This window comes from Dromaius novaehollandiae, chromosome 1 (genome assembly GCF_036370855.1).
Source record: "Dromaius novaehollandiae isolate bDroNov1 chromosome 1, bDroNov1.hap1, whole genome shotgun sequence".
Taxonomy (NCBI): domain Eukaryota; kingdom Metazoa; phylum Chordata; class Aves; order Casuariiformes; family Dromaiidae; genus Dromaius; species Dromaius novaehollandiae.
In genome coordinates, this window is record NC_088098.1 from 151,401,071 (window position 1) to 151,545,249 (window position 144,179).

The window sequence follows — 144,179 nt, forward strand, 5'->3', positions numbered from 1 at the left end:
ACTTAAACGATGCTCAAGGAATGTGACAATTAAATTTTTTGCATTAGTGAGTAAATAAAATTTAGCCGTACCTCTTTGCACTAGGCATAACTCTATTTTCAAGTGGCTTTACAATGCAATGCAATACTTGTAAATGCAACTTGAGAATTCCAGTCGTTATCTTATAACCAACATAGACTAGGGTTAAGAATGTGACCATCCACTATGAATAGTTCCCACTTACAGCTTCAGTATCTGTATTTTTAGAACTACTTATTTTAGTCCTAATGTATTTAGTAGTGGGGTAACTGGAATTTTTTCTTCCTGTGCCCATTTTCCTTTAAAAAACCCCTGCAGCATGCACTATTGGCTAGTGATTGTCCTTGTGTGACAGAAGACTTTAATTTTTCTCTTTTTCACATAAAAACAAGGAAGCAGTGAGCTTAGTGTCTATCTGTCTAAGCATTTGCATGTTCAGTTACTAGCTGAACATTCAATCACAGAAGTCGCACAAACAAATTAGACATACAACTGTAAAAACCTAATTTTAAAAATTGGGCCTTGTGTGGGTGTGTACATCTAAATATTTGACAAGCTGAACAATTGCCCTGGAGTATTTTAGGTTAGAGATAGATAAATTATATGTCCATTTGACTGTTCCTTTAAGCAAAGATTTGAAAATGAATATGCATAAGATCTTTCAATTATAGTTCTCCGAGGCTGTTAGGTTTGAAGACATCCTCAGTGCACTTTCCGAAAACAAAAACAGCAACCAAGCTACTACTGGAGTCTGGGTTAAGATCATACTAAAAATATTTATAATAATCTATTTCACTGTTTCAGTATAACAAATGTTAGTAGTGATACAAGTACTCAAAGAGCTAAATCAATAGGATCTCTTGGATATCGTGACTCCCAGACCTGCCACATTCAGCTTTTAGGCACTATGGGTAATAGCCACTGGAAGATTTAGGCACTTCACAGGCGTTTAGCTGTCATTCAAGAGCTCCAGTTCAATTCAACCCACAGGCTTCTGTGTGATCCCTGGAGCCCAGTGACTTGGGGCTCTCTGACATGGTACGATCCATAGTTTCAGTTCCCAGACACATGGGACATCAGCAGCCTGGGAGCGGGCAACAAAGTCTCCTCCAAGCAGCTCCTCATCCCAGCACAACAGGCTCGATCTCCGCTCATGAACTTTAATTCCTTTTGTTTAGTGGCGCATTTCCAGCAAGACAAGTGAGGATCTCCATCTTTCCTTCTCCTCTAACCCCTACCCCCACCCCAAAGCTAACCACCAGGCTGGTTTGGAGCTGTCCTGCAGGCTCTTCCTGCTCTGCTAAGGCACTGGCAGCTCTGGCAAATGCTCAGGTCTGTGGAAGTTTTCACTGGCCAAACTTAGGCATCTTTCTGGTGCCTAAGAAATTTTCAGTGCCACACTTCTAGAATTAGGCATATACATTCAATCCTTTTTTCTGAGTCCAGGGCTTTCTCCTTATCTGTGATGCTGTAATTACAGAAACTGAGCTACAGGACCATCAAGCGGACAAGCCTAAGGCTAAGCCATGAACAGAATTTGTGAACTTGAGTGCATGGATTGACTTAGACCAAAGGACGTCCTTTCTTTTCGAGCTGCAGGCAGGTAGCTTAGTCTTGCTTTCTGAGAGATCTATCAGGATTTCCCAGATGACTAATGTTACCTTGTGGCATTAAAAGCTTCCCTGTTGTAGCCAGTTCTACCGTGAGGCTGGTATTCCATATCCGCTTAAGGTAATTATTGCTAGTATTGGAATACTCCCTTTTAATTAATGGGAGGGTTGATGATCTCATATGTTTATCTGTTAGTAATTTTCTTACTTTTTAATAACTGGAGGCCTAAACTGATATAATCCCACTGTATTAAATGACTGTGGCTGTCTGTCACCTCAAATGGTACCGAGGCCTGTGGCTGGGGGAAAGGCGTGCAGTTGTGTCCTCCCATGCTTCGGATAATGTACATAGCCAGTTAACAACTGCTTCCGGCACATTTCTTTGAATGACAAGCAGTACAAGAAATAAAAAGTCAGACAACAAAAATCAAGTAACAATGAACTTTACGTGACACATGTCCCCATTTGTATTCCTTGGTAGTGGTGTCTGAGCTGGTACACAGCAAGCCCAGACATACAGCAGACTGGTCTCAATGTTGCTTCCACTCCCTTGTCTCTCTGTTTCTTCTGTTTTACTGTGGAAATATCCAGCGAAGTTGGAGTATCTTGTAGGAATCTGTAAACTAGAAACTACATATTTTCTTGGGTTTTGTTGTTTGAGTTTGCTGGGTAGTTTGCTTCATGCATATTGGTGCCAATGAGGCAAATAATTCTGTCTCAGGTTAAGACCCACGCAGACGGTTGTTTGGGTTACTGGTGGTTTTTCTTCACATGGAAAATGCCATGTGGCCCAGCCGTGTTGTTCCTAGGAAGCCGCCCATGTCCACGAAGGGCTGCAGGAGGCCTGAGCCACCCTGCAGCAGCTGAGCACACCTGTGCTGGCCCTGAACTATCGGTCTCGCAGCCCTCTTGGCAGCATTACGAGGGAGTTTCTCTGCCCACAAAGCCCCAAAACCACAAAGGCTGGGAAACCCAGTGGGAAAAGTAAAACGATCCCAAGCTGCATCCCGGGGCGCCGCGGTGGGAGAAGCGGAGAAGAGGTGCCCGCACAGGTACTGCCCTCGGCACCGCTTAGAGCATCGGAAGAAAGCGGCCTGGCTGGGGAAGATCCTTCCATGTACCGATTTCAGAAAGTATGTTTTTTTCATCAGTAAACAAACTATGAGTCACTGACAGTCACATGGGAGAAAATGAGATTACAAAGAATGTATAAGTAAATAAATTAGCTCCCTTTAGTCATGGCAACAACTCAGTGTTTCCACCCAACAGAACATATGTTTTATTCCAATTCATCTTTCTTTATTTATTTTTATAACATTTTTGCCCTTGTACTTCGGAAAAACAAAGTCTAATGGCGTTTATTCAGAAATAATATTCAAAATGCAGTTCTAGGGTTAGATTGCATTTGAAGACATGGTCTTTATTTTTTGGCATGTATGTGCAGGGGTGAAGCATGGGGGAAGTGCAGTTAATCGAGTTGTAACCCCCGCTTTCCTCCCTGCTGGTGCTGCTGGTGTCGCGTGTAGTCTTTGCCACTCGATTGGAGAAATGACCTCTTATCATTGCCCAGCAATTGTGGGTGCATTGAGCACCATATGTGTTTTACAGTTACCATCCAGAAGAATAACTTTTGAGGTCTGCTCACTTGTGTCCCCAAGCATGGATGCCAGAATATCGCAGCATGAAGAACCCTGTCTCTCCGGGGATAGCTCTATTTAAAAATATGCTTCTGTTCCAATCCCATTCCATTACATCTGCATTTTAGCATCGTCAAAGTATTCTGTTTTCCACAGATCCTACAAAGATAGAAATCTTGCAGGACAGCTGGGTTTCTTTCCTTGTTTTAGGTTCTGTTCTTTCAAAGGTGATATTCTGATGCAGGCATAATAGGAAATATTCCAACAATTACATAGACTCTTTTAAAATTGTGTATTTTTTACAACTCCTATAACCCCCAGTCCATGCCAGAAGACTGCTCTCTGAAGCAGAGAAAGTTGGAAATTGTTGGAATCACATCCTGATTTCAATCTCTTTTAATACAGTTCTCATCTATAGACTGCCACAACTGAGTATTACATTTTTCACTAAGATGGGAAAAGACTTCAGAGACCATTCTAAAGAACTGAATTATTCAAATATTCCTTCTATTCATACATTTTTTTCCAAAGCTATTTGCCCATTGGTTTTGTCGCTCTTTATGTGAAGTGGAAGGAATTTAGGTGGATGGCACAAATACTTTTTCTGGTATATTCTCCAATGTCTGTAATAAAGGAAATGCCTTATTATAAAAGCTTTTTTTTTCCCCCCTAATGCAACTGCTTTCATATGTGAGTGATGTTGCAGTATATATCTGTCCTAATTGTAGAATTCACCTGATGCTATTCCAAGCTGTGAAAGTGATGGTATTTTCTTGGTAAGGAAAAGTGCAGAAATATGCATGCAGCCAGCACCGGTAATATAAATCTCCCCCACTGTAAATGAATTCGGTTTGAATTTTGAAGTCACTGGACCAAAAATGTATTTTCACTTTTTGTTCCACTGTATTTCCCATAATTTCAATGACAATATTTTATAGAACATATTGTTTTGAATCACCGAGAAGGAGATGATATGTTGAGGGGAGGAGAAGGAGTAAAGCAGTGTGGAGCTTTAGCCCCTGTATGTATCATCAACTACTGCAGTGTTTGCAAATGCAACACATAATGGGCCTGCAGCTCTCTCTTCTGTGCCATTTATACTAGAACTCTTTTTACTCCTGGTCTTGCAAAGATCTTTAGGCTGCAGTAAATTAAATCTCCCTGTCAAACTCTCTAGGCTCTCAAAATGGGAATACAGCATTAGTAAAAATTTAAAATAGGAGACATAACAGATTATTCATGCAGGAAACTTAAAAGGCTGTGGGATTTGTTCCAGTATGGTAGATAACTTTTTCATTATTGGTGGTAGTAATAATAATCTCAGTTCTGTGATTCAGTTTATGGTGGTCTTAATTTATTATCAAGGATTTTATTTTTAACAATAAAAGTGAGGTGGATAGCAAAATTCTGTTAAAGGTAATTAACTCCAGAGATGCAGAACTGAAGGCCACTCTGCAGAGTGCGAGATGAGTGAAAGGAAAAATCCATATGGATGATAGGTTTTATGCTCTTTTTCTTCTGACTATATTTACTTTAAGATATCTTTTCTTTTATTGACTCTTAATGAAACAATTTAAATAGTACAAAAATATATATAAGTCCAGTTATTGATAAGAAGGACATTTCTAATGAAATCTGAACAAGAACAGGTCAGGTGGGTTAAGCACTTCCTCTACACAAAGTACAGTAAGACAGACTGTGTAAACAAGTAATAATTCATTGTCTTGTCTTTGAATGAAAGGAGCTAATTTAGTTATAAATTCTATGTACTTTGGTTTTGAGTAGAGAACTGATTCTATGATGATCTGTGATGCCTTCCTGCCAGATTGCTGCTGTTTGAGCCCTCGGAAGATATTGGTCTGAATAAATCACAGCTCAGACTTTGCTATTTGTGGTTTGCTTTTATTGGGATGGGTTTTTTTTCTTTTAAGGATGGAAAGTAGATTTTTATAAAAGAGTCTCATGGAGAAAAAATAAATTAATTCTTTTCAAGGCAATCTATTTGATTTGAGCTGTTCATTTAATAAAGAGGAAAGTGAGATTGAAAACAAAATCTCCAAAGGCTGGCTCTGGAGAACAAGGAGGTAAGACTTTACCCATCTCTACTTGTCAAGAAATGGTACTATTAGTCCCTAAGCTGCTGTATAATACATTTGTGGGGTTAGTGGTTAAGGGACAGATTTTCTGATTCTTACATATGTAAGGAAAGAAACTGAGGGCTGTGTTTTTGTTTTCTTTTGTTTTTTTAATACTTTTGAGCTGTCAAAATCGCTTGAAGCAAAAGGATTTTAACTCTCACTTTACGAATGCAAAAATACCTATTTTCTTGCGGAGACAGTGGATGGGAGCAGTGAAATCCAGAAAGCTCTGTTGAATTTCCTCTGTGATAATGAATTGCTTTTTGATCGAAGGCAAGGCTCCTAATTGCTGTATGCTCTAATTTTTTGTCTTAAATGTAGCTGTATATAAAATATAGCTGCCTCGTGGGATATTGTAGCAGTGAATGGAACTGTGTATATTAAAATTTCCACATTAGTGCAAATATAGTTGATATTTAGGTTGATATTTTGGTGTTCTAAGAATCAGAAACACTTTCCTCATTATTTTCTTTTCTGCTTATATGTAGCTTGTCCAGGCAGAGTTGATTAAGCAGTGACAATGAAAGAGACAGAGGTGGTTATGGAAAAGCCACCAACAAGAACATTCATATTTAGTTCTTTCCTTTCTATATTTACATTCATTTGCAGTCAGGTTTTTTTGTTTTTTTTAAGACTCCATTATTTTCAGAATGTTTGGTAGGGTTTTGTCGTTCCTAGCTTTAGTCTAGCTCAAGATGCTATCTAAGATGTAAACGTACCATTTTTTTTTTCCTGAGAGTCTTGGGCAATCACAACATAGGCAAAGGTTACCATTAAAGTTACACAGAAAATGTAAAACCTTGTGTGCCTCGGAGTATTTGTTTAAGTAAGGAAAGTTTACGCAGCTTAAGGAAGAATTATTCTGTGAGGAAATTCAATTTCTGTAGCTTTTTTATCTCGTTTCCTCAGTTGCCCTATCATCCCCTGAGTTCTACCCTTTCTTTAGAAGCCCAGAGCAAACAGGGAAAAATGCATTGAATTTAATGATTGGCCTGGGAAATTCTTCGAAAAAGGAATGTTTGTGCATTATAACTGGTTGTGTGCTGCATTTATTTTATTTTGTTTTGCTGCCTGTAAGGACACAAGTACTTAAAAGAGAAGGAGTGCTTACTGTCCTTCTCAAAATATTGTGGTTTGGCTGGAGTGTTTTAGACTAAACTGAGGAGTTATATTGGCACTACAGATGATGGTTTGTTTTGCTCTTTTTACCTGCGTGTTTTCAGAGTGCTTCTGTAACGTGAGCATCAGGTGCCGCGTGGGAGCGAGCACCGCGGCGTGCTTGTGTGCAGAAGCCCTCACGGGCCAGGCCCTTGCAGGCACAGCAGTGTCTTCGGCGACCACTCTGAGAAAACGGCTGCGCAGGGACGTTTTGAGATCAGAGCAAGACCAGGGACCTCTGTGCAGGGGGCTCGGTGTGCTACGGAAAGGCAGGTTTCGTGGGGCTTTATCGCCATGTCCCTCTCGAGCTCTGTTCAATTTAGCAGGGTTGACTTCACTGTGACTGCGCATTAATTGTGGCTGTTCAGACCGGGGCAGAGGACGAAGCCCTGGCAAGGCGCCCTGGGGCTGCCCGTGCAGCCACCTCAAAGTCACCCGTGGTGGCGAGGACGTGCGCGAGCCCCTCGCAGCGCGTGGCAGGCACGGAGGCAGAGCAGGTGCCCCAGGGTGCCGTGCTGTCTCAGATGCGATGTGTCCTGAAGAAGGGGACAACTAAGTTTCACCAGCATCCAGCCACAGAAAATTATTTTCAAAGCTCTGCGAGGAGTCATGGGCCTGCTATATTTCAGGAGGGATGAGAGAAGGTCTTTGCCACCGTGGCAGAGGATCAGACTGCAGGGTCTGAATCTGTCTCTCCGGCCAAAGCCTTTATCAATGCGATGATGAGAGAGAGTCACGGGCACGTCGTGGGAGCAGCCACCAGACGCAGCTTCTGCAAAATGGCTGTAGCTGTAAGAAGCATCTCACCCACCAGGGTACAGGCAGCAGACCTCGACCTGTCCGGCCTCGTGCACGAGTCCTTCCTGCTTCCCCTGGAGCTTGACCTCCTCCTCAAGGATGTGCAGCTCCCTCAGCACCCCTGTGTCTCCGTGGCCTGGGTGCCAGCAGTGCCTGCTCACCTGCAGCTGGTCAGGCCCTGGAGCAGGGTGCAGGCAGCTGGAAGCAGGCCAGGTACCAGGGCTCCGTGCCTGAAGAAACCCGTTTGCAGTCCAGCTGCAAACTAGTCTGGCAGCCTTGTGCTTGCTCTTTCTCATGCACTGGGAAAGAATACACTTCAGAGAGCTGCAGAGCACCCTTGAGCTTGCTCCAGTCACGTGTGCAGAGGATTTGGATTACAACTCTCCAGCTGCACAGGCAGCCCAAGCGGTCTGGCCTTATGCACATGCAGGGGATTTTGCCTGTTGATCTAGTTTTCCTTCCAAGAGGACTTTCCTAGGCGGGGACAGTTGTTCAGAAATGAAAAATTAACTCACATTACACTACTAATTATATTATTACTGTTCATATGCTGCTATGGTATACATGACTTTTTACAGGAAGACATGATGAAAAGACAATTGCTTTGAGTAGGATTGTAATTTAAAGTTACCCAGGCAACATAAACCACATGCACGTGCTCATACCCTCAGTTTCATAGTTCTGCAGTGGAGCAGCATCAGTTCAGTCCAGCCGATGTGCTTTGGCTTTTACTGTGGACATAAATTTTCAAGTGTACCTGCTTATTCTAATCAATGGATCAACATTTTATACCTGGTTCATCAGCGTAATAGCTGAACTAGTGAGAATTCAAACCTGAAGCAAACTTTTCCTATGCACGAATAAGAGATACAAACTTTTAAGACATATATATTTAAGGTAGATATGCCTTCTCTCTTCACCTGCCAGAGCTGTACAAGATGTATCTGTAGTTTATCGTTCTGTTTTACAGCTGATTTATTTTATTTCCTCAAACTCAATGAAAATGAACACAATAATCAGTAATCATATTTGATTAGTCATTTATATTCTAAATAGCAGCACTGCATCATTTGTAATAGGAGGCAAAAGACCTAAAAACACAGCAAAGTAAATTGCTTCTTGTATGCATACTATTTCTTCTCAGTTTGTCCTATTGTGAACAGCCCCGGAGAACATTTTCATTTATTGGACATGCTGATTATATTGTTCATTTAGAAAGCAGTAAACAAATGCAAGTTTTATTAAAATTGTTATATCAAAGCACTTGGACTAGAATACATCCACTTCTCTGAGAAGTGAATGCTGGAAAAAACACTTAAGAGTGAGAGCAGATGCATAAACTTTGCAGGAGAAGTTCAACCTTCAAGTTGAGAGCGGATGCAATGCTCTCGCATTCGGGAGCTGCCCAAACAGGCAGCAGCCCGCAGGTCAGGACAAGCCGAGGACTTCTGATCTCTGAGGTCAGTGGAATTATAGAGAGTGAAGCAAGCCGGGCAGAGGGGGTAGGCTTACTGCGTGCTTCCTCTCATCACCAGAATTATGGTCACCCACGCTCCACTGATTTATTTGTAGGAGAGGAGTTAGGGAAATTCAGCTGTTAATCCCATACCCAGCCTCCTTCTTCCTGTAATCTTCCAATAGTTTCCCAATATGGAATCTACCTCCCTCTCTGCAGCTGCTTTTTCTTTTTTCTTTTTAATAACAAAATGCTGTTCCCTAAGGCTGAAACTCTGCAACTTCTGTTTCTTCATCAAACCCACTTCCACTGAAAGCACATAAAGGATTTGCTCCCAATACATAAGAATATGTAAAATAAGCCACTCGTACCAGATTGTTTCTTGTCTAAACACAACTACCAATGTAATCTGAAGAAATTAGACAGCTGCTCAGACAGTAAACCAAATGTTCAAGAAATCTAGGGAAACATAGAAGGTTAACTCTTCAGTCATTCGTAAATCACAAATGTATACCTTACTTTGCAGAAATCTTTCTTATGTTCCTAAGGATGTGCTCTCACAGGTACTCAGTGCTGACAGTACAGGCGCAGGGACTGCATGTGACATTGCTTCAGCTTCCTGATGGTATGACTGGAACTCAATGAGTTGCTTAGGGCTTGGCCCAACAAAAGGTTTAACTGACAAACACAAGACTTATGTATTACTAAGCCGCCTGCATTCAACGCTGCAAATCCATACCTTCCTGTCTGACTTCAGGATTCTCTCGACACCTTGAGCTCTGCCCCTGCACGTGCCCTGAACCATCGCTGATGCTCTTGTCATGTATGGGCCTGACCATAACCTGAAAATAGAGCACTTGCTTGCTGTGAGGACCCGATACAGTGGCCTTCCTTAAAGTCGGCTCACAAACAGAGGGTCAATCCCTGCAGAGGATGAAGTGGTGGTTATACAGCAGCTTTGACTACAAACATTCTCCAAATTTGCTGTTGAAGGTAAAGGCAAGATTTACAGGGCCACAGAAAGGGCACATGTTGTCATTGCTTAATGTATCAGGCACTCACCTGGAATGGAGGGAATCCCAAGGTCTGTTTTTACATTACACAGCCGCTGGTAAAATGTGTCTGAAAACAGAGAATGGGTCAGGGGGTTCCCATCTCCTAATAGGCAAGGGCCATTTGGGCTTTCTTCGCCCTGGCCCGCGGGGCAGAGTTGGGAGCTCCCAGATCCTGGTGCCAGGCTCTGGCAGCTCTGGGCAGAGAGATGGCAGAGTGGGATGCTACTCTGACCCCTTTGCTCCAAGGATCTGGTTTCACAAGTCCTGGAGAATCAAATTCACAGCTGCTGCTGACCCCAAAGCTGGAGGTCCTGCTCTTCCCACCCATCTTCCCACGCTCTTCCCACGGCACAGTCCCACTCTGCATCCTATGGCGACACTGGCACTCACGTGTGGGGCTCACACTTGAGCCACTTCACTTCAGCAACCTGGAGAAAGGCAAAACAAACAACAGCAAACCCTAGAGAGTTTTATGCCAAAAAGGGAAGGGTTCGCTGAGCACCATAACTGGTGTAAACGGGACACAGGATGGGGAAAGGAGGAGAGAGGAGGAGCCCTTGCCCCCTTCTCCCAAGCTGACGTCTTTGGTGGCTGCATCGACAGCCTCCGTACGTATTCCCTAGGGAGCATCCATGCCTAACGCAGGGCTTGGGTTCTGCCCTGGGTGCCCAGCTTGCAGGTAAAAAACACCCCTACCAGTGAAGGTATTAGTGAAGATCTGAAGATTGAAGAATAAATAGGGCACTATTGGTGTAACTTTATTAAAAAAAGGATTCATAAGTGTTTTCCTGAATGCAGGCATTTGTCGAAATAGTCACATACAGCCAAGATTGTGACTGTAGGGGGAATATGTTCATTCTCTCCTAGTTTTGAATAAACTTCTTCTCCTAGAATATAAACATTTACGATTTACTCTAGGAGTTAGCCTTAGGGAAACCACAAGTGTCTGGAGTAAGGTTTACATTTGTTTCAGGTAATCAATTGTTGTCAGTCAGCAAATAATTATTCTGAATTAAAAAGGACTCAGGTTGTATGGGTCAAACACACACACTTTTCCTGCACTGCTCCAGGAAAGGAACTGGGACTCAGGTATAGCCCTGAATGGGACAGGTTGCTCCCTTCTTTCTGTGAGCTCCATTAATGGAAGGGGAGCAGAGAGGAAGCAGGAGCTTTATAGCTTACAGAGGCCCTTCTGCCCATCATCACCTTCAGAAGGTAAGGTGAGGGCACATGAGCAGATCATAATTTGACTCAGAGATACATAAATTTAAAAGCAGTGCAGCATTTATCTAATTGAGAACAAATCCTTGGCAGATATAATCCCCAAACCATTCTGCTAATGCTTTTTATGCTACCTATGTTTTTATGTTACCTTCAGTTCCAAGATAGTGCCTTGCCCACAAGTCTACTTTTCCAATGTTTAACCAGCACCAATAAAAGATGTAAGCAGGAAGTGCCTTTGAAGTTACAGCTGAAAGGTCAGATGTGTTTGCTATAGGTCTAATGTTAAATTACAGCAAAAAAGACATAAGGGCCTGTTGGAGATATAAACCCTTTTCTCTATTTGTTGCTACATTAAAAGAGAAAAGAAAGGTCTGTCAGGAGTTAATTCTTCTACCATTTTCCTTTCTTTTTGAGCTGGCACTAACCATGATAGCATTTCCATTATATGCTGTCTCTGGTGTATTGCTATCAAAGCACACAGAATTTTTCCACTGAGTGGAAAATTGGCAAGGCTTTCTTGTTTATGACTGCAAAGGTAACAATTCTGATAAAGTAATGGTCTGTAATTATGCTACTTTTAGCTAAATTGTGGGAAAAATAACTTACCATTCAGTTAGCCTGGCCAGGATACCTGAATGTATTATCCTTAAAATCAGCACTGATTTCTTTTTTCAGAAGCAACACTGATCAGAGAGGGCTGTGCTCACTTTTTGACTTCCTAGATTCAGCAGATCAGAAAAGTTAAATGGTTCTCCCTGGAAGTTTGGTTTAAGATTTTTCACTGCAATCTGCCCTCTCAGTAGGCTCAGCTTTGGCAGAAGAGTGTTAGATCAACTTTATTGCACAGATCGGAGGCAGAAAGTGAAACTCTGGGCTAGAAGGTAAGCAGGCAGTTGTAATGACCTCAGAAGATTCCCACTGCTGCCCATTCTGGCTCCACTTGGTGTTTCTTCTTTGCACCAACAGTCTTTAAAAGATCAAGTCAGTTTTAGGGCTAAAATATAAACAGGCAGATGCTGCACTGCTATAGCAATTGTGCTATCTCTGTGGCAAAGATTCACAGGTAAAGTAGTGTAGTGCAAGTCCAGTTAAGAAAAAAAAAAAAAAAAACCGAATGCAGTTGAAAGTAGATCTAGGCTATTTAGAAGCACTTGGGGGAAAAAAAAAAAACAGGATTACTATTTTCTCAGTGCTTTCTCTCTGTGGATCTCAAAGTGCTTTACAAACATTCATTAAGCGTCACAATCCCTCTGCGAGATGTTGTGACACCACTATTTTTCCAAGGGTAGATAGTGCCATTTGTGGGTGCCCATACTGAGATATTTGGAAGTTTCAGAGATACCAAACACCCAGAACTGTCAAACACTGGCAATCATAAACTCATGACCTCAAATAGGCATTATTAAAAATGGGGTGGCAGACAGTTATTTTTATTTGCCTCCTAGTAAAGAATTGCTTAGAAATAAACATTGTCAAGTATTTCTCTGTGGCTTGGAGAGCAAGAAACTTTTTGTTTGCTTGCTTTTTTTTTTTTTGTCTAAAGAAGGCTGAGCCTACAGTAACCTAACTAAAGATGTGATTTGGGCAGTTTGAGCTGCAAGGAAAAAAATACACGCCATATTGTATGACTCACAGTGAAACTGCAAGAGCAGATGAAATCAGTGAGAGCCACGAGCTTTTCTGTTAACAGTTTCAAAGTTAGAGACACTCAAAGTACAAGGCGCCACAGTATTAGACACCCATTACAACAGGGTGCTATTAAAACACACCATGCTGTGATGCTTGCTCAGACTGTGCTGGGCAAATGACAGTGTGGGGGCCAGTGTGCAGCCTGGTTCATGAAGTCTTTAGATTTACATGTAGCTCTGAAGGCACAATTCCCTCTCACTGCGATACTTCCCAGGAATTCCCCTTTTGTGGTTATTTCAGTGGAGAGGGCCCAGCGCCTGGAAGATTTGGGGCAGGAATGGGGAGAATGCAACCACTCCCCGCTATCGTTTTCTCACCCACCCTCCCAGAGTGTGGAGTGTCCTCCCACCCCAATGCTTCCGCAGGAGCTCTCAAGGCAGCAGCTGGCAAGGGAAGCTGAGCCATCGATGAGCATGCTGAGGGGGTTTTGAGGGCCACTGCAGAGGCGAAGGACCTCAAGCCCTGGCTCCTAGCAGATTTTCCTGTGGTCTAGATAGAAAGGCAATTAGATTAATTATGGTAAATGAATCTGCTGCGCGGTGGGGTGCAGGGAGATGAAATCATCTTTTTCCCAACCTGCAGAAGAACTGTCAGGATTTACCATTATCAATATAATGTAAATGAGCTGCAATTAATAGCAGCTTACACAATTTGCCCTGTCCACTAGGGACCTCACCAAACAAACTTAAAATCCGAGGAGAGCAGGAGGATGCTCTCACACTGGTGCGTTCTGTAGAAAACCCTACAGCAGATGAACAGGAAAACAGCATGCAAAAGTTTGAGAAACAACTCATCTCACATACATTTACATGTTAATGTGCAGGTTTTTTAAAACCTGGAATAGAACTGATTATTAGTGTAAGGTCAGATAGCTCCTTAATGCAGCAGACCATTACATTTGCTTTTCAGTGTGTTGTATATCACAGCCGAGAAGTGTGTGGCTGCCTGTTCTGTGTCCCTGCTGTCTGATTGCACAATGCTCAATCCATAGCTACAACGAGCAATCTCTGCTCCAGAGAAGTTTGGCATGGAAATAGCCATGATATTTCAAATCAGGAGTTTGCAGAACTATGTGGAACATTTGTCCAGAATGGTCTATTTCTTGCCAGAATTTGTTCTGAGCAGCCCTATCCGTTTCTCCTCTTCATTTGCAAGATGGCACCGATTCAGATGTCTGTCCAGATTCTTGTTTCATGTGCCGATGTAAGTTCACAGGCTACAGAGAAATACATCTTTATTTACATTAATATGAAAAAGGATTAGGCTAATGAGTGTAAAACCTAGAAATTCAACAGATCCATCCAAAATTTTTTGAAGAAGAAAATAGCACCGTGTATACGTCAGCCGAACGCTGGAATTTTCAGCTAAATCAGAACTGACTTAGCGGCTGCAAGTCATAAAATTAAAATATACCACCTGTATATAATGCCTTTCATCTGAGCATCTCAGTACTTTACATCTACAAATTAGCACTCCAACATCCTAGTGAACTATTACTATAATCATATAAAAGGTTGGGATGCTAAACCGCCAAAGCTTACCTGACTACGCTGACACTGTATAGCAGTTTAGTGACAGTGACAGCTAGAAAACAAAGCCCAGGAACACTGATTTCTCCATTATTTCTTTAGTTCCTAGACAATAGCTGCATGTAATAGAGATCATCTAAAAGAATGGTAGTGGAGTAGATTTGAGGTTAGATATGCTCAACCATATTGCCTGGTTGCTCTTTGTGTAGCTGTTTAGAAATGGATTGGTGTAAAGCTAAAAAAACCCAAACGAATGCAGGAAAGCTGTACCCATACTTTGCAACGGATTTTTTTCCAGCTCTTTTGTGGCAACTAAAAAGTAAGTTTTTTCCTTAAAGTAATTAGCTGTACAGAACATCAGTTCTATTTAGAACACTATCATTTTTAAAATAAATCTTACTTTATCTTGATTTCAGTTAACAACATATATTTATCATTTTGTACTTTGTAAAACTAAAACACTCTCCACATCTAATTTAACAATTCAATATTTCCAGATTCTCTTATGTAATATTTATATTTGACCAGTGATTTGTATATTGCTGTCCTGGATTCAGTTTTTCTAACATACATAATAGTTTAGTAATTTCAATTGTAACTGATGGAGTCAGAGGACAATTTCTCTTTCAGTAATGTTAGTTCTTTAAACTATTTTTCTTTCAGTTAATTCTAATTTTAATTAGTTACAGCAGCAATTGATTGTACTGATGTACTGTTCAATTAATTCCACAGTGGTGAATGAGGTTATTTGCTGAGTGACAGCAAAATACCAGAGCACACAGCATTTTACTATAATTACATACCAGTTCTACTGGAAACAGTGGTTCATCATCTTCTATATCAAAAATTTGACTTTAAAGTAACATCTAGTAACATTTGCATTGAATGTTTACTTGTGTAACAAAACTTGCCTAAAAACACCCTCAAAGAAAGGTATAAAAGACATTATATTTTTAATATACTGTCTTCCTCCAATATTCTTCATACATTTCTCATTACAAAATAAGGAAAATGTCCTTTGTTGAGTGTAGAGATTATAAGGTCTGTAACATTAAGAAGGAATTTTAAAAAATGACCAGACAAAATGTCTTCAAGTTAATTTTTCCATCACAAGTACATGCAGATAATCTTGGTTAGCTATTGTACATCCCAAGGCTTTAGCTCCTGTTATTATAGATCAGATGTAGGGAACAATCATACTTTCTGCGATCGTACTACAACTACAGTCTTTTTTTCTTTTAATTCCAGATTGAAATATAAAATATAGACTACATTTCCATACTTTCTGATTCAGACAAAGTAGGTATGGCTATGACCCTTGTAGATTGTAGATGATGTATGATCTGTGTGGATAGATCTGTAGAGGCTAGATGAAAACCTTGATTTCTGAGAGATAACAGTCTGCATTACATAGTCAAACTTGAAATGTTGCAAGAAGCTGAACTTCATGATGGCATATAATAGCAGATAACCACTTACCGTATCTGAACTAATTCAGAATTCCCAATCTCAAACTTTCAAAAATTCAATCACGACACCAGTAATCATGAAACTAATGTAAATTTCTGATTTAAAAACGTGTTGATTTTTCTTTTAATTTGCTTACAGGTTTCTAAGTTCATAGGGATCAGGCTTCCAGACTTTCTATAGCACCCATGATGGATGAAAATGTTTTCTGAAGGTTGAACTTCTTGCATCACCATATGATTCTTGCAATTGGTGTTTTAAGAGATACCAAGTAGGTTGTATAATAATCATAATATTGCAGTAATTGGCAACACATTTTTCAAAGGTAGGGGCTATAATTAGTCATCAGTCTTTGTAAAAGCAATAGAAAGGCTGATAAGCAGAATTTATTTCCTCCTCTGCAGTGAAATAGAGTATTGTTAAGCTGTGAAACTCTGACACCAGCAAGAGCTCTTAGGGGTGAAATCAGCTCTTACTTACAATGTTGATAATTAAGGCTCTTGGTGCATAGTTCAGAGCTGAGCAGGGAGTTAAATCTAAGTCAGAGCTGTATTACAAGGCAGCTGAGTTGCCTTTACTCACAACCTGCTTTTCCAATCTCTTGGCCCAAATCGTTGCTGCTGCCCCTCTGCACCATTTGCCTGAGGCCCTTGGGTGACGGGATCAACCTAAATACGGATCTGCAGCTCCTCCCTTTCCCACCTCCCCTCAGTCTCCCTGTCTCCTGGCTGGAAGAGGCTGGAAGAGGCGTCCTTCCCCTGCACAGCTGCAGCAAAAGTTGCAGCTGGTGGGTCCCTGCCCAAACACTGGCAGAGAGGTTTGACAAAGGCCCACCAGGATGACCTTCACTCACCATCAGTACGGATAAACAAATACATACATGGAGAAGAAAAAAAACCACTCCTTGCAAACAAAGAAACCACTGTGCGGTTCCCTGCGCATACGTGATCTGCAATTTAGCTGGGGGTCTACTGCTTCTGCAGCCATGTTGCCTACCGGATCGCTGCATAATTGATAACCCGCCCTGTTTCTCTTATGTTGCCTCTCCCCATGTATTTTTCCCATGAGAGGAGAATATTTGCTTGCAGTCCTGAGCAAAGTCCAGCGTGGGCAATTATATTTCACCAGCATAAATTACCCTGGCAGTGGGACTCGCTATTCTGCGCTGCTCGCTCTGAGCTGTGGGGTTGTGCTGCCATGGGCACTGGTCTGGATCTGGCGTTTAAATGCGAAATTGAGATTATGCTGCAGAGTCAAGCCATTCAGCAGCAATATTTTGAATTTCGAAACTATACAAAAGATCAGTTTTAACCTTTGAATAGAGTTCAAAAGATATCCCTCAACACATTTTCACTTTCAAATAAGCAGGAGAATCAAGGGCCCTGACATTTCCAAAGCCCAAAACATGGGTTTGTTTTCCTTACAGAAATACACTGAATCTTAGCAACTGTCTAAAAAAGATTACGATAGAATTTATCATAATAAAATGTGATCTGCTGATAGACTTAGCTTGCAGTTTTACAGCACCTTTGGGTAGCTTTGGTCCATTGAATAGGAGAATTTGGATGCATTTGGAGCTCTAAGGACACGTTCTTCCCCTCGATGTTCTTTGTAAATGTCATTGAAGATGCAGCAGTCATGCAGCAAGTGAGAAAAGCAGCTGTGTTACTGTCAGGCTGAATTAGAATCATTGTGCAAATATACTTAAGTGACTCAGCAGTAACTAATTGAGTATTTGGGATGTATTCGCCCCTGGTAGCGGTCATGTAATTCCCCTTTGTGGACACGGGAATCGAGCATATGCTTTATGCAGAACCTATATGACGTGTGGGAATGTATACCCTTTCAGAACCAGATTTTGGGGGGAGAAAAAACACATTAGCATTGCTTTCAACATTTTAAAGTTAATTTAATCACAAGTTGGGAAATTTTCTGAAAGTGGTTATTAAGATGAACATTTTTTTCAGATTAGAAAGAATTAAAAGCCACCTTGTTTTTTCCAGAGTACCTAGTGCTTCTTTATCTCTCCCTCTTCTTAGTGGCATAGAATTACAACACCACATATATGAATTGAGTTTATTATATCAACTTCTTTTAAAAGAAGTTTCAAGAAGCAGGAATAACAGTTTTTAAAATAAGTTCATTTAGATTTACGTACATTTTCTCTCCAGTGAACTAACAGGGAGAGACAAAATACCTTTGCTGTCAATCTCTGAACTGGACAGTGCTGTTTTCCAGAATGCAGAAGGATGTTCTAGACCCTCCTTCTCACACTGGCCTAAGGAAGCCTGTATTAACTCATATGCTAGATAAAAGTGCAGATGAGAGGAAAAAAAAAAAAGAAAGAAATATCTGGATACAGGATAAGGTATTTGTGCAGAATGGGGAAGGAGCCCCATCTCAGAGGTGGCAATCATGCCCCAGCCACTGTGAGGTGTAAATATACCAGCATTTCTCAGATCTGTAAGGCTGCAACCTGTGGCAGAGACGGCGGCTGCCTCGCCTTCCACGAGCAACCTACCATTCCTCTGGGCACACAGTGAAGCACAGGTAGCATTACATACGAAACAGAAAACGGGTTGTCATAAAAAAAGAAAGGTAAAGATAAATAGAAAATAAAAGCCAAAAGAAAATACAATTTTTCAACTTCTTGTACAAGTTATGAGTAGCAAGATGAACTGACTGCCTTTATGCAATCGTGGAGTAAGTCCGTCATGCAACCTTTAGATTTGTTGTTTGATTGTAACCCTATTCTAGGCAGGAGTACGCAGTCGACTGCTTCTTTAACAAAGAAGAAGAAAGATCTTTCTATTGCCTAATCATTTTCTCTTTTATTTTTACTATCCAGTTATAGCCTTAGGCTGGGAGAAATATTCATGCTGTTCTCTCCTGTGTATATATTTTCTAAGGACTGCACCAGTCTTATGCATATGCAAAAGTATATGCTTTGCATATTTACTTTCTTTATACAAAATACCGTGCCCACTACATCATGTACTGCTTTCACTTCTGTGCGCATTCCCCCAAATTTGTCATCTTCTCATATTTAGAATTTAATTCTAATTCAGATCTTTTAAATAACAGTTATTCCAGAGATAACAGCTAATTATGATATTTCAAAAAGTGTACATTAATATTTCAGTAGGCTCAACATTTTGAAATACTAATCAAAGCAGCATGCTAGTCTTTTTTGCTGGTGAAACATAAGGATACTTTCAGTAGACTGGCAGTTAAAACGCCTTTCAAAATACCATTCCGAACTCTTTTTACGGTATTTCTTGTTTGTCATAAGCCATAGTTTGGAAAAACATCTTTAATGGATCATTCCTTAATATAATTAAATATCTTTAACAACAGTAAGCTTCAGGATCCTTAAATTAGTCCTTTGCATGAAGACAATGTGTTCATTTAAATCCCTCCTTAAAACATTCTTCTTCCATAAATCCTATTAACATTAATCTGCCAAAGCTAGGTGTGCTTTTTAATTTTTTTTCAGATACTTAGAAAGTTTTGAGATCAACTGATCGTTTGGTGTCTTACGTTTCTGAACCCTTTCAGAGATCTAATTTAGATTGTAAACTCTTTGTAGTCATGTCATCTTCCTCTGTGTATCCTCACTACAACGTCACAGCAGAAAAAAAAAATGAAGCAGAAGATTTCTGTACGATGAAGTTAGCAGGGAGTGGCAAGAACGGCCAAAACTGAAACTGGAAACTAACTGTATATTATAAATGTAAACTAGAGCAGGGATAATTCATCTTTCTATTATTCCTCCACAGTATATTTTGTTCCGGCAACCACAGAGACTTACTTCTGAAAATCCTCGAGCAACCGCTCCCATTTAAATTCAGAGTTCGCACTTGCAGGCTCCAGCCTTATGGGAGGCTGGAGTGAGGCCTCACCCTGCAGCAAGGCAGCTGTCATCTCCACGAAGGGGGAGCACAGCAGAATCTTAAATGCCATTCCTGGAACCCCAAATATTTTCTAAGCTAAAAAACGTGTTGTCCAATTATTGTTCAGAGAGGGAGACAGGAAAACACTTGAAAGGAAAGGGGCTTTCTGTTCTTCCCTGAGGGGGATGCAAAGTCTTCCTTGGGGGAAACAAGGGACCACATTTTTCTTTCAGTTTTATCTAAAAGGCATATGAAAGGCAATTAGGTCTTCTGAAACCATCAATTAAATGTTGTAGGAGTAAGTAAAAATTAACAAGGGGAAAAGGGAATTATTCAAAGACTTATCAACTATTCAAACAGGAACACAAAAACCCTCAGAAGAAGTATTTTTTTTTTTTAAATGGGAGTGTTTAAAAGTTAAACATCTGTGCACTAAGTTCTGCCCACAATTTTTTCCTTGGTCAGGGAAAATAAGACAGTGGTCTCCCAGTACTGCTGAATTTACTTTGGATTTAGAAAAGGTGGCATTGCCTCCAAAGTCTGGAAAAATGACCTACACCGCCCCCCCCGCAAACCAGTACTGGTAAAGCGCAAGTCTCGTGTCTTCAGACAGGCACGTGTTGAAACTGGTTAATTGTCTGCAAGTTTTAGACTGTTTCAAAGTGACTTCCTTTTGTAAGCACTGATTTTATTTTCTAAACTCTCCAATTTACTCCACAAGGACAATTTTTTTCCCTTCCCCTAGAGCTCCATGACATCGAAACCTGCCAGAGGCTCGCCCGTGGAGCAGAGGAAGCCTCCTTCCTGGAGGCACGGCAGGAACCGTGCCCTGCACCGTAACTTGCTGCGCCTGGCAGCCACACAAACAGGGTGGATCCTTTCCACGACAGATTTCATTCTCGAAGGCTGTTTTTTTTTTTTTTTTTTTTTTTTTTTTTTTTGGTCTTCTTTAACCATTTGTGGGAAATCCCGTTTTTGGCCACTCGTGGAAAATTCTTCCAGCGCTGCCCGCGCCCCCGGCACAGAACGCGGGTGCGCTTCAAGAGGAAACAGGTCACCGCAGGAGTTTGCAAGGAGCAGGAGCCGGACAAGCCACGCACCCGGGGGACGGCGCTTTTGGAAGGAAACGCGACCCCGGCCGGTTTCCGCGTGTAAGGATGCCCTTTCCTTAGAGGGGAAAACACCTGGGCAGCTGCGGAGCAACTGCAGTAAATACCGACCCCGCTGAGAAACCGGGCGGGAAGGCTGCAAGTTTACAGTGGGGCAGAAGGGAGCAAAAAAAATATAATAACAATAATAATAAAAATAATAATAATACGGCACCGGGAGAGGGGCCGGGAAGCGCAGGGTACCACCTCGCTCCGCGCCGGTCCGCGCCATTCCCGCGCCGGCCCGCGGTGACGTCACGGGCCACGGCCAATGGGCGGCGGGGGCGCCGCGCTGCCAGGGCGGAAAGTTGCCCTCGAGGCAGGAGCGGCCCCGCAGGGGCGGCGCTGCTGGGACGCCGGTTCGAGGCCCCGGCCCGGCTCGGCTCGGCCCGGCTCGGCGTCGCCAGCCGGCCGGCCGGCCCAGCCCGGGGAGCACTGACCTCTGCCACCACCGCCCCGTTTCCTATAAGCCTCCCGCCCGTACTTTCCCCAGGCGCTTCCGCTGCCAAGCGGGAAGCCGAGGGGGATTTTCACTGGGGATGCCGGGCTTCCTGGCGTTTCGGGCATGTGGGGGTGGCGCTTCCTTTCCCCCCCCGCCCGGCGCAGGGCCCCGCCCGCAGAGGCGGCGGGGAGGGGCGGGCTGCGCGGGAGAGCCGCGGACCGGGGGAGGCGGCGGCACTCCTGGGGTGCGAGGGAGAGTTCAGGGAGCTCCTCCCGCGCGATCCCGGCAGCGGCAGCGGCAGGAAGGGCAGGGCGGGGGCGGGGGCTGTGCCGGGGGGGGCGGGCGGTTGGCGGGGGAGGGGCCGCCGCCGCCGCCGCCGCCGCCGCCGGGCGCAGCAGGCTGAGGGGAGGCAGGAGCGGAGCCGCCGCCGCCGAGGGCCGGGGCCTTGGACGCGTCCGGCGCGGAGCGGCGCGGCGGAGGAAGAGGAAGGGGGGGAGCCGGCCCCTCTCGGAGGACGCAGCCCGCATCCGCCCGGGGAAGGGAAGAGGGAAGGGAAGGAAAGGGGCGAGCGAGCGGCCACCGCCGCCGCCGCGGAGACAAAGAAGCGGAGCCCGGCTGGGCTGGGAGCCTCCCCGCCGCTGCCATTACTAACCGGCCCGCTGCCCGCCCGCCCGCCGAGGTAAGCGCGGCCGCGGGCGGGGCGGGGCGGGACGGGGCCCGCCGCAAACTTGTGGTGGCCGCCGCGGGCCGTTGGGGCGGCCGGAGCGGGGCGCGCGGCGGGAGGCGGGGGGGGGAGCGGCCGTTGGCGAGGCGGGGCGGGGGGGAGGGGTCTCGCGACCTCCCTTCCCACGGGGGGGGCATTTACCTGCTGCGGGGGGCGGGGTGGGGGGAGGGTGGTTTCGGTGCCACGTCCAGTCGCGGGAGGGGGCGGGGGGGGGATGGAGGAGCGGCAGCGGCTCTTCCTCATCCTCGCCGAGTTGTGCGTGCGTGCTTGTGTGTGTGTGTGTGTGTGTGTGTGTGACAGCCGCCGCTTTGTGTCACCCGCCGTCCTGGGTGAGCGCTGGGGCAGGGCGGGCCCGGGCGCCCCCCTCTGCGGCGGGGGGAGATGGTCGGGGCCGCCCCTGCGGGGCTCCGCGCCGGCCCGGCCCTGCCTGGGGCGGCTGCTGCCCGGGGCCAAAGATTAAGGAGATAAATTAAAAAAATATCCGCCTAGAGGTTGGCACGGAATAACCTCCGCCGACAAATAAAGTTGGCTTCGCCCGTGGGCTCGCGTCGCGCATGGGTCAATCCAGGGGAAATGCCTTAATTTTATTTTATTTTATTTTATTTTATTCTCACGACGTGCGTTGCCCCAGGAGGAGGGCGGGCGGGCGGGCAGCACCGACAGCGCCGTCAATAAAGCCGCGTTTTAAAAAAGTTTTCTGGAGAATTATCCGTGGCATTCGGGGCACGGACAAAAGTGCTCTGTGTTCAGAGCTGCTGCTGCGGCTCGGACGGGGGAGTGGGTCGTTTGGTCGTTTCCATGAGTTAAATAAGAGAAACCGGGCGCCTGACACTGTCGGAGCAAAATGCGGGGAAACAAACGAGCTTTACCTCCTGCAGGGTGGGAATATTCTGGTAACCACTACATTGTTGTTGCTTTTTTTTTTTTTTTCTTCTTCCTCTTTTCCGTTTGTTACTTCTGGCTTTAATAGACCTAAACCCAGGGTTTTTTGTTTTTGAGAAATAGAATGAGCATTGGTATAATATACCACCAATCGACACTGATGCTAATGTAGGTAAATGACAAAAAGCTAAAGCAGCACAACGTAGGTAAATTACACTGTTCAAAAAGCACCTCCCCTCTGAGGGTTTTGGGAGGAAAATTAAGTTTATAAATCTCTTTACCCTGGTTTTAATTATAAGTGTGACCACACAAATCAATACTCTTCACTGGCAGGTTGGGCACAGTGGGCCACCTCAGATAAAGTTGTTAGATGAGGATTTGGGTCTGTAATTCAGGTTTGACTTGTGACTGGTTAATCATATGTGCCTGTGTACTGTAGTTTGTTTGCTAGCTAAGATCTCCCACTATTTTTTTTATAGCCCATATGGCCTTCTGCATATATTAGAGCTATATGGTGAACCAGAAGTAGTTTAACTCCAAATTGCCTTGGGTTTTTTTTTGTTTTTTTTTGTTAGTTTAAAACTTGAATGCTAATTAAAGCTCAGCATAGATTTAAAACCTTGTTCCTCTAACTGAATTCCCTTTTTCTTACTTTGAAGCAATACTTGTTTCTGAGGAACGTACTCTTGTAACTGGTTAGTGTGGGAGAATTGGACTTCTCTTTAATGAAACATGGTAATGCCCTTATAAAAACAAATCTGCATGGTCTGACCACGCATGGTTTATATCATCGAGAGTTTGGCCTGGTGACTTAATATGGAGGAATTTGAAAGGGCTTACTGGGTAGGAGCTTATTAAGAACTTCTTCTTAAAAGTGCTAGTTCTGCCACTGCTTTTTAGGAATCCTAAGCAGTCAGCACCGCATAGATAATGGTATTGTATTTTTGTTCTAAGGATTATAACTTATAAATGACTTTGCTTTTTAGAAATACTATTTTTGAAACTCTGAAAATTGAAATCTTCTGTCTGACCCAAGTAATAACAGCTTAAACTTTATTACCCCAAGGAGAAATCATTTTGTCTTCATAACTTTGTCATCTTAAAACTTTGACGGAGGATGTCACTTTTGGGAACTGTGAATAAATGTAGAGATGGAAGGCACTTGTACCAGTCAAAACTGTAATTAGAAAATATTTTAATATAGGCCATGAAATGCGTATAGACTGTAATTGTTCTCTCATTACAGTGTTAGCTGTTATATTAGCCTTTTACTTCTATTAGATGGTGTTTCCAATTGTTGTTGTGATACAGTGATATGCAAAATCTCCTTTTCTATATTTCTTCAAAAACAACAGTGGAACTAGCCACTGACTGTCTGCATGCTCTGTCCCCTGTATTGCGTTCTCACTACTGAATATCTGATTAATTTGAAACTCCAGCCCTTGGCTTGTTACTGCAATGAAAAGGGAACTTACTGTCTGTCTTCTCTCCTTGCGCTATTTTCTTCTATAGTTTCCTGGCTAGCTGTGTGAGTGTGTAAGGAAAGGTATTTGATATCTTATGTGTCACCTCACATCTGCTGTCTGCTACAGAAGAGAGGGACAAGGTCAGCGGAGTCTCCTTCTTTTCCATCCTTTGGTTTTTGTATCCTCTGTTGCTGTTGGTATGCTATTCCTTTGCAGTGCTCATGGCTTTCCTCAGTAGCAACTGTAAAAGTAGCAAGTCAAAAAGCAGTGTTCAGATAGCTTTGTTTGCTGGTTATGATCTTGAGCTGCAGCAAAACTGGCTGGAGTATCCTTGTTTCTCATACTACTTGGGCAGAAGACCTGCTTTCAAGCTCATGAAGACAGTGCTGTGTCACTTTGCTTGCTTTGGATTCAAAATCAAAACCAAGAAATCTTTGAATCTAAGCTTATGTTCTAGAAAATATTTTCCGTTTGCATTGAGGGACAGATTGTTTCAAAGTCATGGCCGTTTCCTTTTTTTTTTTTTTTTCCCCCTTTGTGCTGTGAGAAAGTGGGGTTGCTGCTGGGGAATTAGTCAGGATGTTTGAAGGAATTTTCAGGTAACTGTCTATGAAACCAAGATGCTGCCATGTTTCAGCCAGCTCAGTCTGAGTTGTGATGGAAGGTGCTGGACACACTTCACTGGACATGTTGCTCAGCTGAAGTAGGTCATCTTTCATGTTCAGGAGGCGGTCCGGCTGTGTGGAGAGCGAGTTGAGGTGCTCTGCGGGAAAGCTGCTTTTTGCTTCAACTGAAATAATAAACTTGAAGGCAATACACATTATCCTTGTATTTACTAGGTATACAGAAATGTTGTGAAACGTTATCTTCCACCTCTCTTTGAAAGTCAAGAAGTCTTTATTAGTTCCTGGATTGGAAGACCTTCATAGAAAACTGGGATAGCATTTGTAATGTGGGAAGTAGCATTGTTTTTTCTTCCTAAGGGCTTTAAATGAGGCCTATGCTATTAATTCAGCTACTTCACTGTTGTCCAGTCTTCTGAAAGAGATACTATATGAGATCCTGGTGACTTCTGCCTTTTGAAAAACGAGGTGTTTTGCTTGTTTTTGTTTGCAAATTTGTAAATGTTGGCTCAGGTATCCTACGATAATTTCTATTTAAGGTAATTCCATTCCATTTAAGTTTTTCTTGCAGATTCAATTAGATCCATTAGTTTCCTCATCGTAACTTAGTCTGCTGTGTTCTGCCCAGTTAAACTGTTGCTCTGTTCAGTGGTGGGTGAAGTAATTCTTTCAAGTGTGTTTTTTTTTTCTTGGAGTATTTTTTCCCCATCATAAGGATTCTTAATTGTTTCATAAATGCTAATGAAATGAGTAAATTTGAAGTGAGTTGAAATGTATATTTTTATATTCTATTAAACATATATGACACAACATGTTTCTTACTGCTAACAAAGTGAGATCATATTTTAGAACCAGCATAAATTACTTGGTGTGCAGTGAGGTGGCTTGGCAGAGTTTATTTTTAAGGTTTAATAGAGTATTGTAAATGTTATAAATTCAGGTGCAGAGGAATAAATCTTGACTAGAGAATAGCAATCATTACATTTTAAATTATTACAAACATGCACAGTAAACCAGTGTTAGCAAAGTTTTAGAAATGCTTGTATTCAGAAAAATGTCTGTTAAAGGGGAAGATCAGACAGGCTAGTATATCCAGTATGTTTGAAATGGTAGAAACAAACTTTGTGGCTTTAAGGCTTTCCCTTTTTAAGACCTCTGGAGATTGGTGGTGCTTTTGGTCCTGATCTCATTAACAAGTATTAATATGGTGACATGTAACTAATACTGATGATTCTGCGGAGCAGACAGTGAGGTGAACAAACTGATAGATGCCTGTATGCTCAAAAATGCTGCTTCTGTATGTTACAGTCATGGCAGAATACAGGTGCAAAATACAATGCAGTACAGATGCATTTTTAATCTAAGCTGCAGAAATGAGCCAATTTTAACTCCTCCAAGTAATTATCTGCAGAGTACACAAAACTGCATACGTAGTTATTGAGATAGGTATTAAGATACTCTGCAGACAGTAGAGCTGAAATTTTTTATTATAGAAAACCTGATGTGTTTAATATGTTTATGAATCAGGTAGCAGCAGCCTTCTTTTTTAAATCAGATGAAGTATAAACGTCTTTATGATAGTGTTGGAAAGAGAGTACAGTTAGATGATCACACATTACCATAGTGTTTCAGCAAGCTGTGCTGTTTTGATAGTTGGGACATTTTCTTCTGTTGCTTCTTCTGAGGCTTGCACTTTAGATAATTGCTGAAGTGCGAAGAGTGTGTTTGCTCTGCCAGGCCAGGCAGTGTCCTGGATTGTTTAGCTGAAGTAGAGCAGTAACAAAAAAGGCATGAGCAGGCCTTCAGGTTGTTATTTCTTTGGTCAAAAGGCAGATTTTAGCTTTTCTTCTGACCTGTTTAATGTTTTTGACTTCTGGAAATGTTCAGAATTGTGAGTGCCTTTAACGAAGGCAAAAATATAGGGATATGAAGACAAATCTTAAAGTTCTGTGAGAGTGTAGAGGTTGAGGACTCTCTTCATGAAGCAGGTGTACTAACTTTCATCCTGTTTCAGTGTGAGTAGGTGCTTTTATCCTGGGTTCTGTTAGCAGTTTACTATTAAAAGAAATGCTATACCTAGTATTTAAAAAAAAATTAAGCTGTTGTAAAAAAGAATTCTGTTCTCTTCCAACTTAACTATATTGTCCTTGTTTATTTTTTAAAAAAAATGGTCATAAAATGTAGTTTTAGACCCTGTCCTTCAGAATTAAAATAGGTTGTTGCAGAGTGGAAAGGTTTTAGAAATTAATGGTGTTGCTTGTTAGTGATACAAAATATAAATTAATTGTGCTGGTATAAATGAGATTTTCTAATTTGTCCTTCTTGTCAAATTTCAGTTGGCTAAAGTAATCCTTTTTGTATACTAATTCAGTTTTAGTTAACTATATAGTAAAAGGAAGCAGTTTTAACAGTTTGATTAGTCCATTCACAACAGTTTAGGACAGAAGAGGAACACTAAGTCTAGTTGAAACTTATTTTACATATGGAGAATTAAATTGATATATTACTGTGAGTTTCTTTAGGGCATTCCAGTCTAGTAAAACATTTCAAGGAACAGCAATAAATTAAGACTCCCATTTGGCAAGCCCTGGCACTGATAACAGTGAAGAGGAATCCCAAGTATTGATCAAAATGACTTCTTAGTTTTTGTTGCAATAAGAACACCCTCAGTGTAGTGTGGCAGGGTTATAAGGTCTTTCTTTCTGTTCTTTGAAAAGCAATGTATTCCCCTTGTTTTCTCTCGTATCCGTTGTGCGTCTTATTTGGCTACCAGGGCCAGCTTAGACTATTGCTCTTCCACAGGGATTTACTTCTTTTTTGACATCCTACTGATGTTTTGGATGGTGACCAGGAAAGTATTTTTGAACTTTTTGATACAAAAGGAGACGCGTGGTTGTATGATATGTTCTCGGGCTGAATTTGCATAGCTGTCCCAACAGCAAATCACATGTTCACTTCCCTGAACGGATGGTGTACCTCCAACATACAAAGAGTGTCATCAATTTTGACAGATCTTGAGTGATGTCGTGCCAAGGATGCTGCATTCTGTACTGACTGCTACAAATTAATCTTGCCACTTGACTTAACAAAATTTATTGTAGGTTTTTCTTGGCTTTGATTTCAGGTAGAAAAAAAGGCACTCGTTGTAAAAACCGGATTTAGTATTTGTTGAAAAATTAATTCGTAGTTTTAGATTGAAAGTTTGTTTTCCAGTATAACAGGAGAGACAAATGTACTTACACTTCATCCAGTCACTTTAGAGACCTGTATGTTTCAGGTGCTTTCAATGTTTTTAGCAACAAGTTCGACAAAATGAGGAGAAAAGTGTTGAGTATATATTAGGCCAGAAGCAGGCATTTATTTATGAATTTTTCATTTTGTGTCACTGCTGTCAGTAAGAGTACGACTGTCCCTCTGTTATTTCTGCTGTGGAAAGCGCGGAAGGGAGCTGACACATGGAGTTGGGCTGGGAACAGGGACAGAGGCACAGATGGTTTGTTTGTTTGTTTTATTTTTAGCTTTGGCTGTAGTTTATTAGTAAAGTTGCAGTTTCAGTTGGACAGCTGTTTTTGGTTTAAGCAAACCCCAGAAGTCTTGTAAAGTCAGATAAAAACCTGTAAATACTAACTCTGCGTATTTTGTATGGGAATGTTATGTTGAGTTATAGTCCTTCAGTATGTAGCACTCTGTGGTAACTCTCTTGACTCGGAAGACATGCAAACAGTATTTGTAAATGAGGATTTTTCTTTTTTTCTTTTTTTTTTTTTTTTTTTTTTTTTTGAGTTGTGTATTATTTTTTATCAGCAGTACTTTCTGGCTATTCCTTTAGCGTAACTGAATTAAAAATTAACACCATTTAGCTGCTGAAAAAAGGTATCATTTCTGGTATCTTTAAAGAGTCCTTCCTAGAAGAACTTCTTGTAGTCCTGTGGACATAGTATCTTTGGTAATATAAGTTATTACATACCATTTTCCCCAGTGAGTGGTGAAATTTTGTAAAAGTCCATGCTATTTTTGTGGCTTGATACTTTTAATTAAAAATGTTTGTCACAGTTGTAAAAGAAATTCACTACAGTATACTGTAGCCAAAATTTATTTTCCTTTAATTATTATGTTGACTATTAAAGAAAAAAAAAAGTAGATGGGATTTATAGGTATAAGGATTTATATTTTTATACCAAAGAAGTTAAAGCCATTTAGAGTATAAACATATTGAGCTTCATCTTTTCTGTCTTTCTAAAAAAGATTAAAATAAAAATTGATGATCAGTATCCCTTCTTTACATTTTCAGGTTTGTAGTCTGTTTTTCTGCTAGTGCTGCAGGGGTAATATAGAAATAATTATAACATGGACTCTTCATAAATTCACACTGTTTTGAATTCCATTTAATTCAAATAGAGAAAGAAATTAATGCTAATATCCCAAATAATTAATGCTATAATAAAGGATCTGCCTTCCACTTGACACTGAATGACTTATGTTCCGTTACATCAAAAGATTTAAATCATTCCAAGCCCTGAATATTAAAATTCTAGTTCATGAATATTAGAAATTTAATCAGATATCTCAGTAAGGACTGTGTAGATTGTATTGGGTTTAAAAATGGGTGATAATAAAGCTTGTGTTTAGCACACGTATCAAAATATGACACATCATTTTTATGAGCTCTGAGGCTCTCTTAAGGGATGCATGGGGAATCATAATGAACAGGAATGTTATAAACCTCCTATGACAGAAATCTGTTAAAGTCTATGTAATGTTATTATTAAGGCTTTGTGTGTCTTTTCCATTAGTACCATTTTGTAATACTGTTGGTTGTATTCCTTTAGGATCTTTTCCATTATTGCTGATCTGAGATCCTGGATGTTTATTTTGTTCAGCTGTTCCTTTTGTCCATCTGGAATTTCAGGAAGATACAATGTCATGGTAGTTTTAAAGCTTTGTTGAAGTGTTCTTGCTTTTTTGTATATCCTAACATTCCTTTTGTTACTGTGGTCCTGTGAAAATGTAAGCATGTGCTTAACAAGTGCTCGTAGTCTTACTGAAATGAACGCTTCTATTTACGAAACACAAAGCTGAGCCCATAAGTATGTCTTTTCAAGACAAGAACCAAAATTACATCACAGATCAGCTATTTTTTAGTTATACATTCTTTAACTTATTGAGATAGGTATGTTAAATTACATGTTGGACTTTTGGCTGCAGTATCACAGCTTATTTTTACAGGCAGACCTTGCACCTATACATTGTCTATTGAGTTTACTATAAGCAGTCCAATAAAATCAGTGGGACTGCTAGTAGTTAAACGCTGTTTAATGGATGATAATACTGAGATATTAAAGACTAAGAATGGTCCAGGCAATGCTTGATATAATGCCTGCTTCAGTTGACGAAGAAAGGAAATTGTTCATTGGGATAACAAAGAATAGTTTAGTTTGGTGTTTAATTTTAAAATAATGGAAATCTAGAATTTAAAACAGAAAATGTGACTATATGAAAGCAGAAAAAAGTTAAAAATTAAAATATAGTGCAAGAAACTCCCTTAAATACGCAGAGGTTTATGATGTCTGTTTTGGAGGAGTCGAGGTTTAAAGATAAGTGTATTAATCCAGATTGCTGAAATAATGAGTTTTTAAAAACACTTTCCCCCCATATTTTAACCGTAATGCACTGTTTAATAGAGTAACTAGAGTTAGTTTCAATCTCCCACGATAAGATTTCTTTTCAGGTTATCCATGTGATTTACCTGTTCTGTTCTCTGATTTTCTTCTTTCTGCATAGAAAATTCTAGTGATTAAATAGTTGGGCATTTGGATTCTTTTGAGATGATATAAGCGACATGCTCATGGTTAAAAGGAGATACTATAACTGCAAATTATGGCATTCGAATTAATGGACATTGTCTTAATACCTGTGCAGAAATGACATACAATTATGAAGTATACACAGCATTAGAAGCTGCTTAGTATTCAGCAGATTGTAATGCGCTTGCAAAGTAAGCAGTATAATTTCAGAAGTTTGATTCTTCAAAGATAGATAGTGATTGACTGATGTGAGGGAATTGTGAAGGTAGGCAAGTTGAGGGGGAGTTATGCTAGGTGAAAGATAATTATTGTGATAGTTCAGCTAGAGCACCTATTGCTATATTATCAAACTACTTCAGTAATAGGAGAAACTGGGAGGAATTTGGTGTGTTGCGGCAAGTGCATCCATTAAAAATGGTTTGTTTCTAAATGTGCGCTTGTCCAATGTACTTAAACATTTTAAAATACAGTCCATTGGTGAATGTGTAAGGCAGGAATATGAAAGTGCTAGAGGTTGATTTTGGTAATATTTCTCTAGTTTTCACTAAACTTCTGTAAAAATATTTAAGTTGTGATTTACAAACATTCATATAATGTTTTCATAACCACCCAGTATATCTTCTTTAACAGTAATATTTAATAATGAAGCTAAAATGTGTTTTAGACATAACTTCCTAGATTTTGGCTGGAAACGTACTTGCATATTCAAAATGCTGTTATCTTACTTTACATATATTTCCTATATCTACTGTTAGTTAACTATAAAACAAGAATGTGTTTCTGAGATGCCAGTACCAGTAGGAGAAGACATATTGTCTTCTATAAATCAACAAGATAATTCTCAACTAACTTAAAATTGTAAAGGCTTTCTTGCTATCGATTAGAACAACTTGGCATTTCTAATTCCAGATGCAATTGGCAGTTTAAAAATGGTTTTTCAATATATAAACTACATGTATTTGATGAAGGAACTGCTAAGGATGAGTAATTATGTCTGTCACCTCAGCTCTTCTGTGCTCTCTAGTCACGGAGGAGGTGTTTGTAGAAGTTCAGGGCAGGGCTAGTCAACTGTTTGCAGCTCAAAACCAAAGCAAATGTAGTGTCAAAGAGCTTCAGTCATGTCCCCCAGTCAGCCGTCACCCCCAGCCCTCATCCCAGACTGATGGGGAAAGAAATCAGTTTTTGCCTTGCAAGCACCAGCCCTCAGGTAGAGCTGTCCTCACCTGCAGATGAGCACTATTTTTTCCTGTGCTGTTGAAAATACAGAGGGGCAGGACTGACAGCTGAGAACTGCTGCCTTCTCTGTCACCCAGCTAATCAGCACTGCCTGCCTGCCGCCATCTGGACTGGCAGTGGCCTTCGGGTCCTGGTTCTGACCTATTTTCCCAGGACTGGCTTTTTGAACATGAGATGCATGCAATTTGCAAGAAGCCATGCCTGGTTTTAATCAGCTAGATTTCAGTGGGTCATTTAAATTGGTGACACTGTCAGTAAAATATTGTGATCTAGTTGATCTGAAAAAAAAATAATAAGCAGTAAGAATACTTGCCTGTGGTATCAGTCTAATTCATAGTTTTGTAGATGAACGTTTAGATTTTCTCAGGGAAGTACCACTTCATCTACTTCATTTTATGAATTTAGTAAATACCTGATCTTGACTTTAGAAAAACTTTAATTTAGTTAACACATATCTTGATCTTTTTACCTAAACAGTGATCAGCTCTGCTTTATGACTTGACTAGTCTTTTCCTTCTTCCTCTTTCATTTTGTAGTATTTTGTACATAGTTGTGGTTGGGAACAGCCTTGATCATGAGTGGATATTTTTTGAATTGTCTGTAATCCATTCATATGATAGAAATGTGTTTCAGCAATTATAAGAATTATTAAACTAAAAGTCACTGTGTCTTGTCTCGAGTAACAACATTCATTTGGGAGTAAAATGAGCAAGATTCAACTCAAACGTTCGAGTTAAGTGTGTTTAAAAAACACAGTAGATGAGGCCTGTGAAATAAGGATAGTTTAAGTCACACTTTTGGACCGTCATATAGCGTTTCTGTGTAATTGTTTTAAACTGTTCTTCCATTAATGTGTTCTGGCTTTGCATTAGGATATCGGGTTGAGCTCAGCTGGAAGGCTGACTCCCACATGTTTCAGTCAATAAATGCTTTCCACTAAATAAAAAGAAGCATTTTCATATTGAGAAAAATTGTAAATGTTTTATGTTGTTTTTGTAACCTTTCCAGTGTGATTGTTTTAAAACATTATAAATTTACAGAAAGTTGAATGCCGTGTTTTGCGACAGTCCTGTGGAGAATGCCATACGTTGCGGCAGCTGTTGTGTGAGAGCAATGATAATATATTGTATTTTATTCCCCCCTTCCACCCCTCACTTCTTAAATTTCACAACCTCTTACTTTAATACCTCTTGCAAAACATCTGATTCAGTCTCCTTTCCCGGGCCCCTGGGATCTCCTGTGCGCTGCCGTTGCAGTGGTGACTTGAGGCCAGCACTGTGTGGGCACTGTTAGGTGCCATAGAGTTGCATGTGTTCTAGGTCAGGCCCTTCCCAAGCAGCGCAGAGGCTGCCAGGCAGCTGAGTGTCATCCTGCTGGTGTGCCGTGAAGCCCGTTGTGTAAGAGACCACTGATAAAGTTACTGTAGAGGCTGTTCCTCGTGAATTCTTCATGTAGAAAGAGACATTCCTTTAAATTAACAACTGTGAATAAGATTTGGAGGAAGATATTTTTATCCTTGGATTGTTGGCTCTCTATTCTAAGCATGTAGTAGCACACCACTAGTCACAGAAATTACGTTGTCTGCTTGCTTTATCTGTTTAGGCTGGAAGTAAGTACATACTACCTTACAGACTATTCTGTTGAATATGGTACTTTCATTTTCTACCTACGTACATATATGTCTGCAACCTAATTTGTTAAATCTGACTTTACTCATATCACTGCAGTCCACATTGGGGTAGGATTTACCAGTGTGAACTGGCTTTGGACTAAAATAAATCATAAAAATAACACCGTACTTTTCCTCTGAATGCCACATCCTACTCCTGCTTGTTCACTCTTTATCATGGGAGGGGGGAATTGCCATAACAAGAAATTTGTGAGGTCCATCTTTGGATATCAGTGTGTTCAGGAGCTGGGGGAATGACAAAAGTCTTATTTAAGTTTTTCTATCTTCCAGTAGCTGGATATTCTCTTTTTAGTAATTTTTCTTTCTTGAATGTTGTTGGTATTAAAAGCCTTTGTTCTTTTGTACTCAAGTGTAGCCTGGGGTTTTCAGCCTGTAGATGTGTTTTAACATCCTTAGTGAAAATTGCTGATTCTGGGGCTTTTATATGCAACACTGGTCTGAAACTTTCTAAAAGTAGGTAGCAGAAAGTAAGTTGGAGAATAGGAACCCTGGGTTTAAGTGCCTCATAGGAGAGTGAAACAAGGGATATATGTTTTACATTCAGTAGTACTAAGTGTGTGTATAGTTTATTTGGCCATACTGCTTAGAGTTTATTATTGTTATTAAAGTTGATTCTTGGTGTTTATCCGTCTGCTTTTGGTGGCAAGTGAACCTAATGCAGGTTGCTGAGTCGTTGACCCTTCTAATCAACAGTTTATGTATCTTCAACTTGTTTAGCTTCATACCAAGAAAGAGTAGAAAAGCGATTTTATATAAAAATCACAAGGTGAATAAACTTGTTCATGAAAGAAGGGCTTTAATTTTTCCCTGGTATGTCTAATTTTTTATCATTATGTGTGGACTTAGAGAATGTGCTTGGCTGAGATTGATCATTGGTGTGTGAAATGACCAAATTATAACAATGGGGAGTTTTCTGAGGTGGGTAATATATTTTCACATGTAGCTTCCAGCAATGAGTTTAATACACTGAAGGCCACATTTTCTGTACTTCTGTTATTGAAATGTAGTGCTCTGATCGTTTTTCTGCTGAACTTCAATTTAGAGCTTTATCTGGAAAACATCCAAGGAAAAAAGCATCAAAATAAAATAATAAGAATTGTCTTAGAATGCAAGAAATCTTTAAAAATAAAACATGCAGTGAGTGTTTAAAAATGTATAGAACACCTACTAGCGGAAAGGCTAAATCTGTGGAAAAAAAGAAGGAAACTAGCTTTACTGCCATGTACCTTGAAGTTGTAATAGTTTGCTAACCCAGGTACAGGAAGTAAACTTTTACGTTCTTAATGTTTATCCCTTCATCTCCATCATGAATCTCAATGGACTTGCTTCAGCTAAAGGACTGTTAGCAATTTAATGATAGATGCCTGAGGAGTATGTTGTTGTTATCTGCACAGCTCTGGTTCATTACTCTGCTTCAGTTCAAAGCCACCGGTTGAACTCTTCCAAACATTCAGTCAACGGAGTTATGATACCCAAGCCATCTATGTATGAATAGGTTTAGCTAACTTTTCTTAAACTGGGATTTGGGACTTCAGCAAGAAAAACGCATCCTTGAGGAAGAAAACTATGCTTAAAAGAAGAGTATGCATGGTTAAGAATCCTCCTTCTATCTGTTAAACCTTTAAATTCTGACAACGTGAGAATTGCTATCCTGGATAGTCCTGCCTGTCTAGGACTGATTGTTAGGGTCTATGCAAATCCTAGATTGCTATCCTAGATTGCTGTCCTAGACTTCGCTACATTAGTATCCTGTCATCGGCACTGTTGTTTAGTTTTGTTTTAATCTTTTGCTTCAAAGGAAAGAAATCCTCTTCATTAACCCCCCCTTGTAATGGACAGTACTCTGCGTACTAGACGAGGGTACTATACTAATGTATTCGTTAGATGTTTGTTAATACTGCTGTCAAAACTTTTGTTTTTAAAAAATCTGTTCTATAACTTTTTTTGGACTTGCTACTTCAGGTGGTTACTTTATGGAGCATTAGTATAGACAAGTAGCACTGACTTCTAGGTTGGTTCTTAGCAAGATTAGTTGAGAGCATGATTGAAACATTTGGTTCTAGTTATGTGAGCAGCTAGAGCTGTATCATTGCCAGTGTAGCATGGGCAATGGGAAGAAGATGGGGTGTGTGTAACAATAGCATTTTTTCCCTATTTTGTAGATCCAGATGTAAGAATAGGAGAGATGTTCAATTGCAAACTGATGGCCAGTAAGTTTTCTGTAACAATAATTAAAGAAGAAGTTTCTTCTGATCTAGAAAAACCTCGATACATTGAGTTAAAAGTCTTTCTCTCGTTTAGGTTTCCTGTTCTTGAAGTGGGATTTATCTTTCTTTGCAGCAGGTCTGTACCTGCTGGAGACAGGCTTGGGTGGTTCTTGCATTGTTCTGGCAGCATCAGCAGGTGGTTTCCATGCAACCTACCAAACATACAGAAAGTTCTGTAAAGTGTGTCTTTTTTAGGGTATTTGTTCCTCCTTGCAAGGAATCTTAAAATCCTCAATAAATCTAATATTCTTTACTTGTCTGCTGGGCACAGTAAACTGTTGCTGTAGCATATGAAAACAGCTTTTGACCCTAACCACAAGCTCGTTGTACCTAAAAAGCCTAGTTATTTGGGGGTGGGGAAGAGGTCTGCACATCAACCAGATTAGCAGACATGGCAGTAGTCTTCACTTCTTCTATTACAGAAGACTCGTTTGCTTTAGTTTCTACATTGTCTCTTCATTTCAGCCCACTCATTTTTCTTGTCTAGGAATAGATTCCTTAGATGGCAACATCAGCAGCTGGCAGCTCTGTGCATGTTACGCTTGGGGAAAAAGCACTGGCTTTCTTAAACCCACTGCCTCTAGCAGCAGTGCAGAAAACAAGTAGTTACGTTGTCATCGTTAGGAGATGTAAGTGGCAGGTATACAGTAATCTTGTGTCTGGATAGCTGGAATGCTCATCAGCTGCAACAGCTGGATGGATCCCAGTTTTGGATGAACATGATTAATTAGTACATTGGAACAGTGTGCTACCTATGTTAAATTTCTCTCTGTTGCTGCTGCCGTAGGTTGTCTTGGGTGCTCATCTGTATTTTCCCCCAGTGAGGGTGGAAGTGCTTTTATTTGGTAGCATCTTTCCCCTTTTTTTTCCCCTTATGCATAGAAACCTTGCAGTAGTTCCTGATTCGATTCTGATTTGATGACAGAATCACCTGTAGTTTCTCTCAGTCTTTCCAATCACCTACACATTTTGGAAAAACTGTATAGATATTCTGTTTTCAAAACAAATTTTGCTATGGAATATGCCAAAGAATTTCTTTAGAAACTCTAGTAAGATTTTTCTTAATTTCTTTGTGTAAAGGGAGGGGTGTTTGCCAAAACTGAATACCATCCCCAAAGCTTTTTTTTTTTTTTTTTTTTTTTTTTTCCCCCCCCCAACAACTGTTATGGCTAATTTTCATCTTTGAGGTAAAAAGATACTTGCTAAGATGAGAACTTAATTTCAAGAGGCAACATAAGGTGAAAGGAGAAGAAGGTAAAACTGTGAGCCCAGCAGAAAGTTTGATAAGTCTATGTTTCTCTTCATCTGTGTCAGAAAATACCACTATCTGTGATTCCAACCTTGAGGGAAGAAAGCTGGGAAGAAACTCATTTCAGTCATGGAATGTAATTTGATTGCTGCTTGCTATTCTGCCTTTTTTTAAGGGAGCAGGGGGAAGGGATCATTTCATCACAAATTGCAAATAGTGGAAAGTAGATTCCCTGTAAAATAGAAACTGTAGTGGAAAGATGAATTAGTTCCTTTCTGCATGCGGCATAGGACTTGCTCATTTTGGCAACAGCAAAATGTTTTGCTCAGCTCAGCCAGTTTTTTTTGAAACGTCACCCTAAATTGCTGTGTTTGGAGACTGCGCAATTACTTCAGCCAGCAGGAGAGCCTCATTTCTTTTTTTATGTTTAAAAAACATATATACTAATTGTTCTCTAATTTTTTGAATGTTTACTTTATAATGTGCACCAGTGAACTACATATGCAGGAAAGGGAAGAAGTAACTATTTCTTCTTCACTCAGTTCACACTGAAATAGCCATAAAACTCTAGATCCTGATTCTCCACTGTTCTGCAGCTTGTGAATCATTTACTTTGTGCTGTGAGTGCAATGTATGTATGTAATTCTAGTATTTTTTAACATGTATTATTTCTGCTTCACTCTCACTTAAGTCAAGTGTAAATAACTTTATACAGTTGCAAACTAGTAGGGAAATGAGTCTCCACAAGCTAATGCATTGGATTTATTTTCAGGGACAAATGAAAAGGTCCTTTGAAGCCTGATCAAAGCCTGAGCTCTCCAATTGTGTGTAGTATAAACTATAAAGTTGGTGGTGTTTGAATAGAATCTGTTGGATTTAGGACTTTTTTTTAATTGGGTTTTGTATCTCTGGAACCCATATTCAACATATTTCTGGAAATGACAAATGCACTGCCATATGGTACACCAGATTTCAAGCTACTCTGAGGTGCATGTGTGAATTTTAGAGTGCCTGGAAGAAATGAATGAAAATCACATTCTCAATTTTATATGTTGCTGAGCTCTGTAGGCAGATCGGGGGGTGGGGGGAACAAAGGCTTTGAGGTAAATTTTGCTAGGGGGATTGCATGCTTATTTCTGAACTCCAGTCCTAATGCAGCAAGGTGTAGATGTAATTTACAGTTCAGAGTACACACTGATTTCAGTAGGACTATGAGTTTACATGCCCCAATGTTTATTGTTGGAGATGCTAATAAATACTGAACTGGGCCCTGTGCTTCCTTTTGCTACTGGTGACTCTGCTACCATTTTCAACTATTTTTATGATTGAACCTCCCTTTCAGGCTTTAATGACTGAACTTAATTCTTATGTATCCTTGAACTGTTCTTTTTGTAGATGATGATATTTCTCCTTAAAACGTTCTGTATTGATTGTACTTCTTGAGTAGATTTCTTAAGCTTTTGTTGGTTAGTAAAAGCTGAAGAAGCACTACTGGAGACATTAGTACCGGGGTTATTTTTAGCCCTGGGTTCTCTATGGAAAACTTCTTTTAAATATAAAGAAAAGTTTGGGGGATTTATGTTACCATGTTTTGTGTTAGAAAAATCATCTCTTTCTTGTGAAAGACAAACTAATAAGAGTTCATTATTAAGGTTGGTTGTGTAAATTTACACAAACTCTAAGAATTTTCTTCAGAATCAAGGGCAATGAATTTTGAAGCTTTGTTTTTATATGAAGAGGAAAAAAACCTCACTTCTTGTGACATGCAACTTGAGTGATTAATATTTTGTCACGCAACAGGCTTAGCTTGTAGAATTAAAATAAATTCTGTCTGCCTGTATCAGTAAGAGGCTGCTTGTTGGGGAAATTGTGTCGCTGTACTAAATCTTCCCACGAACCTAGAAAAAGAAGTGCTGTAACTTTATACAGTAATTGTTCATAAACCATTCCAACACAGGACCTTTACACTCAGATTCATATGAAATTCAAAGGCTTTTGTTAAGGTGATAAGTTTACCTTCATGTGTTAGTTTGACAGCTCATCTCCTTAGTTCAGTTCAGCTTGCTGTGTGCCAGTTAATTGCTGTTTCTGACCTTGAATGAAAGTGTTTCCTGCGCTCCGGCTGCAATAAAAATGTGACTATGAAGGGATGGTATTTAGTGATGTAAAAGAATAGTTTTACATGTGTATGTGATTACCAACGGTCTTGATGTTCTTATGGTTCATAGTGTTCTGATAGGCTTCATGAATTGATGCTTTTCAGGAGGAAGGAAAACATTTTTCCTATGTTAATAAATTGGTTTGATGAGGATGGCAGAGTCAGAAAGTAGGAAGATGCAGTTGCCGTTCACTGCAGTGTGGCCAGGAGCCTCTTTTTGGGACATGCTCTGTGAACCGGGGGATTTGGTGTCTACTTTCCTGCCTTGGACCACAGAGCACCTCTCCTCCATTAAGGATTGTAGTCTGGTCTCTGGGCATTTTGTTTAGAAGTATGAATTTACACGCAGTTTGGTCCCTCTGATGGCAAAAACTTGTTCTGTTGTGAGGTGTAATGACACATTTTTCTGAAAATTGAGAGCTGTTCATAGGAGGGGAAGACTGTGCTTTTTCTTGCTCATTGATTTCTGAATGTGCTTTTATTTATCTATTTATTTTTGAGGGAAATCCTTCAAATGATCCTGTTTTCTTACAAGTGAAGGATTTTTTTTAATTGTTAAAACAAACTCTTCTAAAGGTTCTCAGTTCATAACAGTACCCCACATAAAGACTTGATCTTAACTGTAAATTCTAGGTACTGCTGTAATGTAAACTGAAAAAGTAGTAAAACATTGCTGTTCTTTGTTTCACAGAATTTCAAAAGCAATAGATAGTGTTAAGCATGTATTCAGTGTAACATTTATTTGTGACCAGTCATTTCACGTTTCTGAAATGCAATCTTGATTTTTTCTTTTTGTTAAAAATATGTTAGAATTTTTGGCAGAACACCTTTTGCACACAGAGCTTTTTAAGTGTGCTTAGTGGCCTGCATAAGAATAAGGTATTCCTCAAATATCCATCAGTACAGAAAGCTTGGTTTTAAGAAACACTGACTCATTGTAGATTTGTTAGTAAGGTCTCTTTCTCCATACTTTCTCTTTGAAAACTCTTCTCTCATTTTTTATTTATTATTTATTTTTAGAACTGCTGTGTATGTTAACTTTTTAAAAGAAAATTTTGAAATTTCTTCTGAAGGAAAGTGTAAAGTGTTTGAAAATTGCAAAATGAAGAGGCAGTGAGGCACTTTTGGAGTTTGGGTATGCTGAATCCTTTCATCTTGTGTCATTGATCAAAAAGAACAACAATCCTCACAATACTTTCTGTTCTGGAAGGTTGGCTTGAATTCATTAGTATTTTATGTTACAATTTTAAGGATTATATTTAAGTTGTCAAATACAAAGCCTTAAATAAAACCCAAGCTCTTTTGGTGTAATATTCAGTGCAGATAGATGGTTTAGATTTTCTTTATTTGTTAGTAAATTTACTTAAATTTACCAAGCATGAAATTTCAGTGAATCAAAAATGATGTACCTACTTAGGCTATTAGCAGCCAACCTTATTTCTTGTCAAAGTGACAGTGACACTGAATGACTTTGTTTCAATTAACGGTGGTTTGTCATCAGCTTGATTAAGAAAATTAAACACTGCATAGCTCTTCTATATGTATTTTTTCTTCCCTGTCTGTATTGTGCTTATTGTGTCAAGTCTTGTTGTATCTTTTTCAATGTCTTTTTTTTCCTTTTCCTTCTTACATTTTGATGGGTTTTGTCCTGTTTCTTCCTCGGTTCTTGCAGCACGCTACCTTCTCATTTAAATTATAGCACCAGTCTCTAGAGCTCCCACTCTGTATTGTAGGCAAGGCATGGCATGTTTACCAGTTGCGTATTAAAAGACTAAATCTGTTTTCCAAGCACTCATTTTGAAGACATCAGTGAGAAGCAATTTGGCAAATCTCTCTGCAATAAAATTAAGATATGATTGCATGCCCATCCAAGCTTTAATCTCGATATTGCAGGTAATGGCAATAATGAAGATGCGATAGCACGGTCTAGCAACCAGAATATATCCCCAGTAGACTTGCAATCTAGTTTACGCTTTGGTGCTGTTTGGAGAAGCTCTGCAGACCTGAAGCAGAACTCATGCTGCCTTCAGGCAATCCATCGATTTACAGATAGTTTTAGTTCTGGAAGAGTTTTCTTTGAAGCCATAGTTGCGTGATTTTTTTTTTTTTAATGAAGAATTTTTTCGTATCATTTGGTGGTGATTAGCCTTAGTCAATCTTTGAAGTTATGGGGGAAATCCTGCCCTATTGAGAACTACAGAAGTTTTGTAATTGATTTTTGGGGGGACGCTGTGGTCTCATTCTGCTTTTCTGTGGGTTTATGGTGGTTTCGTATAGATATACAAGATACCTTCAGATTTTACTGATGCATATTTATTAGCCTGGCTGCTGACTCTTTAATTTAATGTAATAAATCTGGCTGAGTAATAAATGCCTAAAGCTTTTAAAGCTTTTGTTTCTGGTGGATTGCATGCTTTCCTGCTTGCTGCTGCCTATATTCTTTCACTAGCTTTCCAGGAAGTCGTCCTACCTCAGGAACTCTGAGGAAAGTATTCGTGTGAAAGGGGATTTTTCACCTGTGGATATTTTGAAAGGACTGATGAAGAAACAATACAGTACTGTTTTGCAAATTGCAGAACAGAGGTGTCAGGTCAGTGTGTTAAACCTACTTCTCTTTTAAAGGAAGTGTCTCAGGTTTTTTTTTGGGTGGCAAAGCTAAATTTTAGCTTCAGAGACTTAAATTGTGCTAAATGTATAACATTTAGCTTTGCAGTGTTTAAATGTAACACTGCCATCCTGAGTAAATTGCATTACTGGTCAGTAATAGGCATATAAATCCAGGTTTGGGAATTTTTGTGGATGTGTGTTTTGGAGGTTTCTTTTCTTTGTCTCAGTGCAAGAGAAAAAAAAAGTAGGATAGTATGTAAGCTATATTAAAAATAAGTAGGCCCAAATTGTTCTGTTTTGTGTATTTTGAAATGTTCAATATTTATTTACACTTCTTTATATCATTGATGTATGTGATGAGTAAAAAGGAGGAGATAACTTTAGCTGAAAAAATAATAGTTTGCACATGTAAAATTACTTATAACCATCTGGTAAAATGCAAGGTTAGAACTAGTTTTGGTGAAGCAATGAAAATTAAAGGTGTACCTCATAAGGGGGCAGAACTGGTGTTAGATGATACATTGTGCTTTTTTGTCCTTGGTGTTACTTTGTGGAGGTATGTTTCTTTTTTGTTTGTTGAACTGTGACAGGAATTTTGAATTTATGCAGGGATTTGTGCAGGGTGTGCCTGGATTTTGTGGGTTTTTTTTTTGTATCCTATGTTAAATGTGTTGAGAACTTGCAGCCTGTTGCACTGCTTTCTTAAGGTATCTAATGCTTTAAAAGTATAGTAGCTCTAATTTAAGCACTTGAAATTGCTTGTAACTTATAGTTAGGTGCCATCTTTGAAAATTCATGTTGTTGTGGTGTGTGTATGTTTTTTTTTTGTTTTTGTTTTATACTGGGAACCTCTACTCTGTTTTTATCAAGAAGAAAAGCACTTGTGGCCTCAGATGTCTGCAGTATTACTGATTTAAATGGAAGGCTGTTATGGAAGGAAAATTGTGTGTATGCTTTAATAATCAACAGTCGGTTTCTGAGATTGCTACTCTTAGATGTCATGGCAATTGGCTTTTTGTTCTGAAGAACATCAGATGCTTGTGCTCTTTTGCAGCTGGAGAGGTGTAGCTTCCCAGGAGATTAAGTGCCTGTCACAGGATCAGTATTTACTGTCATAGGGTACAAAACTGAAGGGTAAAATAAAATGAAAGCAAATATAGTTAACATCCTGTAGAAGTGAGAGGAACTCTGCTCCTTTTTGGAAGGAAACCAGAATTTTCAGAATTATTTATATGTACAAGTACCTTAAATGTAGTTTTCAGTTCTTTGTTAAGAAATTTAAGAACTAGAAGGTAATACCCTTAGCTTCATTTTCAGACAAAGACATTTGGCTCACAAAGTTGCCATTTTCATGTTGTAAATGAGGCTTCATGTTCCTTAAGGCCTATAGTGTTGCTCAAAGTTGGAGATGGAGTAGAACATTAATTCAGGGTCTGTGGCCTTCAGCTCTTGTCCTGAGATGCCCTATTGTCCTGTTCTTTTTTTGTAAGCCTGGCTGTGGTTTTAAATGTGAAAGGAAGGTAAGTGAGAGGGGCTTAAATGGAAGCAAAAAAAACGGGCAAAGGGTTGGGGGGGGAAAGCATTTTAAAAAGCATGCAGAAGAAACATGGAAATATACTGGAACAGACCACTTGATTCAGTAACATACATGGAAGGAATACCTTTGCCTCTTATTCCATTATTCTGACCATTTCAACAAAGGTAAAAATCAATAATGTCACTGCCTTTATAGTTTCCTCAGCACAGGGAGAGCTCTCGCCCACGTCTTTAGATTCCAATTGCAGAACTGGAGCATGAACCTTGAAATAACGTAGGAAAACGCTCCCTCCCAGTCGCTATCCTCTTCCTCAGCCTGGAACACAGGTATTGCTCATGGTTTTAATGACTATTGTGGGTAGGCATGTAAAGGACAAAATTCCGTAAAATCATTGCTAAAATGTGTTTAAGATTATTCCTGAAGATTTGAAAGCCTCTTGAAACTTTGAAGCTTTCTGTCCTAGAAACAAAGTGTCTAGAGCTATGGAATATACTTAAAAGTGGACAGCATTTGCTTTCCTGACTGTGGTGTTTTAACAACAGATCATGAGTGTAAATGTCAGCATAACATTCTGCTTTGCAGCCTGTGCAAGGAAGATGATTTAGTCAAGTCAGCTATCAGGAAGCAGCTATTCAACAAGGCTCTGTGCATCCTTTTGAGAGAGAGCTTTGAACGTAGCAGCTGCTTGCTACCAGATGATGCTGAATTTCTTGCTATGCTTCCAAAAGAAAAGGCAGACCTGTACGCATCTCAAAAGAGTAGTCACAGGACTTGTTAAGTATTGTAATGAAAGTAGAGGGATACATGATTATAATATATGTATAAATTAAGTCCACTGAAGTAGTGAAATTTTCAGAGCTTCTGAAAGTTCTACAGATCTACTGGGTAACATTTAGTAGTGATATTTATTTACATCCAGGTAAGATAAGAGCTTACAAAAAAAAAAAAAAAATCACATCACCTTTTAAGCACCCCTTCAGATCTGTGGGATTTTGTTTTTGTACCCCCATCTCCCCAAACCTGAAGTTACCCTGCATCAAAGTGGTTCCTTACCCAGGAAAGTTGAACAGAAACAGTGATGCCTTTGGAATAAATGTTAATTCAGTAGGTTGTGGTTTTGTAGGGTTTGGGCTTGTTTTTAGAACTGCAAAACAGATTTGAGCACTCTGACAAACTGCGAGACAAAGGGGATGGTCAAGCATGAAATAGAATAGTGCCTGGACTTGTTAAGGGGATTTCTTAAGTTTCTTAAGTCTTCTTGAAACACATGGTAGATAAAGAGAGTTCAGAGTTACCGGAATTGTAAATGAAATCTTGTTAAGCGGTGGTTGCCACCTATATCTTACTGTAAAGATGGCCAAAAAGTGTGCTGAAGTTTTTGTCCAGTATATTGTCATACAGTATATATACATATATATATATACACAGACTCAAATGACACCGAATAGAGTAGTAATTGGATTTGTAGTGCATGTATGACATAAAGCAGGATTCATGATACTGCCGCTCTGTGTTATAGGCAGCAGATGCAAAAATGTAATAAAGGACTGGCAACAAGTTGATTCCTTCAGTATATTCTTGCTCTCTTAAGAGGAGAGAAGGAAAAAAAAAAAAAAAGCTGAAGCAATTTGTTCTTTAGGCTTTGCCAAAACATTTCTGAAAGCTCATTAATTGCATGGTTAAATTGCAAGCTATTTTTAAATAAGTTCTCTAGATTTTTCATTTTAAGAAAATATTTGAAGAAAGTAATTTTTAACTTGTTAATCATATAACATGTCTGTTATTCTAAGTTTTGCTTTAATATCAGAAAATATTCGCTGGTTTGAATTTAGTCCAAGCTGGTAATACCCCAAATTGGCGGCTTACAAAAAGATCTCTATGCCTGCCTCTAAGAGTGATTTGAGATTAAATGTGCTGAGGAGGTGAAGATCATAGTTGGTGTTTATGGGCACTGATCTGAATTAACCTTATGTGCAGTTCAAAAGCACAATTTTATCTTTGTATAGTATGCATTTCTCTGAATTACTTTTTGAATTAGCCGAACACTCTAGGATTTAGCAGATTTTGACAGAAGTAGCTTCATGTTTTCAGACTTTTCTAAATATCCTTTATGAAGATGCTCAGGGAAATGCTTTAAAAAAACCCTTTATCTGCAAGAGTCTTGGTGTAATAAGCACATCATGGAATGTACAATTCTGAATATAGGCCCATCCATAGTGAATGCTTTACTATCCCACTGAATTTGGTATGTTGGTATGCAGAGGCACTCAGAATATAAATAGATAAATTTTTACCTTTGGAAGCATTTACTCTTGTATAGAGGCTGGTCAGAGTTAGAAACTTTGTCTAAATTGCAATCTGGTATTTTTCATCATCATTCACTTATTTAAAGGTTTATTTATGTATTTGATATAAAGGTTTTGAGTTAGAATTTTGTTATATTTTGTTATACTGCTTCAGTTATTTGTCACCTGCTCATTTATTCCAGAAGGTACTCTGAATAGTTTCATTTAAACAACAGTTAAGTTTGTACTTATTTAAGTAATTGCTTATAAAAATACAGATACCTGTAAAGAAAGGGAAAATAAATTCTTTTAACTTTTTCTTTGTTGAATTAAAAGACTATAGCTCCTCCAACTTGATAGGTGGATGTTCTAAACCCAAAAATAAACAAAATTCTTGGTGAAGCTCAACAAGATGAAATTGCCACATAATTGAGCAGTAACACGGATGCTTTCAAGGTAAAAGGGAAATCAGTGGTTAGAGTAGTTTAAGGAAAGAAGGAGCAAAAGCAGCAAGAAATTGTACTCTCTGATTAAAAACCCTGGGCTACTGCTGTCACTGCAGCTTAATATTTGAGTATGACAAAATACTATTTTCTTTCAGGTAAGTTTATGTAAAACTTAGTTTGCATTTCTGGGAAATTGATAACAATATTCTACTACTAGCATTTTTGCTGTTTATACTATATCAAAATTTTTACTGTCTACTACAGAGCTTTCTAAGAACCTGTGACATACTACAAATCATTACTACAAATAGTTTTAAATAACAGCTTTTGAAGAACACTGGACTGCATTGTTTGCACCTGTAGAATCATATTTCATTGGGAAAAAGAAGTTTGAAAAAAAACACACTGGTAATGAAGGATGCAAAACTAAGCAGGAATTCTTTAATTATTGTAGTCAACACACCTTGTTTTTAGAAAGTAAACCTGGAAGCTATTATCTTGAGGGGACAAATTCGGACAAGGTAATTGGCTTTGACCTTTTGCCAGAAGTGTAACACTTTATTTCCCACCCCCCTTGTGTCCAGATAAATGTCATGTGTTTTTAGATTTTAGTTTTCTTTTCTGGTTTCAGGTTTGGAGCTACATATATAGCTAATCTGCACTTAAAACGATTTCCACTTCTAATCCTGGTAGGACTCTCTTTTGGAGTATTCATACAGAAATGACATAATTGAATTTCTTCCCAGACAGTGTATTCTAATAGCTTTGGAGATGTCATTAATTTGACAGCTGCCATAGGCAATCTCATTTTTGAGAATTGTTATAGGGATTGCAATATTTCTAACTCTTGTCTTTGACACTGACTTAGTGTGATAAAATAAGTCGAATAAGACACCAGCAAATGTGTGCAAGACAAATGAAAGAGAAAAAATTCAGTGCTGAAAAAAATCAGAAGCTAGGCTGTTGCTGAGTTTTGTTTGGGTGCTACGAGATTTTGGAATACTTAGTTATCTTGCGAGCAGAAATAATAGCAATACCTATAGCCAAGGTTGCTGTATTCTGCAGCTGAACCCAAACTGTGTTAACACTTCTATTCTTGCTGTCAACCTGAAACAAAGTTTCTGGGGCAATTCAGGAAAAAACTGGTTCAACTGTTTCCGATTAGTTTTGGAAGAAGAAAGCAGGTGTTTTTAAGGACTCTGTGTTCTTTGGGAAATAGTGACTCAAGCATTAGTTACTTTTCTTGGATCTGAGGAATCTAGCAGTTTTATTGTGACCTGCAAATTCAAGATGCTGACTTTGGGGACTACCCTTCTGCAATACCCAAAGATGAGGGTTATAGTATCCTACATGGCTGTGGTTAGTATGTATCACCGAAGTTGTGTATGAACCAAAGTCATTTCTAAGTTCTAAGGGTTTATCTTCCAAATAACCTTGGCTCTTAGGCAGATTGTAAATCCCTAGTTATAGTAGTTTTGTACTTGAAACACTTGAAGTTCTTTGCTTTCCTTCAATTGGCTTATCAACTGAGATCCAGAGAAACTTTAAAACTGGAATGTCAGTTTTTCCCAGCCTTTGATTTACAGATATGTCAGGACAGAAATATCTTGTTGCTCACAAGGAAGATCATTTTTATCAGTGTGTTACTGGAGTGTTAACACCAGACAGTAATTGAGCATATTCCAATTTAAAGTAAAGGTTTTTGTGTTGTTTTCTTGTTTTCTCCTCCCTCAATTTTGTTAATGGGCTCCAGTTTAATGTCTATAGGTGCAAGTTCTACAGCCTTGGAATCTTCATTATTGCAAAGCAAATACAGAGTTTGAGTAAAGAATATATCATTGCCTAAACTACTCCTTCTGCAGGTAGCAGGTCTGAGATAGATTTCTTCAACTTGCAGCTCCTTCGGCTGAGGTCATTATAGATTTCTTAAGTCCAGGGACCTTGGCCCCAGGTTCTTTCTGCCATCTCTTCAAAATCAAATAGCTTATTTTTGCTAATGCTTTTTCAGATGTAGTTTGTATGAACAGAGTAGGGCAGAGCTTGCATACTCTTCAGAAAGAAACGTTCAACTTTGACAGCAAAGCCTCCAGCATTGTTATGTACCCAGTAGCTGTGCACCTGGAGGAAGGGGGAGTGCAGTAAATCAGACTTCCTCAGTAAAAAGGCTCAGGCTCAGCAAGAGTGATTGCTGCAGCTGTCAGTGATCAGCTGCTTTTATAGCAGGTGGGGTGTGCCAAAATCAGACCTTGCGCTATCAAAATTACATATCAGGTTTCCCCTTTACTGTTTGAAAGTTATCAAGAAATTTCTGACAAGGTTTTCCTCAAAGGCATCGGTCAGGATCTGCTCCATTTCCTCCAGTTCCCTGAGGCTGCCTAGTGGTTTCCAACACAACCATTGACCTGTCCCTTTTAACATCACCTTGTCTATATGTTTTAGCATTGAGACACAGTAGTCTCTCTGCTATTTCAAATTCAGACAGTGCTGTTATAGCACAGACAGCTACTTTCTTGAATGTATACATATGGAAATAGGAAAGATTTTCTTTAGACTAAGGAAGAATGCATAATTTAGCAGAACAGGGGCTCTAATAAGAGCTACAGTTAACTTTGAATTGCCAGTGGGCTAAGCGTGCCTTACTTGAGTCTTCTGTAATAATGATGTGAAGTCCTTCTGTAGCCCCTGTTATCGTCCCTTTTCTGTTACATCTCAGTCCAAATAAAATCTCTAATTGTGTAAATGTGATGTTAATTTGCTTATTTTAGACATGTGTCCTGAACCAAGGGTAGTAACGAGTCTCTGCTGCTTGTTTCTCTGATTCTCTGTCAGCGATTTAGCTACTGAGACAGATGCAACATTATTTGATCTGAATCTGTGGTTTTCAGCTTTTCAAAAGGCATCTGTGTATGCCTTTTTCCACTGAAAGTGTGCATTTTTTAGTAATTTACATGTGCACAGTACTGTAAAGATGACTACTGTTGTGGTCATCTTTCAAAGATCTGTAATCCGCAGGTATCGAATTAAAAGCTAATGATATAGAGGATGGTGGTTGTGGAAGCAAATGTAAAAAGGCTCTCTCTCTTCCCCCTCCACCCTTCTTCCCCCCCCCCCCCCCCAAAAAAAAAAAGAAAGAAAAAAAGTATCATGAACATACCAGAGTCTACAGAGAACATGCATTTGAATGCCAGAGTTAAATAAGAATACAGGTCAGTGCAGTCTCTTTGATAGCATGTGGATCAAATGTGACCCAGCGTATGCTTTCTCTGGATGTATTATTTTTTCTTTTTCCCTTCTGGAAAAGCATATCTATTAAAAAAAAAAAAGTTGTTTGAGCAACAAGTGATACCTAAATACTTCTTCATTTCCTCTTTGACACAAATACCATGGACAGGAGCTCTGCTACAGCCCTTGTACTCCAGAGAGAAGTGCAGAGAGGATATTTGTCCTTGTACCCGTGCTCTGCTCAGAAGAGACCAGAATTTCTGATGCTAATCCTTACAGCCTTTGGTGATAGCTTCAAACCTGGAACCCTAAATACCCCCTGATTAAAACACAGAATTTTGCCTTTGCTTCAAGAGTTGGTCTCATTTTCATAGCAGGCATACAGACTTAAATCTTTCCAGCATTTTAAGCATCTACCAATCTTTTTTACATGCAAGGTAGTGAATGCAGTTCTTTCCCCTTCCCCCACCCCACCCCCATTTTGTTTGCTTCCTTGCTTTTAAGGAACCACAGTATTAGGGAGGAAAAGCTTAATTGTGTAGAGTATATAATATGACTGGATTTACATTTTCTCTTTTCAAAGTTGTATAGATTGTAATGCAATGTGGCAATTTTCTTTTTTTTTTAATTTGAAACCTTAAATACCATGTGAATGAAGCTTTGCTTTCTGTTTTCTCACTGCTTGTGGTCTATGCTTGGTTTTCAAATTTAGTATTCTGGAAATGTATTGACTTATTTGATTTAAAGGATTTCTGCATTTCTTAACTTTACCATTTTCTTAGTTGTAGAATGAGGTAATATTAAATGAGTTTTGTGAAGACATACAAATAGGAAATTAAAATATTAAGCATTTATTAGTGTCTTGAATAAACTATGTGTGTTTCTTTTCCCTTTAACCAAAACCAGTTTTTGTGCTCTTCTGAGTGGTTGCTGCTGATCTGTCTGCTGCTTCATGGAATGGGATTGTGCTTGCCCAAGTGTCTGTGTAGTTAAAATATTTTGAACGTAGCATATTTAGACATAACTTCAAATGAAGTATCTGCCTAATGGAGCAGTCTTAATGGAATACCTTAATAGCCCAAAGTGGTTACCTGCAATTGCTCTAGTGTATTTCAGTCAATTACAAAGGAAGGCAATATTTAATGTTGAAGAAGTTGAGCTCGATGGTGTAATGAACTGGCAGATTGCCAGTATGATCCTCTTTGCAGGAGAGTTTGTATTAATGCGATGCTTTTCGTTTGTTCCCCAGAAAGTCACCAGTAATACGTCAGTTGTTGGATTTTATCATAGTTATCAGAGTCACCCGAATGACTTATCCTTTGAGTTAAGATCCCTAGTCTGTGCAGTATAGGTTTATGGGCAGGTCATTGTTGTATATTAGCATATTTAATATCAAAGAGATTATATTAGTTATTTCATGTCAGAATTTATATCAGAGATTTGCCAGGTATTGGGAAGAGTCTAAGAGTATTGTCATGGCAGTAATCATTGTAGGACTGAATCTGGATTTTAGCCATGGGGATAAATAAAATGGGGCAGATTTTAGAACTGTTAATGGGAAAAAAAGATGGTTAATAACTTTTGATGTTACTTTTAAAATAATCATAACAATAACACTAATATCTTAAAGTTGTAATCTTTAAAGATTATGGTAACAAGTTCTACGCAGTTACATATAAGGTGTTTATTATATGAAGTGTTTATTGATATTTTTTTCTTAGTGCTTGTGTTCAGGCATCAAGTTCAAATTCCTATTTTTGAAGTGTTTGACTATTCAAAAGTGCTCTTGATTCTGAGACTTAAATAGTCCTTGTGTCCTGAAGATCATGGTCTAGTAAAACAAATGAGATGGACTGAGATTGCAGTTCGAAAGTGGACAAATGTGTCTTTCTACCTTGCATGTTTGTAATCACCTTCTCATCCAGTTCCTGCACTCTGTATTGCTTATTCCTTATTGTCTTCTCCTATTCCTCTCTTCTGGATCTCATAATAAATATTAGAGTCAGCTGATAGTTTGTTTGTAAGGAACCTTGACATATTGCATGTATTAATGTTGACACTATTGCAGTCATAAATGTATTCGTATTAGAATTGAGAGATTACAAATGCGCAAAACACCAAATGGTACTGGTGTTAGGCACTGATACTATTGCATATGATTCTAGTCTGACTGTTTGGCAGCTATGGCAGTGGCTTGCTGCCTTTTGAAAAGTTAACTTTGCTGATTAACTTTGTTTTTGTTTTTTCTGTAAGTTCTCTAGTTTTGCACTGATTTATCTTTTGTGTGGACAGTAAGTGTCCTGACCTTTTTTGAATCCAGACAGAATTTCCCTTTGTGCACATCACTCCTTTTCCTGCTGTCTTTTTGCCATACGCCTTGGAGGAGAGAGCCTGTCTCTGTGCGTGCCTCCTGTGCACCCCCTTGGCAGCGGGGAGCTGGCGAATGCCACCTTATCTCTTCTCCCAGTCTTCTCCAGCCCTCTGAACACCTTCGCGGCCTCCTTAGGGGCCTGCTCTTGTGTCAGGTAGCCCAAAACTAGATACAGCCTCCAGGTAGAGGCCAGTGGCTCACACCTTGTGGATCGAAATAATCACACCCCTCAAAGTGCTGCCTATGCAGTTGCTAATGTACCTCAGTTCTCTAGGTGTAATGGCATTTTTCTTTTATCTGAGGACATAAAAGTTAAGCTTACTAATATAAAGGTGAAGGGAACATTGCATAACTGTGCTTTTTCAAGTGTAGTCTTTTTTTTTTTTAAACTGTCTTGAATTTGTAGTTCAGTTTACTGACTGATTTCTCTCTTACATGGTGATGGCTGGTTTTGTTGTTGTTTTTGGTTTTCTCATAGATAGTCTGGATGGTCCACAATTAAATTGATCCCCCCCCTCCAAAAAACCCCCACTATTTTATCCGTATTCATCAAGAAGAGTTAAATACAAAGAAGGATTCTATTTATCCTGAAGAGGTGGATCAAATCAAAGCAATTTTGCTTTCCTTTCAAAATTTCATAGGAGAGTTTGACATTATGAAATCTGAATTACCTAGATAAAGATCATCTAAGTTTAGTGATAAAACTGAAATATGTGTTGTTTTTTTGTTTCAGATACTTGTGTACATAACTTGGTTAGAGAGTCCTGCCTTTCACTGCCTGAATCCTTTTAACAGTGTGCCAAAGGTAAGTGATTCAGGCCTCATTCTTGTAACTAAAGATAAGGAGTTAACTGGATGTATTGTTTGGTTTATGCTTTCAAGTAGTGCAATGTTTGTAATTATTTTTAAACTGCTGGATAGATAATTAAATAGCAAATCTTTTTCCTTCAGTGATCTGAGACAAATCAGCTTTAGCTCTTGCTTTTTAAAAAATGATTAGGGTCAGATTATTAATTAAGCACCGGATATTGCTACAGCTGTTTTTGGCTGCTACCTCTTGTTATCTACTGCTTTAGTTTTGGACTTTTTTCCCTAAAGGCTCTGTAGAGAGGATCCGGTGGTAGGGAGGGATGTGGAGGAATAGCGGTCATTCATAGCCTGTGGTGTAGCAGGCTCAATGTTGTTCATTGATTTTTCTTAAGACTTAAGTAATAGCTTATAAGGTATTGTAAGTAAAGAAGTTTTGTATACCTGGGCTGTACATTTAGTATTACATTTAGTATTATATTTGGTATAAATTCAGGGTATTTAGAGTACCCTTCTGGGCTGGCTGTGAAGACCTGAAGTAGCATAATGAAGCTGATGTTTTCCATGCAATTCATTTTGTGATAGAGTCTAGCTATCTCCTTCTTTGTTAATCCACATACCCTGTTCTCTGTGTCCAGTAACTGTAGTTGATCACTGTGGTTTAGCAGAGACTTTATTAACAGAAATTTTTAATAAAGTGAAACCTCATTGTGATCCTACTAAAAAAGAGAAAGAAAAGGCAGAACATGGAATGAACGTGCTAGTCACTGCAGCACAGAACAGGCATCTGGGAATCTTAGTTTTATTCATGACTTTACCAGGCAAATTTATTATTTCTTACTTGAGTTCCTGCTTTATGAAATAAAAAAATGGTACCTTCTTCAGAAGAAAGTTATGATGGTTAATTATTGACAGTTTGGAGCCTTCAGATGAAAAGCAATTAAGAAGTCTTCATGTATCTTTATTTTGCTATGAGTTCTGTGAAAAGCCTGTTCAGTGAAGTGTTATCAGATGCTTCAATTAGACTTTATTTAATAATATGCAGGTAAACCAGTTAGACTCAAAAGTGATAGCTAATGCAGTCCAGTCTTTAAACATCTGCGTATGTTTTTGCCAGTGATTTGGTTTCCTTCAAACTAGAGCAGGAAATTCTGAAATACTAGGATAGCAGATTTAAGATGTTACAATGGCCTTTCTCAGCACTTTTTCAAATCAATTGATACTTTTCCATTATATTTAAATATTCTTTTATAACCCTAGCCTTCCCAAGAGGTCAGAATATAACCTGAACATTCTGTATTTATATTCAGAGACTAATGGTGAGAAATAGTACGTGATAATTTTCTGAAGTGAAGACTCCAGTAAATTTTTGTATCATTTTTGTTTGTCATGTAGGTAGTGGAAAAAATTAAAAGGTCCTTGAGAGATCTCTTAAATACAAAACAAATACATAATCCTAAGGCCAATGATTAATCAAGCTATGGACTTATTCAGAGTAGAATGGCTCTAATTTTTATGCTCAGAATTAAGCTTATGTTTTACTGTGGTCCACATTTTGTATTTCTTTCAAATGTGTAATATAACTCTCTTAAAAAAAAATCCAAAACAAAAAACTGTCATTCATATGACTTAGTTTTTGCTACTTATGGCTTCTTGTAATTGTTTTCTTTGTAGTAATTTTGAGGGACCATGTGTTCTGAGAGCACTCAATTCAAATTTAATAAAATTATAATTTGGAAATTTAGCAAGGCGTTATAAAGTCATGACATGGACAATATAGTTTTTCTTGTCCTTTTTTTATAATAGTTAAACTTGCCATAAAAAAACATTATTTTGGTCAAGGAAATATGTTTGAAACCTGGAGTCTGAAGTTAGAGTACTCTTTATTTGTTGAAATATTTCTGTGACAATTGGCTTATGAAAGAATTTTCTACCCTTTGAAATAAGGACTTAAGAAGAAACGAAAAGAAAATATTGTTCTGTATACTTCCCCGAAAGGCAATAAATACATAATACCTCACTGAGAGGAGGAGAGGAAGAACCTTTTCTGTATTTCAAATCTCAGGGTGTAGTGTGTGTGCGTGTGTGTTTTTTAAGAAGTATGGGAACCCAGAATACTTTTTAAATGTCCCATTAGGCAACATTTCATTTCAGTAACAAAATGAAATCTAATTTCATTATTGATATATTTATCATCTTTTCTGTCCTTTATGTGCATGTATGTACCATGATGCATGTTTCTGATGGAATATAATCAACTTGGTGGAGATCTGATTCTGCAAAACATAGTGTGTTCTGATCCCTTTCCAAAAAGGGAGTTAACACATAGGTGTGGCTTTATTAAAGCTAATACTTGAAATGCTTTGTTGGATCAGTTATACTAAATGTTTTGCCCTTTGGAAAGGAAATGCACTTGGTCACAGAGTAAATATTCACAAATTGTACTGAAAATATGTTGTTTAAACTTCGCCAAACTGCAGAAAACATGTCCTCGTACAATTTTGTTGAGTGAGTGAGTTCTGTGGGGTGATTAGTCCATAGATCTTGATCTGCAAAGTCATCTTTTATTTAGCTGTGAAAGCTAGCTTTTTTGCTGTCCCCCTTACCACTCCCCTTCCCCCCCCACCCACATAGATAACTGTATGAATGCATCCATAAATTTTTTTTGTTTAAATCTTTCTCTCATTTCTGCAAGGAAATTAGTATGAAATTGCAGATGAAGTCTAATATTGTTCTCACAGTTACTGCAATATTACAGTTGCTGCAACACTATCCTAACAGCGTTTAAACTATTTTAAAACATGATATTGCATGTGGTCATATTCTGTACTTTTGAACTTGTTACTCATTCACTTATGTTGTGTTTGAATTAAAAAAATGGCTCTCATCTTATATTTTCACAGTAAAATATTCTGTAAAGTGATTACTGTATGTTCATTGAGCAGAAGGTTTTTTTGGAGTACTTTATTGATAGATGTTTAGATAAAATATTTGGGGAAATTTTCTGTAGTAGTATAAGAAGGTTTTGAGAACAAGTGTGCCTTTCTTGCACCTTTATGGCACGTACTACTTGGGTCATTCAGTGATACGTGTGTGTACAGAAGGGAGATTGTTTGACAAGACCTGTGTTAAAAAGGTATGAAGGAGAGTTAATCACAGTATTCACCAGATTTGCCAAGCTGAGGTCACAGGCTGGTGTTTATGGTGCCACAGTATTTGGTGGAGGGCCCAGTCTCTACAGGTGTGCAAAATGCTGCTACATAAACGCACTCCTTGCAGTGTAAGATTGGGGGCTTTAGTGCTCGTGGCTTCTGAAAAATTGACCTTCTTGTTCACTTGAAATTTGTTGTTTGTTTGTTTTGTTTTTTTCTTTGACTTGGTGGAACTATCTATAATGCTGTATCAGAATATTTCCTGGTATTTTTCTGTGGATCAGCATGTTTGCAGTTGTTAATGGATTTTTGAGGAATTAAACCTAAGGAAAATATTAACTATTCGTGATGTTTCATAGGAGTTAGTTTCATGTGAAGTTTTGATTATGAAAGTGATTAAGAGAAGGAAAGGCATGTACTGAGTAGATGTCCAAGTTCCTTTTTCCAAAGGGGGGGGGGGAAAAATCCTGTAGTTATGTCAATTATCCCAGGTGCCTGAAGTGTTTATTTTAAGCCTTTGAATGCAGCTTTTAGCTTTTATTTTAAAATTATTTATAGAGTTTAGTATAACTATCAAATTTACAGAATGTTGCTCTGTATTTCTTGCGCCAGTTGTATAACGCTTTCTAAATTGTATTTGTGGGCAGTAGAGAAGAATACTTTCCTCCTCTCCCTTCCCCCCCCCCCCCCAACCACTAGTATACTCCCAAAATATTTTCATTGCGTTAATTCAGGGAAAATCAATTCTGCAATATATTAAGTAATCTTAGGGACATTATCTTTTTTTAAATTTTAACTACATTTTTTATGTGTTTTCTTGTTTGTAATTATTGTAATTGTTTGCATGAAAATACAAGCATGCTTTTATTTACTAATAATTTCAAAACAGATAATTGAGTCACTTGGCTGTAAATTTTTCCAGCCTTGGTGATGGCCTCAGATGCAACCCGAGTTTGTCAAAGTTAACGGTTTCTTTTATGGCCCACAGATGGCCTTTGTGGTACGCTTTATGGCTGCAATCCACATGGATTCCTTGTCGTAGAGAATGCTACACAGCTTTCCCCAGTACCTAAAAATTCAGTTCAGTAAAAACAAGATGATGATTGCATTTTTCCTGGTGGGAGTAGGTTTGTGGTTTAGTAGGCAGTATGAACCTTGTCTTTTCATCCTGTGTGTCAGTTTTTCTGAGACAAAACCTTTTCTTTTTTTTTTCTGAAAAAAATCTGGCATATTAGTTAGCTCATGAACACAGCTAGAAATAGACCAAAGATTAAGTTTGTGCGCAGGTGTGTTCGGGAATTGCCATCAAAATACTCAGTGAACAAATTTGTTTCTTGACCAGTGTTAAATGGAACAACACTGGCAGAACTCGGTATTGAGTCCCTATTTCTTGAGTTACTAGGTAAACGTATCCCTACATCAAATCTTTTGACAGAGACTGATTTAACTATGCACTGGACTTTGATTTGCAGGACTGCTGATATAATTTAGAATATGGTCTTTAGGAACTCTTCAAGATAGGCTGTCTTTAACTTAACTGCATAAGCTATCTTGAATTGCTGAAAACATTTGATAGTGAGATAAATACTGTATCAGGCCTGCATCAGGGAGAGTCAACTTAAGTTTTTTGAGGTGTGTGGACTGTGAGCAGCTCTGGTGCCCATGCTGCCTAGCGCGATAAGGCTGCTGGCACTGGCGTGGTGGTTTAATAATCCAAAACCCTCCTGAAGGAGGAAGCAGATTAGCAAAGCAGCCGAGGCTGGCGTTACCGCGTCGCTCCAAGATCTCGCTGCCCATACAGCTTGGTCTTGCTCCACAAGGGAGCTGCTGTTATCTTCTGCTTGCAAACTCTTCCTGGAGCCTCCCCTCCCCTTGGGTTCCCAAGGTGCGCCATCCGCAGCTCTGCCCCTCGGCCGGCTCAACGTCGCCCTTCGTGGAATCGGGAACACAGGCTGTTGTCGGCATAGGTCATCTCTGGGCTTGGGAAACTGGTGTAAAATCAGTTGAGGATTTGTTCCTCCGTTTGATAGTTGCTGGGAAGACAGTTCTGCTTTGGAGGTTTGGAGGGAACTTTAAATGGTTAAGTGTTCATGCTAGAATCACCAGTGTAAAATAGAAATACAGTTAAAACTGTAAACTTCGATATTTCCCATAGTGCTCTTGATGTATACCATGTAACATTCAAATGATTAATGTATAATGATATTAAAAAAACAGCAATTCTGCTTGCTGAAATAATTCATTTTTATGAATGGGAAGAGATCGTACATAGAGTTCATCTCATTTCATACCTGCTGAATGAGATTTTGTATGCTGAAGAGGCATTCTGGGTAACTTTGCTAATATTGGTGATTTCACAGAATAGAAAATACTTGAAGTATGATATATTTGCTGTGGAATTCTGTTTCTAATAACTTGCTAAATTAATCTGGGCTTGCAATTACTGTTAACGCTGTAGTAGCAAAGCTTAAATTGTACTAAGTGGAGAGGACTGAGAAATTGAACTTGTCCTGTTGCTTATTTTTTAAGGCAACAGTCATATAAAGCATAGAATACCATGTATACAAGTAGAAATATTTTAAAATTCTGGGGTTTTTTTTCCTTGTTTTTAAGTTTGGTCTTATTTTAAAACCTCATAGGCTCCTTGCTGTCTTCTGGGTTTAAGCTGATGCCACCCTCACCTCCCTTTTTGTTTCAGGGATTCCCTGCAGCTCTTGTCTCATCTTTCCTTATTTTGGAGGCTGTTTCCCATGTCCTCCTCTCTGTTGTTCCCCATAATAGAGACTCTGTGCAGCTCACTTTCTAGCTGTTCTGTCACACTCCTTTTTTCCCTCATCTCATTAAAGTGATCTCTCTCTTGCTTTTTGGTTCTGCAGCTAAATGCTCAATGCTTCTAGTAGGTGCCCTCCTACTGTCATTGCTACTCGCGTTGGGTTTGTTCCCTCTACTCTCAGTCCTTGCATTTCTCTTTACCACTTCTCATCTCTGTTGTCTCTTGCTCTACCTCTTCCTACTGATCTATAAATTTTATCTGTAGTGTGATTTCTTTCTTTTTTTTTATGAGAAATACAACTTTACAGAAATATTCCTATGTGTGAGTTAAGCACCTGCCTCTGATGCAAATATGCAAGTGTATCAGAGAGGTCCTTTGCCTGAAGCAGCAGGTGGTTTGGGGGGACCCAGATTTTCCCATGAGCCTGATTTTGAGTTCTCTATTTTTGCACCAAAATCGGAAGTTTTGTCCATGATGCCTAGAGCATTCCCTGATTAGTTGGACTGTCTCATACCGTTAATTCCCAAGTTATCACATACCAACCAAAAAAATGCTGTTGAGCGGAGGGTTAGACTTCCCTTTACATTTGGTCTCTGAATTTGTCTTTCAAGATTAAACAGTCAGAGTAACTATTAGTTTTCCTTTTTTTAGTTCTCTCGGAAGGTTACTCAGTGGCGTGCTCTATGAGGCCTGTGTTTCTATAGAGTCTGGAAAGATTTGTTCCTCTGCTGCTAGAGTAGTATTTTGTGATGGTGAAGGTCAGGGTGCTTCATAAGCTGAAACATTTATCTCCAAAGAAAAGGGTATGACATCTTTAGTTTCACTTAAATATTTTAGCTAGAACTACAGACCTCTTATATATATGTTTAGAAAACTGGTTTCGAAACTAGCTCTAAGCAAGTTTTTGGCAGTTGAGTTCTTCAGAACTTGAATTTACCGTGAGTGGAACAATGAAAATTTGCATTTTTTCCATGCTGACTTGTGCTTTAGCCACTCTGGATGCACTGCTGCTATGAGGTACGCTCTGACCACAGTGGGTCACTGAAGCTTATGGAAGTCTTGAGAGCTGTAAGCCATAACCCTTCTCCCATGTGACTGGTAGTACAGCATCAGGTGGCCAAAACGAAGGTGTCCTCTGTGTGCGTGCAGGGCTTAGGCCCAGCTGTGTGAGGAGCAGCTGCTCTGTGTTCCTCAGGAAAAAAGGTGGCAGCAGAGAACTTGGTAGGGTGTTGTTTGCAGCCTGCTCCCTGGCAGTGGTTTAGGAGATGCAGAGGCAAGCGATGGTAGGAAGCAGGCCACAGGCCAGACTAACAGTTCTGGCAAGCGAAGGCTGGACATCTCTGCGTCCCAGTCAGTAACCTGACTGATTCTGTAGAGTCCTTAAAAATAAGTGTAACAAAAACTGAGGGGAGCATTTGATGCAGTGAAACAGTACTACTTACTTTTATGGGAATAACACTTGGTGTCAGGTTTGAGTTTTTGAAATTAAATATATTATACATTGGAGAAGCGGGAGTGAAGCATCAAACAGCACTTCAGTCTAAGACCTGTTCCTCAGGGCTTAATTTTCAACAAGAAGCCTAAGAACAAAAACAAATAAACTAAAAATGCTTGGTATTAGTCACTTCAAGGTGTTTTCTTTATCTCTTCTGAGTTCTCTGTGAGGTCTGGGGGAGAGGGAGATGGATGTGTCCACCTTGCACCCCTGCCTTAAGATAATTAGTGAATTTTTATACGCTTGCTTCTAGTCATTGATGAGCCATGGGATTGTAACTTGTCGCTCTTCTCATACGCTTCTCCGCACTTCCCAGTATTCCTGTACACATTTTTTTAAAAAAGGCCAGTTGTTGAGGCATAATGCAGAATTGATAACACTGGTTTATTCTAACTCCTCTCTGTAAGGTCTGGTTTAGACAGTGAAGGAGCTGTTTTCCTTCTGTTTTAAGGTTGCCCAGAAGAGAGTTGTGTGTTGTAGCTCTTGAATCCAAGTCAAGGTACTAAAGTACTGTAAGAAGCTGCCAAACCCTAAGTATTTTGTGTGACTCTCAACTAAACTCATTTATGAAACAGTATCATAGCCACTCTTACTGAAATTGTCAGTACAAATACGGATTTTTATTTGTGTTTATCCAGAAGGAATGAGAACTCAGTACCTAAACTTCCAAATTACAGACCTGTGTGGTTTTAAACCTGTTTTTCTTTTATTTAATCTTGGTGCTAGTACAGGTACTAGTCTCAAAAGTGTCCCTCAATGTTTGGAAATTATTTGGCGACTGTTACTTCTCTTTCACATTTGTTTATGCATTTTATTGGTATCTGGTGGGAAGAAGGAAGAAAACGTGTCCATAAGTGTGTGAGGATAGAACAGCTCATCAGTGTAAGAGCACATAACATTTCTAGATAAAAAGGAATGTAATGTAGCATACGAAGCCGAATGTTCAGTTTTGAACTCATTTGCTTATTGCAGTGAGATTTTATTCAGAAAAGTGGGCTATGGAGAAACGTCTAGCAGAAGATAAAATAGTTGCGAGGGGATATTGGAGGAGTCTGGAAAGATTCGGTTTTGTTCACGTAGAGGAGTGAGAGTCAGAATAAGGGAGGGCATGAGTGCAGCATCTCCAGGAAACGTTGGTCTCTTTGTTGAATGAATATTTTGCTAGCAGAAATTTAGACTGTTTTTCACTTTTTTTGGTTAGTTTCTATGGAAAAAGTCAGATGATCCTAGTCTTTATCTGGTGAGAGTTTACTTTCAGAAGCTTACTTTTTTGAGCAGCAGCCCTGGTGCAGTGGAAAACCATCTTGGGTTAATGGTGGTGGAACAACTCTATAAGTTTCGGTATTAGAGCAGCTGACACTTGAACTGCAAGATAAGAATTCAGAATAAAGAGTGTCTTATTGATGTGTTTACAGAAATTTGCATTCTGTCGAGCATGTCTTGCAGAAGTTCTAATAAATTCGCTTTCATTCCTTATCCTGTCCTATGAATGGTGTCCTTTTTGTTTTTTGTTGTACCCCCTCCCCTCCCTTCCACTGAGGAATTGAGAGATTTGCTGCTATAATCATGTTGCAGAGCATTCACAAGTACTATTTTATGGAAGAGGAACTCATTTGAAATGGAGGAAGATATGTAAGAAACGATATTATTAAAATAAATGAATGCTGCCAACATTCCAGACCAAGAGCACAGTCTCAACTTTAAATTCAAAGGATTTTAAAGAGCTATAGGACAGGTTGTTTTGAAACCTCTCCTATCTGGAAAAGGGGGAGGGATGGAGTTTCATCTGTTTGTGATTTGGGAGTGGGAAGAGGGAACTCCAGTCTGACTCCAAAAATTTGTTAGCTAGAAGGAGAGCAGATAGCTCTGGTGAGAGACTTGGAACACCCTTTCTTGCATGGGCTCATACGTTCCAAGTTGTGCGGCATTAAAACAGCAGCCATTGATGTGACCACCATGTGACTTGTGAACCTGTAGCATTCAGTTCCATCTTGTACAAGATCCAAGAATATCTCTTCGTTTAAATTATGTATTTTCTTTTAATACATATCCTGTCAGGAAATTAAAAGATTAAATTTTGAAGTTTTCTGAGTAACTATCTCAGTATCCAAATTTCTGATAAGAGTTTCTTCGGGAAGATGAACTGATTTATACAGGAATAAATGTAATGTAATTGGAAATTTTCATTTGTACTGAAAAAAACCTAGAGGATGAAGAACCATGATAATGGTATTAGATGCTTCTTACTGGAATGTACAGCTATATCTTTTAAGCTGCCTCTTTGATTATGTACCTAAGCACAGAATCAAGAATGATGATATCTTATATCTGGTAATTATTTTTAACTGCAGTGTTCGAACAGGCTGCTTCTAGAAAGTGGCTTTCTGGCTAGATATTGGAAATAGGTTTTAGTAGGTAACCATGAATTCAGGTATAAATCTCTGTGAAATTTTGCCTTGAGATTTAAATTGAGAAGTAGGTCTAAATGATAAAAATTCTCTTCCAGGTGACTCGGTAACAAATCCAGAAGTATAAGAATTTTTTCAGTATTTGATATGACAATGAATTGGAAAGCTCACAGAGCTAGAAATAAGGGTCTGAATTGGTGCTGTAAAATACTTAGTCCTCTGTGAACTAGAAAGTTAAAAATTGTTTTAATATGCATATTTTTCACAATTTCCTACTGTTGTGGGATGAATTGGAGCAGGGTTTTGTAAAGTGACCGATAAATTGCTTAGGACTATAAAAATTAACGTTGTCTAGAAATATACTACTTTTTTTCTTTTAAAAAATAGCTTGCATTGCTGGAAATAAATTTTTTGATCTGAACAGTCAAACATATCATCCTCTTTCTAGTTAAAAATAAAAAAAATGAATATAATTTTCTATGGGGAACAGAAGGTCATCAGTTCAATTTTATTTTCAGCATTTTATAGACAGTTTAAAGTGAAATCCCTTGAAAAGTAGGTAGCAATGTTTCAAGGGATTAGCAGTAAAATGTAGCAATGTACTGTGATTCGGAGCTTTGTCCTTCTGCCTAAGATCAAGGTTACACTTATGTCTGAGGACTGTTCTTTGTTTATACAATGCATAAATGTACTAACACCTCTAGTGAAGTATAATTCATATAGATCACTGAATGTTTGACATGGGGGGAAGAAAGAAATAATGGAAGCAAATCATCCAAACACTTTTTAAAATGTGGGAATTGTTAAATCTTTAAAGAAATTAAAGGATTTTTCCTTTATAAGATTTCATAGGATTCACCGTATCAAGTATGAGTGTTTGAATATTTTAATTTAAAGGTGAAAAGAAAGGTTTATTGACAGTTAGGATGAAGATGACACCTTTAGTGAATGAACAGCACTAAGTTCAGACCTCTTCCTCCACAGAGTATGTTTTTTCAGTGCATCATGTAGATAATATTATCTAAACTTTTTCTCAGTAGAGTGTCTGTTTTTTCTGTTTTGGGGTGTTTGTGTTTTCCTCTTTCCTTTAGGAGACTGTATTGTATAGTGTCTAATGTTTGCAACTAAAGAGTCTGAAGATCTTTCTTCTGCATGGTCTTGATTTTACCGCTGCCATCTAGAATGTGAAAAACATTTGCTCTTGACAGCAACACATTCAAAATAAAGTCAGAAGCCACCTCTGCTGGAAAAAGTCCCCAAAGATCAGGTCACCCGCAGCAGGGGTTTCTGTGTAGGCTCTCGACAGGGGCAGAACGAGAGCCTGCCACAAGTGCTCACCAGGTGCTGGCTCTCGGTGCTTGGCTGAGCTCCACCAGCTGCTGGAGCTTGCAGCAAAAGCTGCAGGGAAGGGAGTTGAAGGAGGACATGTGGGTCCCCTCCAGGATGGGGGAAGCTGTCAGAAGGAAATTACGATGTAGCTGGGTATCTGTGGTTGGAATTGCTTTATATTCCGCCATTGTTTCCTCCCCCTTTACAACACACTAAAACCAGAGAGAACTTAATTCATATTCACTGTGTTTCCTGATAAGTATATGTTAAGAGGGTCTGAAAGGATATGATTTTGTATAGTTCTTAATTAAGACATGTGTGGAGAAATGTCTTCTTCCAAAAATACTGGCTAGGTTGGATGAAGCCTTAATAAAATCATCTAACTGCAAAAATCCTCTCTTGCTCAGCATTTTTTGTCTGGTCTCTAGAAAGTTGCCAGTACTGTCTTTTCATCTTTGTCCTGCTTGCCAAATGAAATAAGTTTCTTAACTAAAAAATGAAGCTGAAATATTCTTTCTTCTTTTCTTTTAAAATTCTTTTAGGTTGTCTTTAGACAATTTCTTAATGCTAATCCTCTGTTTACATGAAAGGGTCAAGACAGGTTTTTATTATAAACTCTGCGCCCTGTGCATTGGTGTTCATAGTCTGTTCCAGCTTAGCTAAGGACTGTATAGAATGTTTTTACATAATTTACCCATGCTTAAAATAAAAATAATAATAGAGTTATAAGACTCCTAACTAGTATTGCTAAACTTTAATGTGCATTAATATGACAACAGCTTGTTTCTGCAGAATACCAACAATTTCCTTTGAAATACAATTTTAAATTTAAATCATCTGTCAGAAGCTAAAAATGGACACTGTCTACTTCATAATAGGCTTGCTATTCCAGAAAGGATATAGAAATAGCCTTTTCTTTTTAAGTAAGACAGCAAAAGGTTTTAAAAAACCTGGCTTACCAAAACAGCTGAGCGGTTATCACATGAATAGGAAATAGGAATAGGATAATATTTAATATGTGTTTTAAAGAGAGTCATATTCATTAAGTATTTGTATCTTGACGTGCCCCAGACCAGGAAATTTTGTCACAGCAGTATTACTAACGAAATAAAAATAAATTCTGAAATTGAGAAGGCTAGCTCATATGAAGGTCACAGCATTAAACACAGTAAGCACAATATAAAAAACAGGGTATTATTGCATGAATCCATACAGTATAAGTCTAGAACTCAGACTTTTGTTCTCTGTTTTTTGCTGCAGCAGCCTATCTTGTAACATCCTTGAGAGTTTTCCCCTTCTACCACATTAGAGGTAGTAGGTTAAAATAACATTTTAATTCGCTACTTTTTAAAATAAATATTAGTCATTTTATTCTTGTCATAGTTTCTAGAGAATTACTGTTGTGAAAGTACAGTGTCCTTTTTTTGACAGCTTCAGTGTTTTGTATACTGTGTTCCTCAAATTAGGAAGCTGCATTAGTCTGAATGGTGGGGCAGCCTTGACTGTAGGGTGATTTTGGCTTATGCGAAAGGAGGAAAGAGCTGACCTGAGGGGAGTGCATGCTGTTCGCGCTTGCTGTGCTCACTGTGCTTAGAAGGTGCATGCTGCCGAGCCGTCCCTGCAGTGCGTCGCGGATCAGCTTAGTGGCAGACTATAATTGATAACCACAGTAGTACTGCAGTTCTGCATCTACCAGATATCAAATTCATTATGTGTGTATAGTGGTATCATGGTAGCCATGGTATTAGTCTTGTGTCCCGCTCTGCTGCTGTGCTTGCAGCGTGCTCTTCAAACCTGTTATTCCCTCTTGGCCAAACATTTAAAAGTATTGTGATGGGCAGCTGTCAGTATCAATGAAGACAGTGTGTCCTTTGACTGCAGGGGCTTCAGTTTTGTAACAGGCACTGAGAATTCGGAAATTATATTTCCAAGTATGCTGCTGGAGTTCTGAAAAGTACTATGCTCAGCATAATTTGAAGAGGGGCAAGATTTTTTTTTTCCATTTTCCTTGTCTGATCTCGATTGTAGGCTAATAGGTACTTACCAAGGGGAAAACACCTTACCAACTACAATTATTACTCGCCTCTGTTGCCTAGTAAGCATTGTTGTAACACCTTCATGCTTGGATGGGACTTACAGATCTGGAAAAGGCTTAGTGATGAGCTAGATCTGTCATTAAAACTGTGGACTGCACACAAAATATATGTGGGTCTTACTTTGTGGAAATTTCACTTTATTCTTTTTCCTAAATGGAGAGTTTATGTGTTAGAAGATCATTTGAATGAGGCCCCTGTTTATTTCATGTGGACGCACTGATTCATGTCATAGGCTTCATAAAAGTATTGGGTGGGAATTTTTTTTCAAACATCTTTTCATATATTATTATTACATAAACACAAAGTGGTGTTTTTTTTTTTTTGGTTGAATGGTGAATGGCTGTATTGACTCCTTAGAGGAATATTTTCTGGGTATTTTTAATTTGTGTGCTTCTTTACTTTATGTCTCTGTTTAAAAGACTTCTAAACCACTTAGGACAGAAAACAAGCTTAACTTTTGTGCTCTATTGGAGCTACACAGAAATTCGTTGCCGCTAAAGTAGTCTTGAGGTTTCCTGTTTGCCGAAGTTTTCTAACACAAGATGCAAGGTGCTGTAGTGTAACTGCAGTTGTATTAGAGATTAGCATATCAGGTCTATTGTAGGGCAGCGAGAAGCAAACGTTGGTTAAAAGTTGTCAGATGCATCCGTTTGAAGAACAAAAAACAAAACCTCAGCATTGTGTCACTAAACAGTAGGAGATGATGAAACAGTGTTTGTGGGGGTGGGTTTTTGGTAGAGTCAAGATAAAATTGTTTAGTATAGTTTTAAATTACTAGTTAATTAAGGCAGATTACAATAAGAGATGGTCCTTCCGTTTTTTTGAAGATATACAGATCACTATTACTATATTTTAGTAAGAAAGTATTTTAGTAAGAAGTTAGAACTATATAAAATATTGAAATACTTTAGTAAGAGCTGTCATCTAAAAATGCTTGTTCTAGTGTGGTCGGAGTCAAATAGATTCTAAATCCAGAAGGGGACCATCATAATACAATCTTTTTTTTTAGTGCACAGGGCAGAGAATCTCACATGCTATTAACCATTCTACCAGGTTGTATCGCCCTCAAATTTTTGTCTATAATTATTCTTTTTTTCCCAAATGACTCATAAGGAAGCTGAGTACTATTGAGGCAAAAACAAATGTCTCGGGATCTGCTAGAAACATTCATGTAATCTGATGACCCTTCCTTTGAAGTTACTTCTGTGATCTGTCAGTCAGGTAGTTGTTAATTAATCCATTCAGTATAGGCTATGAGGACTTTCATACATGCGTAGACCTAAATCAGGAGCTGAAGAAAAGAAATGAAAAATATACAGAAAGTTAGTTTGTATGATCATGCCTGTCTTCCTTAAATCCCTTTATGATAGGTATTAATTACACCTCCATAATCTGTTGCTGTGTTATGTGGGGGCTTTTTGCATCCTTTGTCTCTCTATTTTTCTTAGGATTAGTGTTAGGCTGACTACCTGACAGTGTTTTCAAGGACATCTAATTTATACTTTCAAATTAGTGGCACATGTTATTCTCCAGAACTTCCTCATAGCTCTAAGTTTTCCTCAGAGTTGATACTAAAATTATAAAAGCTTTATGGCCAGTTCTTCTGATATTTTGCATTTGCAGATTTGTTTACATTTTTTACTATTTTCACTATCCTATTTAATGACAGAGCAGAAAATAGTTGTTAGTGTGAAATAATGCAATAGCATAGAAGTACATATTAAACTTTTTTTGCTACATTGTGTTCAGGAAACTTACTGTTCTGTCTAGTTTTGTACTTACTACTAGTACTTAATGTATTTAGACATGTTTTAATAACTTGTTATAGTTCATAATTATAGGGACTGTACTTCCTTTGATGCCTTTAGCTTGTGTTTCCTGAGTTGTGTGGCTTGCTATCATTTTTTCAAAAAAAAAAAAAAAGTGGGGAGGGGACACAAAAAACTTTTACCTCATTTTTTAAACAGGATATCCTTTTAACTAGATAGTGCTTCTTTCATAACTGCAGAATTGTAAGAGGTTGGAAAAATACAATAAAACATTCTTTTTTCATAGATAAAAATTTATTTACGTCTTTGTTCACATTCATTCTTTTCAGTTTTCATTCATGATTATTTTCAGATTTTGAAAATTGACCTTCTTAAACTACTAACATCCACTTCTACTAACTGTGTCGATGTTCAGTTTGCACATTGAATTAAATTAGGTAATGATCATTTGCACTTACTCAGGTATCAGTTTTAGTTCAGTAGTCAGCACATCTTAATGAGACGTGATACTGAAATACCCCAACTTAACTGCCACATTTCTGTTAAAGCAGTCAGTAATTTTAAGCAGTCCAGGTATGTGTTTCAGTTTTAATACTGGTAGAACGTGAATTGTTGAGCATGTATTCCTTTAATCTATCCCAATCTGAAGCCCTCTAAAAGAAGGAAAAAAAACTTTTCTTTGATTGTTTTTTGTTGTTGTTTGCATGTATTGTATGTTCAGATGGTGTTTCAGGAACTGCTTATGTGGTTCCCCAATTTTTTTTCCTATAGTATATCCATATCTGTAGTTTCCAGTAAGTGCGTAGATCCTTAAGCATTCAGATTCTGCTGTTCCGTAGTCGCTAATTGGAAACATCTGAAAAGAGGCCTTTGTTCAGTTTCAGCTTTTTCCTCTGCTCCCTCTTTCCTACATATGATGTGTCCAGTGGTTTTCAATTTCAAGTCCTGAGCCTGTAGTCAAATATTTGGTCTCAATTCCTGAACTGAAAGCTTAAGAAATTGTAAAACAAGATTTCGGAGCTGAGGTCCACCAAAGCTTCAAATTTGAGTCATCCATGTGACTTCAGTTCTAACATGTTGCAGACTTTTCTACTCATGTAACTGTTTGACACTTCAAAGTTGTGTAAATGGATGATGAATGTTTGGTCACTGTGGTTATTTAGCTGAAACTTTCTTTAAAAAGAGGGAAAAAGTATTTGTCTGATAATTTTTGGTGCAGTGACCTCTTTCCAAAGAAATGTGTCCCTTGAGGTGGATTGACCCATATTACATGCATTATTGAAGTCCTAAACTGCAGAGGCTATTAGAAAAGGTGACCATGATGTGATCCATCTCCATTCGTCCAAACACCACCAAATAGCCCAAGTAACAAAGCATAGGAAGTGCTTTACCAGTTTTAGCAAAGGGCTAAGGTTTGCCGTAATTTGGGTCAGCTCATTTACTATCTTTAAATCTCTCTGCATTTTGCGATTCTCTTGTACCAATCATTAGAAACATGTAGTATTTTGCGTGGTTTGCATTTCATGAGTTTAAATTTGGCCTTTGCATTAGTGAAATTATATTTCCCACTTCTGTGGCAAAAAGCAAGCTCTCTTCAAATGTGCTTCCTTTAAATATCAAAAATGCTGAGTTGTTTTATTGGAAACAGCTAGAACTATGTCAAAAGAATGTAATTTTTTTCCACAAATTTTCATTTCAATTCACATTGCTTTTTAATTCCTTCTGAGTGTAGTCTTTGAGGCTGCTTAATCTCATATGTAGAGTTACATTTTTGAAACCTTTTTATACATCAAAACTTATTCTTCCACACTGAATTAAAGAACGAAGGCAAAGCTTCAAACCTCAAGAAACAGTAGGCATGCTTCTTGACACAGATTGTATCTTCATAAATAACAACGCTTCAGACCTCAGAGTGCATATCAGATAAAGTGATCTAATAAAAGCTCTTTTATTAATTACTGAGCGCTATAGGCACATTTACTGAGTATGAAAGAGACTGATGGCAAGAGATCCCCTCCCCCCCCAGTAGTATTTCTCTGGAGGACCAAGTATCTGGAGGACCAAGTCGTCGTGGTTTATGAAAGGTGAACAGAGTGGACGTCCGGTAGCTGGGCCTGCAGCAGCACACGATGCAACCATGGGGGCAAGGTCATTTTGGCTTTGGGGAGGGGGGACAGGGGAAGGGATGGTTGTTCATTCTTCAAAACTTAGAGAGAACTGTCACATCTCAGGAGTTGTCTTTTTATTTTTCCAAGACAGTTAACTAATATCATATAGTAATTATGTATCTTAGGTACGTCAGCGTCATATAAAAGCCTCCGTATTGGTTAAGGACGGTACCTTTCTTTCAGTGTTTCTTAGTAGTACATCCAATTGCAGAACAGTCTTTGTTAGTATCTTTGTTACTTGAATTATGACTTCCTATTAATAGAATTTTTGCTTGTTCCCTTGGTGAGAGATTAAATTATTACTGTCAGTCATTCTCAGCCATGTTCATTTTTGCGAAACAAATTGTGAATAGCAAGAGCAAGTGCTTCTTTCCTCCCTGCGTCTTTAAAGCTCAACCTTGGTTCCTGTTTTCACGATCTGAACTAAGTGTATCAACCTTAGCTTTTCTCCCAAGGGCAGGAGAACATGCTTGTTTTCTGCCCGTTGGGCCAGGGCATTAAATTAGTGGGGGTTGTGACTTGTGTCTCAGTAAAAGGGAGAAGGTTTCTGAGTCCAGATGGCATGCTGGAATGGATTCTTTTTTACTTATCACCGTGGAAGAGACACATTGTCCCTATCTGAGAAATAAAGTTTTCTGGGCCTGGTGCCCTCAAGAGAATGTAAGACCTATATAACAAGTTTTTAAAGATGTTTTTGTTTGGTTTTGTTGTTGTTGTTGGTTTTTTTTGTTTGTTTTTTTGTTTTTTTTTTTAATAAGTCACATATATAAATCCAGGAAACTCTTGGTATCTTGTTTTTGTTCTGCTTTGTTTTTTCCAATTCATTTATATTTTAGTGGTAAATCTTTAAAAGTAACTTCAGCACATGTTTTTGATGAGTTTAAATTACTTCTAAGCTTGTTATTCCTAAATACTGTTAAAGTATTTAAATGCTTTAAAACTAGAGCAAAGATACTTGTAGTTGGTATAAAGTGACTGACCTGTTTGTGTTAGTTTTTTTAAATAATACTGAATAAGATACTGAGGGGTTTTTTTTACTTTAGATGTTTAAACTACAATTTATTTTTAAATTACGCCTTTTTAATCCTTCATACTGATCTTACTTTGCCTCTGTCTTCATGCTGCTTAGAAAAAAAGTTTATTGATATCAAGTGGGTGTTCAAATCATTTTCCATGAAAAATGCATCACTAGTAGTTGTACAACTTTTTGGAAGCAAATTCTGTTCAGTTTGTCTACACTGAAGTTTTGTACAGTTCAGTTTCAAAAGTATCAGTTCAAAATTCCTCAGGTGGTTGTTTATCTTGTTCTCTTTTGTTTTTTTGGGTTGTTTTCTACCTTTGATAAATTTCCTGCATCATTGACAGTTTACTGGGCGTAACCTTTGCTTTTCTGGAGTTGCTTCTGATAAAGTCTCTGCAGGAGCTGCAGCGTTAGATACTCCACTGGTGTCTGCCTTTGGCCTGTCTTAGGGCTAGCTGAAGTCCTTCCCCTGTTTGAACAGACTTTCGGGACCGTCCCCAAATACAGCCTCGCCTGCATTTACTCTCACTGGGTTTTTGCTCACTGCCTTCCGTTGCTGGTAGAATTTTTCGTTTTTCTCCCTCTGCCAAGGCTGTTTTTGTATTAGAGCATTTTTACATGCGTTCCTCCAGTAGTGCGGCTGCCAGTGAAGACAGGACTTGTCTCCTAATAAAATTATCAACTGGGCGAAAAAAATACAGTGGCTGAAAGCACCTGAGCTCAATCCAAACAAGTTCTTATACTCAGGTATTCCTAGCATTGCTGCAGGTTTCCTGGAAAATGGTTTAAAAATTTCCCTGTAAAAATTTCCACTGTTACTGATGTTGTTAATGAAACTGCCATTATATTGGAGCAGTTTGAGATCACCTTAAGCCCTCTTGTCATTTCAGTGCAGTGCTTTTGTTAGACTTTCCCCTGCTAAACAGTACTTGGTACTCATTGGTTTCGCTTTCTCCTTTTCAGTTTTTAACTTCTGGCTATAATATTCAGAAGAACAGACCACAGGTTTTCTGGAGAAGTTGTATTTAAGCAATCTTAGTTTCTGGAAAATAATTAGATTTTATTTTGGACCCTGGTACCAAGGCTTTATCTGCACTCTTACAGCTGTATTGGAAAATACAATTAAAGCTTGCCTAGTTATTGTAGGCACAATCTGTGTTTCAGTAACTGCAGTACTTAAGCCTGAAGTGTAAATGATGTGTTTCTGTCCAGATAGAAGCATTTGGCTAGAGAAGGATAGGATCTACACGTCTCTCTTGGCTGCAGATGTTCTGTTACCATTGACCAGTGATTTTTATTGCTAGAACGGTTATGATAGCATCTCCAAAAGTCCTTGTCTGGTAATCAAGTTTGGCTTTAATTTTTATAGTCTATTAATATTCACATAGTAAAAGAGTACAACTGTTTGCTCTTTCTAACTGATTATTTCTAACATTTCAGCAAATACAATGTTGGTAAATAGCAATGAAGGAAATGCTCACCAGAAAGGGGTTGTAGGGATGTAGGATGTTAGGGTGGGTTTTTTTTGTTTTGCCTTGGTTTTGGAGGGGTTTTTTTTGATTGTTGGAAAACTGCAGTTGGACGTTGGATTACCATAAAAGTAAAGCAACTAACCATTCATGTTTTGATACAGTAAGCCGAAAAACAAGCCCATATACACTTTTCAAAAGTAAAAACATCCTTTTGTCATGAGAAATGACTGTGTTAGATTTCATAAATTTACAATCGTTTGCATAGATATTTTAGAGCTTTTTATTGGTGCTTTTTAAAGTATGACAATATTTGATTCTATCTTATTGTGATATGAGGAAACAATTCTCTATTTCAAACCTAGGACTTCTGAGCATTTTACAATTGAACATGCCAGAAGGCTGTGTACTCTTAGCAGTTAAAGATTTTCTTGATGTGGAAGAGTCACATTAACTTTGGATCTATTGCAACTGGAATGTTTACCCTTAACTGAATTTTTGGTTGTGCAGTGTAAAAGCAATATAGTAATGATTTTTCACATTCTGCATGCATGTCAACTCTTTATGGGATACGAATGTTTTGGAAGGGTGCATTTCCCCCCCCACACACACACTTTTTCCCTACATTTTCCCTACTTCTAGTTATGTCATTTGCTTCTAGTCTTTTGTTTGGCACTTACGGCTGTGTTGCAGAAGCATTTTGATATGGTTAGTTCTACAACACCCCTTCTGGAGAACAAATATGTCCTTATTCTCATCTAAAGTAATCTTAGCCCTGCAAATGTCACAGGAAATACCTTATTGTCCTTTATGGGGCCAGTCTAATGATGTAATCGTAAGCAAGTTTTTTTTTAAGAACTTCAGTACCAGTCTCCCCACATTGAAAAACAAACTCCACACATGTGCACACATGCGCGCACACAGCTTTAAATGTTTAATTGCCATTGCATGATGCATTTTGACGCTTTATAAAATGACTGGTTCCCATTTTGAGTAGGAATGCTTTTGCCATTAAACGTTCAGCAGCACCTGCAGTGCTTTGCTGAATTGGGTTCTGTATGAGCATACTGCTTGAGAAACTTGGCTTTCTACATTTCTGGAAAACCTATATAGTGTAAGAGGTCTGCTTTTGAAGTGACATCATTTCTCATTGAGTGGCATTTCTACACTTGGACAGTAGCCAGCTCCAGGCTGCCTGTCCTGAGTGAATTTCCGAGCGTAGTGTGCATTCTCCCTTTGTTTCTGGCCTTGCCTCACATCTGGGGGGAGCTCTTAAACTGGCTCTTGCCCTAACAGTCAGATGTTTCAGTTTCAGAGGAATAGGAAGAGTCTAGTAGTTTTCCATCAGGTGTTATTCAAATATTATGCCTAATGCATTCATTTTTTAAAGATACTGTAATTTAGAGGTGGAATTTTAACTTGTTTTTATTGTGAATACAACACTTTAGAAGTGGAACCTGTATGGTTGCAACAGCAGCCAACTGCACCGATAGTGCCCTATTTATTTATGTTCTCCATATCTCCAGGAATGGTGAGAATTGACCATCTCACAATTGCTGAGATAAAATAAACTGATCTAAATTGGAGAGAGATTATATTGACAACACTGGCATCTGGAACGGGCTTGACTGCAGTCTCCCTATGGCTACATCAGCTTATTGATCTGTAGGCTGTGTCTATTTTATGTGAATCAGAAACTAGGGCAATTTCATTAGAGACTGTGTTCCACAGCTCGTATTCTCCTATGTCTTTGTCGTTGTCAGACGGGATTATTGTTTTAGGGTGGGGAAAAAAAAAGGGCACAGTGACTTATTTCTTGTAACATCACCAATTCTAAACCCTTCTCTGAATAGGTCACAGCCATTTTCAGTTATAAGAATTCTGTTTCTTCTTAATTATTCAAAACACTGTAACTGGGTTTTTAATTCTTCTTGGGGCTGTCAGCTGTGTAAACTCATATTTGAGTCTTGTTTTTAATTGCTGTATGTTCCTCTGTTTTCTTCTTTGAAAGCGAGGAATTAAGCTTCTTGATTTCAGCTTCTCATTTTCAAAAATGTCTTGCTTTGACCGTTGTGGCAATGTCATGCCTGTGTTGTCCATGATAGACAACATTGTTAGTGATTTTATTTTAAGTGAACAATGGGTGTTTGGTGACAAATAACTTAGCAATCATAATTCAGCTCTATAATGATACTATCTTAGAAACCAAAATGATGATAAAGGGAGGCTTCTAAGTTGCACTTGAGTCCAGTGTTGTGTTCTCTAATTAGAAGTTAATTTTAAATAATAAAAACACTTCTTTTTTCCTTTGAGACACTTAGACTGTTGGGACGTCTAGCATGTTGTTTGCACAACTCGTACCATGTTAAAGGGAGAAAGTGTGTCTGTGTGTGTGCATATACAAACTGTAGGAGCAAGCCTTCTAGAACGTGAGTGGTGTAACCTGCTGAACAGAAAACCTCTAAATGAGGTTTGGGGTTTAGTTTTCTTTCAGTCACGTAAGCTAGTAGGTACTGGACAGTTCACTGTAAGGTACTGTTTTGTTAAAAAATTAGACAACAAAGTTAAATCTTGTTAAAAAGATCGCTGGATACTGGCATTTTGAAGTACTGTAGGAGTGGTTTCTACTGAATTGGAATTTATTGTAAATCTTCAGTTTTTAATTTTCTTTTTTAATCTACTAAACTGATTTTGAAGTATATTCCCATCTCCCTCTTTCCCACCCCCCTCGGAAAAAGCAGTGGTTAGAAGAAATTAACTTCAGAGAAATTGTTACTAAGAATTTAGAGGACAAAATAATCCATGGTTTGATTGGCCTTATAATACATTTGAATGACACTGTTACTTGCGTGGGACTCCTCTCTTCCTTGCCTGCTGTTGTGCTCACTCACTGTCATGGAGTTACGTTAGTCCTGGTGATTACCTAGATGTGTCGGAAATTGCGTAAGGACGCAGTTGCCTTCAGGCAGCTGCAAAGAGTTTTTTTTTTTTGAAAGGTAACATCTTGTAAATAGAAAAGACTACTCGGTCAGTCTTAAGAGAACTTTGAATCAGTTTAGGGTAAGGAGGAAAGCAATGAAGTCTGGGAAGACACAGCCAGTGCTGCTCTCTACCTGGTGAGCAGCTGCCCTGTGCCCAGGCAGGACTGTGGCAAGCTGCCCTCTTCCTGGGGGCAAAGGGGAAGCAAGGGCTTCTCCCAAAATGGCAGTCGGGTGCTGCCTTCACAAAACATCTTCAACAAAGGCTTACTGAAGACAACACCTTCTCTTCCATGGCAGAGATTTCCCTGCTGAGTTATATTCCTTACTGAAGTATTTTTAACTTCCTACTAAGGGGGGAGGGGGGGGGGGAAAGCAGGAGAATTTGTTTCAGGGCAGAAAGATTTTTAAATAAAATGTTAGCATAAGGGTTAGCATAGGGTTGATATATTAAATATGATAACTAGGATGGAAGGAAAATACATTTTTGGACTGCTGTATTTTTTTCTGAAATCAGAACTGTGAATGCTAGGTGTAGGATAGTTTTATAATGCTGTATACAAAAACTAAATGTGTTTTATGACTTAGCCAGTGTTAATATATATCTAAATATTATTTCATATGCATTCAGAGGAAGAAAACATAATACCATATTATAACTAGAATTTGTTATCAAATATTGTCATATTTTAGTGACAGCAAAAAGAAGGTTCAATATGACCCTTTTTTAAAAAAGGAGTTCCGTTCTAGTTTTTTCTGTATGTCTTTCTCATTTTTCCCTTCCCTTTCCTTGCTTATTTCAGAAGAGAGTTTGAAGAAAATTTCAAGCAAGAATTACATGATGTAATTTATTGATAAACATGTTTTAATATTTTGTTGCAGAAGGACTCCATGAAAGATGACAGAAGAAGTTATTGTTATTGCAAAGTGGGATTACACTGCACAGCAGGACCAAGAACTTGACATCAAGAAAAATGAACGTCTTTGGCTATTAGATGATTCCAAGACATGGTGGAGGGTAAGAAACGCGGCCAACAAAACGGGATATGTGCCATCAAATTATGTGGAGCGAAAAAACAGCTTGAAGAAAGGTTCTCTGGTTAAAAATCTAAAAGACACATTGGGTAAGTCCTTTAGTACTTTGGAAGGAGTTTAGTAGAATTGAGTTTCAGATTGGGAATGTTGTGCGTGTGTGTATGTGTGTATATATATATATTTGTTGTTGTTAGAGAGTGTGTGTATGTGTGTGTGTTTGGTTTTCTTTTTAAGAAATGTTTCTATGGACTTTATAGTCCTTAGTTTGAGGTGACGTGTTGGACGAGGTAGGGGTGGGGAGTATCATTGAGTCCGTAACCATTTTTCTCGCATCTCATATAGGAGAATAATATTTTACTTTGTTTCAATTTGCCAGTGCTTATGTATTTACAGTGGCTGGATAATTGTTTTTTAATTGAGATATGAATTGCTGAATCCTCTCCTCTCTTGCCAAGTCCTCTCACGCAAAAACAGAAGGATGTGAACTGGATTGTTGCAGCACAGATAACATAGCAAAGCTTGATCGCTTTTTGAATGGGGTTGTATGTTGTGGTTACGTACAATGTCAGGGGTTAGGTTTCTGTGATCAGAAATGTTCTTTCTGCTTCCAGGTTCTTAATACTTACTGTGTTATAGATTTGTACGTAAATTCTTCACAACAGTGTATCATCCATATAAAGCACTATACCTTTGAAAAATTTTGAGTATATTTTGAAGAAAGGTATTTAGAAGTCAAGTGGAAAGAATTTGTGTTCTTTTTTTCCTTTATTTTTGCAATGATTTTTAGTGACTCTACCATGGTTAAATAAATGAAAAATAAAGAGCTATGTATATGGCTATAATAGATGGCTGGGTAAACATAGCGATAACCCGTTCATAGGATGGATATAGAGGCCAAAAAGCTGCTAGTGGTGTTTTAGGATATAATGATTAAAATAGGAAACAGGTACACCTGGATTTGTTTCAGAGGTAGTAGGCTTTTTTTTGCATGTGTTGTGTTTTTTGCCTGTGTTTTGTCAACTCTTACATAGGGAAAACTTACTCTGTTGCAGTTTTCTGTAGCAAATACTGATTCTCCAACAGAAAAATGAGAATTTGGGATTGAATTTGTTATAAAATAAAAAAGACCACTGGGAAATAACATGGTTATAGCTTGTGTAGATTTATTTCAGGTGTCCTGTGCTGGTTGGTGTTGTATCTAAGAGGTTAGGTTTCTTGGTTGCTTTTTCATTGCTATGTCCTCCATTTCTGAGCTGCCATAAAGTACTTAGAAATGAAGGACTAGCGAATGGGTAGCAGGCAAACAAGGCTATCCCCAAATGTGCAACAGTAATATTTAAAACTATAGGCATTTCTCTTGGAATATACTCATTAAAATGCAAGAAAATGCAGGGGGTTTTTTTGTCTTTTCAAAGCTTCATGTGAGGAAAGAGCTCCAATTTCAGTTAACTAGTTCAAATCAAAATTCCAGTTGTGGTTTTAATCTCCTATTATATGACTTTTAACTTGTTTATAATATATACATTTTGTTTGAGAGTTCCTTTATGAGCTCATTGCATCTCAGTTGTGATATTACAGCAAGTGTTCTTGCAAAACGTGGAAACATACTTGATATAAAAATACCTCTGTGGGATATAAATAAAAGTGTATTTGTTTAAGTAAAGGGACCGAGATGGGTCCTAGCACAGTATTCACCTTTACCTCTTTGATTGTAACAAAGCTGTATACTGCAGGGTGCTTCGTTATGGTGGTAGCGCATGAAATGGTGAGAAAGAACCTTTTGGGTTTCATGTTTGAACCTTAACTATTGTCACAATCTTTCAAACCTCAGCCGTCTGCGTATAGATTCACAGATTTTTAAGTTCTAAAGAACCTTTATTATACTTTACTGTCTTTTCTGTTCCTAATATAACGTTACCCCCTGTATTAGGTATATGTTATTCAGGTCAGGCAGAAAATGCCCGTATGTCAGAGATGAGGTTTTTCTTTGGTTGTGACCCTGTGTACTTACTAAGGGCACAGAATTCAAAGCAACTCTCATGCTCTTTTATGCTCTTGCATCCTGTGACAGTAAGAAACAGCCTGAGTGTACCCAGACCACAGATCAGCTCAAGTTAAACTTGTTAAGAAAAAAAAGTCTTAGAAGCCTAAGAGTATTCTTTCTTTATGGTTTTTAACTGCTGTGAACTGCTCAGCATAATCAAACTAACCACTTTGTCCTGTGCTCTGCAAATCTGTACAATTTTCTTTTCACCTTTCCTGAATCAGAATCCCTTGCTAAAACACAGTCTTTAAGCCTTGTCTTGCTGTACAGTCATTTCCTGTTCAAAATAAGGAGAGCATGTGTCCCTTCCTTAGAGGAGCCTTTGTTTTCAGCAAGTACCAAGATTTTTTTTTTTTCTTAACAAAGGCTTGAAAACAGCAAGACTGATACTTGACCTAGTGAAACAGTTTTTGCCAGTTCTGTTGTGCCCAATGAAACAAGCTCTTATGTTCTCTTTATAGAAATCTAAAATGTGTCTAGTGCCTAGTCCTTAAACCAAATCCGTCTCCAGCCTTGAGCTTGAAACTATCACCAAAATATCAAGTACTGAACTTGAAGCAAAAAAAGAAAGATCAGTAAGTCTTGTGAAATCCCAGGACAGAACCAGCAGGTTGTGCTAGCTTTGTCACTGAAGGCAACTAAGACTTGAAAGTAAGGGACCCTTGACATACCCCTATCCATCTTTGATACTTGCCGCACTCCGTCAAATGGTTGCCTCCACAGACATCCACTTTCCCCTGTCACTTCCTTAATAAAGTGTATTTCTTGGTATTCAAACATATTTCATTTGAAAGCATTGATATCACTCAAGTGATGTAGTGTTGCCTATATGAATGCCTGTCAGTATCTACCATTCTTGTAGTCATCTACAGCACTTACCAGCAGTTGATTTACACTTACTTCCAGATGTTCAATAAATATGAAAAGTGTCAGCCATAGCTCAAATCATGGCAGACCCCACAAGAACTATTACTATTTAATTAGTAGTCTCCATAGTTAACTGCTGAAGATGCATCGACTAAACAGTTTTTAATCTGTTTAATGTGTGTTATAATGAAAGTTTATGGCAGTGGTTAATAGATGTGTGTCATGTATACAGAGCCAAATACACTACTGAAGACTATTACATTTATGCAGTTCCCTTTGTCAGGAAAACTTTTAATCGCATCAGAGAATGAAATCATGCTTGTTCAGTGGCAAAACTAATTTTCCTAAAACTATGTTGACTGTCATTAATAGAATTATATTAATAAAGTACTAAAAGACTGAGATTCAATCAGCTTTACTGTTTGCCTTGGGGTTCATGGAAGGTTAATGGGCATTTATGTACCTGGAACACACAGCTTGCTGTTTTAAAATATCAGCCTATTTTCAGCACTATCCCACACTTCTGTAATTTCCATTGTATTTCAGGATTTTTGAAAAAGAACCTTAGCAAATAAAACATGTTCAGAGCCAGCTTTTATATGTGCTGGATGCAGATTAAAAGGCTGATTAACACTTGTTTAGCGTATGTTGATTAAAATCAGTTACTTGTGGACTGAAAAACAGCTCAGCTCAGGTTCGAAATGACCCCCCCACACACATGCATTTTTTGAAGAGGTACCCTTGTATCATCTTGCATCTCTTCCCAAGCAGTAGGCTTTCTGCACCATTAACTTGTGGGTTTGGTTTTTTCCCTCCCCCCCCCCCCCCCCCCTTGTAAGGGCTTATTCAGTTGGGCTGCTTCTTTTTAGTGGTGTCATCAGGGAACTTTCAAAAAATTTTTAGCTTTCCTTAAATGACTCTATGAGACTTCAAGATTTGTAATTTTTATATTGATTGTTGTCTATTTTCATCAGTTTTCAGTTTAGTATATATTATTCCTGTATTTTTAAATCCCTTCAGGTGAACTAGAATGGACGCATAGCTACAACTGTCCTTTTTTCGTTATGGAAATATAAAGTATAGGCCACCTATTAAGTTTTTTAAATGATTCAGCTTTTCATTCCCTTTTTTGTCTTAATGGCATGATGCTGAGAGTAAAAAGTTAATGGCAATTTAGCCATTTCAAATTACTGTCTTCTGTTTGCTCATATTGAATGAAATCTGGTAATTATTACTCTTCTTTAAGCAAAAGCCAGCTTTCAGGCCTGTGATTAAAATTTCATCTTTACTCATTCATTATAATGAAGTTTAAAATAGTTTCCTTGTACAGTATTTGTTTTGTGGGGAGTGCATTTTTTATACGTTTCAATTAAGTTTTACTAAACAAGAGACCTCCAACATAAGTCTTCCAAACTATAATTTTCTATAGTAATTATTCCCATGCATTGGAAGGTTATAAGCATTTCTGGTTATTGTGTGATTTGGATGGGTGTTTGCTAGTACCACCACCAGTGCTAGCTCGGAGTTCTCTGCCTGATTGTCTGCAGAATTCCTGTCCTAGAGCAAAGGGGGTTTACGCTTGCTGGGTCATCTTTATTATACTGGATAGAAACGTTATTGGAAGAAAGCAAAAACTAGTAAAACAGTATTTCTTTCTATAAGCAAAAAAATCTCCATTTTTCTCAATTATTGCAAATTATTATCCTAGCAACAATGCAACTTCTCATACCGCAGTGTGCTAGACGTGACTGAGGAGTGTGATCAGGAAGCATTGAGCCATTGCTTCGTATGAATCCACGATTATCTGAACATAACTACTTTTGTCTCATATTCAGTAGTGCATAATAGCAATTTCTTAAAGGTGTCCAGTGGTGCTCCCTTTGGTAAGCAAGCACAGAAGAAAGCTTGAAGATATTTTCATTCAGTTTTTAGTGTTTCTGTTAACACACGCCCACCAAAAGAAAGACTGTTTATCAAAAGGTAATGCGAGAGAGACTGGGCACCAAGAATATGGGAGATGTGTTTGCAGAGTAGTTAGGAATGCTAGAAATACACTAGAGATGAGTGTTGGTAATGATGGGGAGTAACAGCAGTCTCGATAATATTTCACAGGAGTGTTTAGGTTGATAAGAGACTGTTCAGATTTCTTCTTTATTGAGATTATAAAAGTAAAACATTTCAGTAACTTACTACATTTAATTCACTTGGTGTGCTGTATTTTCACGTGGAAAGTAAGAATTGCCAAATGAGATACAAAATACAGAAAAAAGTCTGTATTTACTCTTGTATCACTGTTCTAAGCATGTTATTTGATAAGTATTTTGCATGTATAGGATTATTTCCTGAATGTGTGAACGCTTGAGTTGTTTATCTGTGTCAATCTGTAGATCTGTGCATCAGTTTGAGTGCTGCAGGATTAGCAGTTTTTATACCTTCCTTCCCCCCCAATTTTTTTATGTGTGTATTCACACACACACACATACACATTCATCTTGTGTGTGTGTGTGTGTGTGTGTATAAATATATTTTCACATATAAATATGAAAAGGTTTTCTCACATTTGTACTTCTTGTTTTCTCATTTGAGAGCATTTATTTTTGTCTGAAACATCTTTGGCCTTTCTGGAAACTGCCAGAGGAAGGTAGCTCATGTGTTCCTGCTCAGTCTCTCATGCGCACGTGCTCTCTCCCTCCCTCTGCTCTCTCTCTCACTCTTTTTTTTTTTTTTTTTTTTTTTTCTCTTAAACAGCCATCACTTGTTTCTGCTTGGTACTAAGTCATTTTTTATTTTTTAACGCGTTGTTTTCTTTAGCACTGGAAAACACTCTTGACTTCCTTTCTAGATGCCTTAGTTTAAGTTTAAATATTTGTATTGCAGTCATAGTTCTGCATAACATGGTTATGAAATTTTGTTCTGCAAATATGTCATCAACCTTTAACTTCTGGTGTGGGGGCGTTTTGTTTCTGTCACAGCGGTCAAACTTTGGCAGTTCTGGCATGGTGTGTCAAACTCTTTCCTTTTCCCTATCCAGACTTTGACAGATGCTGGGAACAGTTCAAAGTTTTGTCAAGTAGCGCATGCCAAAGTGTTTTCTTCTGTGTCCCCTTTGATTATTCCCATTCATACTTGGAGCTATTTATGGATATGAAGTCCATGTCCAAGATCTTTACTGGTGGAGAAGGAGGCATTCAGCTTCTTGGCTAACACTGTCTGAGCGGCCATTGCCTGTCTTTTGTGGTCAGCCAGTTAGGTCACAACAATTTAGCCAAAATATCTTTTAATTTTTTTTCCCTTCTTGGCTGAAAGGCTTCTAAAAAGGTCTACTGCATCTGTAATTAAGTAGTCATTAAAAGTTTGTCGTATCAGACTTGTTCTGACTTCCATTTGCTGGGGCTCTCTGTACCCTTTTCTGCTACATTTAAGAGCTATCTATTAACAGAAAGCTCTTTTTTTACACAAGGTACATTGACATTCACCAAATCACTTATAAATCTTTTCTTTAGTACTGGAAATAGATTACTACCTGAGTCTTTCAGTAGTGAGATTTACTTATTCGACTCTAAATAATTGTTGTGGCTCTTACCTGGACTTTTCCCAGTTCTCCAGCACTATTTTTTAAAGTGTCAGAAGTATATGCAGTATTTCAGCCACAGTCTTGGCTGTAGATTGAATCTTCCATACTAGTTACTTGATAAATCTGTGTTTATTCATCTATGGACTGCCTTTCCCCTGTTAACTATGGTATCATAGAGCACATTAATAGCCTGCCAGTATGGTCAAATACTAGTTTGGAAATATTTTTATTAGTTCTTAATTAGCTCTTTTCAGTGTTAGTGTTTTCTGGACCCTGTGGTTGTAAAATTTCCTACCAAATCTAAGAATGGTTGAAATGAGAGCAAATACAGCATCATTGTATGGTATATTGCTATATATCATGAGCTCCTAGACCTCATAGAGCTCATTTTAGTGAAAACAGACGTGCCTTATGAGACAACGTAAAGTATTTTAATCTCTTCAGAGCTTTGAGTTCCAAATGTTGTGTGACTTCTTCAAGGCAGATGTATAGTAAATGATACTCTTTCCACTCAAGAGCAGGCATTCAATAAATTTGAATGTTAGGAAAACAGCATTACTCCCTGGACTGTCTACAGTATGTGGCTACTTGTCAAATTATTTATCATATACAAAGGTTGAAAAGAAGGAATGATGTGTTCAGTTGTAGCCAAACATCTCCATTTGAAATTAGCAGTAAAATCCCCCTGTAGGAGTTCAACATACAGCATTGGCACAACGAAAGTATTTCTCCTGTGTCGCCTTCTGTTGCTTTTGTGCCTCCTATCTTGTCATAAAATGGGGGCATGACTGTACTGCCATGTCCGTCATGTCTCTTGGAGCCCTGGATGAGGATAAATCAGTCTGTGTTGGCACTTTTAAACAGTAAATATACAGGAATTTTTGTTCTTGGTTCATACTGATACAGAGAAGGTAGTGGAATTTTTTCCATAGGCTGTGTATTCATATGCAATACAAATTATTGCTAAGTTTCCTAGAATCTGTGTGTTAAAACAGACTATTCCATAATGAAGTTCGTTCAACAAAAACACTTCAATTGTGCTACATCCTGCTTTTCAGTTATGTTAACCAAAACAAGCATGCTTATTTGCAGGGGGTGGGGGGAAAAGGCATTGACTCTTCACTGATGATGAAGTTGAGGAACACAGCTTTGTGGTAATGGTAAAAGCTGGTGGGGGAGCTGCTTAGGTGTGGTGCAAACGTCTTGTGGTTTTAAAAAAGAAAGCTGGAACGATTGCATTTCTTTTACCTTCACAGCAATAATAAATCAGTCAGATTGCAATGGATTGCTGTCATTAAATTCTTGGAGGGGAGAAATGGGAGATTCTCGCAGTGATTTCAAAACACAAGGGATATATTTCTTCTGCTCGCCTCTGAAGCATACAGAGGGAGAGACCAGTACTGTTACCACTGTCATGGTAGTTGATTTGTGTAATAAGGAACTCAAATGCTTCACTTTTCGTGGAAATATGTCTGCCTCATGATCATAATCTTACCTAGATTTGTTTTAGCAGCTATTTTCAGTTAATTGATAACCCTTTGAAGATCTTGAGACATATTTAACAGCAGTGGCTGTGTCTATGGAAAATGGTACAGGAAAATACTGTTCATATGGTAGGGTCTACCATATCTCTCTCTCTCACTTTGATATGTAGATACTGGCAGAAGAACTTACTCAGTTTGAATGAGTGTTGTTATGAAATTAGGCATGTTAAGCTAAATACTGAGAATAAAAACTAAAGTGACAAATTTATGGTTATGGACCTAATATATGCCTATAAAAATTTAAATAACTTCTATGCAAATAAACTATGTCCAATAAAAGTAGCATTAAAGGAATTGGAGCTCCTGCTCTGTAGAACAAAGATCAAACTCACACACAAATGTTATATTTTCTAAAGAAATGTGTGCTTTAGAAGCAAAAGAAATCTGAAATTGCAGAACAAATTAATGCAAAAAAAAGCCTGAAACTTTTTTGATACATGCAGAAAAAGCCTTAAAAGTAGGGGGGAAAAAATCTGTAAATATGCTGAAGAATTTATGCTACAGAGCAATACCTAATGCTTGATAGTGACTTGCACTGCCAGATGTAGAATAACTCTTTTATCTCATCATAGGTGGGAAGCCAAAAGCAGTAGTGAAAGCAGAACTTGTTGCTTGGTGCTGCTCCTGAACTTCAGACCTAGCTGGTCATTGGAACAGAGCTTTGCTGCCCCACCCCCCCACCCCCCCCCAAGTTTATAATTGCATGCATGTTATCCGCTCTGTTGAAAGCTTGTTTTACAGGAATTATTAATTGGGATAGATTATTTAAAGGATCTGCTGTTTTAAGAGTTTGTTTCAAATTTTTGATGTAAACCATAATGTATCATACCTTTCAGCAGGTTTTGCTGATATGACGACTACCATCAAATGTTGCAAGGTGGAAGAGTCATGTTTATGAATAAATGAATTTGTCCTTTATATTACATTGGAAGCCTTTGTAGTAGGTACTTCCTTCTTCCCTTCCCCTACCCTTGCAATAAATGTGTGTGTACATGGAGGTACAGTGACATTTAAAACTTTCAGAGCAGCCTTTTATTTTAGCCATATGTATGTTTTGAAAAGATAAAGCGATTGCCTCAACTCATCCCAGTCGCATGTACTGGTTTCTTTGGTGGCATTGTTGCCCTAAGCTGTTCCCATCTGAGGATCTTTTTACCTCTTTGCCAGACAGCTAAATTTCAGCATGTATTCATGTTTGGCCTTAAAGCAAGCCCAAAATCAGATACCAAAGTAGTTCTGTAGTTCCCTATTAAAAAGTCATCCCATTGCCCATGGCTCTCCTAAAACCCCATTCCAGTCATGGAGACTGAGCCCTTTGCTCTTGTAGTGTTAGAAGTTTATTTCTGTTCCCTCAACTCTTTTGATGTTTCATTTTTCATAGAATAAAATCCTTTAAGCAATCTGCTAATTATGTCTCCTCTACTGAGGGAGTGAAAATAGTACAGTTTTCCAAGTGGTGTTTTGTAGTGGATTTTGAGTTGGATTCGCTTCTGCCCTAATTTCTGTCAGGTCCCTGAGAGTATTAATAGTCCGTGGAAGAAAACTAACTTGGGCTGCAGTGTAGGCTGCATCATTGCAAACTATTGCCTTATTTGGATACTTTCCGTAAGCATGTACTGTTATCTTATACTGAAGGCACCAAAATACTTAGTAACAGGAGTTCTTCAGAAAGTTTTCCTGTGTTCTGCTTGCTTTCCTCCTCTGCTTTAGATTCACATCCTGGCATATTAAGTTGGTAGCAGAGAAGAAACCTCCACCAGTAGCTGCTTTTGCACTCTTGCATACCTTCCGTTTGGTACGTGGAGCTGTATGACTCTACAGGGACCAAACTAACATTGCTGACAAAAATCTCTGGCCCGTGTATGCAAAATACATGGAGAGTGCAATCAGGGCCACCACTTTTCATAGAACCAGTCACCCAAGGGAGGAGGCACCTCTCTAATAGAGTGACAGTGGCTGTTCTTTCTCTCATCTTGTCATTGTGAGAGAATTTCCTCTCATTCAGATATAAAGCCTACAGATATGCAGTCTCCAATCTGCATCCCTAAAGAATTCTTTCAATATTACTGGATCTCGTTCTGTTGAGACCTCAGGCTTTCTGACACTGCGTCTCCCAGAGTGTCTCAGAGTCTTAATTTTTTTCCTTTTTCCCTGTGTGGCCCACTCAGGTTCCCTTGTTTTCTCTTGTTGTTCTGGTCTTCAGAAGAACACAAGGGGCCCATTCTGTGGCGTATTTTCATACCCTACAAGCAAACTAAACTAACATTTATTCAAAATAATTCTTTTTTGTTTTTGTTTTTGTTTTTTGTTTGTTTGTTTTGGTTTTTTTTGGTCTCTTAGTGTGTGCAAGAGAGGTTTCCCTCTTTTGTTCAAAGTCTCTGAGAAGTACTTGATTTTTTGGGGGGGAGTACACTGTAAAACAGGAATCCGGATCCATGCCACATACGTAGACATCCAGCAAATTATGAATCTGGTACCTAAAGAAAAACATTGAACTCTGGGGAGGGAAGAGGGGTCCTAATGGCCTATATGGCTTTCTTTGAGGTGTAGAAGAGTATATAGTCTCTTCCATAGTAAGCATGAATGTTTCCTCATAACTAGCTTTTGTGGTCTCAGCAAAGGGATTTGGACAGGCACCACACTTAATCTAAATGAGCAGTCAGTTTGACTAGCTGGGTATTCAGTGGTGTTGTTTCTACTAGGTGAGTACTTCTAGCCATATTTTGAACTAAAATATTGATTTAGGACTTTGGCTACAGACTGTTTAAACAATATATTATCATTGCCATCAAGGACTGCTAAAATAGGATTGGGAGCTTTAAATGAAAGAAAAGAAAGAAAACATTTGGAAATAGTGACAATACTGTTTCTTTTATATATGAAGTCTACCCATTTACAAATGTGCAAGGTACTTTTTTATTGTTTACTACTTATTTGTGAAGCTGTTCTCTAGGATAGCAACGAAGTTTATTACTATATTATTTATAATTTCCTTATCAGGTTTTAATCTACAGAAGAAATTGTTTGGGTTTGTGTGTTAGGGTTTTTAGATTTAGTGTTTTGCTTGTGAGGGCCAAACCCCAGAGGAGATGAGTCTTGTTAAATGAAACAGTTTTCCCTGTCACTTCCCGTCAGTGATAGAAAGGAAGGTCTGTTTCTGCATATATAGTTGTAAAAAAAACCTGTCAGTACTTGATAACTGAAGCTAGGGACATTGCAATTTGGAGAGGAAGTTAGTGGTGGGCAGGGGGAAAGAGGGGAGGGAAAAAAAAAAGGTGTTTACTTTGCTTTTCTTTCCTTAAAGTAGGCTTGAATAAAAATGCACAGTCTGAGATGCTTTGAAGTGGTCTGATGTCTGCCAAATAAAAAAGTAATAAACATCTTGAATTTTCTTATACTTAACACTTGAAAAATATTAGTATAGTATAGCTTTGTCATTCTAATCTTATAAAATTACTAACAGCTTTACATCGTGCTTGGTTTTGATTATTGTGTCTTCAGGTTTTGGCATAGGCCAAATGGAAATAAAATATTCTAGATTTAAAGACAAGCTGACTGTGTTCAATTCATGATTCGCTGTCTTTCCTGTTTAAGTTTGCTTTTTGATGCTAATAAATTCCCCATCTTTACTCAATGTTTGCATCATTGGCTTCTTTTTTTCTTTTTTTTTTTTCTTTTTTGAGTGGAGGGGCTGTATAATTCATGCATTATAACTTACTTGATTAGGTTCGGGCTTGATCTGAAATGTAATTTGTATTTGTAATAACTACTAAGTCTTTCATTTCTCTGCTTAGGAAATTGAGAGAAAATTTGAAAAAAAAAAGTAAGTGAAAATATGCAGTTACTATTTTATTCATCAAATCCAAAACAGAATTATTCTTCCCACTTATATTCAAGAGTTTTTTAATTGAATGGTCATCATATTCCATTCAGGGTAGTCTACTTTGTATTTTCTGTAATGAGTGATGGAGTGGGCTCATGTTAGCAAGTTGGCTTTGTATCCAAACCTGTCCTATGCACCTCTTATTTCCTGATTATAAATATGAGATATCTAAATATAGTTTATATAGTTTCCATTAAATGCAGGAGAAGGACAGGGGAAAGGTAAGTTGCTCTATATTTCCTGAGGGATAAGAGCGTGTACTGGGGCAGACACTTTGGAGCACCTCACATGCATGTTCTCGGTTTTTTTGTCAATATTCTGATCACATTTCCCAAGGCGAGGCAAAACTGTCTAGCTTTTCTTCCCTTTCTCAAGGGAACACAAGGCACTGGGAAGTGCTACAGGGCTACTGTCTCTTCTCCCCATAGTTTACAGAATAAATCTGAACCTATTCCTAGAATGATAGGGGCACCTTAGATTTAAGGTAGTCTTGGTTCTGATTCGAAGTGGAAGATACTGGGGTGTACAGATTGACGTAAGTTATAAATAAAAAGGACCATATACTGAAAAGCAGAAAAATCATACACTGGCAGCAGAAAGAAGGAAGAGAAAATGAGGAGTTTGGGTACTTGTTAAGGCATTAATAGCTATCTAAACTTGAGTTAACAAGAACTCCCCAGACACCTAACGTCGTTAATCTGTTTATTACTGAAGAATTTTATTTTCAATGTTACAGAAAAATAAGACAATATTGAATTAAACCTGCAGGGTTTTTAATCAGTTTTCTGGTAACTTTACCTGATTATTCTTATCAGGCCATCCTATAAAATCCAGCTGAACATCACTAATAAGTTTACAAAGTAGGTGGAAATATTTTTAAGTGATCTCTTTATTTGAAAGCAAAGACTATATATTGAAAGAAAGGTGTCTTCACTTTAAGTTTGAAGACAGAATTTGGAACCGTAGATCTTGATAACTTGAGAAACCCCATTAATTTTAAAAGACTGTTATTTGAAACTGTGATAGCCTTTTTCCTATTCCATAGGGGATTTACTGCAGCAAAGTAATCCTAAATTTGCCTAGAAAGAGTTAATCTAGTTCACTCTTGCTTTGGGGTAAGAGGTACACACAAGTGACCAATCCACTCAGGATTGTGTCTGACAGCATTGGAAAGCTGTGTCCATATAATTCTCATTAGTGCATCTTTCAGTTAAACTTCTTGTTCTAAAATGTTCTTGGTACAGGAAATTATTTAATACTGGAATTTGAATATACTTTTCCTGGTAGAAAATAGGCATGTTTTAACACAGTCTAAATTACGAGACTTAATGCAGTAGTTGTTAGTATGGTTGTGGAGTTCATTTTTACAGAAGCCTTGATACAGAATAGTGTTTGACCTGTGGGAAACTTTCACAGTACTTTTTGCTGTATTTGAGCAACATAGTAATAAAGCAGCCTGGTTGTAGAAATGTCAGAATTTCACTGTGACATTTAAAGAAGAGTTTCCGTTTTCTGATTTGTTCTGGTGTTGTCTTTTCTTGATAGTGAGCAAAGAACATACACAAAAATCATTATTAGGGCTATAAGGCTTCATCTCTGTATCAGAAATTCAGGTGAAAATTTCTGGAATTTACAGCCGGGTACTCTAAAGAGTGTTATTGATGAAGGCGTTGCTTCCAAAATATTGCAAAATCTTGTATGGATGCTTAGCAGTTGAACGCTCTTTGGGAAAGTGTATGGGAGGGTGCAGGTCGTTGGGGGGGAGGAAGGAGTGGGAGGTTCCACACTGAAAATGTGCAAAAATGTTTGTGGTTTTCTTCTTCTGTGCAACAGAAGAAACTTTACCTTCTCCTAAATTCCTTTTTTAATCAAGAAGCAAAGACAAGTTGATATAAAATTATATAAATAATAGTAAATAATATAAAACTAAATTAATGTGCATCTGTATAATTTCAGCTGTCAAGAAGTTATGTATTTACCTCTGTATTGGGTGAATTAATTTAGTTAAACTGTTTAATGCTTTTTCTTAAGAATTTTCCTGAAAGAAGGTACTTACTCCTTCATTTTTATGTCAAAAAGATACTGTACATTCTGCCTACTTACTATTAGCTGTGTATATTAGTATGGATTTATTCAGAGCCTTAATATTAGGCAGTGTTAGGGAACTTACACTTTTCTGGTTATCAAATCATTAATTTTTTTTCTATGTATGTGTGAAACTGGGTGAAATTTCAATTCTATCAAAATGCACAAAAATCGTGGGTTTAAGTACTTTATGCCAAAAACTGGCTAAAATGTTGAATAAATTTGCTAGTTTTAAATACCGATGGGTTTTGATAAACTTGCCTGTTTCTACTGCATCTAACACAAAACAGTGAATCAAATGAGAATTTCCAGTTACCTTGTCTTTGAAGACTGTAGAACTAGTAGATCTTGTCTATAATATTTGGTTTTATATTTTGGGGAGATAAAACCTAAGTTTTCATCCAGCTGAAATAGGTTTCTTAACTTTATATAAGTCACTGAACCTAACTGAAGTGATTAAAAAAAAAAAAAACCCTCCTGTTTCAGAAATAACTATTATTGTTCAGTATTTTAATACACTGTTACTCTAGGTATTTAAACAAGGAGTTCCACTAGTTCATTCATTTGACTAAATTAAATTTTTCAGGTTTAAACATGTTTTGCCCGAATCTTTCTTCTGTTTAATGCAGGTTATTTTAATACACTATAGTAAAGTTAGATTTTTAACTTTAGATTGGCTAGTTTCAATTTGAATTGTAATGAATTCAATTGAATTATTTTTAAAAAAGAAAAACATCATTTATTTTTAAAAAGTGATTTAAATGAAAATATTTTCATAAACATGTAGTGTATTTATATGTTTGTGGTGACTACTATGACTAGATTTTTTACCATAAATCAAGTAGTATTGCTTAAAGCATTTTACTCTAAAAGTAGATACACAAATTAAGATGTGTTAAAGGGCATGTGAAAAATTTTATAAGATATTTTAATCTTTTTTGTTATTGTTCAGAGGAGAATGAGTTATGTAAAGAAATTTCTTTTCTGGGGGAATTTGTGAGGCTAGTGAGATATCCTTTATTTAGTTATGGTTTTTTTCCCTGTAAATCTTTCTAAATTGTCATTCATAATGCATGTAAAATCTTTAATTTGATATCCTGCATGAGAATTGTGGCTGAGTGAGTAAGATTTAAGGCAGAAACCATAGGAAACATCTTCCAGAACTTTCTCCATTTTTTTTTTCCTCCTCTTTTCATACTTTGCCTTTGTATGTTAGCACAGTTTGACATTGAATAGCTATATCTAAAATCTTGGTTAAGCACTTTCCCAAAAGACCTTGTCATCAAGTCCAAATGGGGAAGTTGGGAAACGATTGTAATCACATGAAGTCACCCAGTTGTGCAAACCATGGTACCACCTGCTCGAGACCAGTAATGGTGATTGGGGAACCAGGGAAAAGGCTAGTGTTTTTGCTGATGAATCAAAATTAGGACTGCCTGATGGGACTGCATTGATTTCACTGAGATTATGCCAGCTAATAAGGAGCTTTTGACAGGACCTTGCTTAACAGACTGATTTGGGATACTGACCTGAGCAGAAAATGAGTCTCTGGACAGGCAGCAGGCCTGTTTTCTTGGCCACGTCAGGGCTGAGAGAGGAAACCGAGAGCTGAACAGCTGGGGATCCTCACTAACTTTGTCTTCCTTTTGAGGTGGTGTTTCTGTTTCAGGAGAACCTAAAAAAAATAAAAATAAATAAATAAAATCATCTGCAAAACTTGATTTAGAGAAATACAAATGAAACACACTTTTCCATTGCTGTTTGTTTCTGAATGCATATAAACATGCTTTGAATTCACTTTTAATAGCAATTTCTGTGTTTTGACTAGGTAATACAGAATAATTTAATTTCTTAATTGAGAAAAAAGCTTGCCGTATTTCTAAATAGGCAATGAAAGATAATAGCTGGCGGTATTTGATGCACAGTTAATTCTGGATACCTTTTTGATGACCCTTATCGTACTTAAGTTTGGTTTACAGCTGTGTAATCACATGACTGATAGAAGACTAATTTCAAATGTAAAAGGATGAATACATGGTATAAAAATCAGTTCTGACTTTTTATGAGCATGAATCTATTGAGATATATATCTATAAAAGAAAATATATAGGAAGTTGATTTTCTAATTGCTATGGGGAGAGGAAAGGTAGCCGTATTACTCAACAGCATTTGTTGCTGTTGTGTATGTAGACTTGATGACATTAGTTACCCCAAAAGCAGTACAGGATATTTGAGAGGGACACTATCTAGGAGAAATCTAGTCACTTAACAGAGGAAGTAGCTTCTAAGAACCTGGTTGGTTTGAGGCGCTTCCCTGTTGGTGTTTTTGTAATGTTTTATATAGTTTAAAGCTCACTTGCTTGGGGAGAAAAATATAGACAAAAAATCCATCTTTAACTGCTCTTACTTTTATAATAAGTTGTTGGAGGTTCCCAAAGTAATCATTTCTGGGATTTTTTTAGTGACTTCTGAGTTGAGGAATTTCTGTTTTGGAAATTAAATTGTTTAGTGTGGCCATAATGATTTCAAAGCCTGACCTTTAGTCTGCCAGACAGTTTTCCTGTATTGTAGCTTTTTATGAAAAGCCCTTGTTTAGATTTGTTTTGTTCTGCGAAGTCAATTAAGGCACAAGTAAGCCATAGAAAGTATTTTTGCTCATGATTTTTTGTCTTAAGATCAGACAAGACAGATTTTTAGAAAAATTAGGTTACAAGAATTTAGATAACTAGTTTTACTTGCCAAATATTTTTCAAGATTTGGCTTTGGATATTGACTAACTCTTTTAATAAGACAGAAAAATCAGTATTTGTGGTATAAGACAAACAATTCCTTTAGGGAAAAAATGCAACTGTATTTAGTCCATTTAGAGATCTATAAAAGTCTATTTAAAGTCTATAATGATATTTAAAGATGAAGCCAGATAAAAGATATAAGAAAATGTAAGCAATGGTCTTGAGCAGGCTAGACAATTTGACTACAAAGACTTTCAGTGTTTAAAACTTGTTATTCTTGAATAGAACTTAATGAAACAAATGTATTGGTTAGCGTGGGGAGATGCGTTGTACAGCCACATCAGTGATTCTGTTCTTTCACCTCAGTGGAGGAGCAAAAGCAGTTAAAATACAAGATGTGATAACTCATCCGTGCCAGGGAGGAATACTAGCTTGCACAAACATGAAAATACTTAGTAAGTCAGTCTTACTAAAATTAAGGAAATATATCTGCTTTGTAAATGGGCTTTTGTCTAGCAAAGATACTAATAATATAAGCCATAATTAGAAAATGGAATATAAATCTGTAGGAATACTAGTGTATGAGTGTTATGTATGCATTTGAATGTGTGCACATTCTCTTTCTTGTTAGTGTCTCCTTAGAGCACTGCTGCAAGTGAAATGGGTGAATATACACTTTCTAATGTTGCCTTTTTGGATGTGTGTGCTTTCTTTTGTATCCTTTTGAGACTTCATAGTGTAAATAGTCTCTCACACTGGTACTATGAACATTTTTCTGTTGACAGATGCAGCATTCTCGAGTTTTCCTTCAGTCCTGTACAGTAGTGAGATGCATCATTCTTGTAAATGTATATAAACTGTGTAGCAGTTTAAAGTTAACCTGAATTATGGTGAGGTGTAGCTGTTTGTGTGTGGTTTTTTGGGTTTTTTGGTACTTCTCATGACTTGAGGAGCTTGGTCTAAATCTAGTGGTTAGGACAGTCCAACACAAAATAAAACTAGGCTTTCAAATGAACACATGCTCTGTTCAAATCCTTATATCACATGGCCAAGTGTTGGTAAAAGATCATGCTTTTGAAAAAGGTTATCTTCTGCGAGTGCTTTTTAAAATGACCAGCAGGTCTGTGAATGTCGGAACTGCAGGATTGTGTTATCTTGTGGCTTTGTGTCCAGTGGTTGATTGCCTCCTTGGGGTGTAGGAAAGTTTCAGTTCCAGCCAAAGCTTCTTCAATGCTGAAGCCTTTCTAAGGTGCACTTCCTGTGTGGGTTCTCTGACATGAACTCCCACTGCAGTTTTCTGTGTTGAAAGGGCTCTTGCAGAGTTGATCAAGAGGCTCAGAAATTCTGGCGTGGAAAATGAGAAGTGTGGTATGAAAAAGCTTGAAGACAGATAGACAATATGATCACATAAACTTGCTTTTCATGTGCAACTGGGCTAAAAAGATGGGCAAAAAAGCTCCTCCTTTATGAGGGTCCTTAAGGGTGCTGCGTTAAAGGCTTTTATGAAGAATAACATAGGTTTTTAAAAGATTTTCTGGCACATAGCGCAATATATTTTAGTATGAAGGCCTGCTGAGTCTTCTCAGATCCTGTCTTTTTTCATCCCTTCAATAGCTTTTGAATTAGTTGGCTAATTTCAAACAAATTTGACATAGGAGGAAAAAGTTTTAAAGATAACTAATTTTTTTCTGCCCTAGCCACACATTTTCATAAAAATGATAGTCCAGTGGCCTTTTTTGAGAGCCTTGACTGAAGGCAGAAGAAGGAAGAATTCTTCTTCTGGTTTGAGCAGCGGAAAGCTGGATAGTCGGCGCATCCGTACTGTGTGTGGTCTGTTGGCGTAGCTTCGGGCAAGGTGCTGAGCCAGCAAGGCGGGAGTAGGTAAGGGTGTGGGCACTGGCAGTATTACAGCATTGCGTTAAAGGGGTTATCAGAAGGAGCTTCCTGCATTTTCAGCATTTTAGGGGAGGGGGCTGAAGAAATTTTCTGTAGGAGCTTAGGGAACATGCGGGAAGGTGGGAAGTGTTGTGGGGAGAGGGTGGTGGAAATGTGAGCTAGAAGACCTCTGGGCATTGCGGGGCCTGCGAGTATCCCTACTTAGTCACTGGGACTAACAGGGCGTGAAAGGGTGCAGAGCTGGGGTATTCACAATGGGGACCTAGGAGACCGGAAGCAAATTCATAGGAAGCAGGCTTTCCTTAGTTGTGCTGCTCAAAGTAACAATGTATTCTTTAAAGCTGCAACTAAGAGGAAAGGAAGAGGTTACTAAGTAGTGTGGGAAGCACATTTCTGAGTCTGACTAGGAATAAACTCGGGGTGGAAGGATTTGTGTGGCTCCAGAGAAAAGAAAGATTTGAAAAGAAAGATCTCTTCTGTGCGTGATTCTCCTAAAGTGATGCTAACCAAATTTTTTATCTTGGCAATATATGCAACGATAAATTAAACCTGCTCAGATTACTTGGCGGCTTGTTTGTAGGAAATAAAATGAACTAGTTTAATATGTGTCAATTATAGATTATGTACAATGTTATTTCTTACTAGACACCATAACATAAAATAGGTTTTCTTCTGCTTCGTAATTCATCTGTTCCCACTCTCCTACCCCCCCTACCCCCCCCCAAAAAAAAAAAAAAAAGCTAATCCACTGCTTTGGACTTCTCTTCACAACAATCAGTTGCATTACAAAGGATTGTGGCTGCAGGTGAGCTGTAACCAACGAGTCTGGAATATGAAAATGTAGTTGTATTTTAATGAAAATGTATCTCTCAGTGAAATGAGGATAATAAAAATGCCAGATTTATGACTGCAATTACAAGTATATTTGATTCTTCCAAGTGTGACTACTGAAGTACTGAAATGTTTTGCTTTCTAGGAAATTCATAGTGGGCTTTACTCTATTGGGACATAAGAATAGGGATGCCCTTACAAATATGTAATAAAGGTACATTTTTATTAGTTGCAAGTAATTGCAATGTTTATTCTTCCCGGGATTACTCATGTAGATTGTACTCTATTCCCTCCCCCCCCCCCCCCCGCCTCCCCTTGCCAGGGAGTTCTCATTGTCATAGAGGCATACAATGTTTATAGGTGTCCTAACTTTATTCTTGCTTGGCTATGACCAGCCATCCTCCTAAATAATATTTTTAGACTCATTTCCTACGGAAATGAGGCTTATACAGTCATGCTGTCTCTGTCAGCTGTTGTCGTCCATCCATCTGTCTGCCCTTGATAACTTGGCCAGTTTTAACCAAACTTGACGGACTGGTGGGGATCAATTAACTAGTTTTCTCCAGGTTGCTATTTGAGAGGGTCATCACTGGCCTCTGCTGCTCGAGGGAAAGGCAGGGCAGTCCCAGCTCTTACCTGCTCTGGGGACGCCATGCTGACAGGCAGCAGGGAGCCGGACCCTGCTTGGCTGCAGGGCAAACAAGGGGGGGGGGGCAATGCGAGGACAGCCCCTCTGAAGGCACTTTGGTGACTGCAATAGGGAGCCGAAGGTATGAGAGAAACCTGGGGGCACCAAGGCAGTCATACGGTAAGGGAGGCTGTAATTGAGGATACTGCGGGAGGTGGGGGAGGCAGAGAAGGAAGACAGCCGCAGGAGGTGTGAGCCAGGAGGAGCAAAACAGGAGCAGATTTCCTTCCTTCTGCTCGCAGAACTTGTTTCCTGTGCTGTTATAGAACCACTTATGAATGCTGTAACCCCGCAGAAAAATGAGTGTTAGATGATGTTGTCCGTGCCCTTTGCTGCATGCAAAGTGCAAATGGGTCTCTGATTGTTAGTTACCTTCGTCAAACAGGTTAAGAACAATATCTTTGGTGCGTGTCACTGCTGTTTCAAAAGGCTAATCATTAGTTTGCTGTCATGCTTAAAAAGTCTGGTTATGTGAAGTCAGACTGAAAAAGATAGGCAATTGTTTGCCCTTACCAGCAATGAAAAACAATGAGGTTTCTGAATTTTTCCAACTTTGTTATGGTTTATGCTTTGAATGAGAGGGATGGAAAGGAGTGTTTAATGCATGTCAGGCATGGCATTGGAAGGTTTGTGGGAAAAGATACGGTCTAATAAACTCCCGGGGAAAAAAAGAGTTCTTAGATGATAGACTTTGGCTAGATGTTTAGTCACCTTTATCAGACTTTAGAATTTTATTCAGATTTTTTTTTCAACTGTTCTGTCAACACACTTTTCTGTAGATACTTTTGTTTATGCTGTTCCCTTCTCACAGTTCATCCCTGTACTTCATAGTTATCTCTGTGGTCTGGTTTTTAACTACTTGTCTTGTAGCCAGCCACTACATCATGATCTGCTGTTTCTTTGGTTTTATTAGTTCTTCTGCTGTAGAGCAGGAATTTCAAGAAGTGGTGCTGCATATCTCCCTTACAAAGTACGTCAAAACCTAAGCTTTTGATTTGGAAGGTTTAATGTTAGCGTGGGGCTTCATGCAGAATGAATCTGTCCTTTGGGATACAGTTGTTTTGGTTTTGCATGAAGTAATAGCAAGTAATTCCCTACCTTTTCTAATGAAAAGACCCTTAAATTGCTTTTGTTTATATTATTGTAATTTAATATTCCATAGTTCTGCTATTATCCATACTAGTCTTTTGAAAATGATCTCTAAATTGATGAAAGAATCCAACCTTAGCGGAGATGAGACCCCAGACAACTTCCTCTTGGAGCCTGCTTAGAGTAAAAGTACTATTTTCCTTTGAGTGTCTCCCCTAGTACAGTAAGCTGGTCTCTGTCATTTTGCCTGAAAGCGCAGCCACTGGTTCTTAGCTGAAACAACCTGGTTAGACCTAGATTAGCTGGGTGTCAGCAAGGTCTAACAGGAAGCAGATAATGACTTGGGAAGGTCAGAAAACATTTTAGTTTTTTTTTTTTTAATTCAATTTGCCATACTCGACACTTACTCATTTTTCTCTCAAGTGAATTTCTCTCCTGTCACCAAAGACCTTGGAGCATGGAAGAAAGTACAAAAGCTCTGATTTTCATGTTGGTTTTTTTGCATTCTGTCTATTGCATTATGTTTTGAGGTGCTGTATGATTTGTTCAGTACTGAGATTTCACCTTTTTAATGTCTTCAAAACTTTGTTATTGAATTTCAGAAGACAAGGCTACTTGTTCACTTTATCTATCTGTTTGTATATATGCTTAAGCACTCCTTGCTGTAGAAGTCTGAAAAGTACATCAAAAGAATTGTGCATTTTCTTCCATGCATAGAGAAACCATGTGAATGCACGCTTAAAAAGAAAGGTTATGCAATTAATAGTATTTTTCTTCTGTATATTGTATTTCATGCTATAACTGAGGCCATAACAATACTACAAAATTAACAGATTGTAGGGGAATGCATTCAGATAGTCTTCCTCATTGTAAAGTTTATGCTTTTACAGTACATGACTAAACTTACATGGAAGAGATGCAGGTTTCAAAAGGAGGCCTGTCAGTTGGAACTGGTTACAGCTGCAGCTGCCTGGGGACTGAAATGTAAAATGGAGAGCACAATGTAATCTATAGGGAAGCCAAACTTTTCTTGCTGTGTTAACTTTTCTGTAGATTTTTTCCCCTGTTTTTGTTTTCTTGCTCGAGTCCGGTTAAAGTTATCACTGAAATTAAACGGGAGATCAGTTGACTGATTTTTAGGGGGAATGACACCCAGCTGTGCAGTTCTTGGAATGATTAATTGTTTTCATCATGAAGAAACCGCTATTTTTAACTGTGTGCACTTTTGGGAAGCGAGAGAGGCATTATAATGCAAATTAAAACTTCCCTAATGGTGCCTGTACTAAGTGTGAAAAAGATAAATCTCTTAAAAGTGTTGTCATCTCCTGACTGTCTGTAGTGTGGTAGATGTAATCTCTATCTAACGTTTTTGTTAAAGCGGCACAAGAGCACGTCACTAAATTCAGCATTTTGCAACATGGAGGAAAAAAAACATTGAGTGACCACTTCACGTTTCTGTCTTTATTTGACAGGTTTGGGAAAAACAAAAAGAAAGACGAGTGCGCGAGATGCCTCACCTACTCCTAGCACAGATGCCGAATACCCATCCAACGGCAGCAGTGCGGACCGGATTTATGATCTTAACATTCCAGCCTACGTGAAGTTTGCCTATGTCGCAGAGAGAGAGGATGAACTGTCCCTGGTTAAAGGATCCCGGGTCATTGTCATGGAGAAGTGCAGTGATGGCTGGTGGAGAGGTAGCTACAATGGACAAATTGGCTGGTTTCCTTCGAACTATGTGGTAGAGGAAGTTGAGGAAGCAACTGCAGATTCCCCAAGCTTTCTAAGTTTAAGGAAAGGCGCTTCCATGAGTAATGGCCAGGGCACCAAAGTACTTCATGTTGTTCAGACACTGTATCCATTCAGCTCCGTCACAGAAGAAGAGCTCAATTTTGAAAAAGGGGAAACAATGGAAGTCATTGAAAAGCCGGAAAATGACCCAGAATGGTGGAAATGTAAAAATTCCAGAGGGCAAATTGGTCTTGTTCCTAAAAACTATGTAGTAATCATAAGTGATGGTCCTACCATTAACACTTCCCATCCACCTCAGATAAGCTACACAGGACCATCTTCTACAGGACGGTTTGCTGGAAGAGAGTGGTACTATGGGAATGTTACCCGACATCAAGCAGAATGTGCCCTAAACGAAAGGGGAGTGGAAGGAGACTTCCTTGTTAGAGATAGTGAATCTTCGGTAAGTGATATTCAGTGCTTCAATTTTTATAGTATGTGATTTTTTGGTTTAGCAAGGATGATAGTTATAATAGTGTAATACAGGGCCTTTCATCCTTAAAGAGACAGGCAATGGTTCAGCATTGTAAATTGATACATTTGCTGTATGTGAGAATTAGTCTTTTACAGAAATGCAGTCACCTTTTCAGTGAAACTTAACAGTTGTGGACTGTATTGTCTTGGGGGGGTAAGCAATCAATGGACCAGTCATTAAATATTTTAAGCTTCAGTTTGACCTTTGCTGTATTCCTCATATGCAATCCTCCTCAAATTTATAGTGCTACAAGATAAAATAGCTCTTGTGAATTGAAAATTCAGTCATTAATTTGAATTTAAAGCTAATGTAAAATGGGATCTAAGCATTGGTCAGTTTTCTTTTTCTTGAATACCTGCACAGGCTCTTTATTGATTAAAATCCTATTTTTATGTATTTCTGCTCTGCTTAAATTATTTAGGTTGTAATAAGATGAAATTATTGTTGTTGTTGTTATTGTTAAAATTATGATACACTACAAAGAAGATAAGTCAGCAACTCATAACTCCTAAATTGAGGCTTGATGACATCAGAGGGATATGAGCAATGCTGATTAGGGATCATTATAATTCTGAAAGTTCAAATTTAAAATTACACTGAAAGGCTTTTCATGTATGTTGAAGCATGGGAATGCATAGTAAAGCACTCTAAATTTAAATTATTCGTTGACTGATTTTGCAAAGTTGACAGATTTTAATAATTCCCTCATATGTCTTTAAAACACAACAAAAATAAAAATATTTGAAGATGAATTAAACCTAATTTATGTTCAGGGCTTTTTCGCATTCATTGCTTAAATTATAAGGTCATTCCGTCAAGAGAGTTTGCTGTTTAGTACCTGTCTATATCTATGTATTCTGCTGCTCCATGTATAAAATTCAAAATTAGTTAAATCAGCTCAGTCTATTAATAGAGGGGTACAATACTACTTATGTAAAGTCACCATATATAGCTACAGACATCTATCTCTGTAAAAACCTATTTATATCAACTTCACTCTGTCCACCTGGGAGTTATGTTGGTTTACCATGTAGGTTACAAATAAAAGTTACAGCAGTGTCAACTGCATATAGTTTGAGCCATACTATGATTTTTAAAACATTTCTTGGCTCTAACACGTTTTCAAAAGGCTGTATTGATTACACATATTTCTGATTAGAACTTGTGATAGTCTTTTTCATTGCCTCCTGACCGAGGAAGAACTATTCCCACGCTTGTGTAAGTGATTTCATTAACTACTGAACAGCACATGTCAGTGTCACTGTATGCTGGCAAACAATGAATTTGCTTTAATGTGGAGAATCCAGCTTAAGCTCAACTGTGGAAATGAAGATCATTTTAGTTCCTGATGCTTTTTTGGAAGTACATTTGACATTTTCTTTTGCTGATTTTGTGTTTCATAAACCATAATTTCTGCCGCTTAGAGCCGCGGAATGAGGTCAATCTGTGAAGCAGTATAGAGGCAGACTGGTTAGGTAGGACCCATATTGCTTTGGAATAAAACTTCTTTAGTCATAAAGCTCCTTGCTAAGCTCTAAAAGGCAGCTTTCTAGACTAGCAGAATCTATCTTCTGAATTAACTGAGGCTGGCATTTTAATTTAGTGATACTGAGGTTTGGGACTGGCTTGCATGCTTCATCTTGGCAAAGAGATGGACAGTGGCTGCTAATGACAACAGAACAACAGTTTAAAGATGAGGAAAAATTATTAATTTTGTAGGGTCTTCCAAATCCAAATGAAATCTATTGCATTTTAATTTTTGAGACACATTGCTAGTATATTATTATTATTGAAGTTAGAATGAATCAGGACTGATGTCTCTCTATTCCCTAAATTTTTAAGCCTGTATAATATTATTGATAACATACAATTCTGCAATGTCTCAGAATATTTTTTCTGTATATAATATTGTCTGATTAGATTTCAGGCATCTTTTCTCCATTGATTTTTTTTTTCTCTGCAGAAGACATATCTGTCAAACTACTGGTTTTTCAAAGCTTTGCTTACGTGTGTCAGTGAGTTCGTATTTCTGCTCTCAGTTAACTGTAACCACAAAATGGAGACATATGCAAATAAGCCAGAGGAGAAGAAGAAGAAAAATAGAGATTTAGAAACATGATTTATGAACACAGGCTGACAGGCTTAAGTTTGTGTAGTCAATAGAAAAGACAACTGCAATGGGGCATACAGTCTTCTAAAATATAGAAAGCTACTAGGGGATTATAGTAATCATTAAATTACTCTGCAGTAGTCCAGCTGTCCATCAAACCTAGCATCCTGCCTGTGACCCTACAAGAATATGGAAAACAATGTACCCTTGATACGTCTGCCCAGCTGAGAGAGACTTACTTTCAGATCTGGATGTTGCATTTTGGGTTATCCTGATAAGTAGTTGCCAAATGTCTTCCATCTTCTGAGACGGTGCCAGAAGAATGGTTTGAAAATTAATGTAGTACTTAAAATACAAAAGTCTGCCGCCATTGCCGAGTGGCATGCCATAATGACCGCTGTGTTGCAGCTCGTTTCCTTGCTCTTAAGAGTCTGCAGCTTGAGTAAACGAATTTCCTGGAAAGAACACATTAACCTTTTAATTTAATATGACATCATAATGCTAAATGCCCTTGTTTTCAAAGCAGTTTCAAATTGGCTGTCTTCGTTGTTGCTGGGGGAATCGTTGCTTGCGGAGCACAAAAAGGTTCATTCAGAATGTTGTCTTTAAGCTCTTTCCAGCATACAACATTTATTGGAGTCTCATGAAATTTACTGAACTCCATGTTGCAGCAGTTTTTTTTGGACAAAAAACTAGGGTGACTGTCTTCTGAATTGAGGAAGTCATTCTTTTAATCTTGATCTGGCCTTGCAGATTCTGTATTTGCTTTTTCTTATGTAATGAGAAATACTTTGTAGTTATGCATGTAAATGCCTGCTTTGTTTCACTTAAGAATGTGTATCGCTTAAGAATTTTTATTTTTGTTAGGTTTAAAGAGACATTTTACTACATCCCAAACTTATCTGCCATAATCATTTTGTACATCATATTATCCCCTAATTTTTTTATGTATGTGAACTATAAAAAAAATCCAAGACTGCTAGTTTGTTTTTATTTTTTTCTTAAGTACCAGGAATGATATAATAAGCTAATGGGCATAGGTGATAGCATCAGGAAAAAGAGATGGCTAACAAAAGATTTATTTCAAGCTTATTATGAAACAAAGAGGATTTTAGAAGTTCAGAAGTAACCCTTGAAATCTTGACTGTTGTCACATTTCACATACGTAACTGCAGTGATTGTGCACGCTGAGGCTAGAAGTCATCAGAAGTGTCTGCAAGATCAGAACCGAGGATCTTGATTAGAGCGGCCAGGCTGAGGAGAGTGAAGCCATCTGCTCTCCAGTTCTTCTCGTTTCTTCGCAAGAGCAACAGCTCTCACTACATTGTTTTATGAATCCATCTATCAAAATTGTAGATACAGGGGTTGGTCCTTTCCAAAAAGATCCCATGGATAAAATTGTGAGTTATCCTGATAATCTTGTGCCTGATTTTTGACCTGTTTTAGGGTTTTCTTTAGCCCTCCATCACCATAGTTACTGAAAGTCTTTTGTATAAAATAGTTTTCCCTAGATTTCATTGAACTATGGTGAATACACTGAAATGAACTCTGTCATGTAGCTGGAAGTCTGGTTATCTTAATTATGAGATAGTATTTATTAGAATCATAAACTTGTCCATTTGAGCCATTTAAGTCCATCATTTATGCAAGAGGCACTGTTGCCTGCTGGTAAAAATTTTTGTCAACTCCCTAATACCTAGCTACTGTCACCTGAGTTCTTGAAGATGTAAAGGAGGAGATTGAAGTGGAATATCCCTAGTTAGGATGGCTATTTTACTTGTTCTGTTGCAGGCTGCTCAATTGATTTAAAAAAAAAAAAGTTTGTTTCTTTTAAATAGCACTCTTGAGCAAATAATGTGGATTTAAATGATACAGTCTCTTTATAGCCACTTTTTCTCTCTCACCCTTTGTGAACTGCAGGTTCTTTAGAGATTTTTGTTTGTTTTTTATGTCCCTAACGCAAGGCAAATGAGTCTTGGCTGACGCTGTCAGACTGTGTTGAGTAACTGATCTTCATGGTCGTGGTCCAAGGCTTGGATTCTGCTAGCCCAGGTGATGGGGACAGGAGCAAATTTGGAGGGAAGACTGTTCTTGCTGAAGTTCACCTCTGAAAACAGGTCTGTTTGCTAGTTGCTGGCTGTAGCTAACAGGAAGTAGCAATACCCAGTGACTTGTGATGTGGGAGGACGACATGCACCTCCTGCTCCTGAGCAGCTTCAGCTGCTGCCAGCACCATGAGGCTTCAAAGGGAGCTTTTGTCAGGACCTGCAGTCCCCTTGCAGTCATCTGCTAGTGGGTGTGAAACTTGTGATAAGAACAAACAGTGCTGCTGTATAACCTTAAAATGTCTTCACATGAACTGGGGAAGAAGCTATTTTTCCTAAATTATTTCTCCTTAGGGTTTTTTTGGAGGAAGGGAGAAGGGGGAGTTGTTGTTTGGGGTGGAGGGGCATTCTAGGAGCAAGTAGTCTTTAGGAAGTAAGGGCTAAATTCTGCCAATAGTTTCACAGCTATTGAGTTACAGTCACAGATCCTGGAACAGGGTGGCAGTGTGTTGTATTGAGATGATAGTGAGGAGTGCAGGTGTGGCTGGATTTGTGTCAATCCATTAAGGCTGCATTTAGCTTCTGTGTTCTTTGCTCGGCAATAATAACAGTAGGGGAAGAAGGCAGACTTTGAGGGCTTATATGCCTTCTGTAGCATCTGGGGTGTCCAATATTTCTGCGCTTTTAAACCTCCAAGCACCTGGTAGAAGCAATGGCAGCTCTTCAAAAACTGAAGCATTTGTCATGTTCTGTGACATGCCATGATTAACTACAGTGGAGAGAAGGAGAAACTTTAAGGACAGATTTAAGGATATATCCTAATAGTTTATTTTAAGTGGAAGAGTAGAAATCTTCAGAGCTGTATGTGAAGAGCTGTGAAGCTAATTCATGTTTCTAATGTTTTTAGAACATGGTGAATGTTACATAGAGAGGAAGAGCTTTTAATACGTATCAATAGAATGTATGGGGTGGAGGTGAGGGGTAGGTGAAGGAATTGTTAACCCTCCCATATGGTTCTTTCCAACCTGACTTTAGACTTTTGAACTATGGTTTGTTTTTTCGGTTGGATGACTTGAGTGGCTTTGTTTTCTGAGCAGGAATAAGGAAGGGGAAGCCTGTTTATGGAGCTTGAAGGAGCTGGGGAGCTCCAGGGTAATATAGCAGATCTGAACTCGAGGGGACTGGAATAACCTGAAGAATGAGTGCATGAGAATTTTTCATGGAGGAAGTGGAAACTGGATTGAAAGGAAAAGAACTGAGTTACAGGATCCGTAAAAGATCTTCAAAGAGGGTTATTTTTCCTAGCATTGCCATTTATAATAAAATTGTCTTGTTTCATTCTCAAATGGAGGCTGTAAAGAGGGAACTTTTTTTTTCCAGTTTCCCTTGTTTTCCCCTATATTGCTTTATACCTTCTCTTCCTGATAATCTTTTCCAACTTTTTTGAAAATATGATCAAGTTCATGACCAAAGTAGTAAAGTTAGTAGAGCATGATTCTGCCTGTTGTCTCCCACATACGGCAGGCACTGGCTAGCCTACGGCCATTCTAGTTGTAAGCAAGAGTTAAAATACAGGCAGCTGAACCAGTTTTAAGAAATAGTACAGCTGGCCTGAAGAGTTAGAAATGCATATCAGATAATCTTCAGTTTGCTGTTTTAGGAATTGAATTAGCTTCAGATTTAAGTCTTTCCAATTATGATGATACAGAAATATTCATAGGCTCTCTGCCATGAAGCTATGCTCTATAATTCTGCAGAATCATCAATGACTTTCTAGGGATTAAAGTTTACTTTTAATGTACCTTTATAGGGTATGTGAGAGGCTTCTGTTCCTGGAAAAGTTCGTGTGCAAACATCCAAATGTAGCAATTAATTTAAGAGGGAGAAGGGAGAAAAATTGGCAAGCAGTTGAAACAAAATATTTTAAGCAGTAAATAAATAAAATAAACAGACTTGGAACAAATCCAAGGAGGACAGCAGGGAACCAATTCAAGCTGCATTGAACCAACACACTTCAGAATGGTAATGTTAAGTTTGGAGAGCAGTAGTTTATCTGGAGATTTTTTTTAAATAGTCTTTAACATTTTGCTTGTTTGTTGCAGTGGGAAAGGACCAAAACAAAAGTAAATGCAAGTCTGGTTGCTTTTGCTCTTTGTTCCTGTATCCTGCAGACTTTACTAATCTGAGGCCAGTAAAGGGTTTCAGAATTTTTGCAACAGCTGTTCAAGCTCTTCCATCTCTTTGTGCCGGATGATGGCTCTCAAAAGAGTTAGCTCAGCCTTTCCTTTTTTTTTTTTTAAATTAAATTAGATCACCAAAAGAATAAACTTTGTAACATATATACTGGAGAAAATGAACAATAATAATGTCTTCTATTTATCCATGGATCTAATTAACAGCTCTGAGGTGGGGAAGAATGGTCAGTGGTTCAGAATGGTCATTCATTAAAGCTGTAATTAAAATGGCAGGAAAAGTATTTAATGTGTTGTGAATACCACCTCAAAGAGGTCTAAGTATGGCCAGTGTATAGGACAAGCACAGTGGATCAGAGATCTAAGGTCTATTTGAGCACCTACCTGTGTGTCATTAAATGCATTTTTTCCAGTCTGAAGATAATGATTCTTAATAAATACAAAGAGCTTTGAGAAGTCATAACTTTGACATGATGAAAGCAGCTGTGCTTTGTTAGAAAACATTAAAACCTTGCTAAAGCATAAAGTCGTTGTTTCAGCTGTTTTTAAACCTTTTTCATAAGATCTTTACCTATTTCAAAAACAAAAAATGCTTTTGGTTCAGATTATGACCTCATTTATAAGTTCTGTTGTAAATAGGGGCCTTTCAATTACTGTTTTCTATGCTGGCATAGGCATTAAAGAAGCATCAGAATTTAGTTGACAAGGCTTGATCTTGTTTATTCAAATCCTCATCAGCTAGTCCTTAAGTACTCCTTTCTGTATTTCCTTTTTGAAAATTGTCTCCATGGACCTATGTTGTAGTTCATGTTTTCAGCAGAGTGACTGGCACGCTGTTCAGAGCCGGTGCCCTAAATCACCCATCAGTGAAACCAGAGTCCCAGAATTGGCTGACGAACTTCTCACTGGTGCAAAGCTGTGCTTTGGTTCCCGCTTTATTTTATGATGATTTAATGAGTGTTTCTTAGGGCTATGAGGAAGTCCCTTGAAACATGAACAGATTCCAGACCTATGTGGTTATGACTGCCAGAGGGTTTGTCTAAGCTGTAGTCATATTGATCACGATGCAGTGTTGATACAACTGGGTTAGCTTTGAACTAGTAGGGTAGGTATTGAAAACAGGTTAACCTTGGCAGGAACTCTTTGCAGGCATATTTCTGATGTTTTTGAGGTAGGATTTCTAGTATCAGAGCTGGCTGGCTTAAAATAGCTGTTTTCAAACTTGGAGTCAGGGGTAGATGACAGGGCTTGAAATGCATCTTGGGTGGAGCATTAGAAACCCCAAGGATATTCTTCTGTCAGACATTTCTTTACGTCCCTTTCCCCCGGCTCCCCTGTTCTCCCCTCTCGGCAGTCACAGAAGGAATAGCTACATTTACTTTGAGCCAATGGACTTGATCAAGGCTGCTTGAGGCTGCCTTCACATGGGAGCGTGCTTTGTGTGGGTGATGGCCAGGCTTTGGGAAATGCTCTCCTTTCCTGCCTCCTGTCTCTCCTCTTCGCGCAGTGACAAGCAGAGCTGCACCAGGCCTGCATGGATGTGCACTAGCTGGTTGCACCAGGTGCGGGAGCAGGCTCGTGGAGCCTTCTCCGGGCTCACAGACAAGGCAAAAGCACTCTAACATTAAAAAAAAAAAAAAAAAAAAATTGCTTGTGAATCTGAAATGCGGGGGCTTGAGGAAGAAGAGGGGAAGACTCAGGATTAAGGTTGTAGGAGTTCGCTGTTGGCTTAAGCAGTGTGAGAGGTGAAGAGCTGCTGCACAAAAACAGGGTGATAGACAAGGGCAAAGCCAGCTTAGCTAGATCTTGCAGGATATTTTTGTTTGTTTTTTGGAAGGGTGGATGGGGAATTGGCGGGGGGGGAATAGAAGGTATCAGTTACAAAACAAGTGAGGTCAAGATCCGAAGTACAAGACCTTGGGATAGGCAGTATATAGGGGATGTGTGTGGCAGAGGACCCAGTCACTGCAGGAAAAAAGACAGGACAGCTGAGAAATACTGTCCTTAAGCTTATTTGGGCATACATTCAGATGTGTACCTGACCCCCCAGATACAGCATAGACATGTCCTTAGGCTGTGATTTTGTGAAACGAAGTCTAGTGGCAGTGCTGACTTTAGAGGGCTCCCACTCCCCTGCTGCTCTTTCCCCTGCTGTGCCACAGCTGTGCTCACAGGATGGTTTGTACGGTGACGCTGTGAACCAAATAGTCTGTTGTGTTTTTTGTTTAACCTGGATGAGTTTCTTGATCTGGTTCACCATGCTGACAGAAGTGAAGCAGCAGCATGATATGGGGGTGGAACAAGCAACGCAAGAAAGAGAATACCTGAAAACGGCATTTGCCTTCAGAGCTGTGAGTGAAGTGACTTCAGCGGGCAGAGAGCCTGCAGCAGTACCTCCAGAGTGATGTCAGGTGTTACTTATCTCCATTAAGTGCCAGCAGCTTAGTTACACAATCTGGGGGGTGTTTTTCATTTTTATTTTTCATAATTCAGTTTTCCTGCTGGCTGGCTGTGCCTGCCTGCCGCCACCTCTTGCTTTCTGGTTTCCCTGTTGGGTGGAGTTAACTGGGCTGCAGTGCAAAACCTGTGCTCCAGTCTTTGTGGGCAACCAGCAGTGGTCAAGAGGTGAAGATGAAGTTCAGCTGGCAGCAAGGGGTAGTGGGTGCTCCTCTCTCCTCCCCCTTCTGCATCACACACGCTTGTACAGATGGGTGCAGTCAGGCTGTTCAAGTAACACTGAGCGGTCTCCTCTTCAAAGCAACAAATTGCAAAGACTTTGAGGGATTTCGCATGTTAAATTGTTCTGGTTTAAATCACTTAAGCAGTGTTTAAATTTTATCTTTTGTGGATAATGGTTTGATGGTGAGATTTGTATTGTATTTTTATTCTGTAACTTTACCTTTTTAAGTAAAAGGTGTCTTCAGTAAGAGAAATTATTTCCCATACATGTGGTAATGAAGATAAAAGGTGAATGTGTTTTCTTTTGCAATACAAAGCAAGAAAGGCCCTCTAGTGGTCATAGCTTTAAAGAAAGTGTGGGGAATTTTCTTCATCTCACCCAATTTTGGGGTAATTGCTTTCTCCAGGGCTCTCTATCAAAGGAACCACAAATGATGAAAGTTTTTTTTCCTCTTCTCCTTGACATTCTCATGCTTCTAGATTGAGTTACTAAGATACTATTTGCAATTTAGTCATGTAATTGGCAACTTCAGACTGTGTATCTGGGGAGCTTTCACTTAACTGACTTAACTGTGCATGTTAATAATGATGGCAATTATTTATTGAATAATAGACTATTGGGTTTCTTAAGTAGCTAAAGCACTGAACTGTGGAACAAAAACTAGCATAAATTATGATCAACTATATTGCACAGTTTGTTCCTGAAACCACAAAATTATGTCTTCATTTTGTTCACCTTTATGTAATTCTTTTTTCCTTTTGAATTCTTCTCAACAGCCCAGTGACTTCTCGGTATCTCTCAAGGCGTCGGGGAAGAACAAACATTTCAAGGTGCAGCTCGTGGACAATGTCTATTGTATTGGGCAGCGTCGCTTTAATACTATGGATGAGTTGGTGGAACACTACAAAAAGGCTCCCATCTTCACCAGTGAACACGGGGAAAAGCTATATCTTGTGAAAGCACTTCAGTGACATTGAAGATGGACTTGGTCTCCTAGGCCTCTTATAACTTCCAAGCCTTAGGTCCTAAATTCACTTTTTTAGAGCAGAGCAATCTGCTGTCTGAAGCAGGCTTAAAGAATAGGCTCTTTCTGAAGTGTTTGCTCTGGTTTGTTATTGTCCTTTTTTGTTTGCCTATTTTGTGTTTCAACTCTGTTTAATCTCAGATCACCTCCCTTCAGATTGAGAATTTCACTTAGGTGGCCATTGTAAGCACTCACTTCCATGACTGAGTTCTAAACTCCCCTCTTCTGTGTACGTTTACATAGTTAGTTCAGATAAAAGAGGGGTGTTTTCAATTCAAAACAGTGTTAATCTGTTCAAATTGCTCACGCTGACAGAACTCTTCATTAAGAGACATCGGGCACAGTTTGAATGCACTGAAGCTGCAGCTAATTAAGTGAGATATAGTAGGCATACAGTTGTGGCTGTGAGTTCTGTAGCTATTTTGCTTACCAAGTAGTGTATTACAAAAATTCCTAGTTCCTAGAAGCACTCTTTACACTGTACTCTGCTATTACATTGCCTCTCTCTGACTCTTTGTAAAGAGTACACTAATTAAAGCATTTTGTAATAGTACTTCTTAAACTACTATGGTAAGATTGTAGTAAAAAGAAAATATCTAGTGTATTTTGGTCTGTAATTGCAACAAAGAGAAATTTTATTTGAAAGTTGATTACTAGAGAAAGAATCATTGAATTGTAAAGGCTGAATGTTTTGGTAATCTAGAACCAAATGTGCCATCCACATAATGCTTTTTCCTCTTGCCCTTCTGCTTGTTTGAATTAAACAATTATGTATTTAATTCTCAAAGTAATATGTATCTGTAGCTGATTGTTGACACTAATACAGAAAATTAATAAAAACTGATCTTGGGATGGGGTGGGGTGGGCTACCAACACTATATATATATTTCCTTTACAGAGAGAAATCTTCAGGTTTTACAAAGGATGGTGTGATTGGTAGTAAGAGACACACAGAATGTTTATGAAGAAAATGCATTTTTTTCTTTTCTTTACATTTAAACTCCTTTATGGTTTAAATATACAGTCTTTAGATAGCACATTCCTGCGATCGAAGAAGGGATCTTGAGATCTCAAAATCTTGCATACTCAGTTTTTTGGATATTGTAATAAAAAAGGTATTATGTCATGATGGAGTACTGGATTTATCCTTGGGTGGTAGTCCTGCTGTTGCTTTAGCAAGGTGAAGTAGAGTAAATGATGAATTTGTTTATCTTGCAATTTGCGTTGTCTAAAAAGAAAATTTTTTGAACTGCAGAGTATAGTTTGATATGAGGCAGTGACTAATGATCTCTGGTTGTTTCTGTGATAAGTCCATTCATTGCTTTAATGGAAACTGCATGGTGAAGCTGTTTTCTGGTACCTTGATGCTTTTGGCTATTAAAACATGTTCCTTGCCTATTTTGTATTTCAGACAGAGGTAGTAGAACTGCCTTTGTACATACCCCCAGTGTAGACAAAGCAGACACCAGCACAGACTGGTTTGCTTTGATGTAAATCATACCTCTGCCAGGAGACTGTACTGGTATGGTCTTTCTCAAACCTGAGAGGCAAGAAGAATTTTTGAAATTCTACAGACTAACTATTTTTCCACCACTCTTGAAGACTTGCTTCACTGTGCTGTATGTTTTTCTGTATCTGAATTAACAATTAAAAACAGGGCACTGAAGCTTCTGCTTGGTCCAGCTTAATGAAGGAAGGCAGTGATTCAGAGCAATCCAGAGTAGCTATGCATTATCCTGAAGAGCACCTACCTATAGCTTGGTGTTTTCAGACAGTGATATTTTAATTTCAAAATATTAAGAATATAGAAGTTTTGCCTGGAAAATGGACGAGAAGTACCAGTTGTTTGAAATGTACCTGATGAAGGACCCCAAAGTGAGCATTTGTAGGGGAACTCTCCATGGGAGAGGTTTCTCCTTAACCTTCATAAATGAATTCTGCAGAGAATATAGTTTTATCCCATCTCATCTCCAGTTATTTATTTGGGTGAATCTAAGCATTTACCTTGAATGTGGCAATGACATTAAGTCAATTGTACATTGTATGGGAAGTATTTTCAGTTTTGAATGAATTGACCGTTTGTATTATTTTGAAGAATGTTATAAAGGAATGTTCTTCCCTTTCAGTAAGCAGATTACTGTAAGTCCTCCCCCCTTTTTAACCTTTCGTTCATTTTTTTGAAAGATTCTCCATATTTCCTATCCCAAAAGTCTTTATAATGCCCCCTGTTACCTCTTTCCTCCTTTTCTAGATTCTTTTGACAAGCTGTTAGTTCCTTACTCCTTTCTAGTGTTGATTGCTTAGAACCAAATCAAATAAACTTCTGAGTGAAAATTTTTTCCACAAGTTTTATACTTCAACAGTTTTATAATCTCTTACTTTTTAAAATCTCATGCTTTTCAAAGGGCTTTTGTGCATGGAGGTGTGAGTTCTTGAAGTATTTTGTTTTGGGAGCAGTTAGTTAATTTATGACCTAGCAGTGTGCATGACTAGCTCAAATTATATTTTGAAACAAGCCTCAGCTTGTTTTTGCCCCTATTGTATTTAATCAATATGCTGCCCATTCAACAATCTTATTATTTGTTCTTCAGTTGTTCCTAGTCTTTACTAATTAATTTTCTGTAAGTTTTGCTACCTTTTTGATCTCATTCTCTGGATTGGGCTTAAGCATTAGTGATCTTTAGTGCTAACTGCTTAATAAAGGGGCAATATAATACAGATTTATTTTTATTTTCCCATTTTATGCCTACTTTTTCTTTCTCTTGGCAAAGCTGCACCCTTATTTTTAAACTGCTACAGCTTCTTTGTCAAAGCCTGGGGTTGTGGTGTATGGGAGAGGGGGTGGTTGTGTTTTAAGATTAGAGGAATTGTGGTTACCTGACCGCAGTTTTCGTTAAAGACTCAAATAACTTCTGATGGAATAGAAGTGATGATTTTTCTTTAAGGTATTCAGGTTGGCTTTGACCATGGTACCTGGTTCATATGGATACATTAATTCTGCTTTTAAGTATTACTCATGTACAGGTGTATGTTTTCTTTCCTTGACACTGTTTATGCAGGAATGTGAGGGAGCTCTCTGAATCTGTAGCAGGTGCTATAGTGTCCATGCAAAGATAGGAATTTGAGATCCATGGTTTTACTTTTAATTCCAGGAGCTTGTTGATGAGCTCCCTTTTCTGATTATCTTGACCATTTGTGTAGCACTAAATAGCCCTATCATTGAGTAGGTACTGTACACACAGAAGAAAAACATGGTCAAATCCTGTCACACCTGAATTTGCACATCACAGCTCTGCTATTCTATAGCACTCCCTTCCTAAGGACATTAAACTTAAAAGATGCTGTGGTTGCCATTCTTCATAAATACTTACAGTTTAGTCCTTGATTCTAGCTTGTATGCTGTTTAGTCTTCAAAGTATGTCTGTATCAAAAGTTTCTGAAGGGCTGGGGAGGAGGGCCTGTCTATTACTGGGGTTTTGCCAACCACTTCAAAATGGTGCATAGCCCCACGCCCAGCCAGGAGCTGCTGCTGCTTGAGCAAGTGCCTACACTGCCATGCTACAGCTACTGAGGGGCATGTTTGGCAAAAACGTTGGAGAGTCTCAGGGTTTACACGGTTTTGTAGATGAATGCATGCAAGCCTCTGATGAGGTCCCAAGTCAGGCAGTTGCTAGCTAGATTCAAACAGGAAAAAGTATGAGCCAGTAGTACAGGGCTGTGAATCTGAACCTGAAAGGCTTGTGGAGAAGTACAGCAGAAAATATTAATGCAGCTATGCAGTTTTCAGCTCATTTGGAGTGCAAGAGCAGCTTGCTTTTGTTTGCCTGCAAAATCCAATGCGGTTAGTTAGCCACGGCTGACATGCTCTAGTTTCAAGGGTAGTCACATAGCAGGTGGGGGACTAGACTAGGTCCAGAGGTTCCTCCCCATTGACATTTCTGTGTTCCTAGAGCCGAGAAGACGTGCCCCCTAAATGCTCTAGATCTGTTCCAGGAAACATTTTTTTTTTAAAGAGAAGCAGGGTTTTTTTCCTACTGTTAACATGTAACAGTTGGCCAGTATGTACACAAGTAGATCAGATCTTGTTTTTTGTTTGTTTTTTGTCCTCTGTTTATCCCTTTAAGTTGTTTGCTCAATGTCAGTTTCCCAATCAGCAGATTAAATGTAATTATAATCAGTATGTTATGTATTGTTGTGACTGATACGGAGACAGAAAATATTAAAGAACTGAGCTAAGGAGTGAACTGAGAGCATGCCAGGTAAACTTGCGTGATCCTACCGTATGGTAAATGCAAAGGGCTTGATTAGCCATTACTTTTGGGGAGGGGGGAGGCAAGGAGAGGGATTAAAGATATGCGGTTGGGTTATTAGCATGAATATAGTCAATGGACTACAAAGGGAGACTCTTACTTTCAAAAGATTCTGTTTAGTGTTCTCTATTCACATATTTTTGTGTCGTAAATTTATGTGAAATCCTTAAAGTTTACTGCTGTTCTTCTAAGCCTTTATTGTAGCTTTCCTATGTTGTAAAACTTATTTCCCAGTTTAGTAGTATTACTAAGGGGAAATAGAGATCTTCATCTTCTGCAGCTCACGCAGAGAAGGATTTAGAATGACAACTTTTCTTATAACAAAGCAAAAACATTTTTAAAATACCAATATACAATTTTTCCTAAAAAATGAGCTGGGTTTTGCCTAAGTGATACAACAAAAACGAGCAAAGTGATCTCAATTATTTTGGATTAGGTCTGGCAACTGCCTTGGCAAAGGCTATTAAATAATTATAATGCCTTTTGTTCATTCTTGGTCTTAAACTAATTCAGTAACTTAGAGGTAAAGGAAAACTGTTATCTTCGGTAACTGAATCTGAAGAGTTCTGTTTTCTTACTCTAATGGGATGGGATTGCTCATTTTTAAATGGAAACTTGTTAATATATTTATGCCAATAATTTCTGAAAGGTGTGTTACTAAAATAACTCATAGCTCCTAAAATGTGCTAGGAACTGGGAAACTTCTATTCCTTTCCTTTCAGTCCTTACAAAATTGAATGCCTTTTTAAGAGGTGGAAAAGTGTAAAATAGGAAAAGTGCAGAGTGCATAGTCCTAATTAGCATTATAGATAACCTGGACCACTTGGAAAGAAGGTTTCAGTGTAAAAGGTAAATGCTGCTATTCTATTTGAAAGTTACTCCTAGGTGGAATAGGCTTTTAAGTAACAAGTAAATCAGTTGTGCAATACTCTTCTTGCAAGTATATTGCAAATCTGACCAAAATGTTCACCAACTATATTATATAATAACAATGACTAATATTTGTATATTCTTGTGATAGTGTCTTGCAAAAGCAATAGGTTATTGTCTTTTTCTCTGGTTTAGTTGGTTATTCATATCTATAGCTGTCTTCAACTGAAAATCCAACAAACAGTATGCTTTTGGACATAATTTAATGTGAAATATAACTTCTATATAATATATTTAAAATTGTAATATTTTCTGGTCCTTTGCATGCCTCTGGAACCCTATGCTACTTTTTACATTTTAAAGTACATGTTTTTCTGTGTTATAAAACAGATTTTTGTCTCCTCTATTGCTGTTTGAAATGTCTACCCAAGCTAATAAGGAAGCTAGAAAAGTGGCATGTAACCATTCACAGATTAGACAAGTTTTTCCTTCTGTTTTCTTTCACATATGGTAATACTAAGTGTTTTAAGAGTAGGAGTTAAAAGAAAAAAAATCTTTAAATTGACAGATTGTCTTCAGCAGTGGGAGTCCACAGTTATTAGGAAAAAGTTACAGGTAAGAAATGTTCTCTTATATTTTCTGAAGTGAATTGAGTGTGGAATTCAGCTTGGCATCATATGGCACCTGTCTATGAAGTGTTAGAAAGGTTAGCAAATTAATGTCTCGTGTTAAGCCTGTTGTTACTTCTCAAGCATCTGTTACTGAAGAAACTAAACTTTGTGTGATTCTTGGATTAGTCCTGGTTCCTTGAAAGGTGTTCTTTTGCCCCAGTAGTGACCACGAGCTGTATTCCACATATGTAATCATTCTAGGTCTAAAAATATGATACAGAGAAAATTGTTCATCTCAATATTATACTCTGGAGAATAGTGGCAACCCTCAAAAGAGGAAAAATGAGGCTTTTTTTTTTTTTTTTTTTTTTTTTAGAAGGAAGGCTTAAAAAGCAGTGTCTCGTTTGAGTTTTCAAGGCAAATTTTGCTTCTGAGCTTTTTCTCAAGAAGTATTTCTTTGGGTGTGAGCCAGTCCACAGAGAATATTTTAACTAGAACTAGCCTCCCTACTGTAATTGAAACTGTCGTGGTGAATAATGGGTTACATTTTGGTTTTTTTTTCATTTTGATTTCCGTCAGATAGGATATATGCCTCTGTATAGTAATTAATTAGTGGATACCTTGGGTTAGTGACTTCAGCTTTTCACCTGGGCTGAACTCTGTCAAGTTAATATAAGCTTGTTTCCCCCCCCCCCACTTCTTTTCTGGTTCCTTTTTAGGTCACAGACCCAGTAGTGCATTCAGTGTAATTATAATTTGTAATGCAAAGAAGTTCTTCAGTTGTGGGCTGCTGGTATGTTTGGAATACTAAGGCCATAAATGATAATACTGCAAGAAAGAATTAAGAGTAAGGCCAGCAGGCAGGCAGTATGAGAGGCTCCAGGGATCATGAAGCAAGTAGCCAGTGGTTTCTCTTTGGAGAATTAGAGTGTTTATTTTCATTTGAATATGCACAGCTAATTTGTAAAAGTGAAACTTAATCCTTTTTTTTTTTTCTGTCTGTTTATTCAGAAGAACATTCCAGGAATAAGAATTGCAGGAGAGAGTGGATGGTGAGGCATTAAGCAAAGTGAAGTGTGCTGGTGTTTGTGGCAGCTTTCCTGCTGAAAATCCTTTTATGTTTATATCTCGGTAAAAAATGGGATATTCTGATGTGTTACTTGATCTTGCACCAGTGTCAGCCTGTCTTTGTGCTGTGATAACCTGTCTCCTCTGAGGATAGAGGAACTGTGATTATGTTGGAACAGATTTCCATAATGTAGACAAGGCGCTTGTACAAGTGGTTTGGGCTAAGCAAAGAGCTCCGGGTGAGGAGCAAGTTGTTGAATGACTGTTCACCAGTAATGGATGGGTGCTATAGAAAAATCTTTTAATCCAGTTATTTTTCAGCTCCTTTGCCATTACTAATTCAGCAGCACATGCCAACATTATTGGTGCTTGACTGTTCTGTGTTGGTAAGGCAGAGTTGTTTCTTATGCTAATAGGTAACTTTGATCAGATGTGCCACATCTCTGGCCTGTCTATGAAATCATTATGCCATTAAATCCAGGACACTTGAACAGAAATTGTATCCTTTCTTTTTAACTGTTGTTTCTGATACAATATATAATACATGTATGTTTTCAGCCTACTGATGCGCTTTGAGGTAGCCCCTTCTGCAAAAGGGAGAAGTCTAAATATGCTTCAGAGGTTATCCCTTTGCTGTATGGTAAATGTGAGTCAGATTATCTTGGAATTGTGGTCCTCTCAATATTTCCTGGGGTTTTTTTGAGATGCTGATGTCCCTAAAAGCTTGTCCTTTTTTTATCTCCTCCTCCTCCCCCCCCCCCCCTTGAAAATGCACATGCACCTGCCTTTGGTATTCCTGCTACTTCCTTGAAAGCTCGCTTGGCTGTTCTGAAACTTTGTGGGCTGATTGGAATGATGGAATTTTCCTTGAATGCTGGCTGAATGGGAAATAGTGCCAGTCTTGATGAATGGCCTGAATTCATGGCGGGAGAATAGGAACTGAAGAATTTTCCTAGTTTTTGGTAAACCTTTTGAAGTGTGTCATGCTAATGGAGTGAACTCTGGGCATCCTTTAGGAGAGCAACAAAAAAGGGACCAAGTTACAGTTCTGTTTAAATCATATCACTTTTTAAATACATGTGAATCATTTTAAAACTGTTAGAATGGAGAACCTTGTTATATAATGCAAAGCCAGGAACTACTTTAATTACTGATGGAAGGAGGAGGCAACTTTCTTCACCATTAGCAGAATGTTAATCCTATGGAACAAGGAAGATTTTTGAAAATGAAATCAAACACCTTCAGAAAACTATCTAAAAACAAGCTGTGCATAATAAATACAATTCTGAACTGAAGGGTGGGGCACCTTGAGGTCATCAGACTTGCTTTTTTCTTATTTTTCTGTTACTGCAGGGATTTTAAATTTCTGATGATTCAGATAAGTGGAATTTTCTGTGTTTTCTGTGGCAGTTCCATGTGGTCTGGCATTGCTTCCATTCGAGCTGGTTGAGTTTCCAGGAAGCCTGCTTAACCCAGGCTTTGTTCTTCTGTACTGACTTCCTGTGCAATTTGCACTTTGTCCCCTACTCCACCTTTTCTCTTTTCCTCCTCTACTTTGTTTTATCTGGCTTCCTCTAATGCTTCTCAACTTTATTTCAGCTCCTTCTTTCTTTTTTTTCAGTTATCTGGGCTATCCCTGTGTTTCCAAGTTTAACACTTTTTAGAGCCTATCTTACGGACAGGGAAGAGTGTTCAACTCCACACTTCTCCCTTACACATGCAGGATGTGGCCTGCTCCCCTGGGTGGATCTGACTTGGTGTTGTGGGCAGAGCAAGGAATAGATCATAAAGTGACTGCATTGCTTGAGCAAACCTGTTCTCATCATTTGCAGAAAAGGTTCACTGGCAGATAATCCTGGCCTAAATCAGCAACTGGGCTTGAGAGCTTCAGTACGTCTGTGCTCATTGTTGGACACTCAGTGCTCAAACAGACTAAGCAGCCACAACTCTAACGAGGGGAAAGAGAAATGTGGTCATTATTTTTGCATATTTAACCCAAATGTGTCTCAGTGGATTTGTCAAAATGGGGGTCGTGAAATTCTTAAGCTATGTTGGGATTTTAGGAAGAGAGGGCATGCAGGTATATGTGCTTTTGTCGTGAAGAAAGGAATTGACCTCTCTCCCCCCACCCTGCATTCATGCTTGCCTAAGTTTCATCTCCTCAACCTACTGGATGGTGTTCGCCAGTGATGAAGAGAGAAAATATAAAGGAGTCCTCCAGAAAAACTGTGATTCAGCAGTAGCTATTTTTGTGAGGAGACCTGATTTACTTGAAGTGCATTGATGCATAGTTAGTCTGACATACTGGAGGCGTTGTGCTGGCATATAAATAACTTTAACATTGTGTTGTTGCTGTAAATGACATTTTGTACAGTTTATTGGGACTATTATAATTATGGGGTCTGCTATAAATCTTCATTCAGGAACTTGATACTGTAAACAAAACCCTTTAATTAAAAAAAGAAAAAATATACCCCCCAGCCCACATACGAAAGTAAGGAACAAACTCAAACTGAAGAGAGCAGCCAACATATTTGCTGCATACCATACAATAATGATGGAGAGCAGATGAAGGGGTAACACCAAGGAGCCATTGAGATGAAGTATCATAAAAGGACTGGTGACAGATCATGCTATTAGGAGTGCGCTAGCCCACACAAATGTGGTGATACATATGTTGGCACCGATGAGCAGGAGGGAAGTTGAAAACAATTGCATAAGGCATTTGTTAGGAGAACTGGCTCCGCAGGCCCACGCAGGAGGAACTTCAGTTTTGCTCTGAAGCAGTTCTTGCTCTTTCTCTTGAGATGCAGAGACTGGATATAAACAACATTAGGCTTGAATAAGCAATCAGGCTCTGCTTTTGCAATGGGAAATGAAGACGCCCAAGAAATCCCCTTTGTCCCCAATAGGCGTGTGTGTGCCCGTGCTCGCTCTCCATTTAAAAGACTTCTTCAAATTTGAATTACCCCAGAAGTAACTTGCTTATCCTTCCAGACTCCTTATGCACACAGCCTGTTCCACAGCAGCGTGATCACTGGGCAAAGGTCTGATTACATTTGAACATATGTGCAGACCTGCCCTAGGCTGCACGTGGGTGACTAACCCTTGATGTACTTGGTGCTCTCTGAAGTGGGAGCCAGTGTTGTTTGAATTATTGCAGTTGGACCCATAATTGCATTAGAAGTACTCCACTCTTCCACCTTTCCTACCAGTCCAATTGCTTGAGGAAGCAAATCGCTTTGCCTTCTGTAATCTGTTTTTGTAGCCCTGATACTTTTCCAGATTTACTCCAAATTCTTTCCAAGCATCAGATTTTCAATTTAGTAGAACCTGTTTTTCCTCATTCCTGTTCATCTCTCCTGTTTCTCTTGCATTTCCCATTAAATGTGGAAAATTCTTGCACTTGTACGTTCATATAGATACCAACTAAAGAACCTAGTTTTCCACTCCCTTTACGCAGGTGAGCATGTTGTCTGCTAGCAGCAGCCAGAAAATACAGGATGCCCATTGCCAATGCTGCTGGAACAGTGATATGGGGCCCTGTAGAGCAGTATTGCTGTCATTCCACATCCACATGCAGATGTGTTGGATTGGAAGCTGATGGTTTATAAACTTGAGGAGAAGTAAAATACAGAGCATGTCATTTTTGAGTTGACTCTCTTCAATGCAGAGGCTTTAATGGCTTTTCTCATCCTTTTTAATCCTACAAATGTAATAGTACACTTAAGAGCAGGCATACATTACGGCAGTGTAAGGTGTGAAGAGCATTAAAATTCACTGTGGTGCTTCTGTTTCTAAAGCATGAGAACATAATTGTTACAAAAGCAGTGAATCTCTTCCATACCTGCAGTTTTCCTCTTCTTTCGTTTTTTATTTTTTATTATTCCATTCACTTCTGGGCTAAAATACACCTTTCTTGTCAGTGATACTGACCTACTTTGTCTCTTTGCTGGTTGCCCCTCAGTTCCTGTGGGCCTTCTGACTTGCAGATGTGACCCATCTTCTCCCATGCGGGATGGACAGAAGTGAGCTCTGAACTTTGAGTGTGGTGCTCCAAATTAATCCTTCCCAAGGTTGTGGACTGTTATGCTCCCCAGACAACCCCATTTCTCATGTACCGAACAAAATAAGAATGAATATATTTTCTCATAATCTTGGATCTTTTTCAGCAGGAATCGGGAAAAACAGTATTTTGAAGTTAACTTATGATAAAATGTGATCTAGCCAATTAGAGGTTTTCATGCTGATCTAAGATGACACATAACCAGGTACTGCAATACGCAGATACAGCTTTCTTTCTGAATGTTGTTCAATAAGCCTAGGCCTTGGCCTTTCCAGTCCACATTCCTCCCCTCCCTATTACATGCCCCAAAATTCAGGAAACTGGCTAATGTCTTCTGGTAAAAGCTTACAGTTTACATCTGTTGCATTGAATATGAATATGTAAATTTCTTAACATCAGCAAGATTCTTGCATAATTATTCAAGCATAGACACAAAATTGCTAACCCACAGTGGTGCTGACTACATTGGTAAGCACATATGTACTTCTGGATGTATTTTTTGAATTGTCTTTTGTGTTAGAACATGATAGCATTTACTTAATATTTTTGAAAAGTGCTTCTAGACTTCTACCCAAACTTTTGTATTCTTGGCTGATTTCCATATCATGCAGCTTCATATCCTTTATCCGGCACCTTGACTGTTAGTTTGCTAATGCTTCAGTTTTTAATTGAGAGTGAACTTAAGTTGAGATGCAGAAAGAGATAATAATTTGCAAAGAGCCTCACAACATTATGCAATAACTGTGAAGAGCATCAACATTTACTTTGCGTGTTTTCTAACAGCTTATACGAAGGCAGGTTGAAATTTAACGGAAAGATCAAAGCGACTAGGGTTGGCTTTGGATCCAACCCTAATATAATTCATTTTTTACTGACTTCTGTTTGGCATCAGAAAGTATTAAGGCACTTACCCTTACAATTTTAAGAGGCCTAATTTTAGAGGACAGAGGATCAAAAATGTAAGCCTCTATTCCAGGGAAGCTGACTGAATTACACATCTGTGTTTTCTTCATTACCGGAGGTAAAGCATATTCACTTCATTCTTGCAAAAAGGATGAGAATCAGAGATGGTGCCAAATCTGCAAAGAAAATGTCATATGAAAGAGGATTTCATGCTTACTTTGGTATTAAATTTTGAACTGCTCTTTAACTGAACCTGACTTTCTAGGTTTTCTATAGAATCATTATGGTCTTTGCAAGATTTTCTAGTTACTAAAATTCATCCTTCCTACTCCAGAGCTCCCTTTCCTAATGTTATTTATCATACCTAAAAGGAAATGCTTTAAATGATAGATATATTTTGAATGGACAAAGCCTTACTATTATGTAGAATTTAAAGAATGTTAGACCTCTTCTGGACTTAAAACTCAGATTGGAGAAGAAAAAGATGCTCGTTTTCTTGTTTGTCTGTTTTCTTTGGTTTATTTCATCTTTCAGATGAAGTTCCCGTTCTCCAAGGAATGCTACAGTATTACTGTGTCTGTGCTCTTGGACCTTACATTCCTGTCCCATAGGGATTTTGCACGTGTTGTTCATCTATAATAAGCTAACATTAAAAAAATAAATTCTGCATGTAGAATCATACTTTCCATCAGCCTTCAGGAATTACAGAGCAGGCAGTCCCTCTGGCATGTTCTCAGTTGTCAGTATTGACTTGTTTTCAAGACTGTCACTAGCTTCGTCATTGTAGTGAAAACTTTATCGATATGTGAATGAGCTGAAAGGGTAGATTATGAATGATTGTCTTCATTCTTTTCATGGACTTTGATTTTTATCATTGCTATGGTATAGTACCATAGCAGAAAACTTAGCCAAAGTTCAGCCATTTCAGGGTTGCTCTCGTTCTTCTTGTTTCAGCTTCTCAGTTCTTGCTGCTCAGAGATGCACCTTTCTTCTGTACTGGTTGGAGCTGACTGGATTCACGAACTTAATATTGAACTAACTACTCTAGAGTTCACTATAGGTTATTTAGTATCAGGGCTTGGCTATTTAAAGGAAAGAGCAATGAGTTCTTTATGCAGGGATTATATTCTGACAAATGTTTGCAGGTTTTAGCTACTTTACACCTGCTTATCTTGTGCAAACTGGTCTCCCCCCCCCCCCCCCCCCCCGCCTTTCTTTTGCTGCCATTTTCCCATGTCTTCAGTGATTCACAGCCTCCTACACTGAGGTCCACTGGGACTCCCAGAGATGACACTGCTATTAGATGATGTTTCTTGGATGACCCAAGTTTTCCTTGTAATCTGATTCCAGCAAAAGAGATGGTGTCAGGCCTCTGTGTCTTCGGGGAATGGCTTGAATTGCATACACTTAGGGAAGAGAACCTTGTTCAGAATGACCTAAAAGCATACAAGTCTCAGAGCAATCATCAGTTTTCAGTTCTGGGTCCAAAATCATGAGTCACCGAAGCACTGTTCTGGGCAAGTCACCCTGCTCAGTGCTTCGCTCTCCTGCTTGCCTGGTCACTGGTTTGAAGCTTCCTCCTTGCAAGTGGGGTCATGATCCTGCGTGTACACTGGTCACGGGGCAAGCGCCCTCAAATACTTGTGCTGCTGTTACTGTTGTGTCTTTGTGTTGTATCTGTGTGTTCAGTATGTGAGATCTCAAGATCACACGTAGAACTAAAAGCACAACTTTGGGGGCCTGTTTATGGACACCTTAAAAAAACCTCTGTGTACTTTTGCTTGTGTCAGATGTTTGAAGGTTCACCTTTTTGATGAGTGATATGTTTTCATTCTCTCTTTATGAAAGTGGATGAAATGAACAATAGCGAATAAAAATATGATGAGATCATTTCTGTTCACAGTACAAGCTCTTTGCAGACTTAAAAAAAAAAAAAAAAAAAAAAAAAAAGTCCCCAGAGGTAGAAAGATTTAAAAACAGAATTAGGGAATTACAAAAGTGGTACTATATATTTTTGCCACCTGCTTGTTAGAGCTCCCATTTCTTCCACATTCTTTGCAGCACTCAGAAGTGTAAATGTATCTGACATCTTCCTTTCTTCACCACTGTATAGCCAGTGTATCCCTCTGCTACTCAAATTTCTTGAAAGAGTTGCCTTCAAATTGTGCAAATCGCAATAGTGAATGAGTATCTATTCACTTGGAAATTGCACTGATGCTGCAAACTTGTTTCGTATTAGGTCACTGATCTGCTGTCACTCGGATGATTAACAGTGTTATTAACCACTTATTTTTGTTGTTGATCTGGGCCACATTTTAGTTTGTGAAGGAGGATTTGGGGGATATTCAATATAAATCTGAACTGCAATTTTCTCTTTGGAAGGGAATGCATTCCCCTGCTGTCTCTGCTACAAATGAGATTTAACATGAGCTGAGCAACCTCAGCTGAGGTTCAGTGTTTTAGTGTGTGTCAGACAAACTCAGAAACTTTCTCTGTGAGGACTGTGTGTGCTGTCGACTGAAGAAATATTTTACCCACTTCAGCAGTGGGAGGTGGTTTAATTAAAGAGAATAGGTGGTACATACTACATCAAACACTTACTTTAACTGTGAAAACTTTCACATGAGAATTAATAGATTCATGCAGATGTGTACTTATGGGGGATTAATGACTTTTGTTAAGCTGGTGATTATTCATTTCCATCTGAATACATTACTCTAAAAACACACTTGGAATTAAAAAACAAAACAAAACCAAAAAAAGGATGGAGGTGGGGAACAGGCCTTGGAGGCAGGAAGGCGAGGACTGAATTGCTTTTCCCTTCAGTGGCTTGGAATTAGAAATCCTTGGCTGATACTTCAGATAATTGTGACCATCACTTTCAGCCCTGCAGTCAGGGCAGGCAGAGCTCATCAGGTACAGTATGCTCTGTTTTCAACTATAGCATACAGAGGACAGGGCTTAAAGAGAGCAGTAAAAATAACAGGTGTCAAATATTAAGAAAAGCCCCTATTTCATTCAGATGATTGGGACAAAACCACAATGAAGGTTTGCGTGACGTTCACGTGGGCTCAGGTGTCATCCAGCTCTCACTGAACTCCAGAGTCCTCCTATGGGCTTTAAGAGTAGGATCAGACCTACCTTACCTGGATTATAAGCCCCTTTTCAGGAGGTGCCCTATAGAATGTAATTAGAAAGAAAACTAAGCAGAGGGATAGAATAAAAGAAAAGCCAAGGTGTCCAAGTGTAAGTTTTTGATGCAGCAAGGATAGGGAGGTGACAGGAAACATCAGGAGGAAGAATAAGTCTCAAATGATACTCATGTGGAAAGAGAAGAGTATTAAATCCAATCTATGGATTGGAGTAATACTACTCCATTAAGTGCAAGTCTGCTGTCACAGATATTTGGTTACTATCATCTCCTAACAAGGAAGTTACCTTCATGCAAAGAGGTTGTTCTAAACTGCATATGTAACTGAAGCTATGCCATATTCTCAACTACAGTAAGCAGGGTTTTTTTCCTAGTGTTTTTTTTACGTATTTATATTTTCTCTCCTGAAGACTTCTGTTGATAGATTTCTTCCATAGTTACTGCTCACATTAAATGGTAATTATCATAGGGAAATGTAAAGACCTGAATGATTATGATGGGATGCTATTTTCCCCTAGGCTTGAAAATCAGTATTGGCAACAACTGAGATCAGAATGGGGGATAAGAATGAGGGGGGGGGGGGGGAGTAAATGAAGGGTTAAAAAAACAGCGTAAGTGGCTGTGGAACAACATTTCTCTATCAAATAAAATGTTTTCATCCACTAACAATCTGTCTCAGTCCTCATTAAATATAGTGGGAGCTTTTCCATTAACTTAAAAGGGTATTGGATCAGCCTCAGTTGGATTGCCCACCATGCTGGGTGTAATGGATGCAGTCTTTAAGCTCAGAGGTGAGCGGAAGTAATTTTGTGACTGAAGAGTCTGAGCAAAATCCCAACCCCATTGCATCCTGTGGTAAAACTTCCATTAACTTCCTTAGGTCTGGGGTTTTGCCACTAGACTCAGCATGAAATGAAATAAATGCTGCAGGAGGCAGCAGGATGTTTGACAGCAGAGATGCTAGGTATGCTTTATCTATGCCTGGAATGCCAAAGCCTAAACTACTTTTGCTGTTAAAGTTTCCTGCTAGTGTTTCCTCTGATTCATGAGAACAGCAGAAATATGAGCGAATTAAGCACGACAGCAGATGTTTGCCTTGTACAGAGACAAATTCTGCAATGGCACTTGGTACAGACTTTCTTTCCAAAAATGCTCTAGCTGGGATTGTCCAGTTTATCCAGAGGCGGCTGTATCTTCTATGCAGAGGATAACCAGAATGTAGTTCTCATCGCCGCCGCTGCCATCCAGCAGCACAAACCACACCCCTAATGCATAGCCCAATGAAAGAAAGCACAAAGCAAGAGTTAAACTAAAAATAAGCAACTTGGAAGGGAAGAAGCTTATAAGAAAGTACCCATCCAGCTGTGCTGTCTGCAGGAAAACGATGTATTTTTGAATTGGAAAGAGATGCGTGTGTAAAAAGGAGAGAAAAAGATTGAAAACACATGCAAATGGAAAGGATTTTCACCAAGCTCTCCCCCAATCTCGAAAGCAAGCTGCCCATTATTATAATTGCAATGTAAGCCCCAGAACTATGCACTGCGCTGTGAGGCCAGATCCCTCCCTGGAGGACTTGCAGGCAGAGATGAGTACAAAAGGAGGCATAGGAGTTCAGGGGTAGGTCAATGCAATGATTTCAGTTTTTAAGTGGCTGCAGGATTTTTTAGAAAGGACTGAAAATCTATTTCCTTTAAGCTGTTAGAGTTGAATTCCACAACCCGAGGGATCCTGAAAGGCGAGTGCTTTCTTAATTCTTTTTGCGGTTATCAATATCTAATCCAAGCCTGCTTACCAGGCTCGGGCTGCCTTTGAAGTACTGCTGCCAAGACCTCCTATGCACCTCTCCTATACCCTAGCCCGCTCCCTGAGCAGGCTCCAAAATTAAAGTGGTTGCATCCATGTGGTTCACCTTTCATTTCTCCGTGTTGTCCACCGCTATTGATGGTATGTTCCTCAAAAGGGAAGGGGGTGGTAAAGAGGCATCAGTCCTCCTTTCGAATGGCGCTGATGGGATGGTCCCTGGGACCCTGCAACTCACAGGAGCACCTGCTGCCTTTTGGGCCACCCTGCTCAATGTCAGTGACATTTGCGCTGGTCATCAGTACCTGCTGAGGCCATCTCCTGGTCATCCTGGCGAGCCTGGGTTTGCTCAGGGAGAGAAATGGCTGGGGGTGGGGAGGCTCTGAGCCTTGCTTTCATCACAGCTAATGCTTAAGTGAGGCCCCCAGAACAGGAGCCTACTTGCTTCAGGCTCCCTCTGTAGCCACCAGAGATCTTTGTCCATTCTCCAAAAAGACCACACAGGTCTAAATGCTTCATTTTGGTGCCTATGTTTAGATGGCCTGCATGTGAGCCTGAGTCCTCCTTGTGTTTAAACGGCTCATCCCTTCAAATACTATTTTTCTGGTAACTCCAGCTGTGGTATTTTTGTATGGAATCATTAAAATGGGAAACATTTTTTCCCCTCCTCTTTTGTGTGGTGTAATACTAAACACGTCCCCCACACACACATGTACACCATCCATTTTTCTTCGTAGAGCATCTGACAGCATGACTTCATCTGCTTGGTTATCGTGAGTCTGGGGAATGCTGGCTTCAGCTCAGAAACCGCTCCAATGTGCTGAGCAAACATCACTCGTAGTCAGACTATATGAGGGCTTACGTTTAAAGTCTTCTATGCAAGAAAAAACTTCCCAGGAGCTGCTTTTCTATGAGATCATCCTTAATGATACAGGATTGGCTTCTTTGGTTAACTGGATTGAACACGAGGGCAATATTATGGCCAAATAAAAGGGCTGTTGTTTCAAAATGTTTCTGTAACTTTCCAGGATTGCATTTTTGCACAGAAGTGAGCATTCATTCTTTCTTAGATTGCAGCTTCGCAATCTTTTGTTTGGGCAGTGGTGGTTCCTGTCATTGGAAGTGGTTCCACTGAAGCCTGCAATGGATTTTAAAGCGTTACGGGGGTGGGTGGGCTCACAGAAATGAAAGAAGAGCTGCATCTTTGGCGATGCAAACTTTTCCCTAAGCAGAACTACATTTTTTACTCAATTCATTCTTTCTATAAACCACTGTTGTTCTTGTTTATCAAGTAGCTACAGTAAGCTGAAGTAATCAAAAGGGAATGAATTCTTGCAGGCATCTAATATGAGCCTTTCCACAAAAACTCCACAGCAGCGTGAGGCCAGTATGCTGCAAGAGCAGTACGCACAGCACCTAAAACTTGTTAAAGGACGTATTTGTTGCTACGGCTGTTCTGACGTTGTGCAGACTGCTGAAAGAAACAGCAGGAAATTAGGATGGCTTAGATACTCATGGAATACCAAGGAAACATATTATGTTCCTCTATTAGCTGATAATATCTAGGCTATGCAAATGCAAACTTTATGGTGTGCAAATATCCCCTTCTGCTCTCCATGAAGAAGATAAGTTTTTACAACTTGCTCAAACCTTCACAAAAGATCAAGCTGCAGTTTTATATAGTCAGAAGTAATCCAGTAGAGAAGGGTTTGAAAAAAGAGAATAACTTGTCACGTACCCTGAACCTTAGCCTGTGAGGCCGGAGAGACTTGCAAAGATTTTGGATTTCCTCCTTTAATATTCCCAAAACATGGGCCTGCCACTGTTTGTGCATGGCAGAGGCAAATAATGCAGATGGAAATCACAAATACTTCTCAAATCTTAGTCAAGCATGTGCTTATTAGTCTGAACAGTGTCAAGGTCCCAGCTTTTTCCCCACTAGGCTGTCGAACCCCTGCAAATTTAGGAGCTACCAGTGCATGTGAGGCCACTGGCTGTTTTCTGTCATTATTCTTGTGATGTGCATGAAGCCGACATTACCCTGCTCTTGCAAAGATCACTGCCAACACAGTTTTTCAGGGTGGGATAAATCAGCCTGGTCAAATTAGGAAGTGATCCAAAGTCTTGCTAATAACCCAAACTAAATAAAACAAAGCTTTTATTTTATTTTAATTTAGAGGAGGTTTAAATCTCTTTGGCATGAAGCCCTCTATGTTCCCTCCTAGTCCATCATGCAGAAGTTGTTATGGCTCAGCCAGAAGCGCTTAGCAAAGAGATGGCTCTAAAAGAGAAGTTATCCTCATGGACCTGAGAGGATGAGCTTGTCCAGAGCTGTAACCTGGCTTCCAGGGACCGTTCAGATGGAAACTTTGAATGTTGAACCTGGAGGCTGATTCCCCTTGGATGGTTTCCCTCTAGGCTAGTGTTCAAGCCAGTGTCAATGTGTAAATCTTTGCATGCCCCAGCAAATAAAAAATGTGGCTGTATCACAGATGGTGAAATTGAAATATTTTTCCACTGAAACAGCAGGTAGAGAAGGTTGTACAGGACAGCTACTGATTCTGGAGATTTTAGAACCAGTAAATCCAAGAAATCTTTATCTAAGAGTTTTTAAAGGGCTAGAGCAGGAGCTCTTTGGACCTCTAAATGTTGCTTTTTAGTCAGTGTGTGGGAAAAAAAAAACTTATTGTTAACCTGTTATGTAAATCAAGTGATTGTGATAATTATAAGTCTGTCAACTTGACCTTGATCCCAAGGAAAATAATGGAATAACTGATTCCAGCTGAAATGTATGGGTTCTTTAATATAAAGAATTAAAGGAGGACCACATTGTTAATGTCAGTCTACCTTGGCTTAAGAAAACAGGTCTTGTCAAATTAGCTTGATGTATTTTACTTGATCGTGATTACCAGCTTGCTTGATAAAAGATGTAGTAGTCTTCTGAATGACACAATTTCACATTTTGATCAAGAAATAAAATTTAGTGTCCAACAGAAAAGGTTTTGATACCAACAGATCTCAAAATGGAGACATATGGAGGCAATCACCTCTGAGCTGGTGTATGTTTAGCAGGGATCTCCAGGGATCAGTTGCTAGCCTTTCACTATTTAACACTTGTATCAACAGCTTGCTAGAAAACATAAAATCATTACTGATGTTTGCAGATGTGCACACAGACTAGAGAGTGCTGAAGTAATGAATGAGTCAGGTTCCTGGAAGAGCCATCTGGATTACATGGTAAACTGGGAGAATGCAAAAAATACTTTTTTTTTTTTTTTTTTTGTGCCTCAGTATAGGGACTTATATCTAGGGATATAGACAGCAGGTCACATTTGCTGAGGCCTGAAGCTTTTGTCCTGCAGAGCTGTGACTCAGAGGTCCTGAAGGATAGAAATGGGAATATAAATCCCAGTGACATTTTACCAAAGTTTGTACTCTGCAGTGTAGGTTTTGATAATGCACAGTGGTAGATGTGGAAGGAAACATTAGAAAAATAAACTCAATACTGGTAGAAGGAAATGGATTGTTTACAAAGTCACTGTATGTTGGATAAAATCCACTTTTGTCAGAGGATTAGCACAGATAATATCACTGTTTTGAATAAGACTTTCATCTTAGGCTGCCTCTCTGTGCAGGGGTGGACCTTCCCTTCAAGCCTGTGTATGTAGTTGTTGAGGATGTGCTACATCTGGATTTAAATTCTTTATTTACTGTTTTCCTGGCAAACATTTAGGTAAATGTTGCATTAAGTGGACATTTATTTTTTAATAACATTGACATTTATCTTGCTTTATTCCTGACATTTTTAACTTCTTCGCAGATTTATATCTGCATAGCCATTTCTGTTCTAAAATTTGCACTAATTGCTTTTCTGTGTATCTATGGGAGCAGCTATCAGCAAAGAGAAAGGAAGGCACTACAGTTATGCATTTTGATTAAAGATAAATTGAAATAATTAAAGATGTGGTATTTGACTTAGGTGTTTTAAGGACCGAAAACCAATGTCCTGATACCTAGAGAGAAATATCTCACTCCAAAAATAATTGTTGTTCTGGTAATTTCTGAAGCAACTAAGGGTAGTATCAGAATGTGGCCTACAGTAATTATTGTTCTGAGACAAAGGGGACGCTTTCTGTCCCCCCAAAAGGGAATTATTTGGATTGCTCTTCTCCTGTTGCAGAGCGTTGTATGTATAATTCAAGAGGTGCAATGCAGCCAGGAAGCCCTGGAGAATGAGACTGTCCTAGCAGGCAGCACTGAGAAAGCTGATACAAGCGATGGGTGAGCAGATAAACAGCAACGATTTCAGGAGCTGGCTAGTGTCATGGAAGCTGCACTGTATTTGCGCAGCTGAGGGGGCCATACATCTTTCGGTCCCTGGTATTGATCCTTTCAGGGGTGAGACCCAGCTTGCCCAGATGTGACTGAGCTACAGACACATCCCAGAATCAGTGTTTTCTGAACCTCCTGAGAGCGCCGACTGAAGCTGTGATCGTGTCAAGGAAACCGATCTGTCACGTGAAGTGCTAATAACAGGAATTAAGTCATTCTGTGAGCACGTTATTGGAGTATAAACATGGGTAGTCAGTTCGGTATCTCTCTGTGATGACCGAGTACCTCTGGGGAGTCTCAGAAAAGCTCTTGAAGAGGAAAGGAAGAGTCTTTAGCCCCTTGAAAAAAATACAGGCAGAAACTACTAATGCACTTGTATCAATTCCCTTTCTATAGTTTTATCTCCTTTCCTTGGTCTTGGATCTGAAATGCTTGGGGAAGTCTGGGATCTTTTTCTGTCCGTCTCTCTGTCTCTGTCTCTCTGTCTCTCTCTCTGCTCTAAATCCTTTACACCATGGCCAACGCTGTAGCTAAACGGCCCCTTCTCATGGTGCTGCACGAGCCGGTCTCGCTTGGCATCTCTGGAGCGTTGCTTGCCACAGTGCTCCCACCTCTGCTGTGCTGGAGCCAGGGGCAGCAGCTGCTCTCCGCTTCCTTGTCCTAACAAGAATTGGAGGAACTGCTTTTCCTGGATGCCCACCCACTTCTTCCAGGTTTTCCACCAGAATTGGCAATTGTTAATGCTCGGTATCGTCCCTGCTCTGGCTGATATGAGAGATGAACAGTGAATTGCTCGTGTCACGGAGCATTTGATGCTGTGGCGGTTTCATGACATAAATCAAAGTTCATGGATCCAGACTAATGCTGTGTTTTCTCTTCCAGCCCAGCTGAGAAGCTGCCTTGGAAAGTTTAGCAAAAAGTGTTAAGTAGGCCCCCAACATCTGCCTTCAGACAAAATTGCTTCATTGTCTTCTGTGGGTTCATTTGAAAAAGCATATAAATGGAGTTTGCATGTCTAACGCAACTGAAAGAATCAGAAAAAGACTGAAAAAGGATGTCTTTCGTTTCTGGAGCCATGCTACTTTTGTATAAAATCAGCATTGTGATTGAGGCATTCTTATTATAATTTTGGAGATACATGTTTGTAATGTGAGGCATTACAATGTATGATCCTACACCCCATTTTTTTTTTCCTTTACAAAATTCAAAGCTTTCAATTCTTAAGTAAATTAAGGTTTCAGATTGACAGCTCCAGATGTAGATGCTGTCTGTTCATAAAGCAGGTGCTGTATGGCCGCAGAATCAAATTGCCTATTTAATTTTACTCAAGCACCTTAGCTCTCATCCAAAGAAACCCTCATGTCAGGATAGGATGCTAGCAATTGTGATTCTGGTATAAGTATGAATCTTTATGACACAGAAGTTGTGTAGCTGGACTTAAGTGATGTAATTGATAGTATTGCTCTTCTTCTGTCTCTGTCCTCACTTGATGATTATAATAACCTGCTCCTTTGTCCCAGTTCATAGCAGCAACCCTACTTCTGAGCCTGCCGGGCTTCAGTAACGTGTTTGAGAAAAAATCCTGTTGTCCGATTCTTTAGCTTCATGCATTTTCCTGTCATTTGTATGGGGGGGAAGCCTGAGCCCTAACACAAAGGCTGTTTAAACTGTGACTGTGACTTAGAGGCTAAATCAAAGCTTTGCCTTTTGAATCATTCCAAGAGTGGTGCTGCTTCTTACCAGCACAAGGTGCCCCAAAGACATTTATAATTCAAAATTATTTCTAGCAATAAGAATACAGATGGAGCCAATAATCAGTTCTTATTTCTAGGCTTTTTCCATCTTCTGATGGGGGGGGGTGGGGGTCTTTCCTCTGCAGCCTCCTTTTTAAGCTGTGATGCAAAAATCAGGCAGCCCGTTCAACTTTCCTTGGTGCTGATACCTGACATCTTTTGTGTTAAACCACAGGAACAGCGGCATGTGTCTAGCACCTGGATCCAGATCCCTATGCACAGGGCCAGAGGACAGCTTGCAGCACAGCCTCTTTCATGCAGGACCCTTGAAGGGGCTCGTCCCAGCTCCAGCGTGTGGGAAGAGCAGTTGCTGGGAGGCTCATGAAGACACTCAGCAGGTCTGTGCGTTGCCTTGCTCCAGGGCTGGATCACCTCCTCCGGGCTGAGGCTGTGCTCCGGAAAGGGAGGTTTGGCTTGCAGCTGGTGCAGAGATGAGACCCCGTTGTGAAGCAGAGCTCAGCGTCTGTTTGCTGGCGCACGTGGTGCTTGGTCCGGCCTGCGCCTGCTGCTCATCAAAGCCCGTGGAAGGTTTCTTTTCCAGCAGCCTGACAGGAGATGTTTCAATCTATTCTAATCGAGTATTATTCCAAAACAAAATGCCATTTAAAAATCAATTTCTGTCTGTACACGGCTGTTTTCTCACCTTTTTTACAATTTTCAAGGCATGGAGCTGAATTACAAGTTCTGCAGCGCTTGGTTAATGACTGGCAACGGGACACGTTCAAGAGGGGCCAAGTCTTGGTCTTGCTGAGACCAGTTCCTTTAAGGAAATCTGGCAGCTAGAACAGACCAGCACAGTTTCTCTGTCCTTCATCATGTCTGTGGCTAGCCACTGGGCAGGCGTGTTTGTGGGGAGCCCTCCCTACCCTCCTTGTCACGCGCACACACGTTGCTGGGCACAATCCGTCCCTCTGTGCTGCCTGCCTGAAGTGGAAGCAGGGGCTGTTAGACAAGGACCTGCTTGTACAACTGGTGTGCTGGTTCTCAGATGGAAATGACAACGGCTTTTTTTTAACTAAATCATTTATTTGATTAGATTAGACAGTAACTGTGCTCTGTCTTCAGAGTCATTTAAAACCAAATTAATGGAGTGCACTTGTAAACCATGGCATAGTAAGGCAAGTAAATCCTTTTTCCCAAGTCTCAGAGGAGTTACTTTTTCCCTGCAGTATGTAGGTTTGTGCATGCTTAATATGTCATGTATCGGTTACAGAGCCTGCACTGCTGTTCAGATGACACCATTGGTAGACATGCAGTTTTCTTTCTCTCTTGACCTGGTGATATGTTTCTTGTCATCATCCCCCATTTCATTTTAATACTATGGCTACACCATCAGCATAACAATGTTTCACTGAGGTCTGTGCTCATCTAAGGATGGTACTTAGGAAAAGGCTGGGTTTGGACTGACAAATGGGAAATTACTAGACCAAGGCTGGATTGTACAGAGTCTGACCTAGCAGGAGCAGTATGAGATAGGGATCTCCCCCATATTGCTACACGATAGGAAGCCTTCCCACACCTGGGTCTGCAGCCCGGCACACTCTGTCTGCTGTCCCCCGTAGGGCTGACCTCATGTTACCTACTGCTAATGCACTCAGTACAGCTGTCTACACAAAATCAGTACTGCAGGGAAGGGCTTGGGGGCTCTCTACTTGCACAGGTCCTCGTACTTGCTGCTGTTGACTTTTGGTCACTGGAGAACCTGGCACGTTGCTTCTGATAACCATTTGGATGGGATATTTTTGAGTCACTGCTTTGATGATTGCCCCCAACAAGGGCCTAATCCAAAAGCCTGTTAAAGTCAATGATAGTCTGCTGAATAGTGATTTCTGCTCATTAATGTAAAGCCTGAAATGATTGGACACAGAAGGCTATCAGTCTCCAGTTCTCCTTGAGCAGATGTTTCTGGCTAGGATAACATGCCTCTTGGGGTGGAGATGAATAGAAATTAGTTGTAGGGGGTTCCAAGAAAAGGCAAAAATAAAAGCAATTTCATTATAAAGTAAAGGTTTATGTTGCAGAAATAACTAATGGATTATGAGCAGTAGTATTTTTAGGACATAAAATAGAAAATGAAATATTTTGTGCAAGGAAAAGCTTTTTGATAGATTCTGAATATTAGATTTTATGCTGGAGTAAATTTGTACCATCAGTTCTGTCTAGAAAAATGAGATTCTTGTAATGAAAATGATAGCAGGACATTGTCCCATAGAGACCATGATGAAAGAGTGGCTTTCTTTCAGCCTGGATTTGCATGCAGAAAACTTTGTTTTTTTTCTGATTAATATCTTGACCAAAAACCCAAACATTTTTAACACCCGCTCCAAACACTTCTTTGCAGTGTACCACACAGAGTATGGGTAGCCAACTGAAATAGACTGATGGGGAAAGCATAGAAATTACTGTATGAAGAGAGATTATTTAGATATCTTTATTTAGCAGCACTGAAGTATGTTGCCAATAGGAAGGAGAAAAATGGAGACTCAGCTGTGTTTACAAAGGCAAAAGAAATTTTCCTGAAGTGAGGCCAACTTTGATGTGAGCTAATAACTTTGCTTGATATTGTGGGGCTAATTCTGAATGCGACTTGAATGTCATGTTTTTGAGTGAGGACATAAACATTTTATTTCAGTTCGAGTTAGCTTTGCATTTGTGCTTCTAAAAACTGATATTTGGTTTTGCACTTGGTGACACTGTAATGTGGCTGAGATTGCAACAGACCTTGAAAGAGCTCGTGCCCAGTCTCAGCACTGTGCTGTCCTGCAACGCAGTGCACCATGAATCTGGCTCGGCTAGCAACCGTTCTGTACGGTTTTGAGGAAAGCAGGGATCTTTGTGGCTCTGAAACAGACTCTTGATACTAATGCTACAAGCACTAAATACACTGTGTTTTGATTACATACTTTTTCTCTCTTCTTCTATCCCAGTAAATATTTTCCTTGTGGCCTTGATCCAACAAGCTGTTTAAATGCATGCAGAACAGTAAGCACACAATGGGACTACTAGCATATCTTACTGTGTACTAAATTGTGTTTTTAATGAATAACAGATTAAAAATGAAACAACCTCTGTGCCCACCTCTCCCCTCCCCAGCACGAGCCCTTGTTAATGCTAAGTTATGAACATCTTTCCAGAGCACCAAGCTCAAAGTGATAAATCAGGAAGCATCAAATTAAGGTACAAGCCCATGCAGTGCTATCTGTGACCCTCCGTAGATGGTTATAGCTGTTGAGAATTACCTGCAGCACTTTAGCTTTCCTCATGAGAGTGGTTCTACTAAGCACTTGAGGAAGCAGCTGAGCAGCACAGCAGGGCTGCTGCCGAGTCTCATCTCCCCATGAGCTCAGTTGTCCGAGCCATGAGACCGCTTGTGACACTTGTGCCGCTGGTGATCCATGCTGTGCAGGTTGTCTATGGCAGGTTGTCTGTGGCGTTGCTGCTGAGATTGCTGTCGATGAAAGCTAGATGAAAGTGGTCTAGGACATCAGTGGTGGGCACATGATAGTTTTCAGATTAAACAAAATGGGGTGTGAACTTGAACACTTGAGTGATTTTTCACTTGCTTCCCCAGCCCATGGAGTGGGCTCAGTCTGTGCCTGGCCCTTGGCATAGGTGATTTCTACTCAGGGCGGGTCAAAAGCAGGATTCAACTGTGGACACAGGGAGGCCTGCTCAAAGAGGGCTCAGATAAGGTTGTGGGATTCTTTTTTTAAAAAAAGCTAGTGTGTGAATAACTTAATTCTTTGTGCCCAGCCTCTCAGAATAGATTTCACAGATGACCTCTTCAAAGGGAACTGAGCTCACCACTTGTTTTTAATATGAAGGTTTTTCTTACAGTTCTTCCAGAGGATTTGCCAAGAATTGCATTTTTTTTTCCTGTTACCCAATATCATTTAGGTAGTTGCTGTTGTTATGTAGATGTGTGCTTGAGATACTACAGTGGCACAGTGAAGATAACGATGTTACGTGATTCCTAACATGTTTTAATAGCGGTCATGCCCAGTCTTGGAAATGCTTGGAGTATGAATTTCCTATAAAGAAGTCCTAGACCTGTTGTCTGCTATGGAAGCTTGGCACTGTTATTACCTGGTGGCTTGAATAACTGCAAACCTATATGAGAAGTTGAGTCTATTTCAGTGTCCATCCCACCTCAGACAAGCGCCGGACATAAGTCCCAGTACATAACCTCCCTTTCTTATCCCACCAAGCCACTCACACTCCAGACCCATTAACCATCAGCTCAAGACTCTTGCTTCCTAGCACCTTTACTGCTGCACATGTAGGTGAGCAGCAGTAGTGGCTCTGATGGATATCCTGTATCTCACGCCCACTCTCATCACTACCCCTTCCCTTTAACTTGAGCCCTTGGCTTTTTCCTCTTCCCACACACCTTTCACTACTTATTCCTTTCTCAATAATTTCCCCACTACCATGATTCTCCCATTTCTCTTTAATCCCTATTTTTTTTCCCAGGAAGAATTTATTTAACCTTAAGTGCTCTTTGAAATTCCTGCTGTACTCAAAGTATAGCTCCTCAAAGCAAGCTCTGCTCCCCGACCCCCTACCTTCTTAACAGAGCCAGATTGTAAGAGTACCCCATTATTTTACCTCCTTCCACTCCCTCGTTCAAGAACGCATTTAGTAGGTATTGTTCAGGTTTGAAGGCTATTGCATATTCCATTAAATCTATTGAGCAAAAGAGAAAAATTGGAGGCTTGAAATCTTCCTGACCTAGTTGCCCAAGCATGCATGCTGTGACCTGTTTGGCTGTACCCCTTGTATGGGTGACTGCCCACCAAAAGAGCGAAACTGCTGTGGCAGTATGCTGTTGAATTTTCCATACTCAAAGTGGGAGGGATTGGTGCTACTTAAGTGTAAATGTCAACAGTTTTGCAACTATGAAGTCATGACCGGAACCTGCCTTTAAACAGGCTGTGGTAAAATCTGTCCACCTTAAGAAAACGATGGATTTGCCTGAAGGTTACACCTGCACAGCCAAGAAGCCTCAGGCCTATAGAGTTATTTGATGATGTTCACCTCACATCCATGATATTATCCTCCTGTGGAGTGCTGTGAGCATTCATTGGATGCAGCCAAGTTTGATAGATTTTGGTGAGTGTTTTTTTTCAAAGAAGGGCTTAAATCTAAAACCATCTAAATAAGGTTTGATTAGCACCCTGCTGAGGAAAGTGTAACAGAGGGACAAGATCCAGCTTCCACTAACTTAAAAAAAGAAAATAAAAAAGCTACTGCCATCCCTAACAAATGGACTCGGCTGAGTCTTAGCCAAGAACCCAAAGCCATGGCCCAAATGAAGTTCCCAGGGGAGAAATCTTTTTGCAGCTCATCCCTTTCTTTGGCATCCCTAAGCCAAGAGAAGCTCTAGGCTTTGTTCCTCTCCCAACCCTAAACCTAATCCCTGACTACGGCTGATCAGTAGACAAGGTTCACTAGTATTGATGACCCAGATGAAAGAGTGCTCAGAGGAAAAACTTTTTTGTACCCTATACCTTCCTTGAGCAGCCACTTGGTAGCCCCATGCCAAGTGGAGCTCTAGGCTTTGCCCTCCACCACCCCAACCCTTAACTTAACCCTAACACTGGTCATGGAATGAGCTGGGCCAAGACTCCAGCCTTCATTTAGATAAAAAGTTGCCAGGGAGAAATCTTTTTGCTGCTTACTCCTTCCTCTGGTAGCCCCTTGGCAGTCCCATGCTGACTGGAGCTCTAGGCTTTGTCCCTCCCCTAACCCTATCCCAAAATCTTACTTCAGCTTATCTACAGCCAAAGACCTGCATCCATGGCTCAGTTGAAAAAGCTGTCAGGGGAGAAATCTTTTTTTCATTCTACATGTTCCCTTGGCAGCTACTTGGCAGCCCCTCATCAAATGGAGCTTTCAGCTTTGTCCTAACACTTCCAACCCTTAATGTTACTGTAACCTTAACTTTAACCTCAACCCTATCCCTGGCTTGGGCTCTTCAAGGGCTACCAAGGTTATTCCAATGCTGAGATGCTGACAGTTTCTAGTCTTCACTGTAGTTACAGAGTGACTCCCTTTTAAGACCAATATTCCTTTTGACTCTATTTCAGTATCACAGCTATGCATAGCACAGTTAAAGATCATTAACAGAGCTATAGCTATGTGTTAGTAGTGTTTTCTTGAGTACTATTTATAGTTCATCCTCTCTAATTAAAAAAGAAAATCTGCTCTGTCAGGTAGCACCATGGCATCTGTGATTAATTATAGGGAAAACGGAAGACCAGATGACATCCTTGTGAAAAGGAGTACATTTGTCCACTGATGTGTGCAGACCGATAAGGGTATGTCATGAAGTGGTGATAACATGTAGTCTAGATACGAAACATTTTCCTGCTCTTGTCCGTCTTCCGCTTGGTGCAGGGCAAGAACCATTTCTCCCCCTCTTGAAGACCCTCTTCTGGCATTCAGCAGGCCAGAACAGAAGGATCAATCCAGCTCCTCGTTCTTTTGCATTCCTGCCAATAGAGCTGAGAGGAAGACAGTGTGTTTATTTTCACATCACGTCTCCCACCCATAAACTGGAGCGAGCCATGGATCCCCGCCATGTGAATCCTGAAAGCAATTTCCCTTTCCCCTCTTTGACTCTCTGTACTCATGTGGGGAAGTAACTTTTTTTTTTTTAAAAAAAAAGGCTTCTCAGGTTTGAAGGGAATAACTATTTTCTATAGCTTCTGGTACAACATGTTCCAATATGTTCAAGGCACAGTAGTCCAATTGAAAGCCTCTAGATTGAATTCAACATTTTTTCTATTGCACTTCAGTGCTGAGAAGGCTGGTGAATCCATCCCAAGGCCACGGTCTGAAACCTCAGTACCTGTCTGGCCCTAGACCAGCAGCCACTGTATGTGTGGGAGGAGAGGGCTGATGACATGTGACACTAGAGGGCAGTCCATAAACACACATCAAAAATCACTCTTCTGCCCACAAGTAACTGGCCCATGGAGAAGTCTGGGCCTTTTTGAGGTGGAAGAAGCTGGTAGGCAAGAGCTGTCAGCCCCAACAGGTCTACTTATGAGTTGTGATCCCTATTGGCTAATTAGACTGCTGCTTTCCTCCGAACTGTCTTCCCACAGCCACAGAGGTCCTCTCCCCAGCACAAGCAAATCATAAAACCTTATGGACCTCTGCAAGCAATGTCATTTATTCCCCAGCTCATAATCTGGGACCATGAGGGGATACCTGTTATCCTAAATAAAGGAGAGAGTGTTGGGAACCAAGAAGACAGTGTTGGGTAGCCAGAAGGAGAAAGCAAGGATTAAGAGACATATTTCACATTAGAAAAATGAATGAGACTTGTCCAGGAAACGGAACTGCAAATGTTAATGAATCCTTGCTCTCTGGTGATTATTATTTCAGATGCCCCCAGAAAAGGTTTAGCTCCAGTACCTTCTCAGATCCTTAACAAAACAAGGACACTCTGCTGCATTTAAAGCTATGAGTTCCCAATGTGAGTCACAACACAGCTTTAGGAGTGAATATAGACTAACATGGTGGAAATCAAGGTAAACCTGCAGCACATGCAATTGCTTTTTCAGCAAGTTTGAGGGTGTGAGGCCAGGAAGGGAGAATGAATCTGAAAGTTGGAGGGAAAATGGAAAGATTCACTGGCATGAAAGAAAGCTCTACTGTATTAGGAATTCCTGTAGGCTAATATCAGATCACAACCTGATGAATGGTAACTGCCTAAGCCTTGCTCTTGGGTTATTGTGATGTGGGTAATAACAGACTACCACTGAGCATCCTCATTCAGCAGGGAGAACCCTGCTGTACATTCACTTGACACACAAAGACTTACCTAAGTGGTTTTGGTAGTGCTTTAAATACATCAGTTATAATTAAATCAGGACAGCCCTCTGGCATGGATGCAGTTACAGGACCGAATTCCTGCATGTCTACCAGAGAAAGCCACGCGGACACGAACAATTCCGAATTGATACAGCTACAACCCCCACAAAGGCTTGTACCATTGTGATGACACCAGCTGGGAATCACATCTTTCCACCCACAGGTACTAAATTGTTGAAATAAACAAACACCCCCCCCCCCAAACAATCCACGTATCATAATTTAAAAAGACAATCTTCGTCTCACTGCATTTTTAACTTTCCATCTCCTTTGAGCCAACAGCCAGAGATATATGCAGATCCACACAGAGCAGACGTGGGGAAAGGCAGGGTAAGGTAGCAGTGAAATGGCTGCAGCTTGGTACAACACACAGTCACTCCGTGCCTACCAGAGAGCTGTTATTGCAGCGTTTTAACAGGCAGTGCAAAAGAAATAGGTTTCAAGGGAGGATTTGGAGAGGATGGTGTTGCTGAAGGGCTAGCTGTGCGAGACAGCGACAGAGAAGGCATGGAGTGGCGTAATGAATGATGAAGCGGGCCACGGGAAAAGCAGCTGGCACGGTGTTGGAATGCAGTAAATCTTCAGCCCTGGCATATGTCTGGTAGTTTCATTTGCTTGTTATGTCAATGACAAAAGGCTTGTTCATGAAACTCTTGTGTCCTGAAATGTGCCACATGTTAGTCAAATAACACTTTGGAGCGAGATATATTATTTACTCTTGATCCTTTCAGCACAATCCGAATATTTTTTCATGGAACTTGAGTGAGTTAACAAGAAGGCTGTGCTGTGACAGAGCGGTGATTCCTGCCATGGTGCTCAAGGATAGAGTTCTCCTACCCCTGCCTGCACAGAGGAGCTTGGCACAGGCTCTGCTCTGCTGACACAGCAGCTAGGGATGGGGCTGTGCCACAGGGTCAGAGCTTGACCGAAACAGCTAGGAAGACAATGTGGGGTTTTTTTTTGTGTGTGTGTGTGTGGTTATTTAGGTGGCACAAATGAGCAGGCTAGGATGGGAACTTCAGCTGGTATTGCCAGTAAGCCCATGATGTCCTCAAGAGTGAGTAAGCAGTCATACATACAGGCTGGAGAGAAATAGATGAGAGAACAGGCAGAAGGAACAGTTTGCGATAGTCGATGTGACACATTTCAGTTAATAGCATTTGCAAAAGCTCACAAAAGATGATGCATCACTCACAGGACTAAATCAAACAGGAAAAAAATTTTTCTAGACCAGAAAAAGAGAATGAGTTTGCTGGATTACATATTCGCAACAAACAACATGGCCATTCTCAATGCAGAGATCAGGCTTACGTCTGAATGTCCTGTATATCCTTTTGTCCTGCTCAAGCTGCGCTAGGTTTAATTGTGAGGAAGCTTAAAAAGTGCCCTTTCAGCATGACATGTGAAGGACTTGCATGACCACCACTGATGCAACAAACTGAAGACATGCTTTTATATTGTGGTCTTCCCTGCACACAGCATTTGAGGTGAAATTCAGAAAGCCAGAGCAAAGCTGATGAGCCTGGGAAGTGGCTGGCTGCATAGAAGTGATTTTACTCTTCCAGGAGTAAGTGATAATTGATTCACAGAAACCAGTTACATTCAGGACAGATCCATTCTTGCAGTGCGGGAGGAGGGCCAGGCGCCACTGGAACGGACCCTGCTGCCCAGCCTGCAGAGCATGGAGCTGCCAGAACTAGCCAAGGGGAAGTGGTGAGGGAAGGGGTGCATCTTACATGTTTCCGCCTTCGCCTGTAAGAAAGGGTCAATGTCTGATTCATAGCCCTGATGCTGGAGCTAAATGTATTTGCTGAGTGTTTCACAGAGAGCAGGCGGAGGAAGGGGGTCCCCTCCCCGCAGAAAGCCCTAGTGTTTGCGCAGGATGTGGCAGACTTGGGGTAGCTTCCTCCTCTCTCCCCAGGGCTCCCTGGGTGGGTCCCTTGCTCCCTCCTGTTGAAGCTGTTCCACTTTGCTTTGGTAGTCACTTGGCTAGAGAAAAAGAGCAAATGCAAGGCTGTCCCTGCGGCCCGGAGCTAGGGCTTGCATTTGAGCCCTGGCCCCTTTTCCCATGCTGCCTCCTCTCCAGCCCCGAAGTGTGAGTTGTGGAGTGGGAACCGGGCCCTGCCCCTCGACAGCCTGGCCGGGCAAGGAAGGTAATGCGAAGAAGGCTGCACGATTGCCTTGGAGAAGAGATTCTCTTCTCCTTCATGGTCAGGACCCTTCTAGTATTGCAGGTTAAACAAAACAAAACCAAAACCATCCAGATGAAGGCCTAACATCTCCAAACAACCCAAAACAAGCATATTGTAGCCATCGACAGCCGCCCGGGCCACACTGGGATATGACCACTTTTCTGATCAGTTTTTCTTCTTGCACCTACTAGGGAGCAGGAGATTTGCTGGCCCTCCTCTCCACAGGCAAGGCAGAAGGACACTGAGGAAGCAAATCTTCGTAACCCGAGTCACAGCCCAGTGTCCCTACAGGACCCTTCTTCCTCTCTGTCAGAAATAGAAATGAAGGATTACAACCCATCCAGCTCTGCCAGGGAGAGAACAAAGCTGAAGCTCAGAAATCAGCATAAAGATGCCTGTGTTAAAGGCACAAATTATACCATTCAGGTATAATATGTTTATCACGGTATACATTTAAAATGTAGGAAAGGGACCAGAAGGAAAGACTATGAAAAGGTGCTGAAAAATTTTAGTATTTTCAGACACAGAACTTTCCTAATCAGAGATGTGAAGAGTTGGGCTAAGGTCAAGGCTGAGCTGAGGAATAATGCGTAAAGCATTAGCAGTGAATGTTTTCCTAGTTTTGCATGTCACCACTCGGGATTTGAGAAGGGAGCAGGTCAGGAAGAGCTGGCAGTGGCAGCTGTCATGTCCAGAAACAAAACCAAAAGAAACCTCTCATAAAAGCCTGATCTTTCCTTGCCCTCGCTCTAAGATCACTAACCACCATTTGCAGCTACTCAAGGTTCAAAGGGGAAAATGCTGAACTAGGGCAACTCCTCTTGCTCCTGGAGATTTATTAAACCAATGTCTTTATTATTCAAAATATTTGAACAAGTGGTAGTGCGGTTACCTCCCTCTTTTGGAGGCCTGCTGATGCCAGCCATAACACACAAGAACAAAGCGGGAGACTTCTGCTAAGCACAACATCTCTTCTCTTTCCTCTTTCGTCCTGTGTGGAATGACCTCTGAGCAAGGGCAGGTGAAGACCTGAGCTTTAGAAGAGATTATTTTGTTCACCATTGCAATTGAAAGCAAACACTCCTGATTCTCCTTTGATGCCAGCTGACCTGAGCCAAAGCTCTGAGACCTCTAGCTGATAATGTTTACCAGATGCAGCAGTGAAAAGGGGTTTCCAATCTAGCTTCCAGTTTGTTAGACTTCCATACTGAAATATAAGTGCCCCAGGACTTATATTAGGAGGGGCAGGAGTTGGCTGCTCTGATAGAAAGCTTGTGTGCTGGAAGAGCAAATGCAAAATGAAACAATGATCTTTCACCA

At 39.2% G+C, this 144,179-nt stretch overlaps 1 protein-coding gene across 1 annotated transcript; it reads left to right on the forward strand.

Moving 5' to 3' along the window:
* Positions 1-21,589: 21,589 nt before the first annotated feature.
* Positions 21,590-111,005, forward strand: NCK2 (NCK adaptor protein 2). The gene is made up of 5 exons (XM_064503024.1): positions 21,590-21,941; positions 52,563-52,634; positions 76,177-76,418; positions 99,035-99,756; positions 109,632-111,005. Exons 3-5 carry the CDS (start codon positions 76,193-76,195, stop codon positions 109,824-109,826), a joined length of 1,143 nt encoding a protein of 380 aa, XP_064359094.1. The 5' UTR covers positions 21,590-21,941; positions 52,563-52,634; positions 76,177-76,192; the 3' UTR covers positions 109,827-111,005.
* Positions 111,006-144,179: the final 33,174 nt, after the last annotated feature.

Coding starts and splice junctions, on each gene's coding strand:
- NCK2 (XM_064503024.1), top strand. CDS start 76,193: ATGACAGAAGAAGTTATTGTTATTGCAAAGTGGGATTACACTGCACAG. Junction 76,419..99,034: donor AAATCTAAAAGACACATTGG/GTAAGTCCTTTA, acceptor TTTATTTGACAG/GTTTGGGAAAAACAAAAAGA. Junction 99,757..109,631: donor TTAGAGATAGTGAATCTTCG/GTAAGTGATATT, acceptor TCTTCTCAACAG/CCCAGTGACTTCTCGGTATC.